Consider the following 144,179-nt stretch of genomic DNA (forward strand, 5'->3'; position numbering starts at 1 on the left):
GTGATCTAAATAACCATAGAGAGGAATGTCTGGCATGGGAGGTGATCTAAATAACCATAGAGAGGAATGTCTGGCATGGGAGGTGATCTAAATAACCATAGAGAGGAATGTCTGGCATGGGAAGTGGCCTATATAACCATAGAGAGGAATGTCTGGCATGGGAGGTGACCTATATAACCATATAGAGGAATGTCTGGCTTGGGAGGTGATCTATATAACCATAGAGAATAATGTCTTGCATGGGAAGTGGCCTATATAACCATAGAGAGGAATGTCTGGCATGGGAGGTGACCTATATAACCATATAGAAGAATGTCTGGCATGGGAGGTGATCTAAATAACCATAGAGAGGAATATCTGGCATGGGAAGTAGCCTATATAACCAAAGAGAGGAATGTCTTGCATGGGAGGGGACCTTTATTACCATAGAGAGGAATGTCTGGCATGGAAAGTGGCCTAGATAACCATAGAGAGGAATTTCTGGCATGGGAAGTGACCTATATAACCATAGAGAGGAATGTCTGGCATGGGAAGTGGCCTATATAACCATAGAGAGGAATGTATGGCATGGGAAGTGGCCTATATAACTATAGAGAGGAAGGTCTGGCATGGGACGTGACCTTTATAACAATAGATAGGAATATCTGGCATGGGAAGTCGCCTAGATAACCATAGAGAGGAATGTCTGGCATGGGAGGTGGCCTATATAACCATAGAGAGGAATGTCTGGCAAGGAAGGTGACCTATGTAACCATAGAGGAATGTCTGTCATGGGAGGTGATCTAAATAACCATAGAGAGGAATGTCTGGCATGGGAGGTGATCTAAATAACCATAGAGAATAATGTCTGGCATGGGAAGTGGCCTATATAACCATAGAGAGGAATGTCTGGCATGGGAGGTGACCTATATAACCATATAGAAGAATGTCTGGCATGGGAGGTGATCTAAATAACCATAGAGAGGAATATCTGGCATGGGAAGTAGCCTATATAACCATAGAGAGGAATGTCTTGCATGGGAGGGGACCTTAATTACCATAGAGAGGAATGTCTTGCATAGGAGGTGGCCTATATAACCATAGAGAGGAATGTCTGGCATGGAAAGTGGCTTAGATAACCATAGAGAGGAATGTATGGCATGGGAAGTGGCCTATATAACTATAGAGATGAATGTCTGGCATGGGACGTGACCTTTATAACCATAAATAGGAATATCTGGCATGGGAAGTGGCCTAGATAACCATAGAGAGGAATGTCTGGCATGGGAGGTGGCCTATATAACCATAGAGAGGAATGTCTGGCAAGGAAGGTAACCTATGTAACCATATAGAGGAATGTCTGGCATGGGAGGTGATCTAAATAACCATAGAGAGGAATGTCTGGCATGGGAGGTGATCTAAATAACCATAGAGAGGAATGTCTGGCATGGGAAGTGGCCCATATAACCATAGAGAGGAATGTCTGGCATGGGAGGTGACCTAAATAACCATATAGAGGAATGTCTGGCTTGGGAGTGATCTATATAACCATAGAGAATAATGTCTGGCATGGGAAGTGGCCTCTATAACCATAGAGAGGAATGTCTGGCATGGGAGGTGATCTAAATAACCATAGAGAGGAATATCTGGCATGGGAAGTAGCCTATATAACCATAGAGAGGAATGTCTGGCATGGGAGGTGGCCTATATAACCATAGAGAGGAATGTCTGGCATGGGAAGTGGCCTATATAACCATAGAAACTCATTGACTATTTCATAACTTTCAATTTCAGTGAGGAGTCTATTACTCTCCATCCAATGTGCCAATATGATGGTGGAAAGTAGAAGGGCCTGTCTCTTGCAGTAACCTATTCTCTTTATCTATAAACCCTGAACTACAATCGCCACTCTCTCATCCAATGGGTGACCATACTTTCCTTGCAATACCTACTGGTAACAAGGTCATGATTGAGTCTACTCAAGCAGAAGTGACACTTGGCCTCTCATGCCAGTCTGTGCCCTCTCATCTGCCAGGTTACACCGCCATACATCACTGTGCCGCCTGATCTCTCCCGAACTCAGCAGCTAAGCAGTGAATGGCTGGATAAGTACCTTCTGGGAGACCACTAGGGAATATTCGGTGCTGTATTCATACCGAGACAGCAGGAGCACAGGGTGCCCCATGAGGGGTCCTCTCTTGCTTTATCTATTCACTCAATTAGTCTATACAGCTTATCCTGTAACCCAGGCACGTATACTACCGCTTTCACCCTAGGTAACCCAGGCACATATACTACCGCTCTCTCCCGAGGTAACCCAGGCACATATACTACCGCTCTCTCCCGGTGTAACCCAGGCACATGTACTACCGCTCTCTCCCGAGGTAAGCCAGGCACATATACTACCGCTCTCTCCCGGGGTAACCCAGGCACATATACTACCGCTCTCTCCCGGTGTAACCCAGGCACATATACTACCGCTCTCTCCCGGTGTAACCCAGGCACATATACTACTGCTCTCTCCCGGTGTAATCCAGGCACATATACTACTGCTCCCTCCCGCTGTAACCCAGGAACATATACTACCGCTCTCTACCGGTGTAACCCAGGCACATATACTACCGCTCTCTCCCGGTGTAATCCAGGCACATATACTACCGCTCTCTCCCGGTGTAACCCAGGCACATGTACTACCGCTCTCTCCCGGTGTAACCCAGGCACATGTACTACCGCTCTCTCCTGCTGTAACCCAGGTACATATACTACTTCTCTCTCCCGGTGTAACCCAGGCACATATACTACCGCTCTCTCCCGCTGTAACGCAGGCGCATATACTACTGCTCTCTCCCGGTGTAACCCAGGCACATATACTGCTGCTCTCTCCCGGTGTAACCAGGCACATGTACTACCGCTCTCTCCCGGTGTAACCAGGCACATGTACTAACACTTATCTCGGTGTAAAAAGGCACATGTACTACCGCTCTCTCCCAGTGTAACCAGGCACATATACTACTGCTCTCTCCTGCTGTAACCCAGGCACATATACTACTGCTCTCTCCTGCTGTAACCCAGGCACATATACTACTGCTCTCTCCTGCTGTAACCCAGGCACATATACTACTGCTCTCTCCTGCTGTAACCCAGGCACATATACTACCGCTCCCTCCCAATGTAACCCAGGCTCATATATTACTGGTGTAACCCGGGCACATATACTACTGCTCTCTCCTGGTGTAACCCAGGCACATATACTACCGCTCTCTCCTGCTGTAACCCAGGCACATATACTACTGCTCTCTCCTGCTGTAACCCAGTTACATATACTACTGCTCTCTCCCGGTGTAACCCAGGCACATATACTACCGCTCTCTCCCGGTGTATCCCAGGCACATATACTACCGCTCTCTCCCGGTGTAACCCAGGCACATATACTACCGCTCTCTCCCGCTGTAACCCAGGCACATATACTACTGCTCTCTCCTGCTGTAACCCAGGCACATATACTACCGCTCTCTCCCGCTGTAACCCAGGCACATATACTACTGCTCTCTCCTGCTGTAACCCGGGCACATATACTACTGCATACCTCCCAACTTTTAACCTGAAGAAATAGGGACACTCGCGCCCGAAAAGGGGGCGGGCGTATGCAAATGAGGGCGCGGCTTATGCTAATTAGCCACAACCTCATTTTCATACGAGAATAGACGCTGTGCATGCGCACAGCGTCTATTCTACTAGTTTGGGGGGTCTCCCAACTGCCACCCCCCGCAGCGGGACAATGCCTGCCGCGGGTGGGACAGCGGGACAGGACCCGAAAATCGGGACTGTCCCTCTAAAATCGTGACAGTTGGGAGGTATGCTACTGCTCTCTCCTGCTGTAACCCAGGCACATATACTACCACTCTGTCCGGCTGTAACCCAGGCACATATACTACTGCTCTCTCCTGCTGTAACCTAGGCACATATACTACTGCTCTCTCCCACTGTAACCCAGGCACATATACTACCGCTCTCTCCCGGTGTAACCCAGGCACATATACTACTGCTCTCTCCCACTGTAACCCAGGCACATATACTACTGCTCTCTCCCGCTGTAACCCAGGCACATATACTACTGCTCTCTCCCGATCGCTTCTCGGCCTTTTGGCTAAGATCAAGTGTAGTATCTGTTCTTATCAGTTGGGTATGGACTGGCCTCTGGCAGAGAATAGAGAAAGGTGAGACTGAGTAGCTGCTCTGATGGGCGGAGGGTGTGGGACCCCTCTGTTTTTTCCCGGGAGCAGTGAAAAGTCTCACTAAGTATCTTCACCTCTGCCTTTGGTAGGAGGTGTTGTTTCCGTAAATCCACTGGTAAGAGGGGGGGAGAAACACTGGGCCTAGTAGTTTGACTCTCCTGACGGGGTTTGTAGCCCCCGAAGGATGAGGCAGCGAAAGGCTCAGTCTAGTATCCAATCCCAGGGAGCGGAGAAAGGCTGGGACTGAGTAGATGGCTCCTGTTCCAGAGGTTCGTAGCCTCTGATGGGGAGACCGCGAAAGGCCCAGCTTAGTACCTTAACCCTGGGAGCGGAGAAACACTGGGACTGAGTAGATTGCTCTTCCGAGGGGGGTGCAGCCCCTAAGGGAGTCTTTCGAAAAAGCCCAGTGGAGTACCCATTCCCATGCCGGGGGCTGGAAAGTGCCTGCTGGTGAGACGGAGAAACACTTGGTCGGACGCTGACTGGCTGGCTGCCTGGAGTCCGAGGCTGCACTGTGCCCCCGGGGAAACTCGGGGGTGCCGGACATGCACGGGTGATCCCAAGTCACCTTGCACGAATGGCACTTGCACTGCGCACTTCCCTTTAGGTTAGCGCTTCACGTCCTTACCCTGTCCTTTTGGATGGGGTAGGACAATTTTTCACACCCCCCCCCCCCCCCGGCCTTCTGGCTAGGGCCTTATTTTTTTCTTTTTTTTCTTTTTTTTTTTTTTTCTTTTTATGATTTGCACGTTTTGCACTCCACGTTTTTCGTTAGTTTGTCACGTTTTTTCATTTGGGTAGTGCGGCTGTCCCTAACGGGCCTTCCGTTCCCCAAACGTGACTGGGACTCTTCACCTTTTGGGGAGAGTCCCGGTTCCCTCGAGGGCAACCCCGAGCCGCAAGGCGGAGGGAAGCCAAAGCGGGTCCCTCCAAACCTTCGGGTGCGGAGGACCCACCGTCCGAAACCCTTCCGGGGGTGGAGGAAACGCGGGTCCCTCTGAGCTTCGGCGAAGAGGACCCACCGATCCCTTTTTTCCCTTCCTCGGCCTTATGGTTGAGGGGGGTTAGGGGAACCATGGGGCCTTTCTCCTTTGGGAGAGGGCCACAAGTTCTGTACGGCTGCCCCCTGTGCACGCGTTTAGTCACGTCACTGGTGGTGGTGGGAGCACACCTCGGGCTCCCTGAGTTTCTTCAAACTCACTGCTCTCTCCCGGTGTAACCCAGGCACATATACTACTGCTCTCTCCCGGTGTAACCCAGGCACATATACTACTGCTCCCTCCCGGTGTAACCCAGGCACATATACTACTGCTCTCTCCTGCTGTAACCCAGTTACATATACTACCGCTCTCTCCTGCTGTAACCCAGGCACATATACTACCGCTCTCTCCCGCTGTAACCCAGGCACATATACTACTACTCTCTCCCGAGGTAACCCAGGCACATGTACTACCGCTCTCTCCGGGTGTAACCAAGGTACATATACTACTGCTCCCTCCCGATGTAACACGGGCACATATACTACTGCTCTCTCCTGGTGTAACCCGGGCACATATACTACTGCTCTCTCCTGGAGTAACCCAGTACATATATTACTGCTCTCTCCCGCTGTAACCCGGGCACAAATACTACTGCTCTCTCCCGCTGTAACCCGGGCACAAATACTACTGCTCTCTCCCGCTGTAACCCAGGCACTGCTCTCTCCTGGTGTAACCCGGGCACATATACTACTGCTCTCTCCTGCTGTAACCCGGGCACATATACTACCGCTCTCTCCTGGTGTAACCCAGGCACATGTACTACCGCTCACTCCCGGTGTAACCAGGCACATGTACTACCGCTCTTTCCCGGTGTAACCCAGGCACATATGCTACTGCTCTCTCCTGCTGTAACCCAGGCACATGTACTACCGCTCTCTCCTGGTGTAACCCAGCCACATGTACTACTGCTCTCTCCTGCTGTAACCCAGCCGCATATACTACCGCTCTCTCCTGCTGTAACCCAGGCACATGTACTACTGCTCTCTCCTGCTGTAACCCAGGCACATGTACTACTGCTCTCTCCTGCTGTAACCCAGGCACATGTACTACTGCTCTCTCCCGGTCTAACCCAGGCACATGTACTACTGCTCTCTCCCGGTGTAACCCAGGCACATGTACTACTGCTCTCTCCTGCTGTAACCCAGGCACATGTACTACTGCTCTCTCCTGCTGTAACCCAGGCACATGTACTACTGCTCTCTCCCGGTGTAACCCAGGCACATGTACTACTGCTCTCTCCCGGTGTAACCCAGGCACATGTACTACTGCTCTCTCCTGCTGTAACCCAGGCACATGTACTACTGCTCTCTCCTGCTGTAACCCAGGCACATGTACTACTGCTCTCTCCTGCTGTAACCCAGGCACATGTACTACTGCTCTCTCCTGCTGTAACCCAGGCACATGTACTACTGCTCTCTCCTGCTGTAACCCGGGCACAAATACTACTGCTCTCTCCCGCTGTAACCCAGGCACATATACTACTGCTCTCTCCCGCTGTAACCCAGGCACATATACTACTGCTCTCTCCCGCTGTAACCCAGGCACTGCTCTCTCCTGGTGTAACCCGGGCACATATACTACTGCTCTCTCCTGCTGTAACCCGGGCACATATACTACCGCTCTCTCCTGGTGTAACCCAGGCACATGTACTACCGCTCACTCCCGGTGTAACCAGGCACATGTACTACCGCTCTTTCCCGGTGTAACCCAGGCACATATGCTACTGCTCTCTCCTGCTGTAACCCAGGCACATGTACTACCGCTCTCTCCTGGTGTAACCCAGCCACATGTACTACCGCTCTCTCCTGCTGTAACCCAGCCGCATATACTACCGCTCTCTCCTGCTGTAACCCAGGCACATGTACTACTGCTCTCTCCTGCTGTAACCCAGGCACATGTACTACTGCTCTCTCCTGCTGTAACCCAGGCACATGTACTACTGCTCTCTCCCGTTGTAACCCAGGCACATGTACTACTGCTCTCTCCCGGTGTAACCCAGTCACATGTACTACTGCTCTCTCCTGCTGTAACCCAGGCACATGTACTACTGCTCTCTCCTGCTGTAACCCAGGCACATGTACTACTGCTCTCTCCCGGTGTAACCCAGGCACATGTACTACTGCTCTCTCCCGGTGTAACCCAGGCACATGTACTACTGCTCTCTCCTGCTGTAACCCAGGCACATGTACTACTGCTCTCTCCTGCTGTAACCCAGGCACATGTACTACTGCTCTCTCCTGCTGTAACCCAGGCACATGTACTACTGCTCTCTCCTGCTGTAACCCAGGCACATGTACTACTGCTCACTCCTGCTGTAACCCAGGCACATATACTACTGCTCTCTCCTGCTGTAACCCAGGCACATGTACTACTGCTCTCTTCTGGTGTAATATAAGGAATAATACCCACTGACTCCCACATTACCTTCCTTATCCTCAAGAAGGATATATGCCCTGGACCTCCCTCAGATCCGCCAATATTCCGCAACTCTGGTAGGGATCAGGCGAGTGGTATTTTCCATAACCCCTCTCTAGAATTAAGGAAGACAGACTATATTGGCATTCTTCCTTAACTTGGGAGATATCCCCACTTAACCACGCTCAGAAATAAAGAAACTTAAGGTCCATACACACAGGGCGACGGACAGCGATGTCATCGCTGGGGGAAAGCTGCTCAGTGCATACACACTGAGCGGTTTTCCCCCCTGCCCGGCGCTGTCAACGGGGGCGGACGGCTTTCCATAGTTTCGGAGCTATGGAAAGCCGTCCACAAAGTCGTTCATCCTAAATCCGACACTGCAGATGTGTTCAGGGCAGCAGCCTCAGCGCCTCCTTTAACTGCTGACAGTCGCCCCACCCTTTGGTATGCAGAGATCACCACAGGGAGATCAATCACTAATCAGGCAGGTTATCTTGAGTCCTGAAGTTTCAGTTTACACGTCAAACCAGTAGATGGCGCACTAAGACAAAAATACTACCTGCTATGGTTAAGCAGGATGCCAGTTGATTAAGATCATGGAGCCGAGGGTCATGTTGTTTGCAACCTCTCCAGTATTAGGTAATTAGTTCCGCTGAGCAGTAACAAAACAGAAGGCAAACGCTAATATATAATAAAATGGTTTAATCGATGATTATCATTTTACTACATTTTATTTCAGTCATTCTGAATAGTAACTTGGAAACATAAGTGCAGACAATTAAGAGAGACAAGAAATATAAAGTAGTACATATGATACAGACATAGCTAATGGCTTAAATCTACCCCGAGGAGTACAGTTACATGGAACATTTTGAAAAGAAATTATTGCAATTATAACATATCGTATAGTAATACATATCAATTCCTTGTGGTGTTTCTACTGCTGCCTGGTTTTGTGTGTAAAACATTTCCCACTATCAGGGCACGGAAACTGTTTCTACTCCATGATGAGTGCTCTGATGTTTAACTAGACATGATCTCTTTCTAAAACATTTATCGCACTCCGAACATGAAAACGGCCACTCGCCTCTGTGAATTATCTGATGGTGATCAAGATCGGATTTCTGTGTAAAACATTTCTCACACTCAAGGCACTTATAAGGCTTCTCACCGGTGTGGGTTCTCTGGTGTCTAATTAGATTTGATTTCATTGTAAAAGATTTCCCACAATCTAAACACGGAAAGGGCTTCTCTCCTGTGTGACATCTCCGATGTTTGACGAAAGCTGAATTATCTGTAAAACATTTCCCACACTCAGAGCACGGAAATGGCCTCTCGCTTGTGTGAGTTCTCTTATGTATACCAAGAGCTGTTTTTTGTGAAAAACATTTTCCACATTCTGAACAAGGAAATGGCTTCTCACCCGTGTGACTTCTCTGGTGTATAACCAGCGCTGATTTTTGTATAAAACCTTTTCCACACTCTGCACACGGAAACGGCTTCTCGCCGGTGTGATTTCTCAGGTGTCTAACAAGATTTGATTTTTGTATAAAGCATTTGCCACACTCAGTACATGAAAACGGCTTCTCACCTGTGTGACTCCTCTGATGTCGGACAAGATAAGATTTTTTTATAAAAATTTTCCCACATTCATAACATGAAAATAATGTAGTATTTATGTGGCCTGTACTATGTATAATACTAACTGAGTTATCAGGACATTCCTCCTGGGTATCAGATGATTTATCGTCACTGTAAACTACTGGACGTATATTGGGGCTCTCTCCTGTATACTCTTCTGTGATGATGTCATCTTCTGTTTTCCACTCTGGTGACAACTTGAGACGTTCCTCGTGGCCATCTGCTGGAAATTAAATAAATATTTGTATAATTGGCGAAAATTCACTCGTAGTGGTGGGCCAGGAGACATGTATGGAATGGACTGTGTCAGAACAGGATAGAGGGGGTAGGGCTGGACAGAGTGGAGGCTGGACCTGGGGAACGAGATTGAGGTGACCCTAGTATTTAATAATAACAGTAGACATGTGTACAAATGAGGAACATACTGCCCTGCCCCAAACATCAATAATTGGATCGCCATGGATACTTCTTAGATTTAAGGTGATTCGTCTCCAGTTGATCATGTGACTGCCTGGAATCACGTATTATTGGCTAAGGAACATGTGGTCATGTAAACACAGATAGACATCACTTCAGTGCTCACTATAAGTGTAGTATCTCAAGGTCTTGTGATTCTGTGCCCGGACTGCTCCTCGACCTTCCTGCTTTGTGGCTTCCCTGTCTTCCCAATTGGATTCTATCCACAACTGACTATCACCTACCTTGACCACTGCCTTGGACTTTGATCACCATTGATAGCTATCAGTCCTGACCACTGCCTTGGACTTTGACTACCATTGATAGCTATCTCTCCTGACCACTGCCTTGGACTTTGACCAACATGGATAACTATAAATCCTGACCACTGCCTTGGACTTTGACTATCATTGATAGCTATCGGCCCTGACCACTGCTTTGGACTTTGATCACCATTAATAGCTATCTGTCCTGACCACTGCCTTGGACTTTGACCACCACTAATAGCTATCTGTCCTAACCACTGTCTTGGACTTTCACAATGGATAATTATTGGTCCTGACCACTACCTTGGGCTTTGACCACCATTGATAGCTATATGTCCTGACCACTGCCTTGGACTTTGACCATTATGAAAAGCTATCGGTCCTGACCACTGCCTTGGATTTTGAGACAACCATTGATAGCTATTTGTCCTGACCACTGCCTTGGACTTTCACCATACAAAACTATTGGTCCAGACCACTACCTTGGACTTTGACTACCATTGATAGCTATCTGTCCTGACCACTGCCTTGGACTTTGACCATGGATAGCTATCGGCCCTGACCACTGCTTTGGACTTTGACTACCATTGATAGCTATCTTTCCTGACTACTGCCTTGGACTTTGACCACCATGGATAACTATTGATACTGACCACTGCCTTGGACTTTGACTACCATTGATAGCTATCTGACCTGACCACTTCCTTGGACTTTGACTACCATTGATAGCTATCTGTCCTGACCACTGTCTTGGACTTTCACAATGGATAATTATTGGTCCTGACCACTTCCTTGGGCTTTGACCACCATTGATAGCTATCAGCCCTGACCACTGCTTTGGACTTTGACCACCATGGAAAGCTATCGGTCCTGACCACTGCCTTGGACTTTGACCACCATTGATAGCTATGGGCCCTGACCACTGCCTTGGACTTTGACCACCATGGAAAGCTATCGGTCCTGACCACTGCCTTGGACTTTGACCACCATTGATAGCTATGGGCCCTGACCACTGCCTTGGACTTTGACCACCTAGGGCAGTGACAGAAGAGGGGTTGCGGTAAGAGATTAGCGCAGTGACAAAACAAATTAGTGATTATTACTCACCTGTGCTGATATCTGTAGGGATTTCCTCCTCCTTACACTGCTGGTCACCTATTGCATACGTCTCCTCTTCCTCTTTTATATCTTCGACTTTAATAATTATAAGATCTTCAAACTAAATAGATGAATAAAATATTCATAGATCATATATTGTAGAGTGACTTATTTGGTGAGACCCTCATTAGTCCCACCTACCTGATCCTCCTGTGGGACACTGTGATTCTTCTCTGTGTGGTCCTGGGAATACAGTGGACGGGGACATCTCTCTGGGGTATTCCTGTTACTGGGCCCATCTGTAGGAGACACACAGTGACTGAGGACATTGTATATATGTGATTATCCTGGGAATACAGGTGACGGGGACATCTCTCTGGGGTATTACTGTTACTGGGCCCATCTGTAGGAGACACACAGTGACTGAGGACATTGTATATATGTGATTATCCTGGGAATACAGGTGACGGGGACATCTCTCTGGGGTATCTCTGTTACTGGGCCCATCTGTAGGAGACACACAGTGACTGAGGACATGGTATGTATGTGATTATCCTGGAAATACAGAGGACGGGGACATCTCTCTTGGGTATTCCTGTTACTGGCCCCATCTGTAGGAGACACACAGTGACTGAGGACATGGTATGTATGTGATTATCCTGGGAATACAGAGGACGGGGACATCTCTCTGGGGTATTCCTGATACTGGGCCCATCTGTAGGAGACACACAGTGACTGAGGACATGGTATGTATGTGATTATCCTGGAAATACAGAGGACGGGGACATCTCTCTGGGGTATTCCTGTTACTGGCCCCATCTGTAGGAGACACACAGTGACTGAGGACATTGTATATATGTGATTATCCTGGGAATACAGAGGATGGGGACATCTCTCTGGGGTATTCCTGTTACTGGGCCCATCTGTAGGAGACACGCAGTGACTGAGGACATGGTTTATATGTGATTATCCTGGGAATACAGAGGACGAGGACATCTCTCTGGGGTATTCCTGTTACTGGCCCCATCTGTAGGAGACACGCAGTGACTGAGTACATTGTATATATGTGATTATCCTGGGAATACAGAGGACAGGGACATCTCTCTGGGGTATTTCTGTTACTGGACACACAGTGACTGAGGACATGGAATATATGTGATTATCCTGGGAATACAGAGGACGGGGACATCTCTCTGGGGTATTCCTGTTACTGGGCCCATCTGTAGGAGACACACAGTGACTGAGGACATGGTATATATGTGATTATCCTGGGAATACAGAGGACGGGGACATCTCTCTGGGGTATTCCTGTTACTGGGCCCATCTGTAGGAGACACGCAGTGACTGAGGACATTGTATATATGTGATTATCCTGGGAATACAGAGGACGGGGACATCTCTCTGAGGTATTCCTGTTACTGGGCCCATCTGTAGGAGACACACAGTGACTGAGTACATTTGATTAGCATATGCTGGGTGTATATACAGTATATATGGGACCCCCATACCTGCTCTCCCCTGTACAATAAATGTATCCTCTTACCCAGTGATGTGAGGGGCCGGTGATTCTCCATCATCACGTCCTTGTACAGACCCCTGTGTTCCTCTATATACTCTGACTCCTCCATAGAGAGATAGACAGTGACATCCTCACACCTTATAGGAACCTGACACACACAATGATACAGTCATCACCCAGACACATCCCCCGGTGTTACTGTATAATGTCCCATTCCCAGCAGTCAACTCTCCGGTCACATCCCCCGATGTTACTGTATAACATCCCATTCACAGCAGTCACCTCTCCAGTTACATCCCCCGGTGTTACTGTATAATGCCCCATTCTCAGCAGTCACATCCCCCAGTTTTACTGTATAACGTCTCATTCCCAGCAGTAACATCTCCGGTCACATCCCCCAGTGTTACTATAAAACGTCCCATTCCCAGCAGTCACCTTTCCTGTCACATCCCCCGGTGTTACTGTATAAAGTCCCATTCCCAGCAGTCACCTCTCCGGTCACATCCCCCGGTGTTACTGTATAACGTCCCATTCCCAGCAGTCACCTCTCTGGTCACATCCCCCGGTGTTACTGTATAATGTCCCATTCCCAGCAGTCACCTCTCTGGTCACATCCCCCGTGTTACTGTATAACGTCCCAGTCACATCCCCCGGTGTTACTGTATAACGTCCCATTCCCAGTAGTCACCTCTCCGGTCACATCCCCCGGTGTTACTGTATAACGTCCCATTCCCAGCAGTCACCTCTCTGGTCACATCCCCCCGGTGTTACTGTATAACGTCCCATTTCCAGCAGTCACCTCTCCGGTAACATCCCCCGGTGTTACTGTATAACGTCCCATTCCCAGCAGTCACCTTTACGGTCACATCCCCCGGTGTTACTGTATAACGTCCCATTCCAAGCGGTCACCTCTCTGGTCACATCCCCCAGTGTTACTGTATAATGACCCATTCCCAGCAGTCACCTCTCCGGTCACATCCCCTGGTGTTACTGTATAACGTCCCATTCCCAGCAGTCACCTCTCCGGTCACATCATCCGGTGTTACTGTATAACGTCCCATTACCAGCAGTCACTTTTACAGTCACATCCCCCAATGTTACTATATAACGTCCCATTCCCAGTCACCTCTCCGGTCACATCCCCCCAGTGTTACTGTATAACGTCCCATTCCCAGCAGTCACCTCTCCGGTCACATCCCCCGGTGTTACTGTATAACGTCCCATTCCCAGCAGCCACCTCTACTGTCACATCCCCTAGTGTTACTGTATAACGTCCCATTCCCAGCAGTCACCTTTACGGTCACATCCCCCCGGTGTTTCTGTATAACGTCCCATTCCCAGCAGTCACCTCTCAGGTCACATCCCTCGGTGTTACTTTATAACGTCCCATTCCCAGCAGTCACCTTTACGGTCACATCCCCCCGGTGTTACTGTATAACGTCCCATTCTCAGCAGTCACCTCTCCGGTCACATCCCCCGGTGTTACTGTATAACGTCCCATTCCCAGCAGCCACCTCTCCTGTCACATCCCCTTAGTGTTACTGTATAACGTCCCATTCCCAGCAGTCACCTTTATGGTCACATCCCCCCTGTGTTACTGTATAACGTCCCATTCCCAGCAGTCACCTCTCCGGTCACATCCCCCAGTGTTACTGTATAACGTCCCATTCCCAGCTGTCACCTCTCCAGTCACATCCCCCCGGTGTTACTGTATAGCATCCCATTCCCAGCAGTCACCTCTGTGGTCACATCCCCCGTGTTACTGTATAACGTCCCAGTCACATCCCCCGGTGTTACTGTATAACGTCCCATTCCCAGTAGTCACCTCTCCGGTCACATCCCCCGGTGTTACTGTATAACGTCCCATTCCCAGCAGTCACCTCTCTGGTCACATCCCCCCCGGTGTTACTGTATAACGTCCCATTTCCAGCAGTCACCTCTCCGGTAACATCCCCCTGTGTTACTGTATAACATCCCATTCCCAGCAGTCACCTTTATGGTCACATCCCCCGGTGTTACTGTATAACGTCCCATTCCAAGCAGTCACCTCTCTGGTCACATCCCCCAGTGTTACTGTATAACGTCCCATTCCCAGCAGTCACCTCTCCGGTCACAACCCCCGGTGTTACTGTATAACGTCATATTCCTAGCAGTCACCTCTCCGTCACATCATCCGGTGTTACTGTATAACGTCCCATTACCAGCAGTCACCTTTACAGTCACATCCCCCAATGTTACTATATAACGTCCCATTCCCAGTCACCTCTCCGGTCACATCCCCCGGTGTTACTGTATAACGTCCCATTCCCAGCAGTCACCTCTCCGGTCACATCCCCCGGTGTTACTGTATAACGTCCCATTCTCAGCAGTCACCTCTCCGGTCACATCCCCCGGTGTTACTGTATAACGTCCCATTCCCAGCAGCCACCTCTCCTGTCACATTCCCCAGTGTTACTGTATAACGTCCCATTCCCAGCAGTCACCTCTCCGGTCACATCCCCCCTGGTGTTACTGTATAACGTCCCATTCCCAGCAGTCACCTCTCCGGTCACATCCCCCAGTGTTACTGTATAATGTCCCATTCCCAGCAGTCACCTCTCCGGTCACATCCCACGGTGTTACTGTATAACGTCCCATTCCCAGCAGTCACCTTTACGGTCACATCCCCAATGTTACTATATAACGTCCCATTTCCAGCAGTCACCTCTCCGGTCACATCCCCCGGTGTTACTGTATAACCTCCCATTCCCATCAGTCACCTCTCCTGTCACATCCCCCAGTGTTACTGTATAACGTTCCATTCCCAGCAGTCACCTCTCCGGTCACATCCCCCGGTGTTACTGTGTAACGCCCCTTTCCCAGCAGTCACCTCTCCGGTCACATCCCCCGGTGTTACTGTATAACGCCCCTTTCCCAGCAGTCACCTCTCCGGTCACATCCCCCGGTGTTACTGTATAACGCCCCATTCCCAGCAGTCACCTCTCCGGTCACATCCTCCAGGTGTTACTGTATAACGTCCCATTCCCAGCAGTCACCTCTCCGGTCACATCCCCCGGTGTTACTGTATAACGTCCCATTCCCAGCAGTCACCTCTCCGGTCACATCCCCGGTGTTACTGTATAACGTCCCATTCCCAGCAGTCACCTCTCCTGTCACATCCCCCGGTGTTACTGTATAACGTCCCATTCCCAGCAGTCACCTCTCCGGTCACATCCCCCGGTGTTACTGTATAACCTCCCATTTCCAGCAGTCACATCCCCCGGTGTAACTGTATAACGTCCCATTCCCAGCAGTCACCTCTCCGGTCACATCTCCGGTGTTACTGTATAACGTCCCATTCCCAGCAGTCACCTCTCTGGTTACATCCCCCGGTGTTACTGTATAACATCCCATTCCCAGCAGTCACCTCTCCGGTCACATCCCCGGTGTTACTGTATAACGTCCCATTCCCAGCAGTCACCTTTACGGTCACATCCCCCAGTGTTACTGTATAACGTCCCATTCCCAGCAGCCACCTCTCCGGTCACATTCCCCGGTGTTACTGTATAATGTCCCATTCCCAGCAGACACCTCTCCGGTCACATCCCCCGGTGTTACTGTATAACGTCCCATTCCCAGCAGTCACCTCTCTGGTAACATCCCCCGGTGTTACTGTATACTGTCCTATTCCAGCAGTCACCTCCCCCGATGTTACTGTATAATGTCCCCATTCCCAGCAGTCACCTCTCCGGTCACATTCCCCGGTGTTACTGTATAACGTCCCATTCCCAGCAGTCACCTCTCCGGTCACATCCCCCGGTGTTACTGTATAATGCCCCATTCCCAGCAGTCACCTCTCTGGTCACATCCCCCGGTGTTACTGTATAACGTCCCATTCCCAGCAGTCACCTTTACGGTCACATCCCCCGGTGTTACTGTAACGTCCCATTCCCAGCAGTCACCTTTACGGTCACATCCCCCGGTGTTACTGTATAACGTCCCATTCCCAGCAGTCACCTCTCCGGTCACATCCCCCGGTGTTACTGTATAACGTCCCATTCCCAGCAGTCACCTCTCCGGTAACATCCCCCGGTGTTACTGTATAACGTCCCATTCCCAGCAGTCACCTCTCCGGTCACATCCCCCGGTGTTACTGTATAACGTCCTATTCCCAGCAATCACCTCTCCGGTCACATCCCCCGGTGTTACTGTATAACGTCCCATTCCCAGCAGTCACCTCTCCAGTCACATCCCCCGGTGTTACTGTATAACGTCCCATTCCCAGCAGTCACCTCTCCGGTCACATCCCCCGGTGTTACTGTATAACGTCCCATTCCCAGCAGTCACCTCTCCTGTCACATCCCCGGTGTTACTGTATAACGTCCCATTCCCAGCAGTCACCTCTCCTGTCACATCCCCCGGTGTTACTGTATAACGTCCCATTCCCAGCAGTCACCTCTCCTGTCACATCCCCGGTGTTACTGTATAACGTCCCATTCCCAGCACTCACCTCTCCGGTCACATCCCCCCGGTGTTACTGTATAACGTCCCATTCCCAGCAGTCATCTCTCCGGTCACATCCCCCGGTGTTACTGTATAACGTCCCATTCCCAGCAGTCACCTCTCCGGTCACATCCCCCTGTGTTACTGTATAACGTCCCATTCCCAGCAGTCATCTCTCCGGTCACATCCCCCGGTGTTACTGTATAATGTCCCATTCCCAGCAGTCACCTCTCCGGTCACATCCCCCGGTGTTACTGTATAACGTCCCATTCCCAGCAGTCACCTCTCCGGTCACATCCCCCGGTGTTACTGTATAACGTCCCATTCCCAGCAGTCACCTCTCCGGTCACATCCCCAATGTTACTATATGGTATACAGTCACTAGCTCGTCATGCATTGGGTCGATAGGGCTTAGGTCAACACCTGAAAAAAGGTTGACATGGCTTTAGGTCGACATGTTCATAAGGTTGACACATGCATTATGTTGACAATGGGAAGGTCGACAGGTTTTTCACGATAATTATTTTAGCAGACTTGTGATGACAGGCGGTATATTACACACTACCATTTACTAGGGCGCGGTGGGAGAATATAACAGAGTGCCGAGCGCAACATGAAAAACCCATGTCGACCACTGTATAGGTGGGACATGGGGGGTTAGCTGCATGGAGCAGGGGAGAGGGTCTGGGAGGAGGGATTAGGGGAGGTGGGAGAAGGGTCTGGGAGGAGGGATTAGGGGAGGTGGGAGAGGGGTCTGGGAGGAGGGATTAGGGGAGGTGAGAGAGGGGTCTGGGAGGAGGGATTAGGGAAGGTGGGAGAGGGGTCTGGGAGGAGGGATTAGGGGAGGTGGGAGAGGGGTCTGGGAGGAGGGATTAGGGAAGTGGGAGAGGGGTCTGGGAGGAGGGATTAGGGAAGGTGGGAGAGGGGTCTGGGAGTAGGGATTAGGGAAGTGGGAGAGGGGTCTGGGAGGAGGGATTAGGGGAGGTGGGAGAGGGGTCTGGGAGTAGGGATTAGGGGAGGTGGGAGAGGGGTCTGGGAGTAGGGATTAGGGAAGTGGGAGAGGGGTCTGGGAGGAGGGATTAGGGAAGGTGGGAGAGGGGTCTGGGAGTAGGGATTAGGGAAGTGGGAGAGGGGTCTGGGAGGAGGGATTAGGGGAGGTGTGAGAGGGGTCTGGGAGTAGGGATTAGGGGAGGTGGGAGAGAGGTCTGGGAGGAGGGATTAGGGGAGGTGGGAGAGGGGTCTGGGAGGAGGGATTAGGGGAGGTGGGAGAGGGGTCTGGGAGTAGGAATTAGGGGAGGTGGGAGAGGGGTCTGGCAGGAGGGATTAGGGGAGGTGGGAGAGGGGTCTGGGAGGAGGGATTAGGGAAGTGGGAGAGGGGTCTGGGAGTAGGGATTAGGCAAGGTGGGAGAGGGGTCTGGGAGAAGGGATTAGGGGAGGTGGGAGAGGGGTCTGGGAGTAGGAATTAGGGGAGGTGGGAGAGGGGTCTGGGAGGAGGGATTAGGGGAGGTGGGAGAGGGGTCTGGGAGGAGGGATTAGGGTAGTGGGAGAGGGGTCTGGGAGTAGGGGTTAGGCAAGGTGGGAGAGGGGTCTGGGAGGAGGGATTAGGGGAGGTGGGAGAGGGGTCTGGGAGGAGGGATTATGGAAGTGGGAGAGGGGTCTGGGAGTAAGGATTAGGGGAGGTGGGAGAGGGGTCTGGGAGGAGGGATTAGGGAAGTGGGAGAGGGGTCTGGGAGGAGGGATTAGGAGAGGTGGGAGAGGGGTCTGGGAGTAGGAATTAGGGGAGGTGGGAGAGGGGTCTGGGAGGAGGGATTAGGGAAGTGGGAGAGGGGTCTGGGAGGAGGGATTAGGGGAGGTGGGAGAGGGGTCTGGCAGGAGGGATTAGGGGAGGTGGGAGAGGGGTCTGGGAGGAGGGATTAGGGGACGTGGGAGAGGGGTCTGGGAGGAGGGATTAGGGGAGGTGGGAGAGGGGTCTGGGAGTAGGGATTAGGGGAGGTGGGAGAGGGGTCTGGGAGGAGGGATTAGGGGAGGTGGGAGAGGTGTCTGGGAGTAGGGATTAGGGGAGGTGGGAGAGGGGTCTGGGAGGAGGGATTAGGGGAGGTGGGAGAGGGGTCTGGGAGGAGGGATTAGGGGAGGTGAGAGAGGGGTCTGGGAGGAGGGATTAGGGAAGGTGGGAGAGGGGTCTGGGAGGAGGTATTAGGGGAGGTGGGAGAGGGGTCTGGGAGGAGGGATTAGGGGAGGTGGGAGAGGGGTCTGGGAGGAGGGATTAGGGAAGTGGGAGAGGGGTCTGGGAGGAGGGATTAGGGAAGGTGGGAGAGGGGTCTGGGAGTAGGGATTAGGGAAGTGGGAGAGGGGTCTGGGAGGAGGGATTAGGGGAGGTGGGAGAGGGGTCTGGGAGTAGGGATTAGGGGAGGTGGGAGAGGGGTCTGGGAGTAGGGATTAGGGAAGTGGGAGAGGGGTCTGGGAGGAGGGATTAGGGAAGGTGGGAGAGGGGTCTGGGAGTAGGGATTAGGGAAGTGGGAGAGGGGTCTGGGAGGAGGGATTAGGGGAGGTGTGAGAGGGGTCTGGGAGTAGGGATTAGGGGAGGTGGGAGAGAGGTCTGGGAGGAGGGATTAGGGGAGGTGGGAGAGGGGTCTGGGAGGAGGGATTAGGGGAGGTGGGAGAGGGGTCTGGGAGTAGGAATTAGGGGAGGTGGGAGAGGGGTCTGGCAGGAGGGATTAGGGGAGGTGGGAGAGGGGTCTGGGAGGAGGGATTAGGGAAGTGGGAGAGGGGTCTGGGAGTAGGGATTAGGCAAGGTGGGAGAGGGGTCTGGGAGAAGGGATTAGGGGAGGTGGGAGAGGGGTCTGGGAGTAGGAATTAGGGGAGGTGGGAGAGGGGTCTGGGAGGAGGGATTAGGGGAGGTGGGAGAGGGGTCTGGGAGGAGGGATTAGGGTAGTGGGAGAGGGGTCTGGGAGTAGGGGTTAGGCAAGGTGGGAGAGGGGTCTGGGAGGAGGGATTAGGGGAGGTGGGAGAGGGGTCTGGGAGGAGGGATTATGGAAGTGGGAGAGGGGTCTGGGAGTAAGGATTAGGGGAGGTGGGAGAGGGGTCTGGGAGGAGGGATTAGGGAAGTGGGAGAGGGGTCTGGGAGGAGGGATTAGGAGAGGTGGGAGAGGGGTCTGGGAGTAGGAATTAGGGGAGGTGGGAGAGGGGTCTGGGAGGAGGGATTAGGGAAGTGGGAGAGGGGTCTGGGAGGAGGGATTAGGGGAGGTGGGAGAGGGGTCTGGCAGGAGGGATTAGGGGAGGTGGGAGAGGGGTCTGGGAGGAGGGATTAGGGGACGTGGGAGAGGGGTCTGGGAGGAGGGATTAGGGGAGGTGGGAGAGGGGTCTGGGAGTAGGGATTAGGGGAGGTGGGAGAGGGGTCTGGGAGGAGGGATTAGGGGAGGTGGGAGAGGGGTCTGGGAGTAGGGATTAGGGGAGGTGGGAGAGGGGTCTGGGAGTAGGGATTAGGGGAGGTGGGAGAGGGGTCTGGGAGGAGGGATTAGGGAAGGTGGGAGAGGGGTCTGGGAGGAGGGATTAGGGGAGGTGGGAGAGGGGTCTGGGAGTAGGAATTAGGGGAGGTGGGAGAGGGGTCTGGGAGGAGGGATTAGGGGAGGTGGGAGAGGGGTCTGGGAGTAGGGATTAGGGGAGGTGGGAGAGGGGTCTGGGAGGAGGGATTAGGGAAGGTGGGAGAGGGGTCTGGGAGGAGGGATTAGGGAAGGTGGGAGAGGGGTCTGGGAGGAGGGATTAGGGGAGGTGGGAGAGGGGTCTGGGAGGAGGGATTAGGGGAGGTGGGAGAGGGGTCTGGCAGGAGGGATTAGGGGAGGTGGGAGAGGGGTCTGGCAGGAGGGATTAGGGGAGGTGGGAGAGGGGTCTGGGAGGAGGGATTAGGGGAGGTGGGAGAGGGGTCTGGGAGGAGGGATTAGGGGAGGTGGGAGAGGGGTCTGGGAGGAGGGATTAGGGGAGGTGGGAGAGGGGTTTGGGAGGAGGGATTAGGGGAGGTGGGAGAGGGGTCTGAGAGGAGGGATTAGGGGAGGTGGGAGAGGGGTCTGAGAGGAGGGATTAGGGGAGGTGGGAGAGGGGTCTGGGAGGAGGGATTAGGGGAGGTGTGAGAGGGGTCTGGCAGGAGGGATTAGGGGAGGTGGGAGAGGGGTCTGGGAGGAGGGATTAGGGGAGATGGGAGAGGGGTCTGGGAGGAGGGATTAGGGCAGGTGGGAGAGGGGTCTGGGAGGAGGGATTAGGGGAGGTGGGAGAGGGGTCTGGCAGGAGGGATTAGGGGAGGTGGGAGAGGGGTCTGGGAGGAGGGATTAGGGGAGGTGGGAGAGGGCCGGGGTCTGGGAGGAGGGATTAGGAATGATCGGGGGGACATGGAGTAGGGAATGGGATGGGAAAGGAAGTTGGTCAGGATAGTGAAGATGGACTGGTGAATCTATAGGAAACATAATTGTATATATCTATACACTACAACCATATAATGCACCCATAAGTAACAGCATGCATAGGATCATTACCCCCTCCAGAAAGCACTCTTCACATTAGAATAGCTGCTCGCCTCATGTTGTATTGCTTCAGATACACGAGAAAATGGCCGCCGACCTACTGGATGAAAAGCCTGTCGTATTGCTGTAGATCTCTGAGGTACAGATTACACCTCTATACTTACCTAGAGACGTCAGGGCGACAACGAGGGGAACAATGGGGTGTAAGAGCGGCTTTATCGTCTCCTTTCTATAGAATACCTGCACCACAACAAAATGTCCGCCGCTCCCCTGCACTGAGGACAAATGTGTGCCCTGTGCTGACTTAAAATGTCATTTAGTTCCTGCAGGACAGCGCAGACCAATAGACGCCATGGGGGCGTGGTTAACGCTTTGCAAAAAGATGTTTGGTACTAGGGGAGTGGCAGCCATTTTGTTGGAGTCTAGTTGTTCAATTTGTGTCAAGATTCGAGAAGCATTTAAAATTTCTATGTATATACTTGAGGAAGGTCACCTGAGGATAAGTCATGGTGACTGTTAATTTATTTGCAATCATACATTTCATTGTGTAATTTGTATATGAGAAGGGAGGGGATGAGGAGATAGGAGCCCATGCCATGTACTACCCTCTCTCCTGGTGTAACCCAGGCACATATACTACCGCTCTCTCCTGCTGTAACCCAGGCACATATACTACCGCTCTCTCCCTGTGTAACCCAGGCACATATACTACCGCTCTCTCCTGCTGTAACCCAGGCACATATACTACCCGCTCTCTCCTGGTGTAACCCAGGCACATATACTGCTGCTCTCTCCCAGTGTAACCCAGGCACATATACTACTGCTCTCTCCTGCTGTAACCCAGGCACATGTACTACCGCTCTCTCCCGGTGTAACCCAGGCACATATACTACCCGCTCTCTCCTGGTGTAACCCAGGCACATATACTACTGCTCTCTCCTGCTGTAACCCAGGCACATGTACTACCGCTCTCTCCCGGTGTAACCCAGGCACATATACTACCCGCTCTCTCCTGGTGTAACCCAGGCACATATACTACTGCTCTCTCCTGCTGTAACCCAGGCACATGTACTACCGCTCTCTCCTGCTGTAACCCAGGCACATGTACTACCGCTCTCTCCCGGTGTAACCCAGGGTTGCCGACTTTAAGATTCTCCTCTCCGGGAGAAGCCCGGAGAGGAGAGTTTCAGCAGCCGCTCAGGGGGCGGGGCTTACGAATGACATCATAAGCCCCGCCCCCATGTTGTTAAAGCAGCGAATTAAGTGATCTCCGTGGAGGGGGCGGGGCTAAAAGGACGCGAATTTGCCGTTTTAGCTCCGCCCCCTCCTCTGAGACCCCAGGATTGCGGCATTTTAATGCCGCAATCCAGGGGTCAGCGGGGGTCCCCCCTGAATCAGGGAGGGTTGCCCACCCTTCCGGGGGCCGGGAGGGGGTACCCGATTTTCGGGAGACTCCCGGAAATTCCGGGAGGGTCGGCAACCCTGGTGTAACCCAGGCACATGTACTACCGCTCCCTCCCGGTGTAACCCAGGCACATGTACTACCGCTCTCTCCCGGTGTAACCCAGGCACATGTACTACCGCTCCCTCCCGGTGTAACCCAGGCACATATACTACCGCTCCCTCCCGGTGTAACCCAGGCACATGTACTACCGCTCTCTCCCGGTGTAACCCAGGCACATATACTACCGCTCCCTCCCGGTGTAACCCAGGCACATATACTACCGCTCTCTCCCGGTGTAACCCAGGCACATATACTACCGCTCCCTCCCGGTGTAACCCAGGCACATATGCTACCGCTCCCTCCCGGTGTAACCCAGGCACATATACTACCGCTCTCTCCCGATGTAACCCAGGCACATATACTACCGCTCCCTCTCGGTGTAACCCAGGCACATATACTACCGCTCTCTCCCGGTGTAACCCAGGCACATATACTACCGCTCCCTCCCGGTGTAACCCAGGCACATGTACTACCGCTCTCTCCTGGTGTAACCCAGGCACATATACTACCGCTCCCTCCCGGTGTAACCCAGGCACATATACTACCGCTCTCTCCTGGTGTAACCCAGGCACATATACTACCGCTCCCTCCCGGTGTAACCCAGGCACATGTACTACCGCTCTCTCCCGGTGTAACCCAGGCACATATACTACCGCTCTCTCCTGCTGTAGCCCAGGCACATGTACTACCGCTCTCTCCCGGTGTAACCCAGGCACATATACTACCGCTCTCTCCTGCTGTAGCCCAGGCACATGTACTACCGCTCTCTCCCGGTGTAACCCAGGCACATACACTACCGCTCTCTCCCGCTGTGACCCAGTCACATATACTAGTGCTCTCTCCCGATGTAACCCAGGCACATGTACTACCGCTCTCTTCCGCTGTAACCCAGGTACATATACTACTGCTCTCTCCCGCAGTAACCCAGGCACATATACTACCGCTCTCCTGCTGTAACCCAGGCACATATACTACCGCTCTCTCCCGGTATAACCCAGGCACATATACTACCGCTCCCTCCCGGTGTAACCCAGGCACATATACTACCGCTCTCTCCTGGTGTAACCCAGGCACATATACTACCGCTCTCTCCTGCTGTAACCCGGGCACATATACTACCGCTCTCTCCCGCTGTAACCCGGGCACATGTACTACCGCTCTCTCCCGCTGTAACCAGGCACATGTACTACCGCTCTCTCCCGGTGTAACCAGGCACATATACTACTGCTCTCTCCCGCTGTAACCCAGGCACATATACTACCGCTCTCTCCCGGTGTAACCCAGGCACATATACTACTGCTCTCTTCCGCTGTAACCCAGGCACATATACTACTGTTCTCTCCTGGTGTAACCCAGGCACATATACTTCCGCTCCCTCCCGGTGTAACCCAGGCACATGTACTACCGCTCTCTCCCGGTGTAACCCAGGCACATATACTACTGCTCTCTCCTGCTGTAGCCCAGGCACATATACTACCGCTCTCTCCCGATGTAACCCAGGCACATATACTACCGCTCTCTCCTGCTGTAGCCTAGGCACATGTACTACCGCTCTCTCCCGGTGTAACCCAGGCACATACACTACCGCTCTCTCCCGCTGTGACCCAGGCACATGTACTACCGCTCTCTCCCGGTGTAACCCAGGCACATATACTAGTGCTCTCTCCCGGTGTAACCCAGGCACATGTACTACCGCTCTCTTCCGCTGTAACCCAGGTACATATACTACTGCTCTCTCCCGCAGTAACCCAGGCACATATACTACCGCTCCCTCCTGCTGTAACCCAGGCACATATACTACTGCTCTCTCCTGCTGTAACCCAGGCACATATACTACCGCTCTCTACTGGTGTAACCCAGGCACATGTACTACTGCTCTCTTCCGCTGTAACCCAGGTACATATACTACCGCTCCCTCCCGGTGTAACCCAGGCACATGTACTACCGCTCTCTCCCGGTGTAACCCAGGCACATATACTACCGCTCCCTCCCGGTGTAACCCAGGCACATATACTACTGCTCTCTCCTGGTGTAATCCAGGCACATATACTACCGCTCCCTCCCGGTGTAACCCAGGCACATGTACTACCGCTCTCTCCTGGTGTAACCCAGGCACATATACTACCGCTCCCTCCCGGTGTAACCCAGGCACATATACTACCGCTCCCTCCCGGTGTAACCCAGGCACATATACTACCGCTCCCTCCCGGTGTAACCCAGGCACATGTACTACCGCTCTGTCTGTTATAACGGTGACATAGGGTAAGGAATTTGATGGAAGATGAAATCCCCCATAGTTACTGGCCAGAGCTTTGGGGCATCAATAATCACTTTGAGCCAAGATATAACTCAGCGGCTGGTGCCAAGGGGATGCAGTCAATTTCCCGGCGTCCAAAATACCGACCGCCGAAATCCCGAAACACTCTCCCTCCATGGGTGTCCACGACACCCATAAAGGGAGAATAAATTAGTGTGCCAAGGCACCGGGCCCGCTGCGTGGTGAGCGCAGTGAGCCCGCAAGGGGGGGGGGGGTGCTCCACGTCCCCACTTGTCGGGATTTTGGCGGTCGGGATTCCAGCATCGGGATTTTGCACGCCGGGATTCCGACTGCCGGGATTCCATAAAGAATCCATGCCAAGGCCTTATACCAGTGTTTTTCAACCACTGTGCCGTGGCACACTAGTGTGCCTTGAGCTGTTCTAAAGTGTGCCCCCAGATCTAGAGGTGCCCAAACCAGTTTACAGCCCACACCAGTTCAACTGTTAGTTACTGGTCTCTTCTTTTCATGCGAGGGCCAATGTATTTTATTTTTGTTACCTGTGGGGACCAGTGTGATTGTTTTCTTATATGGGCGCCAATAGGTTTTTTTCCTGTGGGGGCCAATGTGTTTTGCCCTGTGGGGTCTCATGGTGTGCCTTGCCAATTTTTAATTTATATTTAGTGTGCCGCAAGGTAAAAAGGTTGAAAATCACTGCCTTATATTTTTTTTTAATCTGACCTCATGATTGCAATTATTGATTGATTAATGAATGACTGCACATTCGTCCAGATTATATCGCGTATGCACGACGCCATCTTGCGATAAAATCCAGGGTCTCTTTTGATAGTTGACCATTCGGAAGTTGATTGACAGGAGTTTAAAGGGAGGGTCTGTGACCAGCTCCGCCCTCGATCCTCACATCTATCCACCCTGTCACCACCCAGCACTTTTCCATCTCTAATGCCGTGCATCTCAATCGCAACAGCACCTTTGTGCATAAACTGTGCGCCGTGCGCAGCATCAAAAACATATTTTACGGGGCCTCATTAGCATAGCAAAAAAAAGTAACTGTCTGGAACGAATCATATTGCCATACAGGGGCAGGAAATACATGTAGATTTTTTTTTTTGTGCAGGGTAAATACTGGCTGCTTTTGCATGTAGCCCACACATTTTAGACCGCTTTATCACTAAACTGCCATTTTGTTTCCAGTTTACACACATCGTTCATGGGCCAGACAATCTGACCCTCCCCTGGACTTATGGGAAGGTGCATTGTCGTGATGGAAAAGGGTACAAGTGCAAGTTCTTGGGACGTACCTGGATATGGCGCCAAAAACTTACGGCAGACATTGGTTAGCATACCAGTCTCCAGTGACGGGGTGCTGCTGCTGCACAAGTGGTACGGTAGCCACATGATTGGTCACAAAAACAGCCATCATCTGCTTGTCCACACGGCAATCGCATCAGAACTTCTGTGGTGGTGAACCTCCAACTGAGGCCCACTGGGCTGGCTGCTGCTCGTCTTTGATGTCCAAACTGTAGATCCAGAAGTCATTGCCACTGATGGGATCCTAGCGTTTGAGCGACTGTCAAGAAACCGGACCAAAATATTTTGGCATCAAGTTACCTGAGCCGCCTTCTACTCTCGTCAGTCCATGGTGGACCCAGCATGCACAAACCTTACTCCTTACGCCAAGCACAAACCTTACTCCTTACGCCAAGCTTTTCGTGGGGTATAAAGTGGATGGATACCAATGAGACTCTTCTCTAACTGGTACATACAGATAGTGGTAGATGCTCAATTAGTCTAGTAATACCATTCAGGTGCATGCAAGGGAGGGGTTAATACTGAGTAAGTAAAAAAAATACATTGTTTCCCCCCAGCACACTGAATGGTATTAGTAACCAATCTTGAACACTACGTGATAATAGAATTCAGAGATATTGGTTACATATAACTGCGCAGGTGTATGCTATGCCCCCAAGCCACGTCAAGGCTTCTCTGTCCCTAGTGCTATATCTAGGTGCAGGGTGCAACACCCCAAAAACCATCATAAGCTAGAAAGCCCAGTGCGGCACGCCAGTGAGATACTATAGTGTTAATATATAATATATATTAGTGATAGGAAGCCGAAGCTATGTATAAAGAGAGAGATAAAATAAAAAAAATGAAATGTAATTAAAATAGTAGAGATAGTGTTAGTGAGGGAAAAGTGTTAATAGAATGTAAGGGCGTGCCGCAGTAAAGCCACCCAGCCCAGGGGCACCGCACCCCACCCCACCCTAAATTGGGTCTACGATTAACCAGCAAGGAGCCACATGATAATGGCTCCTTACTACATATATCTGAACTAAGAGCTACCTACCTTGGAGCAACCCCAGACTACTCCATGCAGGAGGAGATGTGGGTCATGATATGCCACATGGAGTAGTCTGGGGTTGCTCCAAGGTAGGTAGCTCTTAGTTCAGATATACCAAGTAAGGAGCCATTATCATGTGGCTCCTTGCTGACTAATTGCAGACCCAATTTAGGGTAACGGTGGTGTGGGGTGCGGTGCCCCTGGACTGGTTGGGCTGGGTGACTCTAGTACGGCATGTCCTTACATTCTATTAACACTTTTCCCTCACTAACACTATCTCTCGCCTATTTTAATTACATTTCATTTTTTAAATTTTATCTCTCTAAATCATGCGGCACTTTTCATGATTTAACGTCCCGACTTCTCGCAGTAGTAGTGTATGGTCAGCGGATCCCCTTGAGCCGCCCGGCAAGGTCATGTGATACATTGCATGTGATGCAAGGGAACGCGCATCGGATGTCACACACATCCGATTTGGTCACCTGATATCTCATCCCAATCCGTCAGAATCCGTGGCTAAATCACACTAGTGTATGGGGGCCTTTCCTTTGTGTGTCCCCCCTCCCCATGGGATAAAAAGGGGGATTGGACATAGCATAGATTCTGTCAGGCTTCGTAAGTAACACAATGTCATATTTCTGCATACATGAAGTGGATATAGATAGATAGATCAAATGGTCTCTAAAATGTGCACTTATTGCATAAGAGAGAAAAAATGAAAAAAACTTAAAATAACACAAATGACCATACAGTGGGGGCTCATTCAATAGAGCCTGGGGACAGGCAGCGCTTAAGGTGCCCATATGCCGAGCCGATTTCGACGAATCGGGCCGTGAACTCGGCTTGGTCTAATGTCCCCTCAGGTCCAATGCGCAGTCCCGTACGCATCGGACCTGCCCCCCCCCCCCCCCCCCAGGGATATACATGCAATAAAATCACATGCAATTTATTTAATGTATAATTTGGCCCATCAAGTGCCAAATCGTAAGCAGCCTCCGGGGAGCTGTCGGGGGTTGTTCAAGGTTAAACTGGTCCGACTTGTCCAAAGGACAAGTCAGACCCAGAGGGGGCCTTTAAGATAAAACTCGCTCATTTAAAGTGTAGACATAGTCTTGATGAGCTGGGGAAGTGTTATGTCCATGCCAGGATCCCATGTGGTCCTTTAACTACGTACCGGGGATGTCCATGCCAGGATCCCATGTGATCCTTTACCTACGTACCGGGGAGCGGAGCGGATCTTCCATAAAACATTGTCCTCAGAGGTCTTATGTGTTTTACGAAATACGTTCCCCCATTCCTTGGCTGAGAAAGACAATTTATACAAGGTAGACACCTTAGGTTCCAGGGTCCATCGGGAAACAGTTTTTCTGTCTCGCCGCTTGGCTAAGTCTAGCGCTTGCGGGCAGAGAGTGTCTCGCCTGCAAACATTTCCCAAGGTCACCTTGCGGATTCCCCCATTTCTCCTGGATTTCTGAGAATTGTGTTACAGTGGAGGCTGTCACCAGGGGTATGGGGCAACTCAATGAAGGACAACCACTGAAAGTCGACACGGCTAAAGTAGACAGGTTCAGAAGATCGACAAGAATTTGGTGGACAATTGTTAGGTCAAGTCAAGTGGTCGACATGAGTGTTTCAGGTTTTCCCACAAAGGTCGACATAGTCGCTTCGGGCACAGTCGGCACACTCCTAAATTCTCCCACCACGTCGTAGTGGATGGTAGGGTATGAAATACCGCCTGTCGGCACAAGTCGGCATAAAAAAAAGTTTAACAAAACTCATGTCGACCTAATGCGTGTTTTGACCATTTGACCCTGTCAACCTATTTCCGGTGTCTACCTTCAGTGGTCAACCTCACGTATGTCGACCTTCATAAGACGTCAGCGGGCCAAATTCTGAGGAGTGGAGTGTAAGCAGGGACTTGCTGCATGTATTGATCCTCCAATTCCACCCATTGTTTGCCCAGACTTCTACATAAAGTAAGGCAGAATCTGATTGGTTAGGACTGACGACACCACCACCTCCGAGTTCCCTAGCTATCGCTTCTTATCTGTTAATTATGAATGAGTTCTCTGATGTTCAAGGTCACTTATGTCTGTAAAACGTTTCCCACAATCAGGACATGTGTGACGTTTGTAAGGTGAAACAAGATTTTATTTTTTTGTTGGAAGCATTATCCCCACTCCGTACACTCAAAAGGTTCCTTGTCAGTGTGTACTTTGCAATGGATAATCTCGCCTTCATAAATTATTTGATCTGGATCTGATTTGTATGTAAAGCATTTCCACACTCATCGCTTCTCATCTGTGTGACGTCTCTGGTGTTTAACAAGAGCTGCTTTGAATGTAAAACGTTTCCCACACTCAAGACATGAAAACAGCTTCTCCCCTGTGTGACCTCTCTGGTGTATAACAAGATACGATTTCAGTGTAAAACATTTCCCACATTCAGAACATAGAAACGGCTTCTCACCTGTGTGACTTCTCTGGTGTCCAACAAGAGCTGATTTACGTGTATAACGTTTACCACACTCAGAACATGAAAACAGTTCCTCACCTGTGTGAGTTCTCTGATGAATGGCAAGATTTGATTTTCGTGTAAAACATTTCCCGCACTCAGAACACGCAAACAGTTCCTCACCCATGTGACCTCTCCGATGTGTAACAAGATTTGCTTTATGTGTAAAACATTTCCCACACTCAGAACATGGAAATGGCCTCTCACCTGTGTGAGTTCTCCGATGTACAACAAGATTTGATTTCCGTGTAAAACATTTCCCGCACTCAGAACACGCAAATGGTTCCTCACCTGCGTGACCTCTCTGATGCGTAACAAGATTTGCTTTATGCGTAAAACATTTCCCACACTCAGAACATTGAAACGGCCTCTCACCTGTGTGAGTTCTCCGGTGTCTGATAAAATCTGCTCTTGTCTGAAAACATTTACCGCACTCAGAACACGCAAACGGTTCCTCACCTGTGTGACCTCTCTGATGCGTAACAAGATTGGCTTTATGTGTAAAACATTTCCCACACTCAGAACATGGATACGGCCTCTCACCTGTGTGAGTTCTCCGGTGTTTGATAAAATCTGATTTTTGCTGAAAACGTTTTCCACACTCAGGGCATGGAAAAAATAATGTGTGACCTGCACTATATGTACTACTATCGGTGTAATCTAGAGCAGCACTGTGATCTACTGGATATATATTTGAGGCAATGGGGTTCTCTCCTGTAGAATCTTCTGTGATGATGTCATCTTCACTTTTATAATCTGTAGACCAAATGCGATCTTCTTCCAAGGGATTCCGGATGTTGTGGCCATCTGCTGGAAAAAAAAAAAAATATCTCTATAATTTTAGTAGGTACGTTCTGTCTCCCGTGGCCCGAACAGACCAGAATAAGGGCCAAATTGGGAACCAGTAATTAGAAGAGGCCAGATGGGGCGGGGGTGGACAGAGTGGAGGGTGGGATGGGGGCAGATGGAGGTAACCCTAGTTTTTAATAATGTACATACTAAACATGGTCACAATCAGGAATCCTAAAGCAAGATGGGGAACAATGGACTATGGGATTGCAGGTTGGATTTAATTTCTAAGCTCCTCCCCCTGCAGCCCTGTAATGACGGTACCTCTGTATAACAGTCTGGAAAGGAGAAGCAAGAACCCAATGAATCTGTTCCTCAAGGCTGAGGAACACTGGACCAATGAGATGTTCAACAGCCGCCCCCAACACTCGAACCGTATGCCTAAAGTGGGTCTTGCCGGAGGCAAGAACCTGAAAACCCTATATGGGTGTGGACCGAGGACCAGTATCACCAAAGCTTTGTGCGGTGCTGATCTGGAGAACGCAGTGGCCAACGCAGACACACTGAATGATGATGGGTCACCTCGCACTATGGGCCTGATTCAGGTTACCGCCCACCCACTGTCCTGCCGCTGTATGCATAGGTACACACACACAGGAGAAAGTAACACATCAATACAACCATACATAGATGAGTGCTTCTCATAGGTGAGTGTGAACTACATAGATACATGTCCCAAATCCATATTAGTGTTTCTAGCACAGTGTGGTATGTATATCAGTACTGAAATACAGACCACACTGTGCTAGAAGCACCACAGTGTTTTGAAAGGGTGTGTTACAAGCTGCTGCCACAGTTTTTGTTTCCATTTCGTCTGGTTTTTGTGTGTACCAGCTCCGGATGTAGCCCTAGTTGTGGAAAACCTGGATATTGGGGTCCTTTTGCCTGCCCTTAACTGGTGCTGTGCTCTCTCCGGTCATGTCTGTTTTGTCTGGAAACCGGTATTGCTTTACAATCCAGTTCCATCTGTTGTCTGTATAGTCCTTCCTTGTGTCCCTGCTGTACTCACCATGCACAATCTCCAACAGCAGCCTTGTCTGTGAAAAGACCAGGTGGCATCCTAGTCATCGGTGGGCCTAATCCACCAAGGAATAGAAGCTGTTATTAACAAAGGTGCAGCTAGCAGAAAGCTAACGGATTACTGCAACACCTAATTCCATCTGGTGGCATTCATAACAGGGTGAGAGAAGGAACATTATAGCCCCTACCCCCTGATCTGTGTACTAGCAATGGAGATGAAAAATTGGGAGGGGCAGGGTTGTAAGTGGGAGGAACAATGAGTACAGAGGTGCGGAGTCAGTATTCTGTCCTGGGCAGGCAATGAAGCTCTGATTGAAAATGTCCAAGGTAGGAGGACATAAAAGGTTTTACAAAAGTCCCTGTAAGGGTAAATGGGAACCCACTTTACCTGAAGTGTCTAAAGCAGGCTAACCCCAGGCTCGTATACTAATGGCTGATCAGGGGCCAGTAAGATGCTGCAAACCAGGATATCGTGGGTATATGTTGTGTTATCACTCACCTGTGCTGATACCTGTAGGGATTTCCTCCTCCTTACACTGCTGATCACCCCTCACATACGTCTCTTCATCTCCCTCTGTATCTTCTGCCTTCATATCAGTCACATACGTCTCTTCTTCTCCCTCTGTACCTTCTGCCTTCATATCAGTCACATACGTCTCTTCTTCTCCCTCTGTATCTTCTGCCTTCATATCAGTCACATACGTCTCTTCTTCTCCCTCTGTACCTTCTGCCTTCATATCAGTCACATACGTCTCTTCTTCTCCCTCTGTACCTTCTGCCTTCATATCAGTCACATACGTCTCTTCTTCTCCCTCTGTACCTTCTGCCTTCATATCAGTCACATACGTCTCTTCTTCTCCCTCTGTATCTTCTGCCTTCATATCAGTCACATACGTCTCTTCTTCTCCCTCTGTACCTTCTGCCTTCATATCAGTCACATACGTCTCTTCTTCTCCCTCTGTATCTTCTGCCTTCATATCAGTCACATACGTCTCTTCTTCTCCCTCTGTACCTTCTGCCTTCATATCAGTCACATACGTCTCTTCTTCTCCCTCTGTACCTTCTGCCTTCATATCAGTCACATACGTCTCTTCTTCTCCCTCTGTACCTTCTGCCTTCATATCAGTCACATACGTCTCTTCTTCTCCCTCTGTACCTTCTGCCTTCATATCAGTCACATACGTCTCTTCTCCTCCCTCTGTATCTTCTGCCTTCATATCAGTCACATATGTCTCTTCTTCTCCCTCTGTATCTTCTGCCTTCATATCAGTCACATACGTCTCTTCTTCTCCCTCTGTACCTTCTGCCTTCATATCAGTCACATACGTCTCTTCTTCTCCCTCTGTATCTTCTGCCTTCATATCAGTCACATACGTCTCTTCTCCTCCCTCTGTATCTTCTGCCTTCATATCAGTCACATACGTCTCTTCTTCTCCCTCTGCATCTTCTGCCTAAATAACCAATAAAGTAAAGTCTGAATTCACTCCTATACAGAACATATAGTGACAGTCACTTTGGTATATTGGTAAGACCCTAAATCCTACCTACCTGATCCTCCTGTGGGACATTGTGATGCTCCTCTGTATGCTCCTGGGAATAGAGAGGACGGGGACATCTCTCTGGGGTATCTCTGTTACTGGGCCCATCTGTAGGAGACATACAGTGACTGAGGACATTGTATATATGTGATTATCCTGGGAATACAGAGGACGGGGACATCTCTCTGGGGTATTCCTGTTACTGGGCACATCTGTAGGAGACACACAGTGACTGAGTACATGGTATATATGTGATTATCCTGGGAATACAGAGGACGGGGACATCTCTCTGGGGTATTCCTGTTACTGGGCCCATCTGTAGGAGACACACAGTGACTGAGTACATTGTATATATGTGATTATCCTGGGAATACAGAGGACGGGGACATCTCTCTGGGGTATCTCTGTTACTGGCCCCATCTGTAGGAGACACACAGTGACTGAGGACATTGTATATATGTGATTATCCTGGGAATACAGAGGATGGGGACATCTCTCTGGGGTATTCCTGTTACTGGCCCCATCTGTAGGAGACACACAGTGACTAAGGACATGGTATATATGTGATTATCCTGGGAATACAGAGGATGGGGACATCTCTCTGGGGTATTCCTGTTACTGGGCCCATCTGTAGGAGACACACAGTGACTGAGGACATTGTATATATGTGATTATCCTGGGAATACAGAGGACGGGGACATCTCTCTGGGATATTCGTGTTACTGGGCCCATCTGTAGGAGACACGCAGTGACTGAGGACATGGTATATATGTGATTATCCTGGGAATACAGAGGACGGGGACATCTCTCTGGGGTATTTCTGTTACTGGCCCCATCTGTAGGAGACACGCAGTGACTGAGGACATAGTATATATGTGATTATCAGATGCTGTATATCTAGGTGGCCCCATAGCTGCTCTCTCCATTACACTACACGACAGTCTTCTCTTACCCAGTGATGTGAGGGGTCGGTGATTCTCCATCATCACGTCCTTGTACAGACCCCTGTGTTCCTCTATATACTCCCACTCCTCCATGGAGAGATAGACAGTGACATCCTCACACCTTATAGGAACCTAACACACACAATGATATAGTCATGACCCAGACACATCCACCAGTGTTACTGTATAACGTTCCATTCCCAGCAGTCACCTCTCCGGTCACATCCCCCGGTGTTACTGTATAACGTCCCATTCCCAGCAGTCACCTCTCCGGTCACATCCCCCAGTGTTACTGTATAGTGTCCCATTCCCAGCAGTCATCTCTCCGGTCACATCCCCAGGTGTTACTGTATAGCGTCCCATTCCCAGCAGTCACCTCTCCGGTCACATCCCCCGGTGTTACTGTATAACGTCCCATTCCCAGCAGCGACCTCTCCGGTCACATCCCCCGGTGTTACTGTATAACGTGCCATTCCCAGCAGCCACCTCTCCTGTCACATCCCCCGGTGTTACTGTATAACGTCACATTCCCAGCAGCTACCTCTCCTGTCACATCCCCCGGTGTTACTGTATAACGTCACATTCCCAGCAGTCACCTCTCCGGTCACATCCCCCGGTGTTACTGTATAACGTCCCATTCCCAGCAGTCACCTCTCCGGTCACATCCCCCGGTGTTACTGTATAACGTCCCATTCCCAGCAGTCACCTCTCCGGTCACATCCCCCGGTGTTACTGTATAACGCCCCATTCCCAGCAGTCACCTCTCCGGTTACATCCCCGGTGTTACTGTATAATGTCCCATTCCCAGCAGTCACCTCTCCGGTCACATCCCCCGGTGTTACTGTATAACGTCCCATTCCCAGCAGTCACCTCTCCGGTCACATCCCCCAGTGTTACTGTATAACGCCCCATTCCCAGCAGTCACCTCTCCGGTCACATCCCCCAGTGTTACTGTATAACGTCCCATTCCCAGCAGCCACCTCTCCTATCACATCCCCCGGTGTTACTGTATAATGTCCCATTCCCAGCAGTCACCTCTCCGGTCACATGCCCCGGTGTTACTGTATAACTTCCCATTCCCAGCAGTCACCTCTCCGGTCACATCCCCGGTGTTACTGTATAACGTCCCATTCCCAGCAGTCACCTCTCTGGTCACATCCCCCGGTGTTACTGTATAACGTCCCATTCCCAGCAGTCACCTCTCCGGTCACATCCCCCGGTGTTACTGTATAACGTCCTATTCCCAGCAATCACCTCTCCGGTCACATCCCCCGGTGTTACTGTATAACGTCCCATTCCCAGCAGTCACCTCTCCTGTCACATCCCCCGGTGTTACTGTATAACGTCCCATTCCCAGCAGTCACCTCTCCGGTCAGCAGCTGAATGATCTTGTTGGTGAGTTCCAGGATCTTCTGGTCATTGTGCCTCTCATGTATCAGTGAGCGAGGTGGAGGCACCGGGAGGGGGCTCTGGGTCTTGCTCAGTCCTCCTGACACATAGGGATGGCTGCTGGGTGTCTCACATTCACTGGATGTCTTCTTCACTAATGTATAATCCTGTGTATTTAGAGAAGCACTGATAAGTTTAATTGCATACATTCCAAGATTAACATTTTCAAACATGTCCCTGTGTCAGTAATAGAGATAAGAGTGATGTCACTGTGACGGTCCCAGACCCCCTCACCTCCCCGGTCAGGTCCCTGTGTCAGTAATAGAGATAAGAGTGATATCACTGTGACGCTCCCAGACCCCCTCACCTCCCCGGTCAGGTCCCTGTGTCAGTAATAGAGATAAGAGTGATGTCACTGTGACGCTCCCAGACCCCCTCACCTCCCCGGTCAGGTCCCTGTGTCAGTAATAGAGATAAGAGTGACGTCACTGTGACTCTCCCAGACCCCCTCACCTCCCCGGTCAGGTCCCTGTGTCAGTAATAGAGATAAGAGTGACGTCACTGTGACGCTCCCAGACCCCCTCACCTCCCCGGTCAGGTCCCTGTGTCAGTAATAGAGATAAGAGTGACATCACTGTGACGCTCCCAGACCCCCTCACCTCCCCAGTCAGGTCCCTGTGTCAGTAATACAGATAAGAGTGACGTCACTGTGACGCTCCCAGACCCCCTCACCTCCCCGGTCAGGTCCCTGTGTCAGTAATAGAGATAAGAGCGACGTCACTGTGACGCTCCCAGACCCCCTCACCTCCCCGGTCAGGTCCCTGTGTCAGTAATAGAGATAAGAGCGATGTCACTGTGACGCTCCCAGACCCCCTCACCTCCCCGGTCAGGTCCCTGTGTCAGTAATAGAGATAAGAGCGATGTCACTGTGACGCTCCCAGACCCCCTCACCTCCCCGGTCAGGTCCTGTGTCAGTAATAGAGATAAGAGTGACGTCACTGTGACGCTCCCAGACCCCCTCACCTCCCCAGTCAGGTCCCTGTGTCAGTAATACAGATAAGAGTGACGTCACTGTGATGCTCCCAGACCCCCTCACCTCCCCGGTCAGGTCCCTGTGTCAGTAATAGCGATAAGAGCGATGTCACTGTGACGCTCCCAGACCCCCTCACCTCCCCAGTCAGGTCCCTGTGTCAGTAATAGAGATAAGAGTGACGTCACTGTGACGCTCCCAGACCCCCTCACCTCCCCGGTCAGGTCCCTGTGTCAGTAATAGAGATAAGAGTGACATCACTGTGACGCTCCCAGACCCCCTCACCTCCCCAGTCAGGTCCCTGTGTCAGTAATACAGATAAGAGTGACGTCACTGTGACGCTCCCAGACCCCCTCACCTCCCCGGTCAGGTCCCTGTGTCAGTAATAGAGATAAGAGCGACGTCACTGTGACGCTCCCAGACCCCCTCACCTCCCCGGTCAGGTCCCTGTGTCAGTAATAGAGATAAGAGCGATGTCACTGTGACGCTCCCAGACCCCCTCACCTCCCCAGTCAGGTCCCTGTGTCAGTAATAGAGATAAGAGTGACGTCACTGTGACGCTCCCAGACCCCCTCACCTCCCCGGTCAGGTCCCTGTGTCAGTAATACAGATAATAGTGATGTCACTGTGACCTCACCTTCCCGGTCAGTAGGTAGATGATCTCCAGGGTGAGATTTAACATGTTCCTAGTGATCTCGCTCCTATCCGCGTCCATCATCAGTGGATCAGTAGGGGAATGGACTCCAGATCTTTTGGAGATTTATTATCAAGAGAACGTCTGCAGAGGAGATCACCTGATGCAGGGAAATGTAAATAATCAATAGCTTATACTCATCAGTGAATGTTATAGATGGACAGCACACTCGCGAGTCACCCCTTAGTGAACGGTTCCAGCTTGGATGAACAAGATAAAGTTAATGTGAGCCTAAGCTGCTATTATATACTATTACTTACCAGTAACTGTGACCTATTTAGTGGTTAAGCTCCTCCTGCATTATAACAGGACACTAGATTCTGCTCCTTCTGCATTATAACAGGGCACTAGATTCTGCTCCTTCTGCATTATAGCAGGACACTGGACTCTGCTCCTTCTGCATTATAACAGGACACTAGATTCTGCTCCACCTGCATTCAAACAGGACACCAGATTCTGCTCCACCTGCATTATTAACTACTGCACCCGTGTTACAATAACTGGGCAGCAGGATGTAATCCCCAGAAGCCATCCTGGTGTAATAAGACTGCCCCAAGTCTGTTACACCCACAGTATATTAAAATAACAGGACACTCAAATCTACCCTACACTCCATCTGTACCCCATAGCCCGTAATGTCTGTATAACAGTGTTATAATAAAACACCAAAGCCGGCTCCCCCTGCAAGACGTTTACAAATATCTTCACCTGCTTCCCGATGCCGTCATTACATTGTCTCCTTCACCCTCTCTCCTCGAGCTACAGTTCCTGTCTTTGGAACGCACAGGCTTGGTCGGACGTCGGATTGGCAATGACAGCAAAAACCGGAAGTGAAGTGAAACGCACGGGCCGGAAGTCAAGTGGAACGCAAATACCGGAAGTCGGTATAGGGTGGAGATAGTTATGTCTTTGTGTTCACGTTTTAACTGGCACACAGCGTTATACATCATTACTTAACCTCTCTATTATAAATAAGGCCTGCATATGTGAGTATATTTACATATATATATATATATATATATATATATATATATGATGATGTGTACTTTATAAGTATAATGTGTGTACTGGGAAGAGAGGGTGTGTGTGTGTTTTTGATATACAAAAAAATAATATATGAAAATAATACTGTCACACCGATGTGTACAGCAAAACATGATGCGGCAAGGCGTTTACAGCATCATAGCTATACCACACTGGAGCAATGGCACTGTTTGTTTTGCAACCCATTGGGTCTGTCAGGGGGATGTTTGTTTTACTGCTCCACTCCGATAATGACTGGGGAGACTGCCCTGTACAAAAAAGAGATGTCCATTTCTCTCATGCCAATTTTATGCCCAACATTTCCTGAACTCCAATTGAAAAAAAAAAAAAATAATCTCTACAGCTGCCAGAAGGAAACAACGACCAAGGTAAAAAACATCCATGGTCTGTACCGATACGTGCTTTCAGCCACCAGGGACCTCCCATCCATGGTAAAGACACCATCACCATTAGGCCGTTTATGTTTATTAACCGTCAATGGCCGATGGACATCCCTCATTAAGGGAATACTAAGTATCCATAGTGGTCCTGCCGATTGTTACAAGTGGTCTAATTTAAACTTACCCCTCCCCCCAAAAGTACACGGTGTCTCCCGGCCTATGAGCCCCCCCCTCTGTCCGTCCGCCCACATAGGAAGTAAGGCGACCAGTTCGCTGATAGCTTAATTGGGTGATCATAGCCACGCCTCTTTTCTTACAATGCCGCGATCTTGGCATGGGGCATGCCTACAGCGACTCGATCGCCGCCACCAAACCCCATACCACTTTTTTTTAAAAAAGTCTTCTGGCCCACCCCCTTTCTCCGCTCTCGGCGACCATGCCAACCTTTTGCTTGGGTATACTTTTTCATGTCGACGTTTTGACCCCGTCGTCCAGCTTCGCGGTGGGCATTTGGGTTTGATCTACTGTCTGTTGGCCTGTTCCTGCTCGGCCCATCGATCCACACCCATTTATTGATGCCCCAATAATGAATTCATTGGTGGAGTTCTCTGGAAAGTTTCCCCAATGTTTTAAAGGGGGCAATTATTTAAAAGGCAATACCAGGTTGCTTTGGGTTTTTAAACGATTGCCCCCTTTAAAACATAGGGTAGACTCCCCAATGCCTCCAAGTCCCAGAGTAATTCCATTTCCCCCCAGGAGTGTTACCCTAGGGAGAATCTTCATCAGAAAACCGCTGTGGTGGGAAGAGTCCTCAGCCAGAACGTCACCCATCTGCCAGCTTAATGGGGGTCATTCCCCACAATAAGAGGGATATAGGTTTTGGAAACTACGCTGAAGGAGACAGGCTCAAGTTTAAGGATCCACAGTTGTGGGCTTGTGGACCTGGCTTAGAACCATAGACATGTAATTTTGTCCCCCGTCAATGCAGACGAGGGAAATGACCCTAGGGAGAGGCTGGGTAGGTGGAAACGGAGCTTCAGGATCTACGAAGGCTGAGATCTCGATGATCCTCTTGAGGGTGGAAAGGAAGGGCAACACATGTTGGGAAGGTTCCACGGAGAAGATCTGGTACCCAACAACAGTTCCAGAAGGTCAATGCCGGACGCTCGTTAAGCTGCGACACGTAAGCTTCAGAAATTGATCTCAGTCAAACTTTGGGTGAAGAAGCAAAGGGGCATGATATAAACACATTGGCCCTTATTCCGATCTGAGCTCAGTACACATTTGTTTGGAAAATGGGCAAAACCATGTGCACTGCAGGTGGGGCAGATGTAACCTGTGCATAGAGAATTCGATTTGGGTGAGTTATTTTGTTTCTGTGCAGTGTAAATACTGGCTGCATTATTTTTACACTGCAATTCAGATTTCAGTTTCAGCCCACCCCACCCAAATTTAACTCTGTCTGCGCTGGTTACATCTGCCCCACCTGCAGTGCACATGGTTTTGCCCATTTTCCAAACAAATTTGTACTGCGATCAGATCTGAATAAGGCCCAAATGGGGGGGATTCAGACACTCAGGTCTACTTCCCCCCTGTCATCTGTAAATGTAATATTCTCTTTGACATATCAATGACTTTAACATATGGACAGCGACCCAATAACATTACTGATCGATATTGTTCATTGTTTGCCCAGGAACTCCGATGATAGTGATAATAGTATCAGTCAGGGACAGTATTGCAGTGTGGATGCACCTTTATGATCATCTGGTTTCATTGGTTGTAATTCAAACATATTGATACTTGGCCATAGCAACCAATCAGATCATGCCTATCATTTTCTAGGATGCAATAGAGAAATAATAGACAGAATCTGTTTGGTTGCTATGGGAAACATCACCATCTCTTTTCATTTTTAGAAGCTTTACCCCTAAGTGTGGACATAATTTTGACACTTCAGAGGTGTCGGCATGCTATCGGTCTTTATTCGAAACATTTTAAAATTTAAAATCAGAATATGCTTATTTATTTAGCACCTTCTAGAAGATAAGAGATAGTTGCCGATAGCAACATCCCCTCTGGAGTAAAACTCCCATCTTAGTAAATTCCCCCATAATGTATAGGTGTAGGTGTAGAGAGTCGGCATGGTCAACGGGTAAGAAAAGGTCGACAGAGGTCAAGGGTCAAAACAAAAATGGTTGACAAGATTTTTTAGGCTAGATGTTATGTGACCAGACTACAAACGCGTACGCCCCCTTACTTCAGGGACAGTGGCTTTTTCCGCTGCGCATGTCACTTGGGGCCTTATTTTAGTTCACTCTTTCTGACAAAATCCTTCTTAGATGGACAAAACCATGTGCACTGCAGGTGGGGCAGATGTAACATGTGCAGAGAGAATTAGATTTGGGTGGGGTTTTACTTCAAAGTGAGATCTATATTGCAGGGTAAATATCATGCAGTCAGTATTTACCCTGCACAGAAACAAAATAACTCACCCAAATCTAATTCTCTCTGCACATTTTACATCTGCCCCCCTGCAGTGCACATGGTTTTGTCCATCTAAGAAGGATTTTGTCAGAAAGAGTGAACCAAAATAAGGCCCTTGGTAACCATCCCCAATCGATGTCCACATGGATGGTGAAATATGTGAAGAACCCCCCCAAAAAACGCATTGACCATCGTCATATCAACATTTTTGTATTTGTCAACCGTAAGCACAGTTGACCTTTCATCGGACAACCTTTGTACCTGACGACCGGACATTGGGCCCATTCCGAAGTCTGAACCAGCTGCGACTGCAGTTACCTCACACTTCTGAAAAACAATCCTGCCCATTAATTCACTCTCGAGATTTTTAATTGCTTATTGCTGTGAGAAGCGGCCCTGAGTGATGACAACGATTGGAGGCCATACTCTGACGCATAGGCCGCGCCTCGTTATGGGCTGGTGAGAGTCTAATGGCGCACCACACAGTGATGCGGCGGCTATAGATGTGGCGGCATTTGCATAAGTCACATGCTCTAATGGTAGTGCCCAAGTAGCGTGTCTTCACTTGTCCTCCAGAAGACGGACAGCTGCAGCGGATACGGTAACACACACGTTATACCAGTCACCATCGCACGTCCACAATGGTCCCATCTGCTGCAGCGTCTCCCGTTCCCCATAATACAAAAGAAAGAGACTAATGTCATGTTCCTGAGAAGCGTCTACGATGATGACCCACAATGCAGTGCGCCATTGCCGGACTGTAGTCTACACGGTGCTGAACGCTCTGGAAGCATCATCTGGCAGCGAAGATGGAGAGTCCAGGGAGACGCCTGGGGCCCCGATGCTGGTCTCCCAGCACTGATATCCGCAGTCTGACAGCTGCTGCTTGGCCGCTTCCACCACACCACGGTCTACGTCTGACGGAAGAGAGAGAAGTTAGTAAGGCCGGGAATATGTTATCTATACGCGTATGGTAGAGGCCATGTGGTCTAGCACAGCGCCCCCTATCAGCCAGTTCTAGAACACACTTCCCACACATTGAACATTGACCTAAACAAGTGTTTGGGGCCTGGTTATAGCAGATTATTCAACTGCATGGGCATCAGAACAGCGTGTATCTATGAACCAGGCCCTTGATTATCCAACACAGGGCTGGACGTCCACAGGTCTACTGTCCATATAGCCAGATGTGGTTTACTATGCGGGAAGGAAGCCACACTCCATGTGGAGGCGGCACTTTGTGGTCCAATCAGTGACCTTTTACGGGTGACTAAGAACCACGCCCTATATTCCCACTTATCTACCAATGCAGCTTACTTATGACCTCTCAGGAACATAACAGGAATTCTGTCTCCCGCGTAAGACAACACAGTAGCCCTGTGGAAAGTATTGCACTTCCTTACACTAACAGAGCCGGCAAATGGAATAAAGACCAGAGAGGATGTCAGGCTCCGCAGAATGACTTGTACAGAACCACAGACTGCAATACGCACCAGGGCGGAGCAGAGTTATCGCGCAGCCGCCTCCTCCCGCGCCGGTCAGCTTGCTGTGCAGACCATGTGACGCAGTCACCTGACATAGCCGGTCCAGTGAGGAATGGCCGACTCCGATCACGTTTAGATGATGTTGATTGATGTCGAATAATTCCTGCAACGGTAACAGAATATATCCCGTGTCGGCGTGGTTAAGCACTGAACCACATATCCGCCATCTTGTTACAGAATCTAACCGCTACTAATTACACCCAAGTCCTGATGGGATACAATGGCTTCCAGAGCTCCGCCATAAACAGACCAGGTTATAAGGATACCCAAACTTGTATCCAGATGGATAAATCAAATTGACTGAGGTACTTATTAAGTCACCTGTGCTCAAGCATGGATATCCGTAAGGCCTGGACTGTAATGGCGGAGTTTGGGAACTCTAGGATACGTTAAACTGCAATAAGATGTGGTGACCCCCCTCCCAGGTGTATTACCTCCAGCACAGAGTAATGTTCCGTAGACAACCCATCTGCTGATGTCTCTAGGACTCGCTGGCACTCCTGGGATACAGCATGTATGGATGACAGGACGGGTTCCATGATACCTGGATACTGTGAGGTAAAAAATAAGGGAATGTCAAGATGGTGCAAAACATGACGTGACAATTGTGCACATAATCACTTCAGATATCCACTCCAACGGGATCATATCCCCTGCTATATCCCCCCCCCCCCCCCCCGACGCTGTACGTCAGGCAGCACCGATGTTTCATATATAAACATATTCCTGTCTACTCTGTGATCAGCACCCTTGCAGCACTGGGAATGCCGTTTGCAAAGCATTCTGGGGCGCACAGACGTCAAGTGATGTCGATGGTCCCGGACGTCCGTCCTCTCAGCCTAGCGCTTCGCTGCAGAGGAAAGGATTCCCTCTCTCACACTGGACAGAGTTAAGACACATAAATGCTGGTAGAGGAGGCGAGCCTCAGTGTCAGAGGAAGCCCACCCGCCTGATCAGGCCACGGATCAGCCCTGAATACCCGGTAAGTATACATACGTCCCTATAATGGCCACCCTTGTTGGAGGGATTTCTCTGCACATATAAGAACATAATATAGGGGAAAATGCAATTGCTTCATTGGGGTCATGTACAATGTTAAAGCACGCAAGTTTAATGCCAAGACATCGGACCTTCAGCAGCTTCTCTTTCACGCCCGCCACCAGGGTCTTTGTACTGCGCGGGACTCGGGTGTTGGTGAGTAAGATCTGCAGCACCGGGACCCTGGAAACACAACGTAGGAGATCAATAAACACTGAATACTAACGGGAGGTGGTGGTGGTGGTGGTGGGGGGGGGGTACAGAAATGGGGTGATAGCTGACAGGTCTGTACAGGCACAGTGGGGACTGGGGGGGGAAAGCAAAGGATGAAACTCTACCTCTTCATTGGCGTTATGTCCCCAGCTTGGTACTGCAGTGCGCCACCTACAGGAGATCAATGGAGGTAACATGACAGGCTGGTGATGAAATAATAAAATGCACAAATATTCATAGCGCCCACAGGTCACACTATGTCACACAGGACCCCCTGCGGACAGTGGCCCACCCTGGTGATGTCACTAATGTGGGTGCCCCCGAGGAGAGGGCCACAGCCTTCTTAGGGTTATGGTATAGTACGACCACTAACAGTCAACAATGACCTGGGTTGACACAAGTTTTGAATCCAAATCTTGGCTACTCCATAATACGGGACCATGCCCCTAAAAACATGTACCCACACCACGTGGATAATAAATCAAGCAAATGTTGGGAAAAACCGGGGAAAAAAAAGCGTCAAAAACATGTGTTGACTATTTTGACGTCGACCTTTTGAACCTGTGACCTTAAGCACTGATGACCTTTGTCATTTAGGTTGTCGGATTGGTTTACTATGGGGCAGAAACCAATGGCTCTAGTGCCACGCCCACAAGGTGCAGCCAATCATAACCTCATAGGTCAGTTACACCCTCTTCCCCCGTCTCCCAGTTGAGCTACATACCCCATGTGCCGACAGCATTGTCCACGCCGGACGGGTTGCCGTGGATCACCTTCTCGCCTTGGAAGGCCCAGAGATTAATCAGGTCCAGCTCGCTCGGTGACCACCTAGGAAAAAAAGGGCACCAGAGTCAGGTGGTGCGGACAGCGATACAAACCACCAATAGAAGCTCACTAGAGGGGGTGACTTGGGTGCATGCGACCCAGTGTGCCAGATAATGATTACAATTGCTGGCTGCATCAGATTGGCTGAATGAATCTAAGAAACACCCACTTATGCAAATGATTTTCCCGGTTGGTTCATAACCTTGACCCTTCCTCAACTGTTTGACTGAATCAGGCCAATCAAGGCCGAAGCCAACTTTACAGGCCCTCACTGAAAATGCCTGGGGACGCCTGCGTTTATCTGGACACTCCCAGAAAATGGGTGGTTACCATCCCCAAACGCTGGCTTCCCGTCAGTCAAATTGCAAAAAAAAAAAAGTAATTTGATGCCATTTGGCTTCGCGCATGCATGCCAAGGTCCTTCCTGCCTAATACGGCTGGTGGACTTGTAGGACTTGGTCACTTGGAGACTGGACTTGTAGGACTGGGAAACTGGACTTGTAGGACTTGGAGACTGGACATGTAGGACTTGGAGACTGGACATGTAGGACTTGGAGACTGGACATGTAGGACTTGGAGACTGGACATGTAGGACTTGGAGACTGGACATGTAGGACTTGGAGACTGGACATGTAGGACTTGGAGACTGGACATGTAGGACTTGATTTTCATAATGTTTTAGATTTTCATTTTATTCACTACATTTTTTGTTCATTTATTAGGATTCTATTTCTAAATGACTAAAACTGGTTCTCTCATTACACTCATTTTAGAGCAATTTTGGGTTGACCTGGTTCCGAAGAGGACCGCAGTTTTGTCAGATTGGCTCCAAGTTTTGAGATACACGGTTGGGAATCAATAAAACACAACAGACAACGCAAACCCCACAACTGGGAACGGACTATGGCCAATATCGTAAATACAGAGGGGGAATATACTAGAATGTTTGCGTGGAAAAGCCATTTGTGTTATTATCTTAAGAACTAGAGCCAATTCAAAATAACAACTTACATTTTTGACTTCAGCGACCCCAAAATATCCTAAATTCGTGCAAATATATCCAATGACAACTAAGCAACCTAGTATCGAGGGGAAAAAAGGAGCGGAGGATTGATCACTCCACAATCCTGAATAAGCCTGATAGCCAGGTGAAATGAATCGCTAGCTGAGAACATCAACCCAGATATTGACCATCAGGCACTTATTTTATATTGGACGGTGTTATCTGTTACTGTCCTGAGAGAGGCCATCTCCTACGTCAAGTAAGAGCCTTGGCTGCCTGGTGTAGGTTTTTTTGCTAGACATAAAAGAAAAACAATACCCCCCCAAGTATATACACCTCACAGTCTCCGCTTCTTTGTGTATTGGATGAGAAATCTTCTTCGAGGCGGTTAATAAGGCAGCAGACAGGCACACGGAGTAGGCAGCACTGGATCCCAAACCGGCTCCTGTAGGCAGCTGGGACCAAACCACGATCTCCAGACTTGGTAGATCCCTGGGTGGAACACAACAGTTTATCGGTCATATTAACATACAGGCGCCGGAGATCCGCGGCTTGTGTACAAAATGCAACCATCATAATCTGTCAATAATCGACCTTCCGAGTCCTGCCAACAGGTTACTTCCTCTCACTCCCACCTTAGATACTTTACCCGTGCTGCTCCCTACCTCTGGAATTCTCTCTCTCCCCATCAGACTCTCTCCACCTCAAAGGGCGTGCAAGACCCAATTCTTCGCCCAACCCAGCCACCTCTCACCCTAACCCCACGCACACTGTCTACCCCATCTGTGTCACCCCTTTTTGTCTGCCCCGCCCCTTTAGAATGTAAGCTCTCATGAGCAGGGCCCTCTACTCCACACAACATCACCTAACCCTCGGTTTTTATCACCGATGTATATTTAATGTGTCGTGGCCCCTGATGCAAAGCATCACAAAGGAAGACGCCTTCGCTCTTTTGATCCTTTCAATCTATTGGCTGTCGACCATCTGGTGTCGACTTATTAATTATTTAGTGTCGATCTTCCATCCGGATACCAAAGGTCTGTGGGGAACGTTAGGTGCACCATTCATAATGTCGACACTAGAATATCAGGTTAGGATGTTGACATGGTTAAATGATGACCTCTGACATGTCGACATCTGGAAAGTATCAACATGGTCCAAATGCAGCCACATGAAATTCTGACAGGGAAAATATTGACGGTCGGGAGGAAACGCCTTGTTGACCTTATCAATACGTCAACATGTCAGTGTTGACAATTCTGAATGCCGATATGTATATGTCTGCATCTTCGTGTCGATGTGAGAAATGTCAACATAACGTACCGAACCGGAATTTTAAACATACGCAAAATATCGACGCTATAACAAGATCAGTGCCTCACTCACCGGCCGCAGATAGAGAGGTAGAGGTATAGGAAGGTCAGAACAGCAAGTGCCTCGGTGTCTCTGGAATCCTCCGGGATACCGGCTATCCTCATTAGTATATTCAGCTGCTCCGGGCTGGGACTGGCAGGTACACCCCCGGGATTACCTGTAAGGAAGCCGGAGAGGGCAGGACAGTCACCGGTGGTTTGTACACGTATGTGTGACTGAACACATAAGGAGACACCGTCATGCCTACAGGCCTATGTAGTTCCTACTGTACATGTATAACGCCGTCATACTGCACATGGAGGCCTGGAAGCAGCAATGCAGGGAATGCTGTCTGTTTGCTCACCTTGGAAAGCGGGCAGCAGGGGCCGTAGGTCACAGACGCCCCAACTCTTCGTGGTTCCGATGTTAGGAAGGTTTATCAGCACAGTGTTATCAGCGGACGGCCGCAACCTGAGGAATGTTCTCAGATTTAACCCCGCCGCCAACGCCATCTGGGAAGAACATATACAGCGTATAACGTACGTAACACAGCACATAGACATTCCGGTGATCAGTCATATTTCATAACCCGTGCAGTTCCTCTTCTCAGCCTGGGGTGGGGGGGGGGGGGGGGGTCACCCTCTGCTGTAGGGCTTCTAGCACAGGTCTGGTCTGTATAGCAGTGCTGAAATACAGACCACACTGTGCTAGAAGTTTTACTGTCTTAGGACTAAATAAGAAAAATAAACAATCTGATAGTAGGATAAGACAGGACTGTAGCTGGGCGCTGGTGTGAATGCCTGATGCATGAAGAACAACATAGTAACATGCTGAGTATTTCTGGGCGGGCCCCAGAGAACACTGCTCGGACTGGCCGGATGATGTCACATGACATCAGCACCTGCCCCCAATTCGGGCGCTTGCCAGCGGATGTGTAAGCGTGTGCACCCGCTCGCAGCATAGCGCCTGGATTCAGGCAGCGGGGGAGCGTTAACCTGCATGCTAGGCTCCAAATACATGCAGTTGAGCGAGCAGACCTGAATCGGGCCCCATGTCCACCCCTAGGGATTAAACATCCTATAGAGGCTGCACTCAGAGGACTCTCCCCACCGGCAGCTGGTATCTCTGAGGCCCTAGTCCCAGGCACCACAGCAATGCGATACCTTCCCAGGCACCACAGCAATGCGATGCTCAGGCAACAGGACACCGTACATTCCCATGCACCACAGCAATGCGATGCTCAGGCAACAGGACACCGTACCTTCCCAGGCACCACAGCAATGCGATGCTCAGGCAATAGGACACCATACCTTCCCAGGCACCACAGCAATGCGATGCTCAGGCAATAGGACACCATACCTTCCCAGGCACCACAGCAATGCGATGCTCAGGCAATAGGACACCATACCTTCCCAGGCACCACAGCAATGCGATGCTCAGGCAATAGGACACCATACCTTCCCAGGCACCACAGCAATGCGATGCTCAGGCAATAGGACACCGTACCTTCCCTAGGCACCACAGCAATGCGATGCTCAGGCAACAGGACACTGTACATTCCCATGCACCACAGCAATGCGATGCTTAGGCAACAGGACACCGTACCTTCCCAGGCACCACAGCAATGCGATGCTCAGGCAATAGGACACCGTACCTTCCCATGCACCACAGCAATGCGATGCTCAGGCAATAGGACACCGTACCTTCCCAGGCACCACAGCAATGCGATGCTCAGGCAACAGGACACCGTACATTCCCATGCACCACAGCAATGCGACGCTCAGGCAATAGGACACCGTACCTTCCCAGGCACCACAGCAATGCGATGCTCAGGCAACAGGACACCGTACCTTCCCAGGCACCACAGCAATGCGATGCTCAGGCAATAGGACACCGTACCTTCCCAGGCACCACAGCAATGCGATGCTCAGGCAACAGGACACCGTACCTTCCCAGGCACCACAGCAATGCGATGCTCAGGCAGTACAATGCCATACACAGCAATAGGATACCGTACCTTCCCATGCACCACAGCATGCTCGCCGTGCAGAATCACCTTCCCAGGGGCTGACACCAACAGCTCTCCGTCCGCCATCTTGTCCTTCTCTGCAACCAGACAGGAGAACAGTATGTCAGGCATACGGGGGAGCAGGGATTATTACCGCCGTTCAGACCAATGGAGTCCACTTACCGTTTATAAGAAAACTGAATAAAACAAGATATTAGGACACAGAAGCTCTAGAAGAGAACGTGAGCGTGTGACCAAGCAGGATTGGCCGATGTGTATGGCAGGATTATTATGGGACACATACACCTCTGAGGAAAGTGCCAGAGAGGTGGAGAAACGCGTCAGCACCTACAATACATATCAGGATCCACTGTGTCCCAGGTATAACACGTATCAGCGGCACAGGTCCCAGGACCAGGATGTCCAGTCCGCACATTGCTGTTCTCTGACGCAGCAGCTCCTGGGCCACCGACTCGTATATATGGTGCGTTTCGTCCATGTTACTATACAGCCTATGGAGACCGGCTGCTTACACTGAATACATGCAGCAAAGCTGAGGTGATTTATATAGACCAGATCTCCCTTCACAGCCCGGCTTCTGTCATTCACGTGTACTGTGGGCACCTACAGCCAAACCTACGTATCGCTTACTTCTGTCTGCAAGTGGGCCTGTGGGTGTCCCGGTGGGCGGTGGGGGACTACAAGTCCCAGCAAACCACAAGAGTGTGAGGAAGAGAGAATATCTGGGTGTCTGCATGGTGGATAGATAGATACATATATAGATATGAGATAGTTACAGATAGACAGATATATAGTTACATAGACAGACAGACAGACAGAGTTACATAGATAGATGGATAGATAGATAGAAGGCTGCTGAGGGTGACAGGGAAAAGTAACACACAGGACTTACCAGCTGCAGCCCCACTATCTCCCGTGACCAGTGTCAGTGACAGCGGCAGCAGCAGCGTGGGAGCTGTATATCTGTCAGTCTGCAGCCAGCTTGCACCTGGGCCCTGGTCGACCAATCAGCCACTCCGCTTCCACACGCTAACCCCGCCCCTCCTCTCCGCTCCAATCGCCAGGCAAGGAAGGCGTGGCGTGAGGACAGGTGTGACAGCGCCTGCACAATGAGGCCCAATCAGCGATGGCCGTGCGACAGGCTGGTCAGGGTCTCTGCGCCAACCCAGTGCTGTGGGCGTTCTTAACCGGCCAGGTGGGCGTGGCCTGGTGTAAAATGATGATGGCGGCGTCGGTAGCAGCACGCCAGGCGCTGAGGAGAGTGGCAGTGGTGCGCGGCGGGGTGACCGGGGGCTGCTGCAGCTGGAGGCGGCGGCTGTGCACAGGAGGGGGGCGGGAGGAGAAGAGGTGAGAGGCGCAGCTGCAGCCCCGATATATATATATATATATATATATATATATATATATGTGTGTGTGTGTGACGAGGCTGAAGTTGGCTTCTTATTCGAGCTCCAGCTTCTTATTCGAGCTCCAGCTTCTTATTCGAGCGCCAGCTTCTTATTCAGAACAATCACTTTTACAAGGGTTAATAAATCATGGACCACAAATTTCACTGCAGAAATCAACACAGGGGGGTTGCCTACATATGACCCACTTGCAATTTCTTTTGACCAACAATGATTTGGGCAGAAAATGGGCACAAAAATGGGCATGGGTCCCAGATATCATTTTGAATAAGTAGCTGGTGTTCTGCAAGGGTTAAAAAGCGTTGGTCAACAAATATTACACTGGAAACCCGAACAGGGGGGTCACTTACATATGACCCACTTGCCATTTCTTTTGACCAACAAGGATTTGGGCAGAAATAGGGCAGTAAAGTGGGCATGGGTCCCAGAATCATCATTTTGAATAAGTAGCTGGTGTCCTGCAAGGGTTAAACAGCGATGGTCAAAAAATATTACACTGGAAACCCGCAAAGGGGGGTCACTTACATATGACCCACTTGTCATTTCTTTTGACCAACAAGGATTTGGGCAGAAAATGGGCACAAAAATGGGCATGGGTCCCAGAATCATCATTTTGAATAAGTAGCTGGTGTTCTGCAAGGGTTAAACAGCGTTGGTAAAAAAATGTTACACTTGTAATCCACACAGGGGGGTCACTTACATATGACCCACTTGGCATTTCTTTTGACCAACAAAGATTTGGGCAGAAATAGGGCAGTAAAGTGGGCATGGGTCACAGATGTCATTATTTTGAATAAGTAGCTAGTGTCCTGCAAGGGTTAAACAGTGTTGGTCAAAACATATTACACTTGAAACCCACACAGGGGGGTTGCCTACATATGACCCACTTGCAATTTCTTTTGATCAACAATGATTTGGGCAGAAAATGGGCACAAAAATGGGCATGGGTCCCAGATATCATTTTGAATAAGTAGCTGGTGTCCTGCAAGGGTTAAACAGCGTTGGTCAAAATATATTACACTGGAAACCCGCACAGGGGGGTCACTTTCATATGACCCACTTGCCATTTCTTTTGACCAACAAGGATTTGGGCAGTAATAGGGCAGTAAAGTGGGCATGGGTCACAGATGTAATCATTTTGAATAAGTAGCTGGTGTCCTGCAAGTGTTAAACAGCGTTGGTCAAAAAATTTTACACTTGGAATCCACACAGGGGGGTCAGATACATATGACCCACTTGCCATTTCTTTTGACCAACAAGGATTTGGGCAGAAATAGGGCAGTAAAGTGGGCATGGGTCCCAGAATCATCATTTTGAATAAGTAGCTGGTGTCCTGCAAGGGTTAAACAGCGTTGGTCAAAAAATATTACACTGGAAACCCGCACAGGGGGGTCACTTACATATGACCCACTTGTCATTTCTTTTGACCAACAAGGATTTGGGCAGAAAATGGGCACAAAAATGGGCATGGGTCCCAGAATCATCATTTTGAATAAGTAGCTGGTGTTCTGCAAGGGTTAAACAGCGTTGGTCAAAAAATGTTACACTTGGAATCCACACAGGGGGGTCAGATACATATGACCCACTTGGCATTTCTTTTGACCAACAAGGATTTGGGCAGAAATAGGGCAGTAAAGTGGGCATGGGTCACAGATGTCATTATTTTGAATAAGTAGCTGGTGTCCTGCAAGGGTTAAACAGTGTTGGTCAAAACATATTACACTTGAAACCCACACAGGGGGGTTGCCTACATATGACCCACTTGCAATTTCTTTTGACCAACAATGATTTGGGCAGAAAATGGGCACAAAAATGGGCATGGGTCCCAGATATCATTTTGAATAAGTAGCTGGTGTCCTGCAAGGGTTAAACAGCGTTGGTCAAAAAATATTACACTGGAAACCCGCACAGGGGGGTCACTTACATATGACCCACTTGCCATTTCTTTTGACCAACAAGGATTTGGGCAGTAATAGGGCAGTAAAGTGGGCATGGGTCACAGATGTCATCATTTTGAATAAGTAGCTGGTGTCCTGCATGGGTTAAACAGTGTTGGTCAAAACATATTACACTTGAAACCCACACAGGGGGGTTGCCTACATATGACCCACTTGCAATTTCTTTTGACCAACAATGATTTGGGCAGAAAATGGGCACAAAAATGGGCATGGGTCCCAGAATCATCATTTTGAATAAGTAGCTGGTGTTCTGCAAGGGTTAAACAGCGTTGGTCAAAAAATGTTACACTTGGAATCCACACAGGGGGGTCAGATACATATGACCCACTTGCCATTTCTTTTGACCAACAAGGATTTGGGCAGTAATAGGGCAGTAAAGTGGGCATGGGTCACAGATGTCATTATTTTGAATAAGTAGCTGGTGTCCTGCAAGGGTTAAACAGTGTTGGTCAAAACATATTACACTTGAAACCCACACAGGGGGGTTGCCTACATATGACCCACTTGCAATTTCTTTTGACCAACAATGATTTGGGCAGAAAATGGGCACAAAAATGGGCATGGGTCCCAGATATCATTTTGAATAAGTAGCTGGTGTCCTGCAAGGGTTAAACAGCGTTGGTCAAAAAATATTACACTGGAAACCCGCACAGGGGGGTCACTTACATATGACCCACTTGCCATTTCTTTTGACCAACAAGGATTTGGGCATAAATAGGGCACTAAAGTGGGCATGGGTCCCAGAATCATCATTTTGAATAAGTAGCTGGTGTTCTGCAAGGGTTAAACAGCGTTGGTCAACAAATATTACACTGGAAACCCGCACAGCGGGGTCACTTACATATGACCCACTTGCCATTTCTTTTGACCAACAAGGATTTGGGCAGAAATAGGGCAGTAAAGTGGGCATGGGTCCCAGAATCATCATTTTGAATAAGTAGCTGGTGTCCTGCAAGGGTTAAACAGCGTTGGTCAAAAAATATTACACTGGAAACCCGCACAGGGGGGTCACTTACATATGACCCACTTGCCATTTCTTTTGACCAACAAGGATTTGGGCAGAAATAGGGCACTAAAGTGGGCATGGGTCCCAGAATCATCATTTTGAATAAGTAGCTGGTGTCCTGCATGGGTTAACAGCGTTGGTCAAAAAATGTTACACTTGGAATCCACACAGGGGGGTCAGATACATATGACCCACTTGCCATTTCTTTTGACCAACAAGGATTTGGGCAGAAATAGGGCAGTAAAGTGGGCATGGGTCCCAGAATCATCATTTTGAATAAGTAGCTGGTGTTCTGCAAGGATTAAACAGTGTTGGTCAAAACATATTACACTTCAAACCCACACAGGGAGGTTGCCTACATATGACCCACTTGCAATTTCTTTTGACCAACAATGATTTGGGCAGAAAATGGGCACAAAAATGGGCATGGGTCCCAGATATCATTTTGAATAAGTAGCTGGTGTCCTGCAAGGGTTAAACAGCGTTGGTCAAAAAATATTACACTGGAAACCCGCACAGGGGGGTCACTTACATATGACCCATTTGCCATTTCTTTTGACCAACAAGGATTTGGGCAGTAATAGGGCAGTAAAGTGGGCATGGGTCACAGATGTCATCATTTTGAATAAGTAGCTGGTGTCCTGCAAGGGTTAAACAGTGTTGGTCAAAACATATTACACTTGAAACCCACACAGGGGGGTTGCCTACATATGACCCACTTGCAATTACTTTTGACCAACAATGATTTGGGCAGAAAATGGGCACAAAAATGGGCATGGGTCCCAGATATCATTTTGAATAAGTAGCTGGTGTCCTGCAAGGGTTAAACAGCATTGGTCAACAAATATTACACTGGAAACCCGCACAGGGGGGTCACTTACATATGACCCACTTGCAATTTCTTTTGACCAACAAGGATTTGGGCAGAAATAGGGCAGTAAAGTGGGCATGGGTCCCAGAATCATCATTTTGAATAAGTAGCTGGTGTCCTGCAAGGGTTAAACAGCGTTGGTCAAAAAATATTACACTGGAAACCCGCACAGGGGGGTCACTTACATATGACCCACTTGCCATTTCTTTTGACCAACAAGGATTTGGGCAGAAATAGGGCACTAAAGTGGGCATGGGTCCCAGAATCATCATTTTGAATAAGTAGCTGGTGTCCTGCATGGGTTAACAGCGTTGGTCACACAGGGGGGTTGCCTACATATGACCCACTTGCAATTTCTTTTGACCAACAATGATTTGGGCAGAAAATGGGCACAAAAATGGGCATGGGTCCCAGATATCATTTTTAATAAGTAGCTGGTGTCCTGCAAGGGTTAAACAGCGTTGGTCAACAAATATTACACTGGAAACCCGCACAGGGGGGTCACTTACATATGACCCACTTGCCATTTCTTTTGACCAACAAGGATTTGGGCAGAAATAGGGCAGTAAAGTGGGCATGGGTCCCAGAATCATCATTTTGAATAAGTAGCTGGTGTCCTGCAAGGGTTAAACAGCGTTGGTCAAAAAATATTAGGTACTTGTTTCCTAGAACGGCCACAATCGTGAGTGATCGTGGCTCTTAATTAAGGGACACGATCCTCACGATGTGGCCGATTTTTTACAATTTTTTCACTTTGATTGACAGAAATCGGGTCAATCGGTCGGTCGCGACCAATTAAAATCGGCCGCGATGCGACCGACCGATTGACCCGATTTTTCCATAGACTTCAATGTTAAAAAATCTTTTAACATTGAAATCGGTCGGTCTTGTGCCATTATAATGGCACAAGATGAGATGGACTTGATTAAGTCCATCTCACATAGGGAAAAATGATAAAAAAGGTGAAATGGGCCAATATGACCCATTTCACATTTTTTATGTGCCCGCCATGACCCCACGATAGACGTGAACCCGAAGCGTGGCGAGCGGCGGCGGTGCGCGTCCTCCGACCTTTTCATTCCCCTACTATCCACTAGGGCGTGGAGTGAGAATATAATAGTGTGGCGAGCGCAGCGAGCCACCGAGCCCGAAGCGTGGCGAGCGCAGCGAGCCCCGCGAGGGGACGCGTATACCTGTGAAGTTAGACGCGTCCCCTCGCGGGGCTCGCTGCGCTCGCCACGCTTCGGGCTCGGTGTCTCGCTGCGCTCGCCACACTATTATATTCTCACTCCACGCCCTAGTGGATAGTAGGGGAATGAAAAGGTCGGAGGACGCGCACCGCCGCCCCTCGCGGGCTCGCTGCGCTCGCCACGCTTCGGGTTCACGTCTATCGTGGGGTCTAGCACACTTATTAACATTTGGGGGGGCAATTGAAACAAATCTGGTGAAAAAAAAAAAAAATTCGGGTGAAAAATCGGTCGATCGGATCGGTCGCATCGTATGCGACCAAATCGCATGCGATTCGATCGATCCGATTTTTTATCTTACGACCACAACGATCTAAATCGTTGTGGCCGTTCTAGGAAACAAGTACCAAATATTACACTGGAAACCCGCACAGGGGGGTCACTTACATATGACCCACTTGCCATTTCTTTTGACCAACAAGGATTTGGGCAGAAATAGGGCACTAAAGTGGGCATGGGTCCCAGAATCATCATTTTGAATAAGTAGCTGGTGTCCTGCATGGGTTAACAGCGTTGGTCACACAGGGGGGTTGCCTACATATGACCCACTTGCAATTTCTTTTGACCAACAATGATTTGGGCAGAAAATGGGCACAAAAATGGGCATGGGTCCCAGATATCATTTTGAATAAGTAGCTGGTGTCCTGCAAGGGTTAAACAGCGTTGGTCAACAAATATACCACTGGAAACCCGCACAGGGGGGTCACTTACATATGACCCACTTGCCATTTCTTTTGACCAACAAGGATTTGGGCAGAAATAGGGCAGTAAAGTGGGCATGGGTCCCAGAATCATCATTTTGAATAAGTAGCTGGTGTCCTGCAAGGGTTAAACAGCGTTGGTCAAAAAATATTACACTGGAAACCCGCACAGGGGGGTCACTTACATATGACCCACTTGCCATTTCTTTTGACCAACAAGGATTTGGGCAGAAATAGGGCACTAAAGTGGGCATGGGTCCCAGAATCATCATTTTGAATAAGTAGCTGGTGTCCTGCATGGGTTAACAGCGTTGGTCAAAAAATGTTACACTTGGAATCCACACAGGGGGGTCAGATACATATGACCCACTTGCCATTTCTTTTGACCAACAAGGATTTGGGCAGAAATAGGGCAGTAAAGTGGGCATGGGTCCCAGAATCATCATTTTGAATAAGTAGCTGGTGTCCTGCAAGGGTTAAACAGTGTTGGTCAAAACATATTACACTTGAAACCCAAACAGGGGGGTTGCCTACATATGACCCACTTGCAATTTCTTTTGACCAACAATGATTTGGGCAGAAAATGGGCACAAAAATGGGCATGGGTCCCAGAATCATCATTTTGAATAAGTAGCTGGTGTTCTGCAAGGGTTAAACAGCGTTGGTCAACAAATATTACACTGAAAACCGGCACTAGGGGGTCACTTACATATCACCCACTTGCCATTTTTTTTGACCAACAAGGATTTGGGCAGAAATAGGGCACTAAAGTGGGCATGGGTCCCAGAATCATCATTTTGAATAAGTAGCTGGTGTCCTGCAAGGGTTAAACAGTGTTGGTCAAAACATATTACACTTGAAACCCAAACAGGGGGGTTGCCTACATATGACCCACTTGCAATTTCTTTTGACCAACAATGATTTGGGCAGAAAATGGGCACAAAATTGGGCATGGGTCCCAGAATCATCATTTTGAATAAGTAGCTGGTGTTCTGCAAGGGTTAAACAGCGTTGGTCAACAAATATTACACTGGAAACCCGCACAGGGGGGTCACTTACATATGACCCACTTGCCATTTCTTTTGACCAACAAGGATTTGGGCAGAAATAGGGCAGTAAAGTGGGCATGGGTCCCAGAATCATCATTTTGAATAAGTAGCTGGTGTCCTGCAAGGGTTAAACAGCGTTGGTCAAAAAATATTACACTGGAAACCCGCACAGGGGGGTCAATTACATATGACCCACTTGCCATTTCTTTTGACCAACAAGGATTTGGGCAGTAATAGGGCAGTAAAGTGGGCATAGGTCCCAGATGTCATTATTTTGAATAAGTAGCTGGTGTCCTGCAAGGGTTAAACAGCGTTGGTCAAAAAATGTTACACTTGGAATCCACACAGGGGAGTCAGATACATATGACCCACTTGCCATTTCTTTTGACCAACAAGGATTTGGGCAGAAATAGGGCAGTAAAGTGGGCATGGGTCCCAGAATCATCATTTTGAATAAGTAGCTGGTGTCCTGCAAGGATTAAACAGTGTTGGTCAAAACATATTACACTTCAAACCCACACAGGGAGGTTGCCTACATATGACCCACTTGCAATTTCTTTTGACCAACAATGATTTGGGCAGAAAATGGGCACAAAAATGGGCATGGGTCCCAGAATCATCATTTTGAGTAAGTACCTGGTGTTCTACAAGGGTTAAACAGCGTTGGTCAAAAGATGTTACACATGGAATCCACACAGGGGGGTCAGATACATATGACCCACTTGCCATTTCTTTTGACCAACAAGGATTTGGGCAGAAATAGGGCAGTAAAGTGGGCATGGGTCACAGATGTCATTATTTTGAATAAGTAGCTGGTGTCCTGCAAGGGTTAAACAGTGTTGGTCAAAACATATTACACTTGAAACCCGAACAGGGGGGTTGCCTACATATGACCCACTTGCAATTTCTTTTGACCAACAATGATTTTGGCAGAAAATGGACACAAAAATGGGCATGGGTCCCAGAATCATCATTTTGAATAAGTAGCTGGTGTTCTGCAAGGGTTAAACAGCGTTGGTCAAAAAATGTTACACTTGGAATCCACACAGGGGGGTCAGATATATATGACCCACTTGCCAGTTCTTTTGACCAACAAGGATTTGGGCAGTAATAGGGCAGTAAAGTGGGCATGGGTCCCAGATGTCATCATTTTGAATAAGTAGCTGGTGTCCTGCAAGGGTTAAACAGTGTTGGTCAAAACATATTACACTTGAAACCCACACAGGGGGGTTGCCTACATATGACCCACTTGCAATTTCTTTTGACCAACAATGATTTGGGCAGAAAATGGACACAAAAATGGGCATGGGTCCCAGAATCATCATTTTGAATAAGTAGCTGGTGTTCTGCAAGGGTTAAACAGCGTTGGTCAAAAAATTTTACACTTGGAATCCACACAGGGGGGTCAGATATATATGACCCACTTGCCAGTTCTTTTGACCAACAAGGATTTGGGCAGAAATAGGGCACTAAAGTGGGCATGGGTCCCAGAATCATCATTTTGAATAAGTAGCTGGTGTTCTGCAAGGGTTAAACAGTGTTGGTCAAAACATATTACACTGAAAACCCGCGCTAGGGGGTCACTTACATATCACCCACTAGCCATTTCTTTTGACCAACAAGGATTTGGGCAGAAATAGGGCACTAAAGTGGGCATGGGTCCCAGAATCATCATTTTGAATAAGTAGCTGGTGTTCTGCAAGGGTTAAACAGTGTTGGTCAAAACATATTACACTTGAAACCCACACAGGGGGGTTGCCTACATATGACCCACTTGCAATTTCTTTTGACCAACGATGATTTGGGCAGAAAATGGGCACAAAAATGGGCATGGGTCCCAGAATCATCATTTTGAATAAGTAGCTGGTGTTCTGCAAGGGTTAAACAGCGTTGGTCAACAAATATTACACTGAAAACCCGCACTAGGGGGTCACTTACATATCACCCACTTGCCATTTCTTTTGACCAACAAGGATTTGGGCAGAAATAGGGCACTAAAGTGGGCATGGGTCCCAGAATCATCATTTTGAATAAGAAGCTGGTGTTCTGCAAGGGTTAAACAGCGTTGGTCAACAAATATTACACTGGAAACCCGCACAGGGGGGTCACTTACATATGACCCACTTGCCATTTCTTTTGACCAACAAGGATTTGGGCAGTAATAGGGCAGTAAAGTGGGCATAGGTCCCAGATGTCATCATTTTGAATAAGTAGCTGGTGTCCTGCAAGGGTTAAACAGCGTTGGTCAAAAAATTTTACACTTGGAATCCACACAGGGGAGTCAGATACATATGACCCACTTGCCATTTCTTTTGACCAAAGAAATGGCAAGTGGGTCAAATGTAAGTGACCCCCCTGTGCGGGTTTCCAGTGTAATATTTGTTGACCAACGCTGTTTAACCCTTGCAGAACACCAGCTACTTATTCAAAATGATGATTCTGGGACCCATGCCCACTTTACTGCCCTATTTCTGCCCAAATCCTTGTTGGTCAAAAGAAATGGCAAGTGGGTCATATGTATCTGACCCCCCTGTGTGGATTCCAAGTGTAACATTTTTTGACCAACGCTGTTTAACCCTTGCAGAACACCAGCTACTTATTCAAAATGATGATCCGGGGACCCATGCCCATTTTTGTGCCCATTTTCTGCCCAAATGATTGTTGGTCAAAAGAAATTGCAAGTGGGTCATATGTAGGCAACCCCCCTGTGTGGGTTTCAAGTGCAATATGTTTTGACCAACACTGTTTAACCCTTGCAGGACACCAGCTACTTATTCAAAATAATGACATCTGTGACCCATGCCCACTTTACTGCCCTATTACTGCCCAAATCCTTGTTGGTCAAAAGAAATGGCAAGTGGGTCATATGTATCTGACCCCCCTGTGTGGATTCCAAGTGTAACATTTTTTGACCAACACTGTTTAACCCTTGCAGGACACCAGCTACTTATTCAAAATGATATCTGGGACCCATGCCCATTTTTGTGCCCATTTTCTGCCCAAATCATTGTTGATCAAAAGAAATTGCAAGTGGGTCATATGTAGGCAACCCCCCTGTTTGGGTTTTAAGTGTAATATGTTTTGACCAACACTGTTTAACCCTTGCAGGACACCAGCTACTTATTCAAAATAATGACATCTGTGACCCATGCCCACTTTACTGCCCTATTTCTGCCCAAATCCTTGTTGGTAAAAAGAAATGGCAAGTGGGTCATATGTATCTGACCCCCCTGTGTGGATTCCATGTGTAACATCTTTTGACCAACGCTGTTTAACCCTTGTAGAACACCAGGTACTTACTCAAAATGATGATTCTGGGACACATGCCCATTTTTGTGCCCATTTTCTGCCCAAATCATTGTTGGTCAAAAGAAATTGCAATTGGGTCATATGTAGGCAACCCCCCTGTGTGGGTTTGAAGTGTAATATGTTTTGACCAACACTGTTTAATCCTTGCAGGACACCAGCTACTTATTCAAAATGATGATTCTGGGACCCATGCCCACTTTACTGCCCTATTTCTGCCCAAATCCTTGTTGGTCAAAAGAAATGGCAAGTGGGTCATATGTATCTGACTCCCCTGTGTGGATTCCAAGTGTAACATTTTTTGACCAACGCTGTTTAACCCTTGCAGGACACCAGCTACTTATTCAAAATAATGACATCTGGGACCTATGCCCACTTTACTGCCCTATTACTGCCCAAATCCTTGTTGGTCAAAAGAAATGGCAAGTGGGTCATATGTAATTGACCCCCCTGTGCGGGTTTCCAGTGTAATATTTTTTGACCAACGCTGTTTAACCCTTGCAGGACACCAGCTACTTATTCAAAATGATGATTCTGGGACCCATGCCCACTTTACTGCCCTATTTCTGCCCAAATCCTTGTTGGTCAAAAGAAATGGCAAGTGGGTCATATGTAAGTGACCCCCCTGTGCGGGTTTCCAGTGTAATATTTGTTGACCAACGCTGTTTAACCCTTGCAGAACACCAGCTACTTATTCAAAATGATGATTCTGGGACCCATGCCCAATTTTGTGCCCATTTTCTGCCCAAATCATTGTTGGTCAAAAGAAATTGCAAGTGGGTCATATGTAGGCAACCCCCCTGTTTGGGTTTCAAGTGTAATATGTTTTGACCAACACTGTTTAACCCTTGCAGGACACCAGCTACTTATTCAAAATGATGATTCTGGGACCCATGCCCACTTTAGTGCCCTATTTCTGCCCAAATCCTTGTTGGTCAAAAAAAATGGCAAGTGGGTGATATGTAAGTGACCCCCTAGTGCCGGTTTTCAGTGTAATATTTGTTGACCAACGCTGTTTAACCCTTGCAGAACACCAGCTACTTATTCAAAATGATGATTCTGGGACCCATGCCCATTTTTGTGCCCATTTTCTGCCCAAATCATTGTTGGTCAAAAGAAATTGCAAGTGGGTCATATGTAGGCAACCCCCCTGTTTGGGTTTCAAGTGTAATATGTTTTGACCAACACTGTTTAACCCTTGCAGGACACCAGCTACTTATTCAAAATGATGATTCTGGGACCCATGCCCACTTTAGTGCCCTATTTCTGCCCAAATCCTTGTTGGTCAAAAGAAATGGCAAGTGGGTCATATGTATCTGACCCCCCTGTGTGGATTCCAAGTGTAACATTTTTTGACCAACGCTGTTTAACCCTTGCAGAACACCAGCTACTTATTCAAAATGATGATCCGGGGACCCATGCCCATTTTTGTGCCCATTTTCTGCCCAAATGATTGTTGGTCAAAAGAAATTGCACGTGGGTCATATGTAGGCAACCCCCCTGTGTGGGTTTCAAGTGTAATATGTTTTGACCAACACTGTTTAACCCTTGCAGGACACCAGCTACTTATTCAAAATGATGACATCTGTGACCCATGCCCACTTTACTGCCCTATTTCTTCCCAAATCCTTGTTGGTCAAAAGAAATGGCAAGTGGGTCATATGTAAGTGACCCCCCTGTGCGGGTTTCCAGTGTAATATTTGTTGACCAACGCTGTTTAACCCTTGCAGAACACCAGCTACTTATTCAAAATGATGATTCTGGGACCCATGCCCATTTTTGTGCCCATTTTCTGCCCAAATCATTGTTGGTCAAAAGAAATTGCAAGTGGGTCATATGTAGGCAACCCCCCTGTGCGGATTTCAAGTGTAATATTTTTTGACCAACACTGTTTAACCCTTGCAGGACACCAGCTACTTATTCAAAATGATGATTCTGGGACCCATGCCCACTTTAGTGCCCTATTTCTGCCCAAATCCTTGTTGGTCAAAAGAAATGGCAAGTGGGTCATATGTATCTGACCCCCCTGTGTGCATTCCAAGTGTAACATTTGTTGACCAACGCTGTTTAACCCTTGCAGAACACCAGCTACTTATTCAAAATGATGATTCTGGGACCCATGCCCAATTTTGTGCCCATTTTCTGCCCAAATCATTGTTGGTCAAAAGAAATTGCAAGTGGGTCATATGTAGGCATCCCCCCTGTGTGGGTTTCAAGTGTAATATGTTTTGACCAACACTGTTTAACCCTTGCAGGACACCAGCTACTTATTCAAAATGATGATTCTGGGACCCATGCCCACTTTAGTGCCCTATTTCTGCCCAAATCCTTGTTGGTCAAAAGAAATGGCAAGTGGGTCATATGTATCTGACCCCCCTGTGTGGATTCCAAGTGTAACATTTTTTGACCAACGCTGTTTAACCCTTGCAGGACACCAGCTACTTATTCAAAATGATGACATCTGGGACCTATGCCCACTTTACTGCCCTATTTCTGCCCAAATCCTTGTTGGTCAAAAGAAATGGCAAGTGGGTCATATGTAATTGACCCCCCTGTGCAGGTTTCCAGTGTAATATTTTTTGACAAACGCTGTTTAACCCTTGCAGGACACCAGCTACTTATTCAAAGTGATGATTCTGGGACCCATGCCCACTTTACTGCCCTATTTCTGCCCAAATCCTTGTTGGTCAAAAGAAATGGCAAGTGGGTCATATGTAAGTGACCCCCCTGTGCGGGTTTCCAGTGTAATATTTGTTGACCAACGCTGTTTAACCCTTGCAGAACACCAGCTACTTATTCAAAATGATGATTCTGGGACCCATGCCCACTTTAGTGCCCTATTTCTGCCCAAATCCTTGTTGGTCAAAAGAAATGGCTAGTGGGTGATATGTAAGTGACCCCCTATCGCGGGTTTTCAGTGTAATATTTGTTGACCAACGCTGTTTAACCCTTGCAGAACACCAGCTACTTATTCAAAACGATGATTCTGGGACCCATGCCCATTTTTGTGCCCATTTTCTGCCCAAATCATTGTTGGTCAAAAGAAATTGCAAGTGGGTCATATGTAGGCAACCCCCCTCTGTGGGTTTCAAGTGTAATATGTTTTGACCAACACTGTTTAACCCTTGCAGGACACCAGCTACTTATTCAAAATGATGATTCTGGGACCCATGCCCACTTTACTGCCCTATTACTGCCCAAATCCTTGTTGGTCAAAAGAAATGGCAAGTGGGTCATATGTAAGTGACCCCCCTGTGCGGGTTTCCAGTGTAATATTTTTTGACCAACGCTGTTTAACCCTTGCAGGACACCAGCTACTTATTCAAAATGATATCTGGGACACATGCCCATTTTTGTGCCCATTTCCTGCCCAAATCCTTGTTGGTCAAAAGAAATTGCAAGTGGGTCATATTTAGGCAACCCCCCTGTTTGGGTTTCAAGTGTAATATGTTTTGACCAACACTGTTTAACCCTTGCAGGACACCAGCTACTTATTCAAAATGATGATTCTGGGACCCATGCCCACTTTAGTGCCCTATTTCTGCCCAAATCCTTGTTGGTCAAAAGAAATGGCAAGTGGGTCATATGTAAGTGACCCCCCTGTGCGGGTTTCCAGTGTAATATTTTTTGACCAACGCTGTTTAACCCTTGCAGGACACCAGCTACTTATTCAAAATGATGATTCTGGGACCCATGCCCACTTTACTGCCCTATTTCTGCCCAAATCCTTGTTGGTCAAAAGAAATGGCAAGTGGGTCATATGTATCTGACCCCCCTGTGTGGATTCCAAGTGTAACATTTTTTGACCAATGCTGTTTAACCCTTGCAGGACACCAGCTACTTATTCAAAATGATATCTGGGACCCATGCCCATTTTTGTGCCCATTTTCTGCCCAAATCATTGTTGGTCAAAAGAATTTGCAAGTGGGTCATATGTAGGCAACCCCCTTGTGTTGATTTCTGCAGTGAAATTTGTGGTCCATGATTCATTAACCCTTGTAAAAGTGATTGTTCTGAATAAGAAGCTGGAGGTCGAATAAGAAGCTGGAGCTCGAATAAGAAGCTGGCCGAATAAGAAGCCAACTTCAGCCTCGTGTGTGTGTGTGTATATAATATATACACAGTAAATCTATATATTATAGCTGCCAGTAGGGGGCAGCACTGTGTATATATATATGTGTGTGTGTATATATATATATATATATATATATATATAATCTGTTGTGGAACCACAAGTGCCAGCATGCCTCATTCTACTGCTCCATGCAGCGTTGGGCCACCTGCGACACCTCCCCGGGGCTGTGAGGGAAGACACGTGATGCCAGTTGGAGGCGCAGACCGACTTGTCGGATCCGGCAGCCTTGGCTGGGATTGCATGTGATATATCGAATGCTGAAGGTCTGCATACAATATATCGCATGTCATCCAGCTGCTGGGGTACCGCATGTGACGCTAGCATACGATACCCCGGCCTAGTGTATAGGGCTGATATTTGTACCAGGTGCTGAGGGGGTGCACCTGCCATTTTCTTTTATCCATGAGGAAATACAAGTCTCAGCATGGTAGCGCCTCATGATGCTTGGAATTGGGGTGCGCAGTCTAGCCCCTCATATTCTATGTTGTGTACATGCATACACTTGCGTTGCCTGTGCCATCAATGTCAATAGTGCAACTGGATATCGATGGCGATATACTATGCAATAGATGACCATCGATGGTTTTACCTATCAATGGTCATCATGGGGGGCTTAATGGTTGCCGGGGGCTCAGATCTACTCCATGTCCCCTTAGGGGAGAATAAAAACTATTTGGTTATGCTTGCTATCGATGGAGGTAAACCATCTGGTTCTCCCCCATCGATGGCAAAACTATTCTACATCGGCCATAAACCATCAATGATGTGGAATCATCGATGGTCTATGGCCCTCCCTAGTGTAGCCTGGGTGCCTTAGAGCATCACCTTGTAATATTTAATTCAGAATCCTTTTAGCACCTTATTATTTTACTACACATATAACACCTATTAATATTACTGCTCGCCCATGTAGTACCTTGTACATAGGGGGGTCCGGGCGTAGGGACGGACATCGGAAGCCCACTGGCAAATGATGGCTGGGCAGCCGTCACCTGATCTTCGGTGCGATGGTAACGGACAATCACAACATTCGTTAGAAACATTTTCGAACATAAACATCGATGGATCCCTGCGTAGCTGCATTCTAGTTACTGTGATTACATGAATGCATTTCCTAGATCATAGAACCCTTAAATCCAGAATGTTTTTCTGTTTCTCTTTTAGCATAGAACCCAAACCGAAGACGTTCCCCAAGATCTACACAAAGACAGGAGACAAAGGTATCGCTATGACTGAGCTGGTGCGGGAATGTGGGTGTGTCTCTTGTGTGCGCCAGGCCGCAGCCGGTAATGCGTATTGTATTCCTGGCCAGGTTACTCCAGCACGTACACGGGGGAGCGGAGGCCCAAGGACGATCTGGTGTTTGAGGCGCTAGGTGCTACAGATGAGCTGAGCTCTGCATTGGGGTAGGTCGTTCTACTCTGTGCGGTGCATAACTAATTAAGCGTTCCTAACAATGCTCCGTGATGTGATGGGCAGCCTGATATACTGAACGGGCCTCTTAAGCAACTCTCACCTGCTCCAAAATAGTCCTGTGTGTCCTTAGTTCTGGCGCACACATGCGTGGGGGTTTCTGAGTACCCAGTAACTAGGGATGGCCATCGGCACATCCCCCTTCAATGGCTTTTTGAGCGGTAATCATCGATGGTGATAAAGTATTCTATCATCTACCATTGATGGTTCCCGGTATCGAATAGCCGCACTTGCGCAGAAGAACCTTTGCCTAATCTAGTTGGCTTGCTCTGTGTGACCGCCGGACTTGTGCATTTAAATGAATCATTGCGAAGAGGGGTGGACGGAGGAGGTAGGGATTGGGTTGGGGGGGGGGTGTAGTGCGCACACACCGATATCATATGCTGAATTGCTAAATTGCACAGCACAATGACAGTGACGCAGCGGTAGCAGCCAGGGAGAGACGTGACACAGGAACAGGATGATGTCCATCAATGGCCAAAAACATCGATCACTCGGTCCCAACCATCTATGTTTTTGGCAACATCAATAAATGTTGTGTGATACATTCGGACATAGTACCTCCTCCTCTCATTGTGTCCCTCTGCTTTTCCAGGCTGGCCAGAGAGTTCTGCCTGGATGCCAATCTCCCGTGTGTGTCCCAACTTGAGAAGGTAACGGCACTTCTATTCCTGCTATTAGTTCTGTTAAGTCATCCGGCGGTTTGGTGAGAAGCGCTAAGATCGGTAACGCAGCACGTATAATGGGGGTGCAGCACTTACAGGCTCCTGCGTCCGGAGAGGCCTACATCGTGCACCCTGCACCCATTTCTTCAGGACTTACTCTCTGTGGCCCCGCAGTGGCAGCATTGCACAAATCACTGGTCGCTGGTCTTGCCTGGCTTGTTATTAACCGTCGCCCTGTACTCCCGCGTGGCTAATCATACTATAACAGTGTAACGCTGTAGAGGCGATGTGGTGTAATGCAGCTATCCCTCCTCTGCAGATACAGTGCATGCTGCAAGACATTGGCTCCAATATCGCAACTCCCCTCTCCTCTGCCAGAGACAGCCACAAAGGTAATCCTATAAACTCACCCGCTACAGACTGATCGATATTATAGACATTCCTATACCTTGTCCTTGTTTACGTAATACGGTTTGTGAGTCTTGAGTCGCTGCCTCTTAATCTGACATTGTCGTCCGGTCGGCCATCTTGTAATTTTCTTTTCTCTTTACAGTTAAGACCAGGTTTAGCGCTGACCCCGTCCAGGAGCTGGAGGGATGGATTGACGCGTACACCCTGCAGCTTCCCCCATTGGCCAGCTTCATCCTACCTGTATGTCCGCAGAAAGTAAACTGTGTTCCTTGTAATACCGCAGCCGTCTGCCACATGCCCCCTCCACCCGGATTTTACTTGCTAAGAGGTTGTGTAGCATTATCCAAACAAACATAGGAGGCGGGTCTTATCAAACCTTCCAAAGCGCACAAGCAGGGGTGTGTCCTATAGCAACCAATCAGAGCTTAGCTCTCATTTAATTAGTAGTCTATAAAATGTTCCCTAGAATCAGCTGGGTTACTTAAACCATTATTATTGTATAACGCCTTCTTTGCTATTGGCTGTCCTACGTTGCGTACCGCTGGTTTATCTGCTACTGATTGGTCGGTTTGTGACCATCCTCTCCTCTTCCATTCTGTGATTGGCTAACGTCTCCTGTTTCCCTTAGTCAGGAGGTAAGGCCAGCGCCTCGCTGCACGTGGCCCGGTCCATCTGTCGCCGAGCCGAGAGGATGTAAGCCATTTCTGCCTCTGTAACCTCTAGCTAGCACAACACAGCACCCCAATCACCCCGATCCCGCTTTACACACCATTTGTATTCTTTTCAGCACGTTCAAGCTGTTACAGACGGGCGAGGCAGACCCAAACGTCGGCAAATACTTGAACAGGTACAAAGGCTCGCTCCCGCGGTTTTAGAAATCGATTTTCTCTAGGAAAAACACGGTGCATAACCCTTTTCAGTGCCAACGTCACTGTGAGAGATGGGCAAAATATCTGCTAAAAATGCCAGCCTCGCTCACGGCGACTGTTGGGTTTTTGGACGCCGTATTTGTCTAAATTCCATTAATTGTCCTCAGATCATTGCTGGCAATAACTAAAGTGATCCCTGGTGCTCCACTGGCATTTCTAGCGGATATTTTCTCCGGCGCTCAAAGGGTTCATCCAATCAATGACTTGGAATGTTGAAGGGATAATTAATAACATGACAAGGGTATTGATGAACAGGGATGTTACTATACTATACACCCCCCCCCCCCCCAAATAAAAAAGTTTCATACCCCACTTCCCCCACACTCGCGGCACCTGCTCATTGTCAGGGGATCCCCCCCCCGGCCGCTGGGGATCTGAGGTCCTGTAAAAGCTTCTGCTCGTCAAGGGATTTCTCCCCGGGTCTGTTGCACCTGCCCCCATTAAAAATGTCCTCCACCGTCTCTAGCATCCCTTATAATGGTCTCCTCTGAGGCAGTGTCCATTTTGGGAGGGACATTCTCAATGTTGGCAGGCGCGATGGGACCGCAGACCAGTATCTGCAGTTCCAGGCGGTGGAAGAAAATTAGTATTTTCTATTATAGGGACAAACAAAATGCTCATTATGATTCGGCTCTGGGTTCATCTTAAGCTATGTACAGACACTTTTGATTTGATGTTAGATTCGATTTTCTATTAGATCTGGCATTAGATCTGTACTTTTGCAATAGATATCGAATTCGATATCCATTCATGGTACATTGTACACATTCGATTTACTGGAACGAATTCGATATTTCCTTGGCTGCACTGTCTATTTTTCTGTTCGATTTTGAGAAGACGGGAGCGCGCATCAAATCGAATGCAGATTGGAAGTGTCCTAAAAACCATTCGATGTGGATTTGATTTTTGCTTCTATAAGCAGAATCGAAAATAGCCAAAAATCGATGCATGTGTACGCAACACATAGGGTAACGAGCACTTTAAAGGGAAAGGGTGCAAGTGGTGCTGGCGTTTAAACGCTATGGTATACCTCCTCCTGGGGACGGTCGTACCACAGGGGGGGAAATGTATTAAGCCTTCTAGAGAGTGGAGAGTTTGATACATCTCCCCCACAGAATTTTAAGCTTCTGGTTAACAAGGGTGGAGAAAACCGATATCATGCAGGTCCGTACTGAAGTGGGTATAAATGACTGACATGGCAACCTTGATATAGGCATCGAACTGCTCATCCGGGGCTGATAATCTGAAACGCGTTTTGTTTTATGTTACAGACTGAGCGATTACCTCTTCACATTGGCAAGATACGTGGCTAAGTCAGAAGGCAGGCCGGAGACCATATACCGCCCGGGGAACCCGTAACGTCTCGTCCCCTCCAGTGGTTCTACATTTGCTGTGTGTGAGAAACCTGTGACCACCAGGTGCTTGGCGGAGATAGCACATTAGATCATTGACACATGGCTAAATGCCAACACATGGACCTCCAGCTAAGGCCTTGGTTAGATCACACCGGCATTGACCGGCCAGTGGCACAAGCAGTCCCCAGACCATCTTGATGGCACGCTATAAAATAAATTGACCTTTCGGAGGTGGTTTTGTGTTTTTTTGTTTTATGTGAGCAGAAGTATGAGCTGTGGTCATCAAAAAAAAGTGTTCTGTGATCAGTGGGGGTTGGGCCTGTTTATGCTTCGGAGAGTTACAGCGTTTCTTTGAGGGCCTCACTGAGACAGGATGGACCTTCTTGGTGGAGAAGAAAGAGTTCCTGGAGGATGGATCTGACTTGGACCTGAAGGTGATTGATCATAGCCTAGGCAAACATTGTCCAGACCAATCACCTGGTGCAGTGGAAAGCGGTGAGAATGTGGAAGCAACAGGGTCTTCTGGTGGCTGACATTTGGTGCAATTTAGATGGATAAGGATGGGGGGGAAGTGTCCTTGAAGGTCAACTTTTTGGAAACCATTTATTTTGCACTGGCTTTTCATGCATCTGACCTTTTTGCCTCTCATCCTGTCAAGACACCTGACTTTGACCTGAACTTCATATACTACAATGGATTGCGGGTTTTCTGGTGAAAATGGTAGTTACCATCAAGTGGGGAACTGACTGCAGTGCTCAAACTTGCCCCTAAACCCCCTGAACAAGAGCCCCCGAAAGATCCTGCTTCTATAACCAAAAACATGTACCCCAACCTATACGATGTGTCACCAATAAGGCGGCTTGTGTGGTTTCCAAGTGAGCTCGTTTTACGGCCTTCATTATTTCAACACGGTTGAGGTTGAAATTTTCAGATTATTGCAGGAGACCGGCATTAAGGAGTTGGTGCCCTTCACAGGGCTAAGACTGAGTGGAGACGTGGGGCCTTCTCGATGGTCTCTTGCGGCCATCATGTTCGGTGGGGTGGCAGTGCCTTTTACTGGTATGGTAACTGTGCACAGAGTTATATAACTACAGGCAGGTAGGTGTCAATTTTGAATGTCAACCTGAAGCGCCCAAAGGAACGGATTGATGCTTTCAGTTGGTAGCAGCAGTGGGGCCATCTGAAACCCAGTGAGAGGATGTCTTCTCCATGGCCAGCTTTGCACAGCCTTTTGGATTTTGATGAGCATATTTCTCTCTCTCTGCATAGGTGTGTAGTTTGGAATGTTGGTGAGGGTGGTTTGTGGGGGTGTTGAGGGTGGCGGTTGGTAGTATTTTGAGTGCTATTGTAATGTATTTTAATGTTACTGTACAGTTTGTAATATGTATATCTTGGTTTATATAATATTGTTAAAATTATGTTGGCTGTAATGTTAGACCTGGGCATGTATATATAATGTTAATTTGTACAATTCTTTAATGAACCTTACGGAACATCTAACTTGACGAAATCTCGATCAATTGGCACAGTGTTACTTTTGCCCCACAGTTAGGATGCAGAGAGGCGTAACGCCATAAAGTGTGCAGGGCGAGCGACCCTGTCAGGAACTATCGATATATAAAAGGCTAACTGCTCCTCACCTCTATGAGATGAAGTACCACCAATGACCACTAGATGCAACTCGATGGACCAAATGACTCAACAGAAAGAGTGAGCAAGATTGGCAGGGACACTCTTCTGATTTAAACTTGCTGGATATGGGGAGAAGGAGCTGTGGAGGTAGGAGCAGATTGGGGGTGGGGTGGAGCGTTTGTGGGCTAAAAACTGTCACAGCTCAAAGTGAAAGTAAAAAAACCTTTTACAGCTCACAGTGAAAGCCATTTTGACAGGCTTTTAACTAGCTATGTACAGTATATTCCTATTAACTATGGGTGAGGTGTATCAAACCTTTGGGAGAGAAAGCTGAGCATTCCCCCTTTATCTTCCAGCGGTCATTTATCCAGAAAATCTATGCAGCCGATTGGTTTCTATGGCAACTACTTCGCTATTTTTGTTTTTTTTTTGTCCGAAATTCCTGCAAGGTGGGAAAAAGTTTGACACTTGCCTTGGTGTCCCGCCAGTCTAGGGGTCTCAGTGGTCCCTGGTCAACTCCCCTCCACCTTTCCACTGTGAAGGAGGCTGCTGGGAGGAGAAGGGGCAGCTTATGTTCTATCTGCTGCTCCGCGTGGACACACCCAGGGGAGTGGGGGTGTGGTCTCAGACGCAATGTGTGACCCTGGCGGGGTCATGGAAGTCTCAGACCCATCGCTGGTGCAGAACACCAGCATGACGTGACCGGGAGGAAGAAGACGCTGCTAAGGATGGTGATTAATAACTAATTAAGCTTATTGGTGACTTCCACCTTCTAGAAGGCATGATACATTGCACCCAAAGAGAACATGCATACATTTCTGAATGGACCAGCTGGTATCTAGGTCACACCAGAAGGGATACCTTAACTCGGGCATGTCCAAACTGTGACCCTCCAGCTGTTGTGAAACTACACATCCCAGCATGCCTTGCCATAGTTTTAGCATTCTCTAACAGCAAAACTGGCAAAGCATGATGGGACTTGTAGTTTATCAACAGCTGGGGGACCATAGTGTGGACATACCTGCCTTAACTCTACAATTCCAGACAGAGGAGATGGTGGTGAACTGCATCTGGTGTATCTTCCATTCCGTATATAAGTGCCCCAACATTTTTGCAATGTACATTTAGCAACTGTATCAACCAGTCATGGATCCTTGAGGAAGGAGTTTGTGAAGCACCAGTTTAGCCTAAGGGCCCCACACACTGTCCTCAAGGCCCCCTAACAATCTGGTTTTAAGGATTTCCATGATTGAGCTCTAGTGAATTAGGGGTCTATAAACAATTCCAGGATACATTTGACGTAACGGCCATGTGCGGTTTGGGGGGTGGGGACAGGCGGTGATGTAATGAAACCACACCCCTTCAAGCTGAATGTGGTGATTTGATGGTTTACAGAGGGGGGCAGGGCTAAAATGACAGGATTTGCATAACTGAAACCCCGCCCCCTCTCTGTAGCAGGACTTGGCTTATGCAGCTGAGGGGGTGTGGAACAGAGGCAGGAGGCTTGAGTTAGTTTCTAGGGCCTGGGAGGACCACCCGAATTTGGGAGGGTAGACCAGCACTTATGCCCCGTACACACGGGGGAGATATATTGCTCAGCAATATATTGCTGAGCGTCTCTCCTGTTCATCAGCGACCAGAGATGGTCGCTGATAATCAGGAGACTCTGCCGGGGGAAGAGGCAGGGAAATAGCTGATCGCAGGAGCAAGCTCCTGCGACCAGCGACCATCAGGGGCTGCACACGGGAGCGCGCACCCGGCGATTCATCGCCGACAGCACACACAAATCACTGGCAATATGGTCGCTCAGCGACCATATTTCCAGCGATATGTGCTAAATTGCACACGTGTGTACGCACCTTAAGCCTTGGATGGAAATAAAGTACATATGTGTATATATATACCGTGTTTCCCCGATAATAAGACACTGTCTTATTTTTATTTTTTTTAACAAAAAACACTATAGTAGGGCTTATTTTGATAGCATTGACCCATCATGCCCCCATTGGTGCTTTTGTCCCCATCATGCCCCCATTGCTCAGTTTATACAGTACCCATCATGCTCCCATTGATGCCTTTATACCCATCATGTCCCCATTGCTGCTTTTATCCCCATCATGCCCCTATTGCTGCCTTTATCCCTATCATGCCACCATTGCTGACTTTACCTGTACATGCCCCTCACCTTTCCCCGTTTGTCAGGCTTTCCGCCGCTGCTGCTGCTGGCACTCCGCTCCTGACAGTCCGCTCCCGCCAGTCTGTATAGCACAGCGTGGAAGGCGTGGTGACATCATGCGCTATGCGCAATGCATCCCTGGGACCGGAGAGCCCTCAGCGGTACCGTGCTACCATACCGCTGCGGCATCCATCATGCAGGGTAGGTGAGGGGGATAGCGGGGGTCGAGCTGGGGGGCATTGTACCAATATTTTAGTGCATGGACCCGTAAAAATGGGTATTTCGATAGGGCTTATTTTCGGGGTAGGGCTTTTTTTGGACAGATGTCCAGAACTCAGGGTAGGGCTTATTTTCGGGGTAGGGCTTATTATCGGGGAAACACGGTAGTAGTCTTGGATAGAAGCAGCAACACCGCCAAGAAAGGGTAACTTTAAGGGTGCCGGTCCAGAGTATCCCCGATGTGGGTCCCCGATAAAAGTAGCAGATGGCCGCACTCCCAATAAATAGTCAGGATACAGGTAACTTTAAGTCTGATGAAGAGGTAATAAAGACCTCGAAACGTCATTCACTTAAAGTGACCTGTATCCTGACTATTTATTGGGAGTGCGGCCATCTGCTACTATTATATATATATATATATATATATATATATATATATATATATATATATATATATATATATATATATATATAGAGACAATGTTGCGGCTTGGCACTCCAGCTCAATAGGACAGCTACCCAGGTGCCCTCAGGAAACAAATAGATAGCCCGATCGTATAGCAAAGTATACACAAACAGCGGCACTCAATGGGTTTTTTCAAAAAGTGTATTTCAAGCGGTCCAACGTTTCGGGGACTAGCCCCTTTGTCAAGGTGCAGGAAACTAACCAAGTTTCCTGCACCTTGACAAAGGGGCTAGTCCCCGAAACGTTGGACCGCTTGAAATACACTTTTTGAAAAAACCCATTGAGTGCCGCTGTTTGTGTATACTTTGCTATACGATCGGGCTATATATATATATATATATATATATATATATATATATATATATATATATATATATATATATATATAATATCCGTGTGTCGGCACTCAATTTGAAATGCAGGCTTCTACTTGCCAGGTGCCTCCCGTATGCTCCGATTAAGACACCGGGGCACTTCACACACTTCTTGACGGTGGCACTCAGGACTTCCAAGGAATAACGACAGACCACTTGGTTTCTGCAGAAACCAAGTGGTCTGTCGTTATTCCTTGGAAGTCCTGAGTGCCACCGTCAAGAAGTATATATATATATATATATATATATATATATATATATATATTATATTATATTATATGTGTGCGCCCATGTTAGGTCATTTAGGTTGTTGCTGCTTTTAGTTGGGTATACTGACATTTACAATGATTCTTTACATAAGTGGATTCTATAACCTCAGCTAAGTGGTCCTGCTATATACTTACAGTATCTTTTGATAACCAAAGACAGCTACATCATGACCTGGCCTGCCAATGCCCACATCTATCATGGCCACCGATCACTCCTGCCCATGTCCAACATGGCCGATAATACTTAGCTGTCTGGGAAAGCCAGACTCAGAGCTTCAAACTCCGCCCTTCCCTAGCGCTGATTGGTAGAATGTGTCAATAGGATAACCAAATATGGACTTGATGACGTCACCACAACCCCTACATGCTGTACGTGCAAACACTAGAGGGGGATACTATTTTTTTAGGTGGAAATAGAGCTGTCTTTTGTACAGGGGAGTCGGCGGCCATTTTGTTGTAGCTCGGACCAAAAAAGGGACAAGAATACATAGAAATTCTAATATAGACTCCCCTTCTCCAGGTAGCATCTTTTCCCGGATAACAGAGGAGGGGGATTCCCGTATGCACCAGCAGCAGCCCTGGGGGATCTGTCTCCCGTTACAGGGCCAGTGCTCTTACCTGGGAGAGGTAATGTAACTGTCATGATGATAATATTAATAATAATAATGTTTTGCCGCAGATAATGGATAATGCAAGTTAATCAGTGACACTGGGATAATATAGTGCATGCATTGCATATATTACTATATCATACCTCCCAAAACGAACCACTGTCTCCAGGAGGGACACAATGCTCTGCTCCTGGGCTTCCCTGGTAATGTATGATTGCCAGCACCTGTGGTTACACCTTTCTTATCAGTTACCTAGCTCCCCACAGGTGCTGGCAATCATACATTATCCATACCTCCCAGCATGCCCCTCTCCAGGAGGACACAGTGCTCTGTTCCTGGGCTTCCCTGGTAATGTAGGATTGCCAGCACCTGTGGTGACACCATTCTTATCAGTTACCTAGCTCCCCACAGGTGCTGGCAATCATACATTATCCATACCTCCCAGCATGCCCCTCTCCAGGAGGACATAATGCTCTGTTCCTGGGCTTCCCTGGTAATGTATGATTGCCAGCACCTGTGGTGACACCTGTCTTATCAGTTACCTAGCTCCCCACAGGTGCTGGCAATCCTACATTATCCATACCTCCCAGCATGCCCCTCTCCATGAGGACACAATGCTCTGTTCCTGGGCTTCCCTGGTAATGTATGATTGCCAGCACCTGTGGTGACACCATTCTTATCAGTTACCTAGCTCCCCACAGGTGCTGGCAATCCTACATTATCCATACCTCCCAGCATGCCCCTCTCCAGGAGGGACACAATGCTCTGCTCCTGGGCTTCCCTGGTAATGTATGATTGCCAGCACCTGTGGTGACACCTTTCTTATAAGTTACCTAGCTCCCCACAGGTGCTGGCAATCATACATTATCCATACCTCCCAGCATGCCCCTCTCCAGGAGGACACAATGCTCTGTTCCTGGGCTTCCCTGGTAATGTATGATTGCCAGCACCTGTGGTTACACCTTTCTTATCAGTTACCTAGCTCCCCACAGGTGCTGGCAATCATACATTATCCATACCTCCCAGCATGCCCCTCTCCAGGAGGACATAATGCTCTGTTCCTGGGCTTCCCTGGTAATGTATGATTGCCAGCATCAGTTACCTAGCTCCCCACAGGTGCTGGCAATCCTACATTATCCATACCTCCCAGCATGCCCCTCTCCATGAGGACACAATGCTCTGTTCCTGGGCTTCCCTGGTAATGTATGATTGCCAGCACCTGTGGTGACACCTTTCTTATCAGTTACCTAGCTCCCCACAGGTGCTGGCAATCCTACATTATCCATACCTCCCAGCATGCCCCTCTCCAGGAGGACACAATGCTCTGTTCCTGGGCTTCCCTGGTAATGTATGATTGCCAGCACCTGTGGTGACACCTTTCTTATCAGTTACCTAGCTCCCCACAGGTGCTGGCAATCCTACATTATCCATACCTCCCAGCATGCCCCTCTCCAGGAGGGACACAATGCTCTGCTCCTGGGCTTCCCTGGTAATGTATGATTGCCAGCACCTGTGGTGACACCTTTCTTATAAGTTACCTAGCTCCCCACAGGTGCTGGCAATCATACATTATCCATACCTCCCAGCATGCCCCTCTCCAGGAGGACACAATGCTCTGTTCCTATCCTTCCCTGGTAATGTATGACTGGCAGCACCTGTGGTAACACCTTTCTTATCAGTTACCTAGCTCCCCACAGGTGCTGGCAATCCTACATTATCCATACCTCCCAGCATGCCCCTCTCCAGGAGGACACAATGCTCTGTTCCTGGGCTTCCCTGGTAATGTATGATTGCCAGCACCTGTGGTGACACCTTTCTTATCAGTTACCTAGCTCCCCACAGGTGCTGGCAATCATACATTATCCATACCTCCCAGCATGCCCCTCTCCCGGAGGACACAATGCTCTGCTCCTGGGCTTCCCTGGTAATGTATGATTGCCAGCACCTGTGGTGACACCTTTCTTATCAGTTACCTAGCTCCACACAGGTGCTGGCAATCCTACATTATCCATACCTCCCAGCATGCCCCTCTCCAGGAGGACACAATGCTCTGCTCCTGGGCTTCCCTGGTAATGTATGATTGCCAGCACCTGTGGTGACACCTTTCTTATCAGTTACCTAGCTCCCCACAGGTGCTGGTAATCATACATTATACATACCTCCCAGCATGCCCCTCTCCAGGAGGACACAATGCTCTGTTCCTGGGCTTCCCTGGTAATGTAGGATTGCCAGCACCTGTGGTGACACCTTTCTTATCAGTTACCTAGCTCCCCACAGGTGCTGGCAATCATACATTATCCATACCTCCCAGCATGCCCCTCTCCAGTAGGACACAATGCTCTGTGCCTGGACTTCCCTGGTAATGTATGATTACCAGCACCTGTGGTGACACCTTTCTTATCAGTTACCCAGCTCCCCACAGGTGCTGGCAATCATACATTATCCATACTTCCCAGCATGCCCCTCTCCAGGAGGACACAATGCATTGCTCTGTTCCTGGGCTTCCCTGGTAATGTAGGATTGCCAGCACCTGTGGTGACACCTTTCTTATCAGTTACCTAGCTCCCCACAGGTGCTGGCAATCATACATTATCCATACCTCCCAGCATGCCCCTCTCCAGGAGGACACAATGCTCTGTTCCTGGGCTTCCCTGGTAATGTATGATTGCCAGCACCTGTGGTGACACCTTTCTTATCAGTTACCCAGCTCAACACAGGTGCTGGCAATCATACATTATCCATACCTCCCAGCATGCCACTCTCCAGGAGGACACAATGCTCTGCTCCTGGGCTTCCCTGGTAATGTAGGATTGCCAGCACCTGTGGTGACACCTTTCTTATCAGTTACCCAGCTCCCCACAGGTGCTGGCAATCATACATTATCCATACCTCCCAGAATGCCCCTCTCCAGGAGGACACAATGCTCTGTGCCTGGACTTCCCTGGTAATGTATGATTACCAGCACCTGTGGTGACACCTTTCTTATCAGTTACCTAGCTCCCCACAGGTGCTGGCAATCATACATTATCCATACCTCCCAGCATGCCCCTCTCCAGGAGGACACATTGCTCTGTTCCTGGGCTTCCCTGGTAATGTACGATTGCCAGCACCTGTGGTGACACCTTTCTTATCAGTTACCTAGCTCACCACAGGTGCTGGCAATCATACATTATCCATACCTCCCAGCATGCCCCTCTCCAGGAGGACACAATGCTCGGTTCCTAGGCTTCCCTGGTAATGTATGATTGCCAGCACCTGTGGTGACACCTTTCTTATCAGTTACCTAGCTCCCCACAGGTGCTGGCAATCATACATTATCCATACCTCCCAGCATGCCCCTCTCCAGGAGGACACAATGCTCTGCTCCTGGGCTTCCCTGGTAATGTATGATTGCCAGCACCTGTGGTGACACCTTTCTTATCAGTTACCTAGCTCCCCACAGGTGATGGCAATCCTACATGATCCATACCTCCCAGCATGCCCCTCTCCAGGAGGACACCATGCTCTGTTCCTGGGCTTCCCTGGTAATGTATGATTGCCAGCACCTGTGGTGAAACCTTTTTTATCAGTTACCCAGCTCCCCACAGGTGCTGGCAATCCAACATTATCCATACCTCCCAGCATGCCCCTCTCCAGGAGGACACAATGCTCGGTTCCTGGGCTTCCCTGGTAATGTACGATTGCCAGCACCTGTGGTGACACCTTTCTTATCAGTTACCTAGCTCCCCACAGGTGCTGGCAATCATACATTATCCATACCTCCCAGCATGCCCCTCTCCAGGAGGACACAATGCTCTGCTCCTGGGCTTCCCTGGTAAGGTATGATTGCCAGCACCTGTGGTGACACCTTTCTTATCAGTTACCTAGCTCCCCACAGGTGCTGGCAATCATCCATTATCCATACCTCCCAGCATGCCCCTCTCCAGGAGGACACAGTGCTCTGTTCCTGGGCTTCCCTGGTAATGTAGGATTGCCAGCACCTGTGGTGACACCTTTCTTATCAGTTACCTAGCTCCCCACAGGTGCTGGCAATCATCCATTATCCATACCTCCCAGCATGCCCCTCTCCAGGAGGACACAATGCTCTGCTCCTGTGCTTCCCTGGTAATGTATGATTGCCAGCAGCACCTGTGGTGACACCTTTCTTATCAGTTACCTAGCTCCCCACAGGTGCTGGTAATCATACATAATCCATACCTCCCAGCATGCCCCTCTCCAGGAGGACACAATGCTCTGTTCCTGGGCTTCCCTGGTAATGTAGGATTGCCAGCACCTGTGGTGACACCTTTCTTATCAGTTACCTCGCTACCCACAGGTGCTGGCAATCCTACATTATCCATACCTCCCAGCATGCCCCTCTCCAGGAGGACACAGTGCTCTGTTCCTGGGCTTCCCTGGTAATGTAGGATTGCCAGCACCTGTGGTGACACCTTTCTTATCAGTTACCTAGCTCCCCACAGGTGCTGGCAATCATACGTTATCCATACCTCCAAGCATGCCCCTCTCCAGGAGGACACAATGCTCTGTTCCTGGGCTTCCCTGGTAATGTATGATTGCCAGCACCTGTGGTGACACCTTTCTTATCAATTACCCCCTAGCTCCCCACAGGTGATGGCAATCATACATTACCAGGGAAGCCCAGGAACAGAGCATTGTGTCCTCCTGGAGAGGGGCATGCTGGGAGGTATGATATAGATATATACATACATGCCCATAGTAATGTATATACCTCATTGATCCTGCCAGGGGCAGATTGGGTACTAAAAGGTATCTCCCAACCAATTACAGCCTGGGGGGGGGGGGATGGCTGAAGAGATGCCTCTCAACATCTGAGGCATGAGAAGCGAGACCCTGCGTGTGCCGAAGAGTCTTGCCCAAAACTTTGTGGCCGTGGCCTAGCTGTAAGGGGACATGGCCTATACTCGCGGCCATGCCCCCAGCCCCCCTATCTCCGCATTATTCACCGCAGAGCAGTGCCAGGCATGAGGGACTCCCAACTGCCCCCTCCCCCACCGCGGGACACTGCCAGCCCCTGGACTGGACGCGGGACCGTCCCATAATACCAGGACAGTTGTAGGTGCAATGAAGAGAGTGGGAGGGCAGGGAGGGGGCCGGGGACTGCCCAGTTATTAGGAAAGTGTTGGGAACGCCCCCAAAAATGATGAAAATGGGGGTTGCGGCACTAGAACCCGCCCCCTTTACCGAAGGCCTTTCCCACTCTCCTTTAGCCTGCCCCTTTACAGACCAATTCTGGGCAGCAGGTCTCGATTTGGGAATTAGCAAATTTGGGAGGTATGTTAAAAGGTGCCCTGGGAAATGTAGAACTGGCCCGACATGGGCAGCACCAGAGGTATAACACACCGCGGCAGGACCAGAGGTATAACACACCGCGGCAGGACCAGAGGTATTACGCACCGCGGCAGCACCAGATTTATAACACACCGCGGCAGGACCAGAGGTACAACACACCGCGGCAGCACCAGAGGTATAACACACCGCGGCAGCACCAGAGGTATAACACACCGCGGCAGGACCAGAGGTATAACACACCGCGGCAGGACCAGAGGTATAACACACCGCTGCAGCACCAGAGGTATAACACACCGCGGCAGCACCAGAGGTATAACACACCGCGGCAGGACCAGAGGTATAACACACCGCGGCAGGACCAGAGGTATAACACACCGCGGCAGCACCAGAGGTATAACGCACCGCGGCAGCACCAGAGGTATAACACACCGCGGCAGGACCAGAGGTATAACGCACCGCGGCAGGACCAGAGGTATAACACACCGCGGCAGCACCAGAGGTATAACGCACCGCGGCAGCACCAGAGGTATAACACACCGCGGCAGGACCAGAGGTATAACGCACCGCGGCAGGACCAGAGGTATAACACACCGCGGCAGCACCAGAGGTATAACACACCGGCGGCAGCACCAGAGGTATAACACACCGCGGCAGCACCAGAGGTATAACACACCGCGGCAGCACCAGAGGTATAACACACCGCGGCAGGACCAGAGGTATAACACACCGCTGCAGCACCAGAGGTACAACACACCGGCGGCAGGACCAGAGGTATAACACACCGCTGCAGCACCAGAGGTATAACACACTGCGGCTGCACCAAAGGTATAACACACCGCGGCAGGACCAGAGGTATAACACACCGGCAGCAGAACCAGAGGTATAACACACCGCGGCAGCACCAGAGGTATAACACACCGCGGCAGCACCAGAGGTATAACACACTGCTGCTGCACCAGAGGTATAACACACCGCGGCAGGACCAGAGATATAACACACTGCGGCAGCACCAGATTTATAACACACCGCGGCAGCACCAGAGGTATAACACACCGCGGCAGCACCAGAGGTATAACACACCGCGGCAGGACCAGAGGTATAACACACCGCGGCAGGACCAGAGGTATAACACACCGCTGCAGCACCAGAGGTATAACACACCGCGGCAGCACCAGAGGTATAACACACCGCGGCAGGACCAGAGGTATAACACACCGCGGCAGGACCAGAGGTATAACACACCGCGGCAGCACCAGAGGTATAACACACCGCGGAAGGACCAGAGGTATAACACACCGCGGCAGCACCAGAGGTATAACGCACCGCGGCAGCACCAGAGGTATAACGCACCGCGGCAGGACCAGAGGTATAACGCACCGCGGCAGGACCAGAGGTATAACACACCGCGGCAGCACCAGAGGTATAACACACCGGCGGCAGCACCAGAGGTATAACACACCACGGCAGCACCAGAGGTATAACACACCGCGGCAGGACCAGAGGTATAACACACCGCTGCAGCACCAGAGGTACAACACACCGGCGGCAGGACCAGAGGTATAACACACCGCTGCAGCACCAGAGGTATAACACACTGCGGCTGCACCAAAGGTATAACACACCGCTGCAGCACCAGAGGTATAACACACTGCGGCTGCACCAAAGGTATAACACACCGCGGCAGGACCAGAGGTATAACACACCGGCAGCAGAACCAGAGGTATAACACACCGCGGCAGCACCAGAGGTATAACACACTGCTGCTGCACCAGAGGTATAACACACCGCGGCAGGACCAGAGGTATAACGCACCGGCGGCAGGACCAGAGGTATAACACACTGCGGCAGGACCAGAGGTATAACACACCGCGGCAGCACCAGAGGTATAACACACCGCGGCAGCACCAGAGGTATAACACACTGCGGCAGGACCAGAGGTATAACGCACCGCGGCAGCACCAGAGGTATAACACACCGCGGCAGCACCAGAGGTATAACACACCGCGGCAGCACCAGAGGTATAACACACCGCGGCAGGACCAGAGGTATTACACACCGCGGCAGGACCAGAGGTATAACACACCGGCGGCAGGACCAGAGGTATAACACACCGGCAGCAGAACCAGAGGTATAACACACCGCGGCAGCACCAGAGGTATAACACACCGCGGCAGCACCAGAGGTATAACACACTGCTGCTGCACCAGAGGTATAACACACCGCGGCAGGACCAGAGGTATAACGCACCGGCGGCAGGACCAGAGGTATAACACACTGCGGCAGGACCAGAGGTATAACACACCGCGGCAGCACCAGAGGTATAACACACCGCGGCAGCACCAGAGGTATAACACACTGCGGCAGGACCAGAGGTATAACGCACCGCGGCAGGACCAGAGGTATAACACACCGCGGCAGCACCAGAGGTATAACACACCGCGGCAGCACCAGAGGTATAACACACCGCGGCAGCACCAGAGGTATAACACACCGCGGCAGGACCAGAGGTATTACACACCGCGGCAGGACCAGAGGTATAACACACCGTGGCAGGACCAGAGGTATAACACACCGCGGCAGGACCAGAGGTATAACACACCGCAGCAGCACCAGAGGTATAACACACCGCGGCAGGACCAGAGGTATAACACACCGCGGCAGGACCAGAGGTATAACACACCGCGGCAGCACCAGAGGTACAACACACCGCGGCAGCACCAGAGGTATAACACACCGCGGCAGGACCCACAGAATCACCTCATCATACATCTCCCCCCTAGTAACCTAAATGTCCTGTGTAAGTGTTTCTTGTTCCAAACCCCAACAGAGAATGTTACATAAATTTACATTTTAATTTCCTTCGATTTTTCAAATTGTCATTGGTCCTAGTATTTATAATGTACAGACGTCTTATATCACTGATTCTACTACATTACAGTATCGCCACTGCTGACAGATCCTCATGACCAGACTCCACCATAAGGTCCACAGTAACCTCTCCAACAGATACACCGAGGATGGACACACACAGGGATGGAATGTCTGAGCGCATACTAAATCTCACCCTGGAGATCATCTACCTGCTGACTGGGGAGGTGAGGTCACAGTGACATCACTCTTATCTCTATTACTGACACAGGGACCTGACCGGGGAGGTGAGGGGGTCTGGGAGCGTCACAGTGACATCACTCTGATCTCTATTACTGACACAGGGACCTGACCGGGGAGGTGAGGGGGTCTGGGAGCGTCACAGTGACATCACTCTTATCTCTATTACGGACACAGGGACCTGACTGGGGAGGTGAGGGGGTCTGGGAGCGTCACAGTGACATCACTCTTATCTCTATTACTGACACAGGGACCTGACCGGGGAGGTGAGGGGGTCTGGGAGCGTCACAGTGACATCACTCTTATCTCTATTACTGACACAGGGACCTGACCGGGGAGGTGAGGGGGTCTGGGAGCGTCACAGTGATGTCACTCTTATCTCTATCACTGACACAGGGACCTGACCGGGGAGGTGAGGGGGTCTGGGAGCATCACAGTGACATCACTCTTATCTCTATTACTGACACAGGGACGTGACTGGGGAGGTGAGGGGGTCTGGGAGTGTCACAGTGACATCACTGTTATCTCTATTACTGACACAGGGACCTGACCGGGGAGGTGAGGGGGTCTGGGAGCATCACAGTGACATCACTCTTATCTCTATTACTGACACAGGGACCTGACCGGGGAGGTGAGGGGGTCAGGGAGCGTCACAGTGACATCACTCTTATCTCTATTACTGACACAGGGACCTGACCGGGGAGGTGAGGGGGTCTGGGAGCATCACAGTGACGTCACTCTTATCTCTATTACTGACACAGGGACCCGACTGGGGAGGTGAGGGGGTCTGGGGGCGTCACAGTGACATCACTCTTATCTCTATTACTGACACAGGGACCTGACTGGGGAGGTTAGGGGGTCTGGGAGCGTCACAGTGACATCACTCTTATCTCTATTACTGACACAGGGACCTGACTGGGGGGGTGAGGGGGTCTCGGAGCGTCACAGTGACATCACTCTCATCTCTATTACTGATACAGGGACCTGACCGGGGAGGTGAGGGGGTCTGGGAGCATCACAGTGACATCACTGTTATCTCTATTACTGACACAGGGACCCGACTGGGGAGGTGAGGGGGTCTGGGGGCGTCACAGTGACATCACTCTTATCTCTATTACTGACACAGGGACCTGACTGGGGAGGTTAGGGGGTCTGGGGGCGTCACAGTGACATCACTCTTATCTCTATTACTGACACAGGGACCTGACTGGGGAGGTGAGGGGGTCTGGGAGCGTCACAGTGACGTCACTCTTATGTCTGTTACTGACACAGGGACCTGACCGGAGAGGTGAGGGGGTCTTGGAATGTTGTGGACATCACTTATATTTTTTAAGTAAAATATAGACTTGTTGGCAGAATGTAGGTAAAATATTTCTTACTACAATGTTATATTTATTTGTTTCTGTAATTTATAGGATTATATTGTTGTGAAGTCTGCAAGTATAGAATCCAGGAGCCATTGTCATGTGTCAGGAGGACTGAGCAGGACCCAGAGCCCCATCACAGTGCCGCCACCTCACTCACTGATACCTGAGAGGCACAATGACCAGAAGATCCTGGAACTCACCAACAAGATCATTCAGCTGCTGACTGGAGAGGTGACTGCTGGGAATGGGACGTTATACAGTAACACCGGGGGATGTGACCAGAGAGGTGACTGCTGGGAATGGGACGTTATACAGTAACACCGGGGGATGTGACCAGAGAGGTGACTGCTGGGAACTGGATGTTATACAGTAACACCGGGGGATGTGACCAGAGAGGTGACTGCTGGGAATGGGACATTATCCAGTAACACCGGGGGATGTGACAAGATAGGTGACTGCTGGGAATGGGACGTTGTACAGTAACACTGGGGGGGATGTGACCGGAGAGGTGACTGCTGGGAATGGGACGTTATACAGTAACACCGGGGGATGTGACCAGAGAGGTGACTGCTGGGAATGGGACGTTATACAGTAACACCGGGGGATGTGACCAGAGAGGTGACTGCTGGGAACTGGATGTTATACAGTAACACCGGGGGATGTGACCAGAGAGGTGACTGCTGGGAATGGGACATTATCCAGTAACACCGGGGGATGTGACAAGATAGGTGACTGCTGGGAATGGGACGTTGTACAGTAACACTGGGGGGGATGTGACCGGAGAGGTGACTGCTGGGAATGGGACGTTATACAGTAACACGGGGGATGTGACCGGAGAGGTGACTGCTGGGAATGGGACGTTATACAGTAACACCGGGGGATGTGACCAGAGAGGTGACTGCTGGGAACTGGATGTTATACAGTAACACCGGGGGATGTGACCAGAGAGGTGACTGCTGGGAATGGGACATTATCCAGTAACACCGGGGGATGTGACAAGATAGGTGACTGCTGGGAATGGGACGTTGTACAGTAACACTGGGGGGGATGTGACCGGAGAGGTGACTGCTGGGAATGGGACGTTATACAGTAACACGGGGGATGTGACCGGAGAGGTGACTGCTGGGAATGGGACATTATCCAGTAACACCGGGGGATGTGACAAGATAGGTGACTGCTGGGAATGGGATGTTATACAGTAACACCGGGGGATGTGACCGGAGAGGTGACTGCTGGGAATGGGACGTTATACAGTAACACGGGGGATGTGACCAGAGAGGTGACTGCTGGGAATAGGATGTTATACAGTAACACCGGGGGATGTGACCGGAGAGGTGACTGCTGGGAATGGGACGTTATACAGTAACACCGGGGGATGTGACAGGAGAGGTGACTGCTGGGAATGGGACGTTATACAGTAACACCGGGGGATGTGACAGGAGAGGTGACTGCTGGGAATGGGACGTTATACAGTAACACTGGGGGATGTGACCCGAGAGGTGACTGCTGGGAATGGGACGTTATATAGTAACACCGGGGGAAGTGACCGGAGATGTGACTGCTGGGAAATGGACGTTATACAGTAACATCGGGGGATGTGACCGCAGAGGTGACTGCTGGGAATGGGACGTTATACAGTAACACCGGGGGATGTGACAGGAGAGGTGACTGCTGGGAATGGGACGTTATACAATAACACCGGAGGATGTGACCAGAGAGGTGACTGCTGGGAATGGGACATTAATTATACATTACCACTAGGGAGTGTGTCTGGGTCGTGACCTTTATGGTCTTTTTTTTTACTTTTTTCTATCAAGGAGTGGGAGTATATAGAGGAACACAGGGGTCTGTACAAGGATGTGATGATGGAGAATCACCGACCCCTCACATCACTGGGTAAGAGGAGACAGTCATGTAGTGTAATGGAGAGAGCAGCTATGGGGCCACCTAGATACGCAGCATCTGATAATCACATATATACCATGTCCTCAGTCACTGCGTGTCTCCTACAGATGGGCCCAGTAACCGGAATACCCCAGAGAGATGTCCCCGTCCTCTGTATTCCCAGGATAATCACATATATACCATGTACTCAGTCACTGTGTGTCTCCTACAGATGGGGCCAGTAACAGGAATACCCCAGAGAGATGTCCCCGTCCTCTGTATTCCCAGGATAATCACATATATACCATGTCCTCAGTCACTGCCTGTCTCCTACAGATGGGCCCAGTAACAGAGATACCCCAGAGAGATGTCCCCGTCCTCTGTATTCCCAGGATAATCACATATATACAATGTCCTCAGTCACTGCGTGTCTCCTACAGATGGGGCAAGTAACAGGAATACCCCAGAGAGATGTCCCCGTCCTCTGTATTCCCAGGATAATCACATATATACAATGTGCTCAGTCACTGTGTGTCTCCTACAGATGGGGCCAGTAACAGAGATACCCCAGAGAGATGTCCCCGTCCTCTGTATTCCCAGGATAATCACATATATACAATGTCCTCAGTCACTGTGTGTCTCCTACAGATGGGGCCAGTAACAGGAATACCCCAGAGAGATGTCCCCGTCCTCTGTATTACAGGATAATCACATATATACCATGTACTCAGTCACTGCGTGTCTCCTACAGATGGGCCCAGTAACAGGAATACCCCAGAGAGATAACCCCGTCCTCTGTATTCCCAGGATAATCACATATATACAATGTCCTCAGTCACTGTGTGTCTCCTACAGATGGGGCCAGTAACAGAGATACCCCAGAGAGATGTCCCCGTCCTCTGTATTCCCAGGATAATCACATATATACCATGTCCTCAGTCACTGCGTGTCTCCTACAGATGGGGCCAGTAACAGGAATACCCCAGAGAGATGTCCCCGTCCTCTGTATTCCCAGGATAATCACATATATACAATGTCCTCAGTCACTGTGTGTCTCCTACAGATGGGCCCAGTAACAGGAATACCCCAGAGAGATGTCCCCGTCCTCTGTATTCCCAGGATAATCACATATATACCATGTCCTCAGTCACTGCGTGTCTCCTACAGATGGGGCCAGTAACAGGAATACCCCAGAGAGATGTCCCCGTCCTCTGTATTCCCAGGATAATCACATATATACAATGTCCTCAGTCACTGTGTGTCTCCTACAGATGGGGCCAGTAACAGGAATACCCCAGAGAGATGTCCCCGTCCTCTGTATTCCCAGGATAATCACATATATACAATGTCCTCAGTCACTGTGTGTCTCCTACAGATGGGCCCAGTAACAGGAATACCCCAGAGAGATGTCCCCGTCCTCTGTATTCCCAGGATAATTACATATATACAATGTCCTCAGTCACTGTGTGTCTCCTACAGATGGGACAGTAACAGGAATACCCCAGAGAGATGTCCCCGTCCTCTGTATTCCCAGGATAATCACATATATACAATGTCCTCAGTCACTGTGTGTCTCCTACAGATGGGCCAGTAACAGGAATACCCCAGAGAGATGTCCCCGTCCTCTGAATTCCAAGGATAATCACATATATACCATGTCCTCAGTCACTGCGTGTCTCCTACAGATGGGCCCAGTAACAGAGATACCCCAGAGAGATGTCCCCGTCCTCTGTATTCCCAGGATAATCACATATATACCATGTCCTCAGTCACTGTGTGTCTCCTACAGATGGGGCCAGTAACAGGAATACCCCAGAGAGATGTCCCCGTCCTCTGTATTCCCAGGATAATCAGATATATACAATGTCCTCAGTCACTGCGTGTCTCCAACAGATGGGGCCAGTAACAGGAATACCCCAGAGAGATGTCCCCGTCCTCTGTATTCCCAGGATAATCACATATATACCATGTCCTCAGTCACTGTGTGTCTCCTACAGATGGGCCCAGTAACCGGAATACCCCAGAGAGATGTCCCCGTCCTCTGTATTCCCAGGATAATCACATATATACAATGTCCTCAGTCACTGTGTGTCTCCTACAGATGGGCCCAGTAACAGGAATACCCCAGAGAGATGTCCCTGTACTCTGTATTCCCAGGATAATCACATATATACAATGTCCTCAGTCACTGTGTGTCTCCTACAGATGGGCCCAGTAACAGGAATACCCCAGAGAGATGTCCCCGTCCTCTGTATTCCCAGGATAATCACATATATACCATGTCCTCAGTCACTGTGTGTCTCCTACAGATGGGCCCAGTAACAGAGATATCCCAGAGAGATGTCCCCGTCCTCTGTATTCCCAGGATAATCACATATATACAATGTCCTCAGTCACTGTGTGTCTCCTACAGATGGGGCCAGTAACAGGAATACCCCAGAGAGATGTCCCCGTCCTCTGTATTCCCAGGACCATACAGAGGAGATTACAGATTATCCGGTAGGTGGACATTAGGATCTTCCCACACACAACTCCCAGTTCTGTTCCCCATGGAAGGTTATGCTTTGGGTTAGTAACCTAATTAACCTAAAAAGATGTATAATTACAACCAGTATTAGGGTTAGGGTAAAACATAAAAAGGAATAAAGCCTCAAGAAGGAAAAAACGGAAAGTAATAGATGTTTCTAAGTAAAGTGAGTAGACCGGGGCTTGGGATGGGCACAGAGCGTCTGGGGCTTGGGATGGGCACAGAGCGGTCGGGGCTTGGGATGGCACAGAGAGTCCGGGGCTTAGGATGGGCACAGAGCGTCCGGGGCTTGGGATGGGCACAGAGCGTCTGGGGCTTGGGATGGGCACAGAGTGTCCGGGGCTTGGGATAGGCACAGAGCGGCCGGGCTTGGGATGGGCACAGAGCGTCTGGGGCTTAGGATGGGCACAGAGCGGCCGGGGCTTGGGATGGCACAGAGCGTCTGGGGCTTAGGATAGGCACAGAGCGTCCGGGGCTTAGGATGGGCACAGAGCGTCCGGGGCTTAGGATGGGCACATAACTGCTCTATATCTTTTTCATTACTATTATGTGTTGAAGTTATTTTTCTGTCAGTGACCATTGTAGTAAGCTCTCTGTATCTTTTCTTCTGCTGCCCATGAGCCCCTTTCTGGAAGTGGTGCTGCAAAGCCCTCCCCACTTCTTACAGTGCCTATAAGATGGTAGTTTTGTTCCACTACGCAGAACCCTTGTACTCTCTGCTCCCATCCTGGATCATGAATTACCAGAATTAGTTTCCGCAGCGAGAAATTTTCATTTTAAATGTATTTGTACAATAGGTAACCTGGACATTGTCCAATTTCTTTGTTTTGTTTTGTGGCTTACATAGAGTAGAGACCTTGTTGTTATTAAAGTAGAAAATATAGAAGAAGAAGAGGAGACGTGTGATCAGCAGTGTAAGGAGGAGGAAAAGGAAATACCCTCATTTATTAACACAGGTGAGTAATAATCACTAAACCAAAAGAGTCACATAGTCCCCTAGTTCTGGCACTGCCCTAATCTCTAATCCCGCCCTCTCCTATGTCACTGAGCTAATATCTAATCTTTATTATACTCCTGCTCTCCCCCTCCCATCATGTCACTGTGTGTTACCAGCCCAGAGATCTGACCAGTCTCCTCCCCACACTCTCTGGTGTATCTCATACATCAGGAGCCATCAGCCCCTATTATACTCCTGCTCTCCCCCTCACATCATGTCACTGTGTGTTACCAGCCCAGAGATCTGACCAGTCTCCTCTCCGCACTCTCTGGTGTATCTCATACATCAGCTGGCATCAGCCCCTATTATACTCCTGCTCTCCCCCTCACATCATGTCACTGTGTGTTACCAGCCCAGAGATCTGACCAGTCTCCTCCCCGCACTCTCTGGTGTATCTCATACATCAGGAGCCATCAGCCCCTATTATACTCCTGCTCTCCCTCTCACATCATGTCACTGTGTTACCAGCCCAGAGATCTGACCAGTCTCCTCCCCACACTCTCTGGTGTATCTCATACATCAGGTGCCATCAGCCCCTATTATACTCCTGCTCTCCCCCTCACATCGTGTTACTGTGTGTTACCAGCCCAGAGATCTGACCAGTCTCCTCCCCACACTCTCTGGTGTATCTCATACATCAGGAGCCATCAGCCCCTATTATACTCCTGCTCTCCCCCTCACATCATGTCACTGTGTGTTACCAGCCCAGAGATCTGACCAGTCTCCTCCCCACACTCTCTGGTGTATCTCATACATCAGGTGCCATCAGCCCCTATTATACTCCTGCTCTCCCCCTCACATCATGTCACTGTGTTACCAGCCCAGAGATCTGACCAGTCTCCTCCCCGCACTCTCTGGTGTATCTCATACATCAGGAGCCATCAGCCCCTATTATACACCTGCTCTCCCCCTCACATCATGTCACTGTGTGTTACCAGCCCAGAGATCTGACCAGTCTCCTCCCTGCACTCTCTGGTGTATCTCATACATCAGGAGCCATCAGCCCCTATTATACTTCTGCTCTCCCCCTCACATCATGTCACTGTGTGTTACCAGCCCAGAGATCTGACCAGTCTCCTCCCCGCACTCTCTGGTGTATCTCATACATCAGGAGCCATCAGCCCCTATTATACTCCTGCTCTCCTCCTCACATCATGTCACTGTGTGTTACCAGCCCAGAGATCTGACCAGTCTCCTCCCTGCACTCTCTGGTGTATCTCATACATCAGCAGCCATCAGCCCCCATTATACTCCTGCTCTCCCCTCACATCATGTCACTGTGTGTTACCAGCCCAGAGATCTGACCAGTCTCCTCCCTGCACTCTCTGGTGTATCTCATACATCAGGAGCCATCAGCCCCTATTATACTCCTGCTCTCCCCTCACATCATGTCACTGTGTGTTACCAGCCCAGAGATCTGACCAGTCTCCTCCCCGCACTCTCTGGTGTATCTCTTGCATCAGGAGCCATCAGCCCCTATTATACTCCTGCTCTCCCCCTCACATCATGTCACTGTGTGTTACCAGCCCAGAGATCTGACCAGTCTCCTCCCTGTACTGTCTGGTGTATCTCATACATCAGAAGCCATTAGCCCCTATTATACTCCAGCTCTCCCCCTCACATCATGTCACTGTGTGTTACCAGCCCAGAGATCTGACCAGTCTCCTCCCCGCACTCTCTGGTGTATCTCATACATCAGGAGCCATCAGCCCCTATTATACTCCTGCTCTCCCCCTCACATCATGTCACTGTGTTACCAGCCCAGTGATCTGACCAGTCTCCTCCCCGCACTCTCTGGTGTATCTCATACATCAGGAGCCATCAGCCCCCATTATACTCCTGCTCTCCCCCTCACATCATGTCACTGTGTGTTACCAGCCCAGAGATCTGACCAGTCTCCTCCCCGCACTCTCTGGTGTATCTCATACATCAGGAGCCATCAGCCCCTATTATACACCTGCTCTCCCCCTCACATCATGTCACTGTGTGTTACCAGCCCAGAGATCTGACCAGTCTCCTCCCTGCACTCTCTGGTGTATCTCATACATCAGATGCCATCAGCCCCTATTATACTTCTGCTCTCCCCCTCATATCATGTCACTGTGTGTTACCAGCCCAGAGATCTGACCAGTCTCCTCCCCGCACTCTCTGGTGTATCTCATACATCAGGTGCCATCAGACCCTATTCAAATCCTGCAGGCAATTCCCAACATTATGTCACCATAGTAATCCAGTCACTAACATTACTCATGGTCCTTCCTCCGTTCTACCATGTGACTTTAGCCATTAATGCAGGGGTATGAATATTGTTCCATAGTTTTTATTGATGGTACTGTGGTTGCATACTATACGTTTCTTGTCTCTCTACCAGATGGACACAGCATAAGTAATGCCTCAGAGGATCCTCTCCCATTATCTCCAGACTGTAAAACAGAGGATGACGACCTCTCGCTGGATTCCCCAGGAGAAAACCCCACTACCCCAAATGCCTTTTCAGTACCTTACAGTGCGGATGTGTCCTCAGACACCTCCAATCCAGAGGAGTGTTCCCTGAATCCCTCAGATACCGTCACTCACAGCATACTTAACAGGGCAGATAAAATATTTCCATGTTATGACTGTGGGAAATGTTTTACCCAGAATGCAAATCTAATCATACATAGGAGAACTCACACGGGTGAGAAGCCATTTTCCTGCTCCGAGTGTGGGAAATGTTTCACCAGAAAGTCGATTCTGGTCGGCCACGAGAAAACCCACAGGGGCGAGAAGCCGTTTCCATGTTCTGAATGCGGGAAATGTTTTACCAAGAAGTCCGACCTGGTTCGACATCAGCGTATCCACACGGGCGAGAAGCCGTTTTCCTGCCCTCTGTGCGCCAAGTGCTTCACGCAGAAGTCACACTTAGCGGAGCACCAGATCATCCACACCGGCGAGAAGCCCTATGCCTGCTCTGAGTGCGGGAAATGTTTTACTCAGAAGTCGCACCTATTGGACCACCAGAGAGTTCACACCGGCCAGAAGCCGTTTTCTTGTTCGGAGTGTGGGAAATGTTTTACTCTTAAGGCCATTCTGGTGGAGCACCAGAGAATCCACACCGGGGAGAAGCCGTTCCGGTGCTCAGAATGCGGGAAGTATTTTACCCAGAGATCTATCCTCGTTAAGCACCAGAGAGTCCACACTGGGGAGAGGAGCAGTAAATGCTCAGAGGCTGAGAACTTCTTCTCTCAGAATGTAAATTTTCTACCATACAATAAGGAACAGTATCTGTCCTTCTTCCCCTACCCATCGCTCTATGGAATTCCCAGCGATGACAACCCTGGGATTTTTGGCACTGGGGATGGTGTAACTCCACCGCCAACTACATTTGAATAATATCTTACAAATTGTATTAAGGGACAATGGGGCAGATGTATTAAGCCTTAACAAGAGATAAATCCAAGTGTGATAAGGAGAGATAAACGTCCAGCCAATCACATCGTAACTGCCATGTTACAGGCTGTGTTTGAAAAAAGTCAGTAAGGAGCTGGTTGGCTGAGCGTTTATCTCTCTTTATCACCCTTGCATTTATCTCTTGTTAAGGCTTAATACATCTGCCCCAATGTAATGCCCTGGACCAAGTCTACTGATTTACTGGCCGGTGCACCCGAGTCCGTCCGTCGGTTCAGCGTCGATACCGGCATAGGTGAAGGGGTGGTATATTTTCAGCTGTGGTCCTCATATCCAATTTCCAACTTGGCGGGGGTTGGAGGCAGATATACTGTATACGGTGCAGACACCCTTGCCAACACCCCTGAATTCTCGGGTGGTAGAGACTTGTTCAAGACAAAAATTGTTACAGGAATGTTTGAATAAAATGTCGGCAATGTAAATAATGATGGACTTCGGTTTTGTTTAATATTTTATTTGACAGCTAGATTTTACTTTACTTTTTTTAAATTGTATTTTAAAGTCAATTAAAAGCTCTGAATAGGCAAAGATATAGAGGTACATATACAGTAATAGCCTGCAGCAGTGACTCCCAAGCTTTCTTGAATCAAGGCGTTTTAGAGCAGTGCTTCTCAAACTCGGTCCTCAGGACCCCATACAGGTCATGTTTTCCAGGTCACCTGACAGGTGCGCTCATTACTGACTGACACATTTGAAAAGAGCCACAGACGGAGCTAATTATTTCAACTGATTCTGTGAGGAGACCTGGAAAACGTGCACTGTGCGGGGTCCTGAGGACCGACTTTGAGGACCTGTGTCCTAGAGTATCCGCATTTTGCTCAGGACAACAATTTTTTTAATGGAGAATTTCTATAATAACGATGATACTAAATATGGATGTTGTGATACATTTTTTTCCTCTAAAGCAAATGGGGGATGTATCGGAAAAACAGCCGGAGATTCTTACATTTGGGTTTCCCCGATGGACTTAATTCCTAGCTGGCCTCCTGTTAGTGGTCTGGTTCTAGGACATCCTGTGTTGCTATATATCGGCTAGTCATGCCTGGCAGTAAGTGGGGATCGGCCACGGTAGAAAAAGAGGACACAAAGGAATGGAACCTCATTATTTATGTCCTCATTGGCATCCATATTAACATTTTTCACATTAAAAGGGAAAATGACTTTCATTTCCAGTCCGCGGTTGCGCTCCGTTTCTTTCCTGATTGACAGGTTGGGGCTGGTGCACTGTGCGCTATAGTTGTAAGCGTTATATGATTTGCTGTGTGTTGCTTTACTCTGCAATATTCGGCTTTGTGACATCATCCTGTATGATTTGATAAAACATCGGACGCTGCGCGTACTGTTTCAGTATGTGTCTGATGTACACCCTGCTGTATTACTCTACATTTACATACTGTGCGCGCCGTGCGTTCAGGTTCAGCAGCTTCAAAAGCTGCGCAAAATAAAACAAATATTCTCTTGATGTGAAGAATGTGGTCAAACTTTAATCCAACGCAGTCACCCGTGATCTATATAATAAGTTGAAGAGTCTGTGTGCGTGTGTGCGTGTCCGTCGCATTGCGGACACACCGTGGCACTCAGAGACACCAAATTCAGCAACAAGATACCTCTGGACCCGGTGGTGTGCACCTCGAAGCCGTTTTTGGGAAATTTCACTTAGAAATTTAAAAAACACCAAGTTTTAATTTTCCTTCATTGATGTTCCGGGGAAAAGATCGACGATCTGGGAAACTGTTGCGAAGGAACAACTCCACACCTGATTTCATTGCTGTCATTGAGTATGAATGACACATTCTAACATTATGGTGAAGGCTTTAAACAATTAGAAAATAATTGAGGATATACATAAACCACACATAACACACACACACACACGTACACACACAAACATTGTACACTCACACACACACACAGTACACCACATATACACACATAGCACACAACACACACATTTATACGTAGAGCACCTCACACACCTACACATTGGACAGATACACACACACACACAACACACCACCTGCAGTACAATACAAATCCATACACACTACAACACACACCCAAAAACAGTACAACAAGCACACAGAACACACACACTTAAACATTGCCAGGATACGCACAGCACACTACACACACATATATACGTAGCACACCTCACAAACTTACACATTCGGCAGATACACACAACACTCACAGTACAACACACACCCACATTCACTACAACACACACCCAAAAACAGTACAATACACAGAACACACCCACTTAAACATTGCACAGATACACACAGCACACTACACACACACACACAGATTTATACATAGCACACCTTACGCACTTACACATAGGGCAGATACACACAACACACACACATAACATACCTCTAACAGCACAACACACACCCACATTCACCACATACACCCAAAAAACAGTACAACACACACACTTAAACATTGCATAGATACACAAAGACACAACACACACATACTGTATATACGTAGCACACCTCACACACTTACGCATTGGACAGATACATACAATACAACACACACAACCGCATACACTACAACACACATTCACCACATACACCCAAAAAACAGTACAACACACACTTAAACATTGCACAGATACACAAAGACACAACACACACATACTGTATATACATAGCACACCTCACACACTTACGCATTGGACAGATACATACAGTACAACACACACAGAACACATAAAAAATAATTTGCAGTTTATTTAACAGTCTGTACCGCCAAACAAAAACTGTACCTAATGTACCGTTTCTACTTTGTTCCCCATATCCGTCTCTCCAGTCCTCCAGTCTGTCACTGCGCTCCCCGGCCAGTTGCACTGAGAAATCTTTGTCCTGGCCATTGCACCCATTGAGCAATACAAAGTGGGTACACTGCACTCACCCTGTTAGTCAGTTGGATATCAGGTACTGCTCTGCCTTAAGGGTTTCCCAGACTCTTTTGGTTCATAGATAAGGTTTGGTCGATGGGCATGAGCACTGCATGCATTTGTTTGAATGTTATGAGTGTACGAAGTTGAAGAATAAGACTTTAGATGAAGATTTGTGACGTTATAGTGTACAATTTACTCAATAAATCGTGAAAAAAATATGTGTACATAGAAGTACAATCAAGAAATGAAAGTAGGATTAAAAAATAAATTCTGATTCAAACTGATAATTGTTTGGATGGCGGTGGGTTGCGAAACAAATATATAGGTGGAGGGGGTATGGATATTGTGGGCATAATTGGTGTTTGTTACACCTACAGGGGGTCCCCAGTTGATGAGAAATTTTCACTACAATGTCACCGTAGGGGGATTTCCAATTGGGGTTCAGGGGGTCTTTTAGGGACCCCTTTACAATCCCGTTGGTCTCTTCTCCTGCAGCCAACGGTCTCCCTCAGTGATTGACTATCATTAAGGGAGACCGTAAGCTCAAGGAGAAGAGACCTATGGGATTGTAAAGGGTCCCTAAAAGACCCCCTGGACCCCAATTGGAAATCCCCCTGTGGTGACAATGTGACCGTGACACTGTAGTGAAAATCCCATCAATTGAGGGCCCCCTGTAGGTGTAACAAACACCAATTATGCCCACAATATCCATACCCCCACCTATAGATTTGTTTCACAACCCACCCCACCCAAACAATTATCAGTTTGAATCAGAACTTATTTTTTAATCCTACTTTCATTTCTTGATTGTACTTCTATGTACACATACATTTTTTTTCACGATTTATTGAGTAAATTGTACACTTTGTAACATGGCAATTCTTTTTCTCAGTCTTATTCTTCAACTTCTTAAACTCCAAACCTTATCAATGCATCCATTGATGATTGTGATGGCTGGATCAGTGGATTGGCTCGGCGGGTGTAGGGAAGAATTTGGCCCATTGCACCCAGTCCCAGTGGGGCATTACAGTGGTGCGGGTAGCGTGCGTCGCGTCATGACATCATGTGGCCAGGCCCATGGACCTGCTCCCACACTCAGGGGCTGCCCCACTGTTTGGTAGAGATGCCCGGTGCATGTGCTTTACAGATCCCCAGACCTCAGAGACTGCTGCAGGCTCGGTGAGGGGAGTGGCAGTGGCAGGGAGCAGTGAATTTTTAATTAATTATGGCAGGGAAAGTAACGCCCACCCTGGTCCCTTTGCACTCAGCGCCTGTAATTACACACCCTAGAAACTGTACAATTTGAATGTATAGAAATGAAGGTGTGGCCCTTTCTGATTTTGTACCGATTTCTGACCCTCAGATGTTGGAGGATATGTCATACAGTAGGTGCTAAATCTCAGGAGTGGATGTGTAATTCATCAACACATACAAGTTATCAACTCAGGAGCGTTGTGTTTCAAACAACAACACCACACCTGATTTCATTGCCGTCATTGAGTATCAATGCAAACACATTCTAACATTATGGTGGAGGCTTTAACAAATTACAATCTTAGGTTTTTGGCACAGCATACTGTAAGATGACATTGTTCAGCAATTTTGGAAATAAAGAAACCACAAGGTTTTCCCGGGCAACGCCGGGCGGGTCAGCTAGTATATAATAAAAGAATAGTATATATAAAAAGTAAAAATTTAAAATTGTTCAACACTGTGTAATATATCGTCCGATCGATCAAATTGACAGTGTTTAGCAAGCAGGTCGTCTGTGAACAGCATCGATCACAGACATATCAGCACAGCCGATGCCGATGTATCGGCAGGTCTGGCTGTGTATACGGGTGAACCGCCCACCACCCGTTCACTGGCCACAGGGACTGACATTACAACTGGGTGCATAGCTTCAAGTGATCGGTAAGCGTTTATGTTTTCCTGAATCGGCCGATCTTGAGACTCCAGCAATAACCCTGTACAGCTGCCGCCATATTGGTTGTGGGCAGAAATGGTTTATCTGACTGGATAGGAGTCTCCCAACACATTTTTTGGCATAAGTAAATATGAAATAAAAAAATAAATCCCTTTACCTCCAATTTCTTAAAGCCCCTTCAGGACTTGAGACCAACCACTGGACTGAGTTACATAAGGTATGCCAGTACTTAGGATGCCGCCAGTTGCAGTACCAAGATCGGCATCCCAACTTCCCTAATCCTGACAGAAAGGAGCAACCAAACTAACCCTACCCCTAACCTTCCCCCAGCAGCACAATGTAGTAGCTGATGTTTACTTGCCAGTCTAGGAAACCCACCTGCTTAATTGGCCAGCACATTGGTAGCTGATGTTTAATCGTCAGTCCAGTGAGTCTACTAAACCTTAGCTACCATTGGGGCAGATGTTTTAATGCTGGAGCAGTGATAAAGTGGAAGGTGATAACACACCAGCCAATCAGCTGTGTTTGAAATATGACAGTTAGGAGTTGATTGGCCGGTGTGTTATCACTTTCCACTTAACCTCTTCACCAGGCTTATTACATCCGCCCCATTGTGTCTTGAGGGCAGGACCTAGGGCTTAAATAATGTCTACAACATGGCCATTATGGAGCTATGGGGGAAGAAATCTATTTTCCCAGAACCTTGTAGATGGCTACCATGTACACATATGAAGACCTTATCATCAAAGTCCACGATTGCAGTCCGAAGACCACCTCCACTTCCTAATATGTAATTACATTATGCTGTATGCCTGGAATGAATCCTTCATACATTTGCTTGACTAACTACATATAAGCCAGACATTGTTTAATATATAGAGGAATGTGTGGAAACTCAATTATCCTTCAAAATTACGACTGGAGCCTCAAGTTATAAAATGTGCTTCAGGAGGAACCTGCTCCTTCCGTTATCTAACTTTGCCAAACTGATCTATTTCATGGGTCGCACATGCCTGCTGGCTCCCAAATCTCCACACATACCCTCAGGACCCCACATGCCACCTAGAGCTACTCACATACCCTTATTTGCCAGGGGAGTCTCCCTGATAACTAGGGAAAGTTGGCAAATGTGCAGTAACTCCATGCAGACATGGTCAAGAGGTTCAGTTGTTGTAGTGACTTTGGATGTGGAATAAATGTTTCAGAGCCTCAGAAACTGGTGAGTCTCCTGAGATTTTCTTCCACCACGTCTGTCTCTAGAGTTTATATAGAATAGTGTGGAAAGAAACAATCAACCAGGGAGATACCTTGGTAATGAGAGATATCTGAGAATGGACACATTGGTTCTAGCAGACAGAAGAGTGATGAGAACTCATGTAACCATGTGTCACAGCAATAGCATGCAGATAGAATCTCTGGCAACTCAGTACATCGCACCTTGTGGTGAATGGGCACATTACCGAAAGGCCGGCTGTTATTGTCGATGCGATGGTCATTGACCATTGATGATTTGAAATCATCGAGGGTCTATGACCAATGGTATCTACTTTTACTGTCATGGGGGAGAACAGATGGTTTCTCGCCATCAATGCAATGGAACTACCAATGTTTTGTTTGTTTTTTTAACTCCAAGTTTCAGGACACTGAGCCTAGCTCCGCCCCAGGACACCTGAAAAGCCCTGCCTCCGGCCCGCAGCTCATTGGTCACAAAAGCAGAGGTGCCCATTGGTACATGAAACCATTGATGATTCTCTTACAGATGGTTTTACACCATTGAGGGTATCTATCAATGGTGGTTATTGAGGGGGAGGAGTGGTGGTGGGACACAGGAGGGGGTGGTGGGAGAGAATTATTACCAGGCTGATGAATGAAGAGAGGATGCACAGATAATAATTATCAATCTGAGTACAAGTGATTAGTCATTAATAATAATAATGAAAGGCACACAGATCAGCAGTAGCAACAAAGAACGCCTTGGGCTTTAGAAACCACCAGACTGAAGCCACTTCCGGGTTGCTATGCGTTCCAAATGGCGGAAGTGACGTAGATATGCGACTGAGTTAGTTGCCTGCCGGTGACTGTCTGCGGCCGGGCTCAGGAGGCCGCGGAAGCGAAGGTGAGCGGCAGGGAGCCTATGTGTTACCGGCCGGGCCAGCCTATGGCGCTGCCTGTTGTTTATGGCAGGTGGCTCCTCAGCTGCTGTGCTGGGATTTGTAGTTCACTCCTCCAGCTGTGATTACTCTGATCCCAGCATAGTAACCATGCCATTGGTCACAGGATCACAGTGTGATGAGGGAACAGGGGAGAATTAATCTGGGGGCATCAGCCACATAAATACAAGATATAGAATGTATATTGTCCCTAGAATGTCCTCTGTATTGCATGATGTACAATAGGTTGGCCACTCTACTGAATGCCCTCTGTGCTGCACTAGAATGCTCTCTATTGCATGATGGTTGTATGATGCCCCCCTGTGTTTTATGTTGGTAAATAGTCCCCCCCCCCCCCCTTATTGTATCATGTTTACTAGGATGCTCTCTGTATTGCATAATGGTCCCTGGCATTCTCTGTATTGCACAATGGTCAACAGGGCGCTCTCTGTATTGTATATCAGTCCCTAAAATGCCCTGTATCGCATACAGGTCCCTAGAATGCAGTTTGTATTTAATGCTGGTAACTAGGATGCTTTCTGTATCCAGTACAGGTCACCGGGATGCTCTGTGTATTGAACATGTGTCACTAGTATATTATCTGTATTGTATTTAGGTCAGCTACGGAACACGAATGGGTGCCTTCGGTTTAAGTGAATTCTAATTGTACTATCTCTTTGAATCTACCCTTGTTCCAGTACTGTGATCTTGGCATCTCTCCCTGCTAATGGGCTAAACTACACCACATGACCGATCCGTGTACTCCACCTACCGGTATACTGACTCCGCCCACTTATCTCCTATCACCCACCTACTGTCATTTTGGTCCCATCTACTTGGTGTCACTTTCAGAATGTCTTAGCAGGGGCTACTATATTTCCTGCGCCTCTGGATGTTGCTATGGGCAACAAAGAAAATAGAATCTGATTGAAGTCAGCTGAGCATCCATGTCAAAACTAAAGTGGCGAATTAGTTCCGGCATATTTACTGATTGGATTATTTATAGCAGTCGGTGATAGAGAATGAATTCAATATGAGCAGGTGGTATCTCTCCGGGAGACCACCAACCTCCCAAATAAAGCACGTACAGGACAAAAAAACAATCAGTTTTTGGGGAAAAACCAGCGCTATATAACAACTTGCTTTTAATATGCAATTCCGTGGGTAGGTGCAATGTGATCTATCTGTTAGAATGCGCCTGTGCCACCGATATGCGGGACGCACAAGTCACATGCTTACAGTGCTGCTTGCGGAACATACACACAATATATTCTGTGTTTTCATTTTCCCTGATTTTCCGCCCGGTTCAATTTGAGGGATTTTTCAGATGTATTAGTGATATTAAATATTATGAACATCTTGGAACTTAACACTATTGTTGTATGTTACAAAACTGATGTATGTAAATAGAATGAGTCTATGTCAGATGTTCTGTTTACTGAGAGCAGGGCTATAGGCATTCCCATTGGCCAGAAAAGGTCACGTGATCGGCACAGCAGGTTTAATGCTGCCCATACACTTGTGCGATCCGATTGGATGCGACATCGAAGTGCGATGTCCATCGAACCCCGATCGCATCTTGTGGTGCTAAAGTGCCCCTTTCACAGCACCCGATGTTGCATGCCATCTTGAGATGGCACATCGGGTCCTGGAAGGGGGCAGGCAGAGGGCGGCGTTGTATAGGTAGCGCAAGAAGTAGTGCTAGCGGGCAGGGGGGGGGTCAGCGGTAGCTCAGCCAATCAGAGGGGTGCCCAGTGTTTAAACAATTCTGCCGTCACAGTAGCGCTAGCAGGCAACGGAGGTCAGCGGCGGTGGCAGTGTTTTAAACACTTCGCAGACCTCTGATTGGCTGAGAGCTCAGCCAATCAGAGGTCTGCTCTATGAGCCCGGGAGATATCAGCAGCTCGTCTTGAAAAAGGAAGTGGTTTCCGAAACAGCGTTGATGCCGCCAATACCACGGCAAGAGGTTCTGTGAGGAGAACTGGTCATTACATCCAGGAACGGAACATCTGGTCTCCAGCGCTGCCTGTCCCCGTCTCTCCCAGCAGCTGCGCACATTCCCTGAGCTGGTTCTACCTGTTTTATGTCATTGGCTTGTTCTGTTACTGCATGGCATTGGGATCGGGAAGGGAAAGAACCTGTTCTGTGCACTCAAGGCTGGAATACTAAGTAAGTGTCAGATATTACATGCGTATCCAAGGTTGTAATATACCAGGTGCCAAGGGATAAAGAAACCATTGTGGGCATACCAGGTAGAAACTTAGTCATCCCTCATATAGTGGGAGGATTGTCTTAGCCTGAAGTAAGTGAGGGGTCATAGGGAATCAGGTCTGTCGGAACCTACCCACAGAAATGCGTATTAAAGCAAGTTCTTATATAGCGCTGGTTTCTCCCCAAAAACAGGGTTTTTTTTGTTTCGTTTTCTGTACATTGATCCACTGTATAACTTTATAGCATGCAATCTAATTAACATGGATTTTACTGCATTACAGGATCATTTATGCTGATCGGCCTCCTCCACAGCTGCCCCACTGACTGACTGACTAAGGATGGACAAAGACAGGAGTCACATCACTGGGAGGATATTAAACCTTACCCTGGAGATCCTCTACCTGCTGACCGGGGAGGTGAGGTCACAGTGACATCACTCTTATCTCTATTACTGACACAGGGACCTGACTGGGGAGGTGAGGTCACAGTGACATCACTCTTATCTCTGTTACTGACACAGGGACCTGACCGGGGAGGTGAGGGGGTCTGGGAGCGTCACAGTGACATCACTCTTATCTCTATTACTGACACAGGGACCTGACTGGGGAGGTGAGGGGGTCTGGGAGCGTCACAGTGACATCACTCTTATCTCTAATACTGACACAGGGACCTGACCGGGGAGGTGAGGGGGTCTGGAGCGTCACAGTGACATCACTCTTATCTCTACTACTGACACAGGTACCTGACTGGGGAGGTGAGGGGGTCTGGGAGTCTCACAGTGACATCACTCTTATCTCTATTACTGACACAGGGACCTGACCGGGGAGGTGAGGGGGTCTGGGAGCGTCACAGTGACATCACTCTTATCTCTATTACTGACACAGGGACCTGACTGGGGAGGTGAGGGGGACTGGGAGCGTCACAGTGACATCACTCTTATCTCTATTACTGACACGGGGACCTGACTGGGGAGGTGAGGGGGTCTGGGAGCGTCACAGTGACATCACTGTTATCTCTATTACTGACACGGGGACCTGACTGGGAAGGTGAGGGGGTCTGGGAGCATCACAGTGACATTACTCTTATCTCTATTACTGACACAGGGACCTGACCGGGGAGGTGAGGGGGTCTGGGAGCGTCACAGTGACATCACTCTTATCTCTATTACTGACACGGGGACCTGACCGGGGAGGTGAGGGGGTCTGGGAGCGTCACAGTGACATCACTGTTATCTCTATTACTGACACGGGAACCTGACTGGGGAGGTGAGGGGGTCTGGGAGTGTCACAGTGACATCACTCTTATCTCTACTACTAACACAGGTACCTGACTGGGGAGTTGAGGGGGTCTGGGAGCATCACAGTGACATCACTCTTATCTCTATTACTGACACAGGGACCTGACCGGGGAGGTGAGGGGGTCTGGGAGCGTCACAGTGACATCACTCTTATCTCTATTACTGACACAGGGACCTGACTGGGGAGGTGAGGGGGTCTGGGAGCATCACAGTGACATCACTCTTATCTCTATTACTGACACAGGGACCTGACCGGGGAGGTGAGGGGGTCTGGGAGCGTCACAGTGACATCACTCTTATCTCTATTACTGACACAGGGACCTGACTGGGGAGGTGAGGGGGTCTGGGAGCGTCACAGTGACATCACTCTTATCTCTATTACTGACACAGGGACCTGAGTGTGTGACAGTGATGGGGGATTCTTGAAATTTCACATGGACATCTTTTTCTATCTGTTGCTGAAATATGGACCTGATTTTATAAGCAAAGGTTTCTGGGAATGTGTCTTTCTCAATACCCAGGATTACACAGTATCAAAGAAGGCATCTGGAGAGCATGTGACACTCAGCAGCCGTCCCCGTGTGTCAGACAAACGGACGAGTAATCTGAGTCCCATCCCGGTGCCTCCACCTCACTCACTGATAAATGAGAGGCACAATGACCAGAAGATCCTGGATCTCACCAACAAGATCATTCAGCTGCTGACTAGAGAGGTGACTGCTGGGAATGGGACGTTATACAGTAACACCGGGGATGTGACCAGAGAGGGGACTGCTGGGAATGGGACATTATACAGTAACACCGGGGGGATGTGACCGGAGACGTGACTGCTGGGAATGGGACGTTATACAGTAACACCGGGGGATGTGACAGGAGAGGTGACTGCTGGGAATGGGACATTATACAGTGACACCGGGGGATGTGACAGGAGAGGTGACTGCTGGGAATGGGACATTATACAGTAACACAGGGGGATGTGACCGGAGAGGTGACTGCTGGGAATGCAAAGTTATACAGTAACACCGGGGGATGTGACCGGAGAGGTGACTGCTGGGAATAGGACGTTATACAGTAACACCGGGGTATGTGACCGGACAGGTGACTGCTGGGAATGGGAGGTTATACAGTAACACGGGGGATGTGACCGGAGAGGTGACTGCTGGGAATGGGACGTTATACAGTAACACCGGGGGATGTGACCGGAGAGGTGACTGCTGGGAATGGGACGTTATACAGTAACCCCGGGGGATGTGACCGGAGGGGTGACTGCTGGGAATGGGACATTATACAGTAACACCGTGGGATGTGACCGGACAGGTGACAGCTGGGAATGGGACGTTATACAGTAACACAGAGGGATGTGACCGGAGAGGTGACTGCTGGGAATGGGATGTTATACAGTAACACCGGGGGATGTGACCGGAGAGGTGCCTGCTGGGAATGGGACATTATACAGTAACACGGGGGATGTGACCGGAGAGGTGCCTGCTGGGAATGGGACGTTATACAGTAACACCGGGGATGTGACCGGAGAGGTGACTGGTGGGAATGGGACGTTATACAGTAACACCGGGGGATGTGACAGGAGAGGTGACTGGTGGGAATGGGACGTTATACAGTAACACCGGGGAATGTGACTGGAGAGGTGACTGCTGGGAATGGGGCGTTATACAGTAACACCGGGGGATGTGACCGGAGAGGTGACAGCTGGGAATGGGATGTTATACAGTAACAACGGGGGATGTGACAGCTGGGAATGGGACGTTATACAGTAACACCGGGGGATGTGACCGGAGAGGTGACTGCTGGGAATGGGATGTTATACAGTAACACCGGGGGATGTGACCGGAGAGGTGCCTGCTGGGAATGGGACATTATACAGTAACACGGGGGATGTGACCGGAGAGGTGCCTGCTGGGAATGGGACGTTATACAGTAACACCGGGGATGTGACCGGAGAGGTGACTGGTGGGAATGGGACGTTATACAGTAACACCGGGGGATGTGACAGGAGAGGTGACTGGTGGGAATGGGACGTTATACAGTAACACCGGGGAATGTGACTGGAGAGGTGACTGCTGGGAATGGGGCGTTATACAGTAACACCGGGGGATGTGACCGGAGAGGTGACAGCTGGGAATGGGATGTTATACAGTAACACCGGGGGATGTGACAGCTGGGAATGGGACATTATACAGTTACACCGGGGGATGTGACCGGAGAGGTGCCTGGTGGGAATGGGACGTTATACAGTAACACCGGAGAGGTGACTGCTGGGAATGGGACGTTATACAGTAACACCGGGGGATGTGACCGGAGAGGTGCTTGCTGCGAGTGGGACGTTATACAGTAACACCGGAGAGGTGACTGCTGGGAATGGGACGTTATACAGTAACATCGGGGGATGTGACCGGAGAGGTGACTGCTGGGAATGGGACATTATACAGTAACATCAGGGGATGTGACCGGAGAGGTGACTGGTGGGAATGGGACGTTATACAGTAACACCGGGGGATGTGACCGGAGAGGTGACTGGTGGGAATGGGACGTTATACAGTAACACCGGGGGATGTGACAGGGTGATGACTGTATCATTGTGTGTGTCAGGTTCCTATAAGGTGTGAGGATGTCACTGTCTATCTCTCCATGGAGGAGTGGGAGTATATAGAGGAACACAGGGGTCTGTACAAGGACGTGATGATGGAGAATCACCGGCCCCTCACATCACTGGGTAAGAGGAGACTGTCATTTAGTGTAATGCAGAGAGCAGCTATGGGGCCACCTAAATACACAGCATCTGATAATCACATATATATATTAGTAGAAGAAAAGGGCACTCACCATTGAAGTAAAATTTTCAACTGAATTTTATTCCAGAGCATCACAAGTAAGCTGACATACATATATATATATATATATATATATATATATATATATTTACACACACACAATGTCCTCAGTCACTGCGTGTCTCCTACAGATGGGCCCAGTAACAGGAATACCCCAGAGAGATGTCCTCATCCTCTGTATTCCCATGATAATCACATATATACAATGTCCTCAGTCACTGCGTGTCTCCTACAGATGGGGCCAGTAACAGGAATACCCCAGAGAGATGTCCCCGTCCTCTGTATTCCCAGGATAATCACATATATACCATGTTCTCAGTCACTGCGTGTCTCCTACAGATGGGGCCAGTAACAGGAATACCCCAGAGAGATGTCCCCGTCCTCTGTATTCCCAGGATAATCACATATATACCATGTCCTCAGTCACTGCGTGTCTCCTACAGATGGGCCCAGTAACAGGAATACCCCAGAGAGATGTCCCCGTCCTCTGTATTCCCAGGATAATCACATATATACCATGTCCTCAGTCACTGTGTGTCTCCTACAGATGGGCCCAGTAACAGAGATACCCCAGAGAGATGTCCCCGTCCTCTGTATTCCCAGGATAATCACATATATACCATGTCCTCAGTCACTGTGTGTCTCCTACAGATGGGCCCAGTAACAGGAATACCCCAGAGAGATGTCCCCGTCCTCTGTATTCCCAGGATAATCACATATATACCATGTCCTCAGTCACTGCGTGTCTCCTACAGATGGGGCCAGTAACAGGAATACCCCAGAGAGATGTCCCCGTCCTCTGTATTCCCAGGATAATCACATATATACAATGTACTCAGTCACTGTGTGTCTCCTACAGATGGGGCCAGTAACAGAGATACCCCAGAGAGATGTCCCCGTCCTCTGTATTCCCAGGATAATCACATATATACAATGTCCTCAGTCACTGTGTGTCTCCTACAGATGGGCCCAGTAACAGGGATACCCCAGAGAGATGTCCCCGTCCTCTGTATTCCCAGGACCACACAGAGGAGAATCTCAGTGTCTCACAGGAGGATCAGGTAGGTGGAATTACTGAGGGTCTCGACAAATACAAAAACGATTTCTTATTTCTGTTCAGCTCCGTAAATCAGACCTTGTGTAATTGCTGTATGTTATTCAGGGTGACGATTTGACAGATATTAAAGTGGAAGAAATAGAGGTAGAAGAGGCGACGTATGTGACTGATATGAAGGCAGAAGGTACAGAGGAAGAGGAGACGTATGTGATGGGTGACCAGCAGTGTAAGGAGCAGGAGATCCCTACAGGTATCAGTATACTGTAGTTATGAATCAGGCCTAATGTTATCAGTTGTGGAATCAGTACAGTGGTTGGATACATTATACTGGTTACATCATGTCTCTCCTCTTCCTCCAGGCGATGATGGAGGGGTCTCTTGGGGTGGCCCATTTACTGACGGCCGGCTCCATTTGGCCGGTAAGTTAATCACGTGTATGTTGGTATAGAAATGATTTCTTTAGGGATTTGCCAGCTGTGGCAGAGGCCCCTTTGTGTTTGCACCAATATACTCCTGCACACTTCTGTTACCACGTCTGTATGTAAGGGGAACCCCTGTAATTGCGGGTGCATCCTTAAATGAAGCTATAGCAATCCCTGTCCGCTCACAAGATGGCACCTCAGAAGACTGACAGATCTGCTGTTACATTGGGCCCGATTCAGAGCTGATTGCACAGCCGTGAATTCGCAGCAGTCAGTTTAGCCCCCGCCCCTCTTTGCAAATGAATGATGTACAAAATATGGTTCCATAGGGGTAGATTTATGGACATCCCTTTTACGGGTTTGGAATTTTCCTTTCCCGCTACTGCCTTAACTTGGAGAAATGCCCCCCCCCACCCCCCCCCCCACCCCCCCCCCCCCCAAACGTAGTATCATGTCATCACCGATAATCGTTATCTCTCCTCTGTTACGTATTTTCTTTGTCTTTAATGGTTATAATTTTGCGGCCAAATCCCCCTGCGCTGCGCACAATGTTTCCCTTGGCCCCTTCCCTCACTTGTGGCTTTAGAAAGAATTTCATTGGATGCTCACCAGCGAGTATAGAATGACTTTTGAAGAAAAAAAAAAAAAACTTTATTGAAAAATACACACAAAACAAAATAAATGAATAAGCTAATAGAACTGTAGCACCAGACAGGAGATGCCGACGAGGACACCTACAAATAACGACTCGTTCGCATCCTGCACACGGGTCGTACATTAGGCTAAGGGCAAGAGGGCAATACAGTTAGCGGTAAAACGTTAATGCAGAAAAACGATAACCTCTGCCCGTAAACCGCCACCTCATACAGTTGGAGGAAGCGATAACTGCTGCTGTTAAGGATTCATACCTCTACCCCATAGTCTTTTATACCCCTGACCCTCCTCTCGCGCAGCCTGAGCCTAACCTAAATCCTTACCCCCCTAGTGCTAAACTCTCTCCCCAATGCCTAATCCTTCCCCAGGGCCTAACATAAACCTTGCCCCTAGTCCACTGATGGCTAACCTTGACACTCCAGCTGTTGTTGAACTACACATCCCAGCATGCCCTGCTACAGTTTTCTATTTGCCTATGCTAAAACTGATGCAGGGCATGCTGGGAAGTGTAGTTCAACAACAGCTGGAGGGCCTAAGCCTCCCCATCACTGTGTTACGGTACTGTCGGCTGTCTAGATCGGTCATGTTATGTTTGAGTACACTTAGCCGAGCCCGTCTAAGCAAATGAAAGTTAGATACAAGTGTTAGGTTGGCGGGAAAATTAAACGGTTACCAAGGGCGACAGGAGTTTCTCACTTTTGGGTGGCTTAGTCTACCTAGGTCATCATGACCCCCAAATAAGTGTACAGTGTGCGCACGCCATGCTTCGGGCACAGTATTATAATCTAACTCTATGCCCACTTGGATGGTAAAGTATGACGCAAGTCGGTCTGAAGGGAAAAAAGACTTCATGTCAACCTTTGTGCCTGTCGATCGTGCGCCTGTCGACCTAATGCTTGTGTCCATCTATACCATTTTTACTTACATCCCTGTTGTGCAGTTGCTCTTTGCACGACCTGCGGGGACGTTTATTTTTATTTTCTGCTGAATAAAACTGGTTGCGGCCAGTTGCACCCCAAAGACTGGACTTGTATGATTTCTCAGCTGCTGCCTTCTACCCCAGGAAAAGGCATCCAGTTCCCCTACAGTGTTACAACTATTATTAGAACTTAGGAGTGAAACTTTTTGGGGAATGTAAAACCATATTATTAGAGTTCCTGAAAGAGTGAAAATACTGTTTTATTCCCAACAGATGGATTTAAGAGCTGGAATATTCCAGAGGAACCTCTCATGTTATTTCCAGATTGTGACATAAAAGATTATGGCGTCATGCGAGATTATCCGGGAGAAAATGCCATTATACCAGATATACATCCAGTGCTGCACAGTGCAGATATATCCTCTGATCTGTATAATCCTAAGAAGTATCCAGTAATCTCCAACAATGTCGCACATCGCATCTATAACAGAGCTCGCAAAGTATTTGCGTGTTCTGAGTGTGGGAAATGTTTTACACAAAACTCAAACCTTACTGTACATCAGAGAACTCACACAGGGGAGAAGCCATTTTCATGTTCTCAGTGTGGGAAATGCTTTACTCATAAATCCAACCTTGTTCAACACCAGAGGATTCACATCGGCAAGAAGCCGTTTGCATGCTCTGCTTGTGGGAAATGTTTTACCAATAAATCCAATCTTGTCAAACATGAGAAGAATCACTCCGACGAGCGGCCGTTTCCATGTCCTCAGTGTGGGAAATGTTTTATGCATATATCAGACCTCACCAGACATCAGAAAAATCACAGCGAAGAGAAGCTGTTTCCATGCAATGACTTAAGGAAATGTTTTACAATCGATACAAACCCTGCGAGGCATCAGAGAATTCACACAGCTCCGAGACCATTTCCGTGTTCCGTGTGTGGTAAATGCTTCACCATAAAATCAAATCTTATTATACATCAGAGGATACACACGGGAGAGAAGCCGTTTCAGTGTCCCGAGTGCGGAAAATGTTTTACTCATAAATCAAACCTGGTCCAACATCAGAAAATTCACAGCAGCGAGAAGCCGTTCTCGTGTCCTGATTGTGGGAAATGTTTTACCCAACGACCGTATCTCGTTGAGCATCAGAAAATTCACACTGGCAAGAAGCCGTTTTCCTGCTCCGAGTGCGGCAATTGTTTTACCCAAAAGTCAAACCTTATTCGCCACCAGAGCTCACATCATTCGGGAACTGTTTTTCATGCTCTGAATGTGGGGAAAGCTGCAATGTGTTATCCTGATATAAAGGTGTCTCCATGTTTATAGTAACTATTGTTATTTACCTTTTAAAAGGTGGACATGAGTTTTTCATGTTTTTTCATCATTCCATCCTGCCTGTAGTCTACTTTAACAAAATTCTAACCTAGACATAGAAGCAAAGGAAAGATCTGGTATAGGTCATTGCGTCGACCAAATAAAGGTCGACTACTGAAGGTGGACACTTGAAAAAGGTCAAAAGGTTAACACAAGCATGTGTTTTTCATGGTTTTTGTCCCAATTGCCGACAGTGTCGACATGGACACCGATAAAGTGCACCGCTGCGCTCGCCGTGCCTCGGGCGAACTCGGCAAACTATTATATCCTCCCTCCATGCCCTGGTGCAGGAATGGAGAACCTTCGGCCCGCCAGCTGTTGAAGAACTACACATCCCAGAATGCCCTGCTACAGTTTTGCTTTTTGGCCATGCTAAATCTGTTGCAAGGCATGCTGGGATGTGTAGTTCAACAACAGCTGGAGGGCCTGACGGTTCCCCTGCCCTAGTGGATTGTAGGGCACGAGATACCGCCTGACGGCTCAACATGTTGACCGTGTCGCTCTTCAGTGGTCGACCCAATGTATACCGGAAAGATGACCGGTGAATTGAATGCTCTAGAATAGAGATGAGATGTAATAAATGCAAATTGAAAGAAATGTAAAAAAAAGTAGAAGAAAAGAACGATACAATGTAAATGTAATGAGCATCTCTCCCCTGTGTCGCCTACACTCAGTACCAAAGCTTAGCCTCCCACGAACGGTGTTGGTGCACGAATTGCTCTGGGAAGCAGGAAGTGAGCGCTGACCAAGCATTCTCCTCACAAGGGCCCGAGATCTTTGGGACTAGGACATTTTATTCATGAACTCAGAGGGTTCTAAGGGGCCCATGTATCATTGATTGCATTTACAATGCGATCTGGGCGCAATATCACAGCACTGCCGCCCGGGCAGTGCGATGTGTAGAATGGCGATGGGGTGCGAACCCAGGCTGCCCGATGTTGATACATTGGGGGGATCGCAGCAGGGATCGGAGCTGTGGTCCCCTTTAATAAATTCAGGGGACACTTAATATTTGCGGTTAACTGGATTTAGCCGCAAATGTTACCTGACAAATGGGGCCCTACACCCCTTTAAGACACATCTCTGTAATTTCACCCATGACTTTGTCACACAATCTCTAATGGTGCCCATACACTTGTGCGATCGAATGTGATTGCGATTTCCCATCGCATCTGAAGTGCTTTTTTTTTTTCAGCACCCGATGTTGCATGCCACCTGCGATAGGTGCTGGCGGGCATCGGTGGTCAGTGGAGTGGGCGGCAGAATTTGAAATAAACATTTCAAAAGACTTGCTGGCCCTCTGCCTCTGCTTGGCTCAGCCATAATGTGCTGCACATAATATCTGTCACTGGGCCAGATTCTCTAAGCTTCAAAAGTGATAAAATGGAGAATGATAAACAGCCAGCCAATCAGCTCCTACCTGGCATGTCACAGGCTGTGTTTGAAAAATGTCAGCCAGGAGCTGATTGGCTGGCTGTTTATCACTCTCCATTTTATCACTTTTGAAGCTTAGAGAATCTGGCCCAATGTGAGATTTGACCAGTGGGCATGTGCATCGCGTAGGGGAACCCATGCAATTTGTTGCGGCGATTTATTCGAAATCGCCACAACATCTCACGTGTATGGGCACCATAACACAATTAGAGAGTGAAGAAAGTATATTTGCAGTGTAGCAAAACTTCGATCCTGTAGGTCAGGCATGTCCAAAATGCGGCCCTCCAGCTGTTTTGAAACTACACATCCCAGCATGCCTTGCCACAGTTTTAGCATGGACATGCCTGCTGTAGGCGCTCTCCTTATTTCCTCAAAACATCCTAATAGTCCTCAGGCGCCATTTCCCACTGATAAACAGAAATCAACGCACCGATAAATGTATGCTTCAGTTTTCTTAATACTGTATACATCGGCAGGGGATTGTCTGATGCAGCATCCATTTTGTCACCAGGAATAAGTAAAAGTGATCTTGAAATGGCGTAAGGATTAAAATATTACCTTAATGGCCGAATGTTCTATACAAGCTGTTTTTCGTTTTATAAGATTAGGAACGTGATATTGAAGGTACAGTGACTAGGGATGGCCGGCGGTGCAGTCACCATCGCTAGTTACAAACTATGTGATGGACAACCATCGATAGTTTTAGCTATCGATGGCCATCCGTTCTCTTTAATTGAATAGCCCATAAGCCAATCGAAAAGTGTGTGTGTGTGTGTGTGTGTGTGTGGGGGGGGTTTGGGCGTCTTCTCGGGTGTTCCCTCACCCTTATATATAAAAAAAACAACAACATTGTTTGGTACCTGTTTCCTAGCACGGCGCCCACTACGTTAATTGCGTAGAGGGTATTCTGCGTCAAAAAAATTGCATCGCATGCCATTTTAGTGGCATGCGATGAGATGCGATTTTTACGTTAATTTATTCACTGCTTATGTCCCCAGGGCCATCTCATCGCATGGCATCGCACCTCCCACAAAATCGCATCCGATTTTCTGGGGTGCTATGCCATGACATTAGGTATACAATAATATGATTGTATGTCCCAAAAATAGGTTTAAGGCACCCTCCCCCCCCCCCCCCCCACTATCCACGCCACCCCGAAGCGTGGCGAGCGGCGGCGGAACGCGTCCTCTGACTTTTCATTACCCCACTATCCATGTCGGCGTGGAGTTGATTGTATATAGTGTGGTGAGTGCATGCGGAATACATGCAAAGTAATCCGCGTCCCCTCGTGGGGCTCGCCACGCTTTGGGCTCGGTGGCTCGCCACACAATATAAAATCAGCTCAACGCCGACGTGGATAGTGGGGTAATGAAAAAGTCGGAGGACGCGTTCTGCCGCCGCTCGCCACGCTTCAGGGTGGCGTGGATAGTGGGGGGGTGCGTTAAACCTATTTTTGGGACATACAATCATATTACGAACAGCTCATGGACAGAAGAAGCGAATAACAAGCTAGCTTGGGCAAGTTCCTACCTGGGAACCGGAGGATGGGTGAATTAATGGCCGCATTCTGACTGAAGGCCAAGCTGGCCAATAAGACTTGATACTTATATGAATTTGAATAAATATTGAAATAAATGAGGGAGGGGCCAGGCAGCTGAGGAGAGAGGACGTCACGTTGGAAGGTGGGCCAGAGGTGTCTGGCTGATCTCTGTCCCGGTTAGGTTTCCATTTTGATTTTGATTTATTGTTGAGGTATTGGCCAATCCTCTGTTATTTGTGTCCGCCTGCATTTGCTATACATGTAATTACGCTATATTTTAAGTAAAGCATGGTCAGTCATTGCACCGGATAGTGTTGGCGTGGAATTATTTCACCGTTATATTTATGGGTTATTAAGTACTTCGATATAAGACCGCTTCTTCACCACTCATGTGGCCCTAACACTGAGCCTTGTGGGGTATTCTGTAAGGAGGATAGATTTCCCATGCAAACACATGAAGACATCCAAAATGTCAACAAGGGGTAAGTGTGCCTGAGGCCGTCGGCGGAGGGGATTGTTGTTGTGGTTTTTTTTTTTGTTTTAAGTATTAAATACAATGTAGGTTCAATGTGAACTTTTCTTGTGTGAAATCAAGAGACTCCAGTTCCTCCTTCCATGAGGTCGGGCACCACGTGACTTCCACACTGGGTAACAGGTGAGCGCACACACTGATATTCTGCAGGTAATAGAGGATGGAGATTGATAGAAAAGAGATGAGGACGGCAGGGAGACGCCTACTCCCTGAAACCTCTGAATATTCAGTTATACTACTTAATATTAATGAGCTTCCTCTCCATCTAGCTGACCAGCGCTGAAAACCTGTCACTTCCGGGTTTGCGTTCCATTTTCGCCCACACAGACGCTTTTTATCACGTTGACTTCCTGCTTGCGTTTCAAATGGCGGAAGTGACGTTACACCCGAAGAGGACGACGTTTCTTTTACCTTTTAAAGGGGATTAGCGGATCACAGTAAATGTAGCCCAGCTGGGTCCTCCGGGAGTCAAGAGTCGCCGGTGGCCCTATGGAAGGCCGGGCCCCCGGAGTAACAGGTAATTTGTTATCTATCACAGGGTCTTTGTATCAGCATTTCATGCATAACAGCCATATATGATGTAAAGGGGACACAAAGGGGCCATAGCACACAGCATAGAGCTGCTCTGTGTCATATCCAAGGGCAGCCAGCAAATACATCCATTTCCATGCAGCGGATCTGCCGACAGGTGCCTCAGGGCAGGGGCACTACTGCTGCCCTGGGGCAAAACCTGGGTGTATTGATCTATTGTTTGTTGTGTACCCTGACCCCGTAATGCTCTACCGCCCCCTGTTGAATTGCATAGAGCAATGGTTCTCAACCTCGGTTCTCAAGGACCCCCCACAGTGCACGTGTTTCAGGTCGCCTGACAGGTGCACTCATTATTCACTGACACATTTTAAATTATCACAGGTGGAGCTAATTATTTCACCTGTGATTCTGTGTGGAGACCTGGAAAATGTGCACTGTTGGGGGTCCTTAAGGACCGTGGTTGAAAACCACTGGCATAGAGGGTTATAACAAATCCCCCTCCCACTTTCCCAACCCTTGTCATGTCAACATGTGATGCGCCTGATTTAGTGGTCTACCCCCTCAGTTGAACTATAATGACCCATAACCAGATTCATTTTCCCTGCTGTAGTATTTAATGGAGCTTTCTGGGTAAATAAAACTATATAAAAATAAAATGAAAAATTATACAAATCCTTTCAGAAGAGGTTAAAGTCTATAGGGTAATTATTCCTTATAGATCATTAATGCAAGGATACACGGACATGATGATGGAGAATCACCGGCCCTTCACATCATTGGGTAAGTGGAGACTCATGAATTGTAATGGAGAGAGCAGCTATGGGGCCACCTAGATACACAGCATCTGATAATCACATATATACCATGTCCTCGGTCACTGTGTGTCTCCTACAGATGGGCCCAGTAACAGGAATACCCCAGAGAGATGTCTCCGTCCTCTGTATTCCCAGGATAATCACATATATACCATGTCCTCGGTCACTGTGTGTCTCCTACAGATGGGCCCAGTAACAAGAATACCCCAGAGAGATGTCTCCGTCCTCTGTATTCCCAGGATAATCACATATATACCATGTCCTCAGTCACTGTGTGTCTCCTACAGATGGGCCCAGTAACAGGAATACCCCAGAGAGATGTCCCCGTCCTCTGTACTCCCTAGATAATCACATATATACCATGTACTCAGTCACTGTGTGTCTCCTACAGATGGTCCCAGTAACAGGAATACCCCAGAGACATGTCCCTGTCCTCTGTATTCCCAGGAGAATCACATATATAACATGTCCTTAGTCACTGTGTGTCTCCTACAGATGGGCCCAGTAACAGGAATACCCCAGAGAGATGTCTCCGTCCTCTGTATTCCCAGGATAATCACATATATACCATGTCCTCGGTCACTGTGTGTCTCCTACAGATGGGCCCAGTAACAGGAATACCCCAGAGAGATGTCTCCGTCCTCTGTATTCCCAGGATAATCACATATATACCATGTCCTCAGTCACTGTGTGTCTCCTACAGATGGGCCCAGTAACAGGAATACCCCAGAGAGATGTCCCCGTCCTCTGTACTCCCTAGATAATCACATATATACCATGTACTCAGTCACTGTGTGTCTCCTACAGATGGGCCCAGTAACAGGAATACCCCAGAGACATGTCCCTGTCCTCTGTATTCCCAGGAGAATCACATATATAACATGTCCTCAGTCACTGTGTGTCTCCTACAGATGGGACCAGTAACAGGAATACCCCAGAGAGATGTCCCCGTCCTCTGTATTCCCAGGATAATCACATATATACCATGTTCTCAGTCACTGAGTGTCTCCTACAGATGGGCCCAGTAACAGGAATACCCCAGAGAGATGTCCCCGTCCTCTGTATTCCCAGGATAATCACATATATACCATGTCCTCAGTCACTGCGTGTCTCCTACAGATGGGCCCAGTAACAGCAATACCCCAGAGAGATGTCCCCGTCCTCTGTATTCCCAGGATAATCACATATATACCATGTCCTCAGTCACTGCGTGTCTCCTACAGATGGGCCCAGTAACAGGAATACCCCAGAGAGATGTCCCCGTCCTCTGTATTCCCAGGATAATCACATATATACCATGTTCTCAGTCACTGAGTGTCTCCTACAGATGGGCCCAGTAACAGAGATACCCCAGAGAGATGTCCCCGTCCTCTGTATTCCCAGGATAATCACATATATACAATGTACTCAGTCACTGTGTGTCTCCTACAGATGGGCCCAGTAACAGGAATACCCCAGAGAGATGTCCCCGTCCTCTGTACTCCCAGGATAATCACATATATACAATGTCCTCAGTCACTGCGTGTCTCCTACAGATGGGCCCAGTAACCGCAATACCCCAGAGAGATGTCCCCGTCCTCTGTATTCCCAGGATAATCACATATATACAATGTCCTCAGTCACTGCGTGTCTCCTACAGATGGGCCCAGTAACAGGAATACCCCAGAGAGATGTCCCCGTCCTCTGTATTCCCAGGATAATCACATATATACAATGTACTCAGTCACTGTGTGTCGCCTACAGATGGGCCCAGTAACAGGAATACCCCAGAGAGATGTCCCCGTCCTCTGTATTCCCAGGATAATCACATATATACAATGTACTCAGTCACTGCGTGTCTCCTACAGATGGGCCCAGTAACAGGAATACCCCAGAGAGATGTCCCCGTCCTCTGTATTCCCAGGATAATCACATATATACAATGTCCTCAGTCACTGTGTGTCTCCTACAGATGGGCCCAGTAACAGGAATACCCCAGAGAGATGTCCCCGTCCTCTGTATTCCCAGGATAATCACATATATACAATGTCCTCAGTCACTGTGTGTCTCCTACAGATGGGCCCAGTAACAGGAATACCCCAGAGAGATGTCCCCGTCCTCTCTATTCCCAGGATAATCATATATATACAATGTCCTCAGTCACTGTGTGTCTCCTACAGATGGGGCCAGTAACAGGAATACCCCAGAGAGATGTCCCCGTCCTCTGTATTCCCAGGATAATCACATATATACAATGTACTCAGTCACTGCGTGTCTCCTACAGATGGGGCCAGTAACAGGAATACCCCCAGAGAGATGTCCCCGTCCTCTGTATTCCCAGGATAATCACATATATACCATGTCCTCAGTCACTGTGTGTCTCCTACAGATGGGCCCAGTACCAGGAATACCCAAGAGAGATGTCCCCGTCCTCTGAATTCCCAGGATAATCACAGATATACCATGTCCTCAGTCACTGTGTGTCTCCTACAGATGGGGCCAGTAACAGGAATACCCCAGAGAGATGTCCCCGTCCTCTGTATTCCCAGGATAATCACATATATACCATGTACTCAGTCACTGCGTGTCTCCTACAGATGGGGCCAGTAACAGGAAAACCCCAGAGAGATGTCCCCGTCCTCTGTATTCCCAGGATAATCACATATGTACAATGTCCTCAGTCACTGTGTGTCTCCTACAGATGGGCCCAGTAACAGAGATACCCCAGAGAGATGTCCCCATCCTCTGTATTCCCAGTGTAATCACATATATACCATGTACTCAGTCACTGCGTGTCTCCTACAGATGGGGCCAGTAACAGGAATACCCCAGAGAGATGTCCCCGTCCTCTGTATTCCCAGGATAATCACATATATACAATGTCCTCAGTCACTGTGTGTCTCCTACAGATGGGCCCAGTAACAGAGATACCCCAGAGAGATGTCCCCGTCCTCTGTATTCCCAGGATAATCACATATATACAATGTACTCAGTCACTGTGTGTCTCCTACAGATGGGCCCAGTAACAGAGATACCCCAGAGAGATGTCCCCGTCCTCTGTATTCCCAGTGTAATCACATATATACCATGTACTCAGTCACTGCGTGTCTCCTACAGATGGGGCCAGTAACAGGAATACCCCAGAGAGATGTCCCCGTCCTCTGTATTCCCAGGATAATCACATATATACAATGTCCTCAGTCACTGTGTGTCTCCTACAGATGGGCCCAGTAACAGAGATACCCCAGAGAGATGTCCCCGTCCTCTGTATTCCCAGGATAATCACATATATACAATGTCCTCAGTCACTGTGTGTCTCCTACAGATGGGCCCAGTAACAGAGATACCCCAGAGAGATGTCCCCATCCTCTGTATTCCCAGGATAATGACATATATACAATGTACTCAGTCACTGTGTGTCTCCTACAGATGGGGCCAGTAACAGGAATACCCCAGAGAGATGTCCCCGTCCTCTGTATTCCCAGGACCACACAGAGAATGATGATATCCTGCAGGCGTGTCAGGTAGGTGGAAACAAGCATAAAGCATCTATACACTGTCTGTACTGTACCTCATCCTCCCCCCCCCCCTCACCCATACACACTGAATCCATGTACAGTGCTGTATCACATCTTATATCCCCACTCTTACACACTGCATCCATACACAGTGCTGTAGTGTACCACATACTACAGCCACACCCTTACACACTTCATCCATACACAGTGCTGTACTGTACCACATACTATATTCCCACCCTTGCACACTGCATACATACAGTGCTGTACTGTACCACATAATATATCCACACCCTTACACACAGTAGCCATACACAGTGCTGTACTGTACCACATACTATATCCACACACTTACAACTGCATACATATATACAGTGCTGTGCTGTACCACATACTATATCCACACCCTTACACACTGCATGCATACAATGCTGTACTGTACCACATACTATATCCACACCATTACACAGTGCTGTACTGTACCACATACTATATCCACACCATTACACAGTGCTGTACTGTACCACATACTATATCCACACCATTACACAGTGCTGTACTGTACCACATACTATATCCACACCCTTACAAACAGAATCCATACACAGTCCTGTACTGCACCACAACCTACCCCCAACCTTGCACACTGCATCCATACACAGTGCTGTACTGTACCACATACAATATCCACACCCTTACACACAGCATCCATACACAGTCCTGTACTGCACCACAACCTACCCCCAACCTTGCACACTGCATCCATACACAGTGCTGTACTGTACCACATACTATATCCACACCCTTACACACAGTAGCCATACACAGTGCTGTACTGTACCACATACTATATCCACACACTTACAACTGCATACATACATACATACATACATACATACATACATACATACAGTGCTGTGCTGTACCACATACTATATCCACGCCCTTACACACTGCATGCATACAGTGCTGTACTGTACCACATACTATATCCACACCATTACACAGTGCTGTACTGTACCACATACTATATCCACACCATTACACAGTGCTGTACTGTACCACATACTATATCCACACACTTACAACTGCATACATACATACATACATACATACATACAGTGCTGTGCTGTACCACATACTATATCCACGCCCTTACACACTGCATGCATACAGTGCTGTACTGTACCACATACTATATCCACACCATTACACAGTGCTGTACTGTACCACATACTATATCCACACCATTACACAGTGCTGTACTGTACCACATACTATATCCACACCCTTACAAACAGCATCCATACACAGTCCTGTACTGCACCACATCCTACCCCCAACTTTGCACACTGCATCCATACACAGTGCTGTACTGTACCACATACAATATCCACACCCTTACACACAGCATCCATACACCGTCCTGTACAGCACCACAACCTACCCCCAACCTTGCACACTGCATCCATACACAGTGCTGTACTGTACCACATACTATATCCACACCCTTACACATGGCATCCGTACACAGTGCAATACTGTACCGCAATCCACCCCCCCCCCCATGGAATCCATACACACTGGCTGTACTGTAGTGCACCCCCCCTCCTCAGCCTCAGTCCATACACACTGCTCTGTCCCTCTTCCTATCCCCACCACCCTTACATGTGGCATCCATACACAATATATGGCCTGTGGAAGGACTGTGGGTTTTACACACTGATAATCTACTGTCTAATCACAATTCATTTAATGTGTTTATGATCTGTAGATTGAAGACCTGATTGTTGTTAAAGTAGAGGAGGAGGAGGAAGAAGATGAAGAAGAGACGTATGTGATGGGTGATCAGCCATGTAAGGAGGAGGAAATCCCCACAGATACCAGCACAGGTGAACTACCAGTTACAGCCTGCAGAGGGCACATCCCATAGCAGCATGCAGCACCAGTTACAGCCTGCAGAGGGCACATCCCATAGCAGCGTGCACTACCAGTTACAGCCTGCAGAGGGCACATCCCATAGCAGCATGCAGTACCAGTTACAGCCTGCAGAGGGCACATCCCATAGCAGCGTGCAGTACCAGTTACAGCCTGCAGAGGGCACATCCCATAGCGGTGTGCAGCACCAGTTACAGCCTGCAGGGAGCACATCCCATAGTGGCGTGCAGTACCAGTTACAGCCTGCAGAGGGCAAATCCCATAGCGGCGCGCAGTACCAGTTACAGCCTGCAGAGGGCACATCCCATAGCGGCGTGCGGCACCAGTTACAGCCTGCAGGGAGCACATCCCATAGCGGCGTGCGGCACCAGTTACAGCCTGCAGAGGGCACATCCCATAGCGGCGTGCGGCACCAGTTACAGCCTGCAGGGAGCACATCCCATAGTGGCGTGCAGTACCAGTTACAGCCTGCAGAGGGCACATCCGATAGCAGCGCGCAGTACCAGTTACAGCCTGCAGAGGGCACATCCGATAGCAGCGTGCACTACCAGTTACAGCCTGCAGAGGGCACATCCCATAGCACCGTGCAGTACCAGTTACAGCCTGCAGAGGGCACATCCCATAGCAACGTGCAGTACCAGTTACAGCCTGCAGAGGGCACATCCCATAGCAGCGTGCAGCACCAGTTACAGCCTGCAGAGGGCACATCCCGTAGCAGCGTGCAGTACCAGTTACAGCCTGCAGAGGGCACAACCAATAGCAGCGTGCAATAACAGTTACAGCCTGCAGAGGGCACATCCCAAAGCAGAGTGCAGTGCCAATTACAGCCTGCAGAGGGCACATCCCATAGCGGCATGCAGTACCAGTTATAGCCTGCAGATGGCACATCTGCCCTATGTGTACTACAGCTGTTCCACAATGATGATTGGTCTGTTCCCCGCTGGCCATGCACCAATGCTGCGGCTGCAGGAGACCACCATAAATCGCTGATGGGCAGCTAATCCACCAGGATCTCCTAGTAACCAAACGGTGTCATAGGGGTAGCAGAGGCCATTGCTAAGGTCTGTGACAGTTACTCTCTGTGTGGGACTGGTGCGCCTCTGCCTTGTGGTAGCATACATGATACCCCGAGCCCGTATTCGCTGGCCAGGTATTGATGATCCAGCCATGTCAGGCGTGGAGAAATACCAAACCATATCTGTAATATGTAAGCCACCAGCATTGCAAGGCGTCTCTGTACTACACTTACATGATAATAGCATCTGCTTTAAATCATGTCACCTGGAGCCCCACCCCAGGATCCTCCAATATGGCTTCACAAGGATCAGTACTAAGTACCCCGTAACCTACTCCGTCTTGTGCAAAAAAATCAGGCTGACCGGGGCCGGAGCTGACATCACAGACCCCCCCCCCCCAGTGCACCGTCTGTGGTCGACCCAATGCCCCATACCCTGAGCCCCTATGCTGTGATGAAGGCACTTCCCACTCTGGACCAATCAGCGTGTAGAGAAGTAAAGGCCAATCCTAGGCCACTAGGAAAGAACCTGCAAGCCATTCGCACTGAGGGCTTTCCAGAAGGTTCCCAGTGCATTACTGGGAGTTGACCAAGTCCCATGCGACTTTGCACAAGAGGTCAGAGGCTGAGAGGCTTGTGCTGAGCTTTGCTTTGTGGAGCTCATCGTATGCTTCTCAGGCCCATGGAGGACAGCAGCAGCAACGGCCTCGTCATGGGAGGGTTTTTAATTAGAGGCAGCGCTGAGCCTGTCAGGGCTCCTATAGAGTATATATATATATTATATTTATCCACCCTGCAGTTACCCATTGACCATGTTTATACTGCCTTTACTGTGTTTTGACAGTGTAATATTCTACCGTGTAGTTTGCGGTCAGTAATGACCAGAGGGAGGGGTCTAAAGTAACCCGGGCCTCCCCGAAGGCTTAATCCGGCCCTGACACAGTTGGATAGTCAGGAGAAAGGAAGAAAGCCATTTCTGTTAGCCCTGCCATATAGGCTACTGATAGTTAGTATATAATTTACACTATTACAGATAGTATGGTGAACTGTGCATAAGGAACATAAATAGAATTATTTGCATTTGTTTCTTCAACAAGATCTGGTCAAATCCTATATGTTCTTATTTCCAGCAGATGGAGACACCAGTGAAACCTTCCTGGAGGGACATCACATTTCCAATTGCGATGACATGGACAATAATGACATCAAACAAGATGCTGCAGACAGAACCCTCATTATACCAAATGCATCCTCTGACCCCTCTAATCGTGACAATTCAGATGTCGCTATACTTAAAGTAGTTTATAGAGGTGGTAAAACATTTCCATGCTCTGAATGTGGGAAAAAATTTGCCCAGAAATCAGATTTCCTCAAACACGAGAGAATTCACACAGGAGAGAAGCCATTTCGATGCTCCCAGTGCGGGAAATGTTTTACCCTGAAATCAACTCTGGTCATACACCAGAAAATGCACAACGGGGAGAGGCCATTTCCGTGCTCTGAGTGTGGGAAATGTTTTACGCAGAAATCCGATCTTCTGAAACACCAGAGGATTCACACAGGCGAGAAGCCGTTTTCATGTTCTGATTGCGGGAAATGTTTTCCGCAGAAAGCAAAACTTATTCGACATCAGAGGATTCACACCGGTGAGAAGCCATTTCCGTGTTCTATGTGTGGAAAATGTTTTACAATTAAGTCAAATCTTGTTGCGCATGAGATCATTCACACAGGAGAGAAGCCGTTTCCTTGCTCTAAGTGCGGGAAATGTTTTACCCATAAATCAAATCTTATTAATCATCAGAGAATTCATACCGGAGAGCAGCCATTTTCCTGTTCTGAATGCGGGAAATGTTTTACACAGAAATCGGGTCTTATTAAACATCAGAGAATTCACACTGGCGAACAGCCTTTTTCATGTTCAAAATGTGGGAAATGTTTTACACACAAATCAAATCTTATTAATCATCAGAGGACTCACACGGGGGAACATCCATTTTCATGTTCTGAGTGTGGAAAATGTTTTACACGCAAGGAATTTCTTATAAAACATCAGAGAATTCACACTGGTGAAAAGCCATTTGCATGCTCTGAGTGTGGAAAATGTTTTACCCAGAAATCAAATCTTCTTAAACACCAGAGAATTCACACGGGCGAGAAACCATTTTCGTGTCCCGACTGCGGGAAATGCTTCCCGCAGAAAGCAAAACTTAGTCGACATCAGAGAACTCACACAGGGGAGAAGCCATTTCCGTGTTCTATGTGTGGAAAATGTTTTACCATTAAATCAAATCTTGTAGCGCATCAGATCATTCACACAGGTGAGAAGCCATTTAAGTGCTCCAAGTGTGGGAAATGTTTTACGCACAAGTCCAATCTCATCAACCACCAGAGAAGTCACACAGAGGATCAGCCATTTTCATGCTCTGAGTGTGAGAAAAGTTTTACCCAGAAGTCGAGTCTCCATAAACATCAGAAAACACATGCCGATAAACAAACATTCCCGTGTCCAACTTGCAAGAAATGTTTTACACAGGAAGGTTTTCTTATTAAACATCAGAGAAGTCACAGAGGTGAGAAGCCATTTCGATGCTCTGACTGTGGGAAATGCTTTACGGAGAAATCCAACTTTATTAAACATCAAAAAGTTCACCCAGATTCATTCACGTGAATAGATAATAGCCGGTTTTCCTTCCCAGTCTGCCTGATCTATAAGTCTATGCTAGCACTCAATAGTATAATCTAGTTGTTCCATTTATTATTTCCAAACATGACTTTCTTCCTGCTCTTATTTATGTACCTGAGAGATGTTTCTTATATACTGGAAATGTTTGCTGAATAACGTTTCTAAGTGTATATAAATGGGATTTCTCTGTGAGTATTTTGCTGTCGTTATTCTGTTTCCTGAAGATTTAAAAAAAAAAAAAAAAAGGGAAAAGAAATGTTGGTCAGTGACATTCATTTAGCCATAGGTGGTCGCTGATAGGTTATATAGTAGTTTATAGCTAGAATTATCCCACTCACTAACAATGGAAGAGATGTGTTTACAGGGGATATACTCAGTGAGTTGACACAATGTTGACAGGTCTGATGTCGGCACGTGAGGAATGTTGACAGTTTCATAAGGTTGACATTTGAAATGACATCTGCACAGACTGGCGAAGAGCTTACACTCTATATTCTGTACCACATACACGCGCACACACATTTACACTTGGGTTCATTTTTTATTGGGCGCCAATTAACTTACCAGTATATATATTTTTGGATTGCTGTTAAATACAGCTTTATGGTTATTACACAGGGTCAACTATGTGACGCATCTGTATTCTTTATACTGGGACTTGTAGTACCCTTCTAACCAAACGCATCATTAGGCCCTGCAAGTCAGAGCATCACAATGCTGGTTCAGAGCGTAGTGACGCGTTTCACCACGAGTGACATCCTCATCAAACCCTCGGAAGGGTTGGCCTACTCTCACGGGAGTGGGGGAGAGCTTTGGCAAAAAATTCAGGAGTCTACCAGACTTTCCAAGAGAAGATTCTGGTCAGGATGTTGACAACAAAATGTTGACACGTTCAAAATGTCATTATGATGTTGACATATAATACCACACGACCTAAACTTTAGGTAAGTATGCTGGTGACAGTGACTCGTGGGCTTTCCTTTCTGGACATGATTATAAGATTGCAATTTAAGGGGAGAAGATGGCACACGTGTGACTGTTACCTATTTGAAGGCAATGCAGGGTGCGACTGCATTAAATCCAGGACAGGCATCAGATGTGGTCAAGCCTGATTGCAGACAATTGGTTTTAAAAATGCTTTCAGAAACAGAGATCCTGATGCTTGACAAGATGGCCAGGTGACAGGCCAGCTTGTCCAGCATCAGGATTACTTGCTTCTTATGGCTGCAGCGGCTCCAGGGTGTAGAGCTCTGACCCTCCAACATTCCAATGTGCATTCTTCTATCCCAAAACCTAATCCCTATCCCTTGTTTTAGTGCATAACACTAGGACCTCACAGTAATGTTCACATTCTGACAAAGTTGATATTTCACAAGTCAATGTTCTTAGAATTTCAACGTCATCTGTCAACATATAACACTGTTGGACCTAATGGTAAATATCAACCTAATGTCGTTTTTATTTTTAGGATGAGTTTTCTTTACCTACTGAATCCACTCAACTGTATTGTGTGTGTGTGTGTGTGTTGTATTGTGTGTGTGTGTGTGTGTGTGTGTTGTATCTTTCACATTCATTCCACTCATTACTGGTCTATGAATGACCGTCTCCGGGTAAGACTTCACATTGAATTTTCCAGGAACTCAAATGTCTTAACCTCCTTCTTCGAGGTAGATAATGACACTAGTGTCTCCGTCATACATCACTGGTTGGCAAGATCCAGTGAAGAGGGTCAGTCGTCATCCTCAAATTATTAGTCACTGGGTAGAACAAAGGGCTCTTGGCTATAGTTCCTGCCTTTGAGTGTGATGGGATGCAAGGTGTGGCCTGGGGAACACTGGAGGACAATCACCGCTGGACAGGCCTCTCTAAGGGAGCAGGCCCAGACTGCAAACTTTTCAGTAGATGAGACGTGGGTCAGTATGGGTTACAATGGTGGCAGCCCTACTTGCTGTGGTCTGTGTCCAGGAGGCGTTGGCTGTTTTGGCCATCTGGGCTGTGAGCAGAAGCTGGACCTCACTTGTTGGAAGAGGAAGCTCATGCTCTGTCCAAATACAGGACCGCCCTCAGGAACGTGCAGGCGCTGTACCCACAAAAGAATATGGAATGGATGTCAGCTGCAGAAGTGGGTGGGTTTCAAATCGATGGGCTGGAGGTCTCTGTGCACAGGTGGTATCTGGTTGAATGGGGAAAAAGAGAGGAACTCTGGGATTCTTTAATACCCCTTTTACACCAGAGCCGCGACCCGGATTATTGCCGCTCCTGTCCGGGCCAGGGCTTGGTGTAAAAGGGGAAAAAAAATCCCGGGTTCTGTTACCCGGTGTCCGACCCGGCAAATGTTCAGGGTGGGACACGGGGCTTCCCCGGAGTCAGGGGCCGTGTAAATGGGTAACCGGAGTCATCTGGCCTAGAGACCCATTTCCTCCAAGCAGGGAGCCCCAACCTCCGGACCGCAGCGCCCTGAGGTCAGTCCGGAGGTTGGGCAGGGGCTGCGTACAGCCTCCGCTGCTGTCTGCGGTACTATGCAGCGCCCTGAGGTCAGTCCGGAGGTTGGGCAGGGGCCGTGTACAGCCTCCGCTGCTGTCTGCGGTACTATGCAGCGCCCTGAGGTCAGTCCGGAGGTCGGGCAGGGGCTGTGTGCAGCCTCCGCTGCTGTCTGTGGTACTGTGCAGCGCCCTGAGGTCAGTCCGGAGGTTGGGCAGGGGCCGTGTACAGCCTCCGCTGCTGTCTGCGGTACTATGCAGCACCCTGAGGTCAGTCCGGAGGTTGGGCAGGGGCCGTGTACAGCCTCCGCTGCTGTCTGCGGTACTATGCAGCGCCCTGAGGTCAGTCCGGAGGTCGGGCAGGGGCTGTGTGCAGCCTCCGCTGCTGTCTGCGGTACTATGCAGCGCCCTGAGGTCAGTCCGGAGGTCGGGCAGGGGCTGTGTGCAGCCTCCGCTGCTGTCTGTGGTACTGTGCAGCGCCCTGAGGTCAGTCCGGAGGTTGGGCAGGGGCCGTGTACAGCCTCCGCTGCTGTCTGAGGTACTATGCAGCGCCCTGAGGTCAGTCCGGAGGTTGGGCAGGGGCTGCGTACGGCCTCCGCTGCTGTCTGCGGTACTATGCAGCGCCCTGAGGTCAGTCCGGAGGTTGGGCAGGGGCTGTGTACAGCCTCCGCTGCTGTCTGCGGTACTATGCAGCGCCCTGAGGTCAGTCCGGAGGTCGGGCAGGGGCTGTGTGCAGCCTCCGCTGCTGTCTGCGGTACTATGCAGCGCCCTGAGGTCAGTCCGGAGGTCGGGCAGGGGCTGTGTGCAGCCTCCGCTGCTGTCTGTGGTACTGTGCAGCGCCCTGAGGTCAGTCCGGAGGTTGGGCAGGGGCCGTGTACAGCCTCCGCTGCTGTCTGAGGTACTATGCAGCGCCCTGAGGTCAGTCCGGAGGTTGGGCAGGGGCTGCGTACGGCCTCCGCTGCTGTCTGCGGTACTATGCAGCGCCCTGAGGTCAGTCCGGAGGTTGGGCAGGGGCTGCGTACGGCCTCCGCTGCTGTCTGCGGTACTATGCAGCGCCCTGAGGTCAGTCCGGAGGTTGGGCAGGGGCTGTGTACGGCCTCCGCTGCTGTCTGCGGTACTATGCAGCGCCCTGAGGTCAGTCCGGAGGTTGGGCAGGGGCCGTGTACAGCCTCCGCTGCTGTCTGCGGTACTATGCAGCGCCCTGAGGTCAGTCCGGAGGTTGGGCAGGGGCTGTGTGCAGCCTCCGCTGCTGTCTGCAGTACTATGCAGTGCCCTGAGGTCAGTCCGGAGGTTGGACAGGGGCCGTGTACAGCCTCCTCTGCTGTCTGCAGTACTATGCAGTGCCCTGAGGTCAGTCCGGAGGTTGGGCAGGGGCTGCGTACAGCCTCCGCTGCTGTCTGCAGTACTATGCAGCGCCCTGAGGTCAGTCCGGAGGTTGGGCAGGGGCCGTGTGCAGCCTCCGCTGCTGTCTGCGGTACTATGCAGCGCCCTGAGGTCAGTCCGGAGGTTGGGCAGGGGCCGTGTACAGCCTCCGCTGCTGTCTGCAGTACTATGCAGTGCCCTGAGGTCAGTCCGGAGGTTGGGCAGGGGCTGTGTATAGCCTCCTCTGCTGTCTGCAGTACTATGCAGCGCCCTGAGGTCAGTCCGGAGGTTGGGCAGGGGCTGTGTACAGCCTCCGCTGCTGTCTGCGGTACTATGCAGTGCCCTGAGGTCAGTCCGGAGGTTGGGCAGGGGCTGTGTACAGCCTCCGCTGCTGTCTGCGGTACTATACAGCGCCCTGAGGTCAGTCCGGAGGTTGGGCAGGGGCCGTGTACAGCCTCCGCTGCTGTCTGAGGTACTATGCAGCGCCCTGAGGTCAGTCCGGAGGTTGGGCAGGGGCTGCGTACAGCCTCCGCTGCTGTCTGCGGTACTATGCAGCGCCCTGAGGTCAGTCCGGAGGTTGGGCAGGGGCTGCGTACAGCCTCCGCTGCTGTCTGCAGTACTATGCAGCGCCCTGAGGTCAGTCCGGAGGTTGGGCAGGGGCCGTGTACAGCCTCCCCTGCTGTCTGCGGTACTATGCAGTGCCCTGAGGTCAGTCCGGAGGTTGGGCAGGGGCCGTGTACAGCCTCCGCTGCTGTCTGCGGTACTATGCAGTGCCCTGAGGTCAGTCCGGAGGTTGGGCAGGGGCTGTGTATAGCCTCCTCTGCTGTCTGCAGTACTATGCAGCGCCCTGAGGTCAGTCCGGAGGTTGGGCAGGGGCTGTGTACAGCCTCCGCTGCTGTCTGCGGTACTATGCAGTGCCCTGAGGTCAGTCCGGAGGTTGGGCAGGGGCTGTGTACAGCCTCCGCTGCTGTCTGCGGTACTATACAGCGCCCTGAGGTCAGTCCGGAGGTTGGGCAGGGGCCGTGTACAGCCTCCGCTGCTGTCTGAGGTACTATGCAGCGCCCTGAGGTCAGTCCGGAGGTTGGGCAGGGGCTGCGTACAGCCTCCGCTGCTGTCTGCGGTACTATGCAGCGCCCTGAGGTCAGTCCGGAGGTTGGGCAGGGGCCGTGTACAGCCTCCGCTGCTGTCTGCGGTACTATGCAGCGCCCTGAGGTCAGTCCGGAGGTTGGGCAGGGGCTGTGTACAGCCTCCGCTGCTGTCTGCGGTACTATGCAGCGCCCTGAGGTCAGTCCGGAGGTTGGGCAGGGGCCGTGTACAGCCTCCGCTGCTGTCTGCAGTACTATGCAGTGCCCTGAGGTCAGTCCGGAGGTTGGGCAGGGGCCGTGTACAGCCTCCGCTGCTGTCTGCGGTACTATGCAGCGCCCTGAGGTCAGTCCGGAGGTTGGGCAGGGGCTGTGTACAGCCTCCGCTGCTGTCTGCGGTACTATGCAGCGCCCTGAGGTCAGTCCGGAGGTTGGGCAGGGGCCGTGTACAGCCTCCGCTGCTGTCTGCGGTACTATGCAGTGCCCTGAGGTCAGTCCGGAGGTTGGGCAGGGGCTGTGTATAGCCTCCTCTGCTGTCTGCGGTACTATGCAGCGACCTGAGGTCAGTCCGGAGGTTGGGCAGGGGCTGCGTACAGCCTCCGCTGCTGTCTGCGGTACTATGCAGCGCCCTGAGGTCAGTCCGGAGGTTGGGCAGGGGCCGTGTACAGCCTCCGCTGCTGTCTGCGGTACTATGCAGCGCCCTGAGGTCAGTCCGGAGGTTGGGCAGGGGCTGTGTACAGCCTCCGCTGCTGTCTGCGGTACTATGCAGCGCCCTGAGGTCAGTCCGGAGGTTGGGCAGGGGCCGTGTACAGCCTCCGCTGCTGTCTGCAGTACTATGCAGTGCCCTGAGGTCAGTCCGGAGGTTGGGCAGGGGCTGTGTATAGCCTCCTCTGCTGTCTGCAGTACTATGCAGCGCCCTGAGGTCAGTCCGGAGGTTGGGCAGGGGCTGCGTACAGCCTCCGCTGCTGTCTGCGGTACTATGCAGCGCCCTGAGGTCAGTCCGGAGGTTGGACAGGGGCTGCGTACAGCCTCCGCTGCTGTCTGCGGTACTATGCAGCGCCCTGAGGTCAGTCCGGAGGTTGGGCAGGGGCCGTGTACAGCCTCCGCTGCTGTCTGCGGTACTATGCAGCGCCCTGAGGTCAGTCCGGAGGTTGGGCAGGGGCTGTGTACAGCCTCCGCTGCTGTCTGCGGTACTATGCAGCGCCCTGAGGTCAGTCCGGAGGTTGGGCAGGGGCTGCGTACAGCCTCCGCTGCTGTCTGCGGTACTATGCAGCGCCCTGAGGTCAGTCCGGAGGTTGGGCAGGGGCTGCGTACAGCCTCCGCTGCTGTCTGCGGTACTATGCAGCGCCCTGAGGTCAGTCCGGAGGTTGGGCAGGGGCCGTGTACAGCCTCCGCTGCTGTCTGCAGTACTATGCAGTGCCCTGAGGTCAGTCCGGAGGTTGGGCAGGGGCTGTGTATAGCCTCCTCTGCTGTCTGCAGTACTATGCAGCGCCCTGAGGTCAGTCCGGAGGTTGGGCAGGGGCCGTGTACAGCCTCCGCTGCTGTCTGCGGTACTATGCAGCGCCCTGAGGTCAGTCCGGAGGTTGGGCAGGGGCTGTGTACAGCCTCCGCTGCTGTCTGCGGTAATATGCAGCGCCCTGAGGTCAGTCCGGAGGTTGGGCAGGGGCCGTGTACAGCCTCCGCTGCTGTCTGCGGTACTATGCAGACAGCAGCAGAGGTGAATGGATGCCTGTGTGCGGCATCCATTCACCTCATGGATGGAGGCTGGGGGCGCACGGAGGCTGGGAACAGCCCAACAGCTTACCTGGGTGCAGGGCTTGCCCCCAGCGTGTCGGATAGCGTTGTGGGGGTGCCAGTCGGCTGGTTTTTCCGGTGCTTGGAGATGATGTCACCTCCGAGCGCTGGCTCAGGGCCCGAATTCACTGGCGTCTCCCACCCAGCATAATGCCGGGGGACACCGGTGTGAAAAGGAACAACTGCCGGGTCGCATCCTGGTCCAAAATCCCGGGTGCGACCCAGCAGTTTTGGTGTAAAAGTGGTATAAGGGAGTGGACTGCAGGGTACCATGACCATGGGGAGGAGGGGTTTGAGCTGAGGTTCTCCTGCCCTGTAGACAGAACACATACCCTCCATCAGGTGTAATGGCGCAGGTCATGATGGCATCTCTGGGCAATGAGAAGTGCTGATTCAGGCCATGAGGTAGATGTATGAAGCAGTGATAAGGGAGAAGTGGCGCATGGCAACCAATCAGCTGCTCTGCATAATGTTATACTGTGCAAATGATAGATGTTACCTCAGTGCTGATTGGTTGCCATAGGCGACTTCTCCTCCCGTATCACTGCTTCATACATCTACCCCCATATGTGATATGTGGCCATGGGAGCACTATTACATGGGCTCAGCCCATCGATACAAGGTTGGTTGATGTCCCCAGGGTGCAACGGCCATCTTTGATCTGAGGCAGGCAAAATGGGGATGCAGTCAAAATCCCGACGGTCAAAATCCCGACGGTCAAAATACCGACAGCAATTGACAGAAAGTCAAAATCCCGACATGGTCAAAATCCCGACATTTAAAATCCCGACATGGTCAAAATACCGACAAGGTCAAAATACCGACATTTAAAATCCCGACAAGTTCAAAATACCGACACATAGAATGTAGACAGGTGAAAAAGTCAACATGACTTTCGGGCGACAGGTCGCGAGGTCGACATGGGTTTTTCACTGTTTCTTGACCCGACATGTGCCGACAGGCGGTATTTCATGCACTACCATCCACTAGGGCGTGGTGGGAGAATAAAATAGTGTGCCGAGCGTAGCGAGGCACCGTGCCCGAAGCATTGCGAGCGCAGCGAGCTATGCGAGGGGCTGCGGGTGACTTCCAACTGTGTCCATGTCGACTGTGTCGACATTCAGGTAAAAAAACTGTGAAAAGCCCATATCGACCTCGCGAGCTGTCGCCCGAAAGTCATGTTGACTTTTTCACCTGTCTACATTCTATGTGTCGGTATTTTGAACTTGTCGGGATTTTAAATGTCGGTATTTTGACCTTGTCGGTATTTTGACCATGTCGGGATTTTAAATGTCGGGATTTTGACCATGTCGGGATTTTGACTTTCTGTCAATTGCTGTCGGTATTATGACCGTCGGGATTTTGACCGTCGGGATTTCATACCGAATCCGGCAAAATGATGTTACAATACTACGCTGTCAGGGCGGCCTGCGGGAGCTCCACAGCAGACACATAGACATCCAGCGTAGGTGCTACGCCATGCACAGGTCCTTCATTGATTCCAATGGCCAAGTCGTTCCAATAGGGTCTGGCGCTACAAGTAGAAGCACCATCAAAATGAGTGGGCCATTGGCCTGAACAAGGATTTGCAGCATTTTCAGCGCTTTTTGTACGGCCAGCCAATTAAACTGCAGCTGCTGGGGCAAACCATGTGTGATTGGCTGTACATATAATAACGTATAATAGCACTTATATAATCACATGTAACTCTTACCTCATGTATCAGTGCTGTGACAGGCAAAAAACACAAACACACACACATATAATACACACACACATATAATACACACACCCCACACACACAAACACACATATAATACACACACATATATATATAATACACACACCCCACACACACACACATATAATACACACACACACATCTATAACGCACACACATATAATACACACACACATATATAATACACACCCTCCCCCCACACACACACATATAATACACACACACCCACATATAATACACACACCCCACACACACACATATAACACACACACACATATAATACACACACACACATATAATACACACCCACACACACATATAATACACACACCCCACACACACATATAACACACACACACATATAATACACACACACACACACACACACATATATATAATACACACACCCACATCTATAACACACACACATATAATACACACACACACACATCTATAACACACACATATAGTACACACGCACATATATAATACACACCCCCCCCCACACACATATATAATACACACACATATAATACACACACACACACACACACACACACACACACACACACACACACACACACATATAATACACACACACACACACACACACAATACACACACACCTATAGCTATAATATACAGTGATTTGTTGACTGCACTCTTGCACTGTATAATAAGACAGAGGGCGGGGTTCAGAGTATGTGACGTCAGGGTCATGTGACCAGGCTGTACGTCTAAAAGAGCGCTCCATAGAACGTTTGGGCACTGCAAACTACATCCCCCACAATGCCCTGCGCTGCCCGGGCCATTTGAAGTGACGTCATCGGAAAGCGTCTCATCCAGAGAGCAACACAGAGGTATTTATCTATGTACATAATCTTTGTATAATACACACACACTGCTGCTGTGCTCTGTGTACAGTATACAGGGTATAATATACAGGTACAGTCACTATATACAGTGTACTATACAGGTGTAGTCACTATATACAGTGTAATATACAGGCGCGGTCACTATATACAGTGTAATATACAGGCGCAGTCACTATATACACAGGGTGTAATATACAGGCGCGGTCACTATATACAGTGTAATATACAGGCGCAGTCACTATATACACAGGGTGTAATATACAGGTACAGTCACTATATACAGTGTACTATACAGGTGTAGTCACTATATACAGTGTAATATACAGGCGCGGTCACTATATACAGTGTAATATACAGGCGCAGTCACTATATACACAGGGTGTAATATACAGGTGTAGTCACTATATACAGGGTGTAATATACAGGCGCGGTCACTATATACAGTGTAATATACAGACGCAGTCATTATATACAGGGTGTAATATACAGGCGCGGTCACTATATACAGTGTAATATACAGGCTCAGTCACTATATACAGGGTGTAATATACAGACGCAGTCATTATATACAGGGTGTAATATACAGGTGTAGTCACTATATACAGTGTAATATACAGACGCAGTCATTATATACAGGGTGTAATATACAGGCACGGTCACTATATACAGGGTGTAATATACAGGTGTAGTCACTTTATACAGTGTAAGATACAGACTCAGTCACTATATACAGGGTGTAATATACAGGTGTAGTCACTATATACAGTGTAATATACAGACACAGTCATTATATACAGGGTGTAATATACAGGTACAGTCACTATATACAGTGTAATATACAGACACAGTCATTATATACAGGGTGTAATATACAGGTACAGTCACTATATACAGTGTAATATACAGGTGTAGTCACTTTATACAGTGTAATATACAGGCGCAGTCACTATATACAGGGTGTAATATACAGGCGCGGTCACTATATACAGGGTGTAATATACAGGTGTAGTCACTATATACAGGGTGTAATATACAGGCGCGGTCACTATATACAGTGTAATATACAGATGCAGTCATTATATACAGGGTGTAATATACAGGTGTAGTCACTTTATACAGTGTAATATACAGACTCAGTCACTATATACAGGGTGTAATATACAGGTGTAGTCACTTTATACAGTGTAAGATACAGACTCAGTCACTATATACAGGGTGTAATATACAGGCGCAGTCACTATATACAGTGTAATATACAGACACAGTCATTATATACAGGGTGTAATATACAGGTGTAGTCACTATATACAGTGTAATATACAGACACAGTCATTATATACAGGGTGTAATATACAGGTACAGTCACTATATACAGTGTAATATACAGGTGTAGTCACTTTATACAGTGTAATATACAGGCGCAGTCACTATATACAGGGTGTAATATACAGGCGCGGTCACTATATACAGGGTGTAATATACAGGTGTAGTCACTATATACAGGGTGTAATATACAGGCGCGGTCACTATATACAGTGTAATATACAGACGCAGTCATTATATACAGGGTGTAATATACAGGCGCGGTCACTATATACAGTGTAATATACAGGCTCAGTCACTATATACAGGGTGTAATATACAGACGCAGTCATTATATACAGGGTGTAATATACAGGTGTAGTCACTATATACAGTGTAATATACAGACGCAGTCATTATATACAGGGTGTAATATACAGGCACGGTCACTATATACAGGGTGTAATATACAGGCTCAGTCACTATATACAGGGTGTAATATACAGGCGCAGTCACTATATACAGTGTGTAATATACAGGCGCAGTCACTATATACAGGGTGTAATATACAGTGTGCACTATATACAGTTTGTAAAATACAGGCGCAGTCACTATATACAGTGTAATATACAGACGCGGTCATTATATACAGGGTGTAATATACAGGCGTGGTCACTATATACAGTGTAATATACAGGCGAAGTCACTATATACAGTGTAATATACAGGCGCAGTCACTATATACAGGGTGTAATATACAGGTGTAGTCACTATATACAGTGTAATATACAGACTCAGTCACTATATACAGGGTGTAATATACAGACGCAGTCATTATATACAGGGTGTAATACACAGGTATAGTCACTATATACAGGGTGTAATATACAGGCGCAGTCACTATATACAGGGTGTAATATACAGGCGCAGTCACTATATACAGTGTAATATACAGGCGCAGTCACTATATACAGGGTGTAATATACAGGCGCAGTCACTATATACAGGGTAAAAGGGAAGGGGATGATGACCGGTGCACGAGTGGTTGAAGGTGTTCTATTGGAAAGAAATATATTGATCCACAATCGCAGGTAGAATTAAAGGGAGAGGTAAGCTCCCTGATCTGGGATAATTTATGTAGTGGAGGTGCACCCTGGAGAGTAAAATAGGTTACTGAAGAGAAGGAAGAAAAGACTCTCTCTTTGTAGGGGCACTCTTTAATGATTGAATTTAAATGTTAGTGTAGAAATATCACATGGATAGAGGATGGGTGAACCACACAAATCACTCACCGCTATGTTGCCCAAACGGCATTGAACTATAAATACTAGACAACAATATTGACAGGAGAGCAAGGTTGGGGCTCCCTAGGGCGGGGCTCCCTCTTGGTCCTGTCTATGTAGAAATGGAATTGATTAAAATATAACTTTTAATAGGCATTTAATTAAAATAGCTAGACAAACATGTAAACAAGAGAAAGAGCAAAAAAGACTCTCTCTTTGTTGGGGCACTCTCAGAGAAAACTTATCACAATATATCAGACAATTTTATCAATAGGTCATGTGTGTGCCCTATGGGCATAACGTCCCCTGGTTCTGTGACACTATGTGTTCTTGACTCAACAGAGTACAGATGGGTCCCGAATATCAGGACTGAAGAAGATATCACAAAAAAATATATCACAAAAATATGGGTCTGTGGAGTGGGATTGAGTTATTTTGACCACAAACCAGGTGAGATTCCCCAGCACAATTAGTGCGTTAGAGGGGATCACCTGCGTGTCACTAGACCGGGGTGTTAAGCTATAAAAACTTACTGGGATTCACTTAGTCAGAACCACAGGCTATCCAGTGGGGGTGTAGTGGATAGCTTCAAACATGGGGTTAACCACAGTAAATGATTTGTATCAAATATTGTTAGAACCACAGTAAATGATTTGTATCAAATATTGTTAGAACAGTAAATGTTATTTAACAATGTATCGAAAAGGTAGCAGTCCCCCTGCTAAGTTTAACTGTTCAAAGAAAAGAAGGGGGGGTGTAAGATGTGGGCTGACTAGTGTTCCTCTTGGTTAGTTTGCCAAAAAGAGAAAAGTATTTTTAAATAAGATTCTGCAGACTTAGGAATCTAATTTCAATAAAAATAATAATAATAATAATAGGCTTGGCTTCCAAGCCGGCGGTCCTATCTGTAATATACAGGCGTGGTCACTATATACAGTGTAATATACAGGCGAAGTCACTATATACAGTGTAATATACAGGCGCAGTCACTATATACAGGGTGTAATATACAGGTGTAGTCACTATATACAGTGTAATATACAGACTCAGTCACTATATACAGGGTGTAATATACAGACGCAGTCACTATATACAGGGTGTAATATACAGACGCAGTCATTATATACAGGGTGTAATACACAGGTATAGTCACTATATACAGGGTGTAATATACAGGCGCAGTCACTATATACAGGGTGTAATATACAGGCGCAGTCACTATATACAGTGTAATATACAGGCGCAGTCACTATATACAGGGTGTAATATACAGGCGCAGTCACTATATACAGGGTGTAATATACAGGCGCAGTCACTATATACAGTGTGTAATATACAGGCGCAGTCACTATATACAGGGTATAATATACAGGTGCAGTCACTATATACAGGGTGTAATATACATTGTGCACTATATACAGTGTGTAATATACAGGCGCAGTCACTATATCCAGTGTAATATACAGGCGCGGTCACTATATACAGTGTGTAATATACAGACGCAGTCACTATATACAGTGTGTAATATACAGGCGCGGTCACTATATACAGTGTAATATTCAGGCTCGGTCACTATATACAGTGTAATATACAGGCGCAGTCATGTGTACTGTGTGGGGCCCTGAGGACCGAGTTTGAGCATCACTGCTTTAGTGTGTACTAGCCATGGTCCGTGACTACTGTGACTGATCAGTGTAATGATAATCTGATATTGCGTATTCGGTGCCTGCTGGATCCTGATATTTGTGGTACAGTGTTGTCACTGTACAATCCCCACCACTGAGGATCAGACCCTATTATTCTAACTGTATTACTAATTCATTACGGATGTCAGAGAGCGTCACAGCGACATTGCGGGGATCTGACTAGTAATGTGATATTCTATATCTTGTCTCTCAACATAGATTACACAGTGGTGAAGAAGACATAAGTGAGACACCCGGCCGGACTGAGCAGGACCCAGAGCCCCATCCTGGTGCCTCCACCTCACTCACTGATACATGAGAGGCACAATGACCAGAAGATCCTGGAACTCGCCAACAAGATCATTCAGCTGCTGACTGGAGAGGTGACTGCTGGGAATGGGACGTTATACAGTAACACCGGGGATGTGACAGGAGAGGTGACTGCTGGGAATGGGGCGTTATACAGTAACACCGGGGGATGTGACCGGAGAGGTTACTGCTGGGAATGGGACATTATACAGTAACACCGGGGGATGTGACCGGAGAGGTGACTGCTGGGAATGGGACGTTATACAGTAACACCGGGGGATGCGACCGGAGAGGTGACTGCTGGGTATGGGACGTTATACAGTAACACCGGGGATGTGACAGGAGAGGTGACTGCTGGGAATGGGGCGTTATACAGTAACACCGGGGGATGTGACCGGAGAGGTTACTGCTGGGAATGGGACATTATACAGTAACACCGGGGGATGTGACCGGAGAGGGGACTGCTGGGAATGGGACATTATAAAGTAATACAGGGGGATGTGACCGGAGAGGTGACTGCTGGGAATGGGGCATTATACAGTAACACCGGGGGATGTGACCGGAGAGGTGACTGCTGGGAATGGGGCGTTATACAGTAACACAGGGGGATGTGACCGGAGAGGTGACTGCTGGGAATGGGGCGTTATACAGTAACACCGGGGGATGTGACCAGAGAGGTGACTGCTGGGAATGGGGCGTTATACAGTAACACTGGGGGATGTGACCGGAGAGGTGACTGCTGGGAATGTGGCGTTATACAGTAACACCGGGGGATGTGACCGGAGAGGTGACTACTGGGAATGGGATGTTATACAGTAACACCGGGGGATGTGACCGGAGAGGTGACTGCTGGGAATGGGACGTTCTACAGTGACACCGGGGGATGTGTCTGGGTGATGACTGTATCCTTGTGTTGTGTCAGGTTCCTATAAGGTGTGAGGATGTCACTGTCTATCTCTCCATGGTGGAGTGGGAGTATATAGAGGAACATAGGGGTCTGTACAAGGACGTGATGATGGAGAATCACCGGCCCCTCACATCACTGGGTAAGAGGAGACATATAGTCATATAGTGTAATGGAGAGAGCAGCTATGGGGCCACCTAGATACACAGCATCTGATAATCACATATATACCATGTCCTCAGTCACTGTGTCTCCTACAGATGGGCCCAGTAGCAGGAATACCCCAGAGAGATGTCCCCGTCCTCTGTATTCCCAGGATAATCACATATATACCATGTCCTCAGTCACTGTGTGTCTCCTACAGATGGGCCCAGTAACAGGAATACCCCAGAGAGATGTCCCCGTCTTCTGTATTCCCAAGATAATCACATATATACAATGTCCTCAGTCACTGCGTGTCTCCTACAGATGGGGCCAGTAACAGGAATACCCCAGAGAGATGTCCCGTCCTCTGTATTCCCAGGATAATCACATATATACCATGTCCTCAGTCACTGCGTGTCTCCTACAGATGGGCCCAATAACAGGAATACCCCAGAGAGATGTCCCCGTCCTCTGTATTCCCAGGATAATATCATATATACCATGTCCTCAGTCACTGTGTGTCTCCTACAGATGGGGCCCAGTAGCAGGAATACCCCAGAGAGATGTCCCCGTCCTCTGTATTCCCAGGATAATCACATATATACCATGTCCTCAGTCACTGCGTGTCTCCTACAGATGGGCCCAGTAACAGGAATACCCCAGAGAGATGTCCCCGTCTTCTGTATTCCCAAGATAATCACATATATACAATGTCCTCAGTCACTGCGTGTCTCCTACAGATGGGGCCAGTAACAGGAATACCCCAGAGAGATGTCCCGTCCTCTGTATTCCCAGGATAATCACATATATACCATGTCCTCAGTCACTGCGTGTCTCCTACAGATGGGCCCAATAACAGGAATACCCCAGAGAGATGTCCCCGTCCTCTGTATTCCCAGGATAATATCATATATACCATGTCCTCAGTCACTGTGTGTCTCCTACAGATGGGGCCCAGTAGCAGGAATACCCCAGAGAGATGTCCCCGTCCTCTGTATTCCCAGGATAATCACATATATACCATGTCCTCAGTCACTGCGTGTCTCCTACAGATGGGCCCAGTAACAGAGATACCCCAGAGAGATGTCCCCGTCCTCTGTATTCCCAGGATAATCACATATATACAATGTCCTCAGTCACTGCGTGTCTCCTACAGATGGGGCCAGTAACAGGAATACCCCAGAGAGATGTCCCCGTCCTCTGTATTCCGAGGATAATCACATATATACAATGTCCTCAGTCACTGTGTGTCTCCTACAGATGGGCCCAGTAACAGAGATACCCCAGAGAGATGTCCCCGTCCTCTGTATTCCCAGGATTATCACATATATACCATGTCCTCAGTCACTGTCTCTCCTACAGATGGGCCCAGTAACAGGGATACCCCAGAGAGATGTCCCCGTCCTCTGTATTCCCAGGATAATCACATATATACAATGTCCTCAGTCACTGTCTCTCCTACAGATGGGCCCAGTAACAGGAATACCCCAGAGAGATGTCCCCGTCCTCTGTATTCCCAGGATAATCACATATATAAAATGTCCTCAGTCACTGCGTGTCTCCTACAGATGGGCCCAGTAACAGGAATACCCCAGAGAGATGTCCCCTGTATTCCCAGGATAATCACATATATACAATGTCCTCAGTCACTGTGTGTCTCCTACAGATGGGGCCAGTAACAGGAATACCCCAGAGAGATGTCCCCGTCCTCTGTATTCCCAGGATAATCACATATATACAATGTCCTCAGTCACTGTGTGTCTCCTACAGATGGGCCCAGTAACAGGAATACCCCAGAGAGATGTCCCCGTCCTCTGTATTCCCAGGATAATCACATATATACCATGTCCTCAGTTACTGCGTGTCTCCTACAGATGGGCCCAGTAACAGGAATACCCCAGAGAGATGTCCCCGTCCTCTGTATTCCCAGGATAATCACATATATACCATGTCCTCAGTCACTGTGTGTCTCCTACAGATGGGCCCAGTAACAGAGATACCCCCAGAGAGATGTCCCCGTCCTCTGTATTCCCAGGATAATCACATATATACAATGTCCTCAATCACTGCGTGTCTCCTACAGATGGGCCAGTAACAGGAATACCCCAGAGAGATGTCCCCGTCCTCTGTATTCCCAGGATAATCACATATATACAATGTCCTCAGTCACTGCGTGTCTCCTACAGATGGGCCAGTAAAGGAGATAACCCAGAGAGATGTCCCCGTCCTCTGTATTCCCAGGATAATCACATATATACAATGTCCTCAGTCACTGTGTGTCTCCTACAGATGGGCCCAGTAACAGAGATACCCCAGAGAGATGTCCCCGTCCTCTGTATTCCCAGGATAATCACATATATACAATGTCCTCAGTCACTGTCTCTCCTACAGATGGGCCCAGTAACAGGAATACCCCAGAGAGATGTCCCCGTCCTCTGTATTCCCAGGATAATCACATATATACAATGTCCTCAGTCACTGTCTCTCCTACAGATGGGCCCAGTAACAGGAATACCCCAGAGAGATGTCCCCGTCCTCTGTATTCCCAGGATAATCACATATATAAAATGTCCTCAGTCACTGCGTGTCTCCTACAGATGGGCCCAGTAACAGGAATATCCCAGAGAGATGTCCCCGTCCCCTGTATTCCCAGGATAATCACATATATACAATGTCCTCAGTCACTGTGTGTCTCCTACAGATGGGGCCAGTAACAGGAATACCCCAGAGAGATGTCCCCGTCCTCTGTATTCCCAGGATAATCACATATATACAATGTCCTCAGTCACTGTGTGTCTCCTACAGATGGGCCCAGTAACAGGAATACCCCAGAGAGATGTCCCCGTCCTCTGTATTCCCAGGATAATCACATATATACAATGTCCTCAGTCACTGT

The 144,179-nt window shown here is 48.8% G+C and overlaps 5 protein-coding genes and 1 pseudogene across 11 annotated transcripts in view; 4 read left to right on the forward strand and 2 right to left on the reverse strand.

The window, feature by feature from the left end:
* The first annotated feature begins 4,106 nt into the window (after positions 1-4,106).
* LOC146012724 (U2 spliceosomal RNA) lies at positions 4,107-4,243 on the forward strand (annotated as a pseudogene).
* A 4,134-nt stretch (positions 4,244-8,377) lies between these two features.
* LOC146009912 (uncharacterized) lies at positions 8,378-38,548 on the reverse strand. Of its 3 annotated transcripts, XM_083150535.1 has the most exons (8): positions 38,458-38,548; positions 37,693-37,849; positions 36,001-36,192; positions 34,645-34,768; positions 33,703-33,800; positions 32,654-33,605; positions 30,147-31,095; positions 8,378-9,271 (listed from the first exon to the last, which is right to left on the reverse strand). In XM_083150535.1, exons 2-8 carry the CDS (start codon positions 37,771-37,773, stop codon positions 8,650-8,652), a joined length of 3,018 nt encoding a protein of 1,005 aa, XP_083006661.1. In that variant the 5' UTR covers positions 37,774-37,849; positions 38,458-38,548; the 3' UTR covers positions 8,378-8,649. The 3 variants fall into 3 exon arrangements, with proteins under 3 accessions (XP_083006661.1, XP_083006660.1, XP_083006659.1); XM_083150534.1 differs by lacking the exon at positions 8,378-9,271 and having other exon boundaries at positions 29,918-31,095; positions 34,645-34,723; XM_083150533.1 differs by lacking the exon at positions 8,378-9,271 and having other exon boundaries at positions 29,918-31,092.
* A 3,463-nt stretch (positions 38,549-42,011) lies between these two features.
* Positions 42,012-50,703, reverse strand: MVK (mevalonate kinase). 2 transcript variants are annotated; one of them, XM_083150682.1, is made up of 11 exons: positions 50,558-50,703; positions 49,654-49,742; positions 48,001-48,148; positions 47,670-47,814; positions 46,620-46,775; positions 45,180-45,283; positions 44,581-44,626; positions 44,335-44,425; positions 43,639-43,755; positions 43,154-43,307; positions 42,012-42,577 (listed from the first exon to the last, which is right to left on the reverse strand). In XM_083150682.1, exons 2-11 carry the CDS (start codon positions 49,729-49,731, stop codon positions 42,426-42,428), a joined length of 1,191 nt encoding a protein of 396 aa, XP_083006808.1. In that variant the 5' UTR covers positions 49,732-49,742; positions 50,558-50,703; the 3' UTR covers positions 42,012-42,425. The 2 variants fall into 2 exon arrangements, with proteins under 2 accessions (XP_083006808.1, XP_083006809.1); XM_083150683.1 differs by lacking the exons at positions 49,654-49,742; positions 50,558-50,703 and adding an exon at positions 49,291-49,303.
* A 163-nt stretch (positions 50,704-50,866) lies between these two features.
* MMAB (metabolism of cobalamin associated B) lies at positions 50,867-70,411 on the forward strand. 2 transcript variants are annotated; one of them, XM_083150710.1, is made up of 9 exons: positions 50,867-51,012; positions 66,509-66,564; positions 66,657-66,750; positions 67,413-67,470; positions 67,802-67,874; positions 68,036-68,133; positions 68,522-68,586; positions 68,681-68,740; positions 70,094-70,411. In XM_083150710.1, exons 1-9 carry the CDS (start codon positions 50,882-50,884, stop codon positions 70,179-70,181), a joined length of 723 nt encoding a protein of 240 aa, XP_083006836.1. In that variant the 5' UTR covers positions 50,867-50,881; the 3' UTR covers positions 70,182-70,411. The 2 variants fall into 2 exon arrangements, with proteins under 2 accessions (XP_083006836.1, XP_083006837.1); XM_083150711.1 differs by having other exon boundaries at positions 68,526-68,586.
* A 30,994-nt stretch (positions 70,412-101,405) lies between these two features.
* On the forward strand, positions 101,406-126,514 carry LOC146009934 (uncharacterized). Of its 3 annotated transcripts, XM_083150594.1 has the most exons (10): positions 101,406-101,518; positions 104,045-104,179; positions 105,582-105,773; positions 107,668-107,791; positions 108,873-108,970; positions 109,072-109,216; positions 109,326-109,385; positions 111,235-111,771; positions 111,940-112,197; positions 124,938-126,514. In XM_083150594.1, the coding sequence occupies exons 2-10, from the start codon at positions 104,102-104,104 to the stop codon at positions 126,305-126,307; spliced, it is 2,862 nt and encodes a 953-aa protein (XP_083006720.1). In that variant the 5' UTR covers positions 101,406-101,518; positions 104,045-104,101; the 3' UTR covers positions 126,308-126,514. The 3 variants fall into 3 exon arrangements, with proteins under 3 accessions (XP_083006720.1, XP_083006719.1, XP_083006718.1); XM_083150592.1 differs by lacking the exons at positions 101,406-101,518; positions 104,045-104,179; positions 105,582-105,773; ... (4 more) ...; positions 111,235-111,771; positions 111,940-112,197 and adding exons at positions 116,227-116,360; positions 117,093-117,154; positions 120,598-120,692; positions 122,461-122,578 and having other exon boundaries at positions 124,773-126,514; XM_083150593.1 differs by lacking the exons at positions 101,406-101,518; positions 104,045-104,179; positions 105,582-105,773; ... (4 more) ...; positions 111,235-111,771; positions 111,940-112,197 and adding exons at positions 116,207-116,360; positions 120,598-120,692; positions 122,461-122,578 and having other exon boundaries at positions 124,770-126,514.
* Positions 126,515-135,526: 9,012 nt separating this feature from the next.
* LOC146009905 (zinc finger MYM-type protein 1-like) overlaps positions 135,527-144,179 on the forward strand; it is a 298,717-nt gene continuing 290,064 nt past the window's right edge. Inside the window, exons 1-2 of the mRNA XM_083150513.1 lie at positions 135,527-135,641; positions 140,146-140,309. The gene's annotated coding sequence lies outside the window, so the exon portion shown is untranslated. The remainder of the gene's footprint in view (positions 135,642-140,145; positions 140,310-144,179) is intronic.

The sequence above is a fragment of the Crinia signifera genome, chromosome 6 (assembly GCF_055691185.1).
Source record: "Crinia signifera chromosome 6, ASM5569118v1, whole genome shotgun sequence".
NCBI classification, from domain to species: Eukaryota; Metazoa; Chordata; class Amphibia; order Anura; family Myobatrachidae; genus Crinia; species Crinia signifera.

What these genes read in the sequence shown, in the direction of transcription:
- LOC146009912 (XM_083150535.1), bottom strand. Translation starts at nt 37,773, where the DNA reads ATGATGGACGCGGATAGGAGCGAGATCACTAGGAACATGTTAAATCTC. An exon ending in ATGTCCCACAGGAGGATCAG is followed by an intron (nt 33,606 to 33,702) that starts GTAGGTAGGATT and finishes TTGGTTATTTAG; the next exon opens with GCAGAAGATGCAGAGGGAGA. An exon ending in CCCTACAGGTATCAGCACAG is followed by an intron (nt 31,096 to 32,653) that starts GTGAGTGATAAC and finishes TTTTTTTTCCAG; the next exon opens with CAGATGGCCACAACATCCGG.
- MVK (XM_083150682.1), bottom strand. Translation starts at nt 49,731, where the DNA reads ATGGCGGACGGAGAGCTGTTGGTGTCAGCCCCTGGGAAGGTGATTCTG. An exon ending in TACCTCTCTATCTGCGGCCG is followed by an intron (nt 46,776 to 47,669) that starts GTGAGTGAGGCA and finishes TGTTCCACCCAG; the next exon opens with GGATCTACCAAGTCTGGAGA. An exon ending in AACATTACTCTGTGCTGGAG is followed by an intron (nt 43,308 to 43,638) that starts GTAATACACCTG and finishes TTACCGTTGCAG; the next exon opens with GAATTATTCGACATCAATCA.
- MMAB (XM_083150710.1), top strand. Translation starts at nt 50,882, where the DNA reads ATGATGATGGCGGCGTCGGTAGCAGCACGCCAGGCGCTGAGGAGAGTG. An exon ending in GTGTGTCCCAACTTGAGAAG is followed by an intron (nt 67,471 to 67,801) that starts GTAACGGCACTT and finishes CCTCCTCTGCAG; the next exon opens with ATACAGTGCATGCTGCAAGA. An exon ending in TGGCCAGCTTCATCCTACCT is followed by an intron (nt 68,134 to 68,521) that starts GTATGTCCGCAG and finishes TGTTTCCCTTAG; the next exon opens with TCAGGAGGTAAGGCCAGCGC.
- LOC146009934 (XM_083150594.1), top strand. Translation starts at nt 104,102, where the DNA reads ATGGACAAAGACAGGAGTCACATCACTGGGAGGATATTAAACCTTACC. An exon ending in GTGTCTCACAGGAGGATCAG is followed by an intron (nt 108,971 to 109,071) that starts GTAGGTGGAATT and finishes TATGTTATTCAG; the next exon opens with GGTGACGATTTGACAGATAT. An exon ending in TATATCAGACCTCACCAGAC is followed by an intron (nt 111,772 to 111,939) that starts ATCAGAAAAATC and finishes ATCTTATTATAC; the next exon opens with ATCAGAGGATACACACGGGA.